Source organism: Sceloporus occidentalis, unplaced genomic scaffold (genome assembly GCF_023333645.1).
Source record: "Sceloporus occidentalis isolate IW3139 unplaced genomic scaffold, rSceOcc1.0.p SCAF_2, whole genome shotgun sequence".
NCBI classification, from domain to species: domain Eukaryota; kingdom Metazoa; phylum Chordata; class Lepidosauria; order Squamata; family Phrynosomatidae; genus Sceloporus; species Sceloporus occidentalis.
In genome coordinates this window covers 232,049,612-232,193,790 of record NW_028316982.1, presented here as the reverse complement: position 1 = coordinate 232,193,790, position 144,179 = coordinate 232,049,612, and the positions used below count along the sequence as shown (strand labels likewise).

At 39.6% G+C, this 144,179-nt stretch overlaps 1 protein-coding gene across 4 annotated transcripts; it reads right to left on the bottom strand.

Annotated features, from left to right (window-relative positions):
- Positions 1 to 55,132: 55,132 nt before the first annotated feature.
- On the bottom strand, positions 55,133 to 140,446 carry IMPG2 (interphotoreceptor matrix proteoglycan 2). Of its 4 annotated transcripts, XM_089512383.1 has the most exons (21): positions 139,996 to 140,446; positions 137,841 to 138,104; positions 123,757 to 123,923; positions 108,596 to 108,627; positions 108,474 to 108,497; positions 87,139 to 87,188; positions 86,605 to 86,690; positions 85,142 to 85,303; positions 81,169 to 81,227; positions 80,263 to 80,280; positions 78,768 to 79,012; positions 77,871 to 77,935; positions 74,808 to 75,144; positions 71,290 to 72,668; positions 69,859 to 70,078; positions 67,391 to 67,601; positions 66,348 to 66,536; positions 64,839 to 65,037; positions 64,044 to 64,123; positions 59,207 to 59,275; positions 55,133 to 56,546 (listed from the first exon to the last, which is right to left on the bottom strand). In XM_089512383.1, exons 1-20 carry the CDS (start codon positions 140,072 to 140,074, stop codon positions 59,236 to 59,238), a joined length of 3,906 nt encoding a protein of 1,301 aa, XP_089368509.1. In that variant the 5' UTR covers positions 140,075 to 140,446; the 3' UTR covers positions 55,133 to 56,546; positions 59,207 to 59,235. The 4 variants fall into 4 exon arrangements, 2 of the variants coding, with proteins under 2 accessions (XP_089368509.1, XP_089368510.1); XM_089512384.1 differs by lacking the exon at positions 59,207 to 59,275; XR_016280240.1 differs by lacking the exons at positions 59,207 to 59,275; positions 64,839 to 65,037.
- Positions 140,447 to 144,179: the final 3,733 nt, after the last annotated feature.

The window sequence follows — 144,179 nt, the reverse complement described above, 5'->3', positions numbered from 1 at the left end:
AAAAGGCAGTTATGACCACATGGCGCTGAATTTACAGCTATAGTATTTTCAACTTTGTTCTTGTACAGACAGATGCTTGTGTTTTGCTTCCATAAGGGACAAAAGTACGCATTAATCTGTAGCTGCCATGTGACTTATGCAGTGTAACACCTAGAATCAACCCTATTAGTCCCAGTAGGGAGCAGCTGTTGAAGGATAATGAACCTATCAGCCTCTAGCTAGCAAGGCTAATGAACAGACACTGGGGAAGCAACAGGTCCCCTGGCAGACTATCCATTTTTCATCTTTGGTGAAAACCTAGCTTTTTAATGGAAGCTTTCCTGCAGAGAGACTCTGTTTTGCTTGAAATGGCCAAATTGTTTTGAGACATTTTGGTGTTTGTAGAGTAGGCCTTCCATATTTGCTGGGGTTAGGAAAGTAGAACCCCCATATAAGTGTTAAAACTACAAATAAAAAAGCACTATTTATTTTACCCAAGAGAATGCCTCTCTAGGAATTTCTAGGTCTTCCAGCACAACTCTGTGACCAACATCATCTGCAAGCTGACCATAGAATTGTGCTGGAGAATCTAGAAACGTCTAGGGAAGTGTTCTCTCTAGGAATCTCTGGACCATCCAGTGCAACCTCTGGTGAAAGGAGGCCATAGATTCATGCCAGAGGACCTAGAGATTCCTAGAGAGAATACATTAATCAAATGTACAAAAGTCAATGCTGTGGATGTGGGTGGTCACTACAAGCTGTGCCTAGGGAATATTTTGCTTTTGAATGGTTATAGTGTCTCCCTTCTACTCAGTAGACTGGGTGGTAATCTTTTTGTGGCCCTCCAGATGATATTGGATTATAACTGCCAGCATTCCTCACCACTGACTATTCTGGTTATAGCTTCTGGGTCTTACAGTCTAAATATTTTTAGGGCCACGTGATTCCTATTCATGCTGCAGACTCTACAGTATAGAACCATGCTGATTCAGTCCAGAAAATGGCAGTTATGCTTGTTGAAACAATGCTGGATAAACCTGCTTTCTGCTATTGAAATGCTTGCAACATGCCTTAGTTCACAGCTATTTCACTATGGTTTTACTATAGAATGGTTATCATGTCATTATTTTTTTCTTGTACTTTTGTTGAAAGCTGCTTCATGAACCATATGAACAGAAGAGCATGCTAAATATTAAAGTAAATAAAAGGTTTGTGAGGCCCTTGTTGATTCCTGTCGAACTGGATACGTTAGAACATTGCTCTTCTTTTCCTTTCACCTGGTAATACAAACAAGTCTTTTTGAGGTAATTAATTCATGATTCATCATGTTAGACCTCATTCTAAAAACAGGAGAGATTCCTGTCAGAAATGAAGCCCAGTTGATCCAAATCTTGTTGAAAAATGGCACATTTCTCCTGTTGACAGGTTAAAGTAAAGGCCTCTGATATGTTTGTTTCCTGTATAAGGGTATTATGTGTTTCAATAACAAGGACAAGGATGAATGCAGTTTTGAAAGTACTCTGGCTTTTGTCACAAATGAATTACACTGCAATAAAAACACAACAGATTTCTTATTCCACAAATAATACATGTGGAGAGGTTAGAACCACAAGGGAGAAAGCAATGAAATATTCACAGTCTTTTCTTTCTGAAAATTATAATAAAATAAAAATGTTAATATAATTCTCATTAATTTGCCACAGTTCATATTTAAGACAACTGTGATCTATTTAAATGAATTATTTTCCAACATTCACTCATTGTTTTAAATTTGTCATCACCTTACCCTTCAGATGAGAAAAGAAGTCTCTGCAAGTCCCAGGCTTTGTGTCTGGACAAACTGATTTTATTTTGGGGATCTAACTGACATTTTCTTCATTCTGAAACATTTCCTGAGAACACCTGGCATTATCAAGCACTTTCATTTATACTTCCTATTTTCCAATAAATAGTTTGCATGCAAACCTGAGAATATGCAGATAAAATCAAAACAAGAAGAAATAGAAACTCTAAGTGCTTCCAGATACATCCCACCCCTACCCACCCCAAATCCAGATGAGCCCTTTATATCATTGAGATATGATACTGGAATTTTCTTCCCAGAATATTGCTTTGCCACTATGAACATTGTTTTCTGAAGGATTACTGTAGATTCCTGGGGTATTGACCTCTATTTACACTGATGACACCCAGATAGTTTTCTCTATGTCTCCGACTGATGCAGTAACTAAGGATGGCATCTCTCCTCTAGATGCCTGCTTGGCGTCGGTAATGGGCTGGATGAGGGAGAACAAACTCAGTGTGAATCCAGGGAAAACGGAAGTACTGGTGATAGGTTCCCCGGTTTCGGGTAGTGAGATCTGTCACCCGGTCCTGAACGGGGTCACGCTCCCCCTGAAGGACTCGGTGCGCAGCTTGGGTGTACTCCTTGACTCGTCGCTCCAGCTGACTTCTCAGGTGGATGCGACGGTCAGGAGTGCTTGTTATCAGCTTCGGCTGATACGCCAGCTGTGTCCCTACCTGGACTGCAAGGACCTTGAATCTGTTGTACATGCTTTGGTAACCTCTCGATTGGATTTCTGCAATGCGCTCTACATGGGGCAACCCTTGTACCAAACCCGGAAGCTGCAATTGGTGCAGAACATGGCAGCCAGACTGGTCGCTGGTAGTTCCAGGTCGGACCATATAACACCTATTTTAAAAGATCTCCACTGGCTGCCTATTCGCTTCCGAGCTCAATACAAGGTGTTGGTTTTGACCTATAAAGCCCTAAATGGCTTGGGCCCAGGGTACTTGGAGGACCGCCTCTCCCCATATAATCCGCCCCGCACACTCAGAACATCCGGGACAAATCTGTTGGAGGTCCCTAGGTCAAACCTTGCACGGACCTCTCAGAGGGCTTTTGCCATCGCTGCCCCTTCATTTTGGAACAAGCTCCCCGTGGAGCTTCGCTCCGCCGCCTCACTAGCTATCTTCAAGAAAAATCTGAAGATGTATTTATTTCAGTTGGCCTTCCCACCTTAGTTAGATTGTTTATTTTCCTGCCCCTTATTTTTTTTTCCTTTTCGACCCCGGTTCGTTGTAAATTAATTCTTCCCTTTCTTTGCCCTTGACATGTGTATTTTATTGATTTCCTGTTCCTGTTTTTTGTAGTAAGGTTTTTAACTTTTATATTTGAATTTTTACTTTCTATTGTAATGTTTTTAAATTTTGTAAGCCGCCCTGATCATATCCATGGAAGGGCGGGGTAGAAATAAAATTTATTATTATTATTATTATTATTATTATTATTATTATTATTATTTAGGAAAGATGAAGACTGGTTCAATTAAGACAGTTTTCTTCATCAGAGTTTACAAATTGCTTGGAGCCCTCTGAGGGGTATTTGCATGGATGGGAAACTCTGGCTCACCATCAGGGTTTCTAGATTTGCGAGGGGCACACAGTTCAGACAAATGGCACCCACCAGGAGCACTGTCTGCACACACTGTTGTGTGAACGTGCACTTGTGCAATCATTTTGCATCAAAGAGCATAGACAAACAAATCTGGACCTAAAATAAATGACATTTCAATCTTTCACTCATCACATATCATGAAAGGAATGTTTTTGCCTAATACTTCTGTGAAAGCACAAGGAGGATAGGGCTATGCATAAATGGAACATCACAGAAAAATTGATTGTCTTCTAGACATTGGGTAATATGTGTTTAAATCTAGACATGAAATATATTATTTTGGTTTCTTTCCTATAATGTAATAGGTGGTTCAAGTATGAAATAACAACTGTTTATTTGCCATTGTATATACTAAAAACTCCAAGGCTTTTTTCTCATCCCAAGAAGGATTTGTGGCTTTCATGCACATTTAAAACATCTTTCTTTAATAATCCATGTGGGTTTGGGAATGAACGATATGAAGAGAGCAAAAATGACACAGAAATATCTAGACATGATTTATATTATTTTGGATTTTTTCCTATAATGTAATAGGTGGTTCAAGCATGATATAAGTGAAAAGATAAATGCTATATACTTGAGCCTAGAGAAAGTCAGCACTATGAAAAACAGGAGGCATAATATCCCCAAGGGTCAGGACTAATAGGCACATGCAGTCAAGGCTTAATTTTACCCTGGAAAATACCAAGGCAAATCCAGGCAAAGGTCAAACTTCTCATGCTCTACAAAGCTAAGGAAATTCATGGACTGCCAGGACATTAGTTTCAGAGTCTGGGAGAACATCACAGGTCAGGGAATCTTCCAACCATGGACTGCCAACTTGGGCTGGGAGCACAAGACTTTCTTGCTGCAACAGGTCCATTGGCTGCCAGTCAATTTCTGGGCACAATTCAAAGGGCTGGACTTGTAGAGCTGTATACAGCTCAGGTCCAGGTTATCTCCAGGTATCCTGCTGTAGCCTGCTATATGAACCAACTCAAGTTTTGAGATTTTCTGGGGAGACTCTTTTCTATCTCATCATCTGCACAGGTACATCGGGGTGGGGGGGGGAGGATATGGCTTTCTCGGTGACTGCTCCTGAAGTCTGGAATTCCCTTCCAAAAGAGATTAGCGTGGTCCCATCCTTGCTATCTTTCTGCAGACTTGTTGTTTCTGCAGGGGGTTGTAGACTGATGGTTCGAGGAGAAAGGAAATGGTTTTAATTTTATTGATAGTTCAATTACATTTTAAACTTTTTATGAAGTGAATTTTAACTGTATTTGTTTTAACTTTTGTAAGCTTCCTTGAATCCTGAAATGGGAGAAAGGCAGAATATAACTAACTAATAAGAACAACAGTGCCACCACCACTATAAGGGCCAGTGGAGCACAGATATGAAGATTCCAGATTCTGCATTATAAATAATTTTCAGTACTGTCAGAACTAGATGAACTCTCCCCACTACCAACTGTAGCCTGAAGCAGATGGGCCAAAAGAGCATGCTGGAACCATGCCAGCACTGTTTGCACTGAGACCATGGTGACCGCACGTGCCTGGTCCCTATCCACGGTCATGAAGCAGGCCACCAGAATGAGCAGATTCGATCCACTCTTTCTTTCCCTTGTTCTTTCCAGATGGTGTGACATCAGCGCAACTTCCAGCTGCATTCACAACGTGCGTCATCTAAACACCACACCCCAATGTGAGCTGAAGTGTTTCAGGTCTCAGTAAATCAAGCTTCTGTGGATGATCAACAAGCTTTATTTCTGAAGTCAGAGAGATGCAGCTAATAACACATTTTGGACAGAACTAAAGTCTAAGCACACATATATCAAACATAAGCATACCAAAAGCATTAACTCCACCTTGCAAAGTTGACAGGCTTAAACTTTCTCCCATTTTTGAAACAGTTGGTTAATCTTTCATTGTTTTCCCTTCTTTCTCAGGCCATCCTTGCCTAGTTGTTCTAACTGCTGCAGAAAGTTGATAACAGTGGCATCACAATCTGAGAAGGGGGGGAACCCTTACACGTTCCTTTTACCAAGCGTATAGTGAAGGTCAATTATTTCTCAAAGCCTCTCCCTAAGGACAAAATTGAACTTAGGCTGTATCATTAACATAATTAAATATATAAAATCATCACACATTTACCCAACCATATAACCATTAATCAGAAAATAACAACATATGTTTACCTGTTGGTTTAACATATATAACAAACCTGAATTCCTCCCTCCACAGATGACCTAACCAGCTAATAGGAACAATGCATCATATCATCATGAATCTATAGCTATCTATAACTTTATATATCAAAAGCACGCACATGTCAGCATGTCAACATACATATCCACAGTTCTACACAAAGATGAGATGACCACAGTTGTATCAAATACCTATCATTTAGCATACATATCAGTTAGCAAACATATTATTGTATTGTTTTGTATTATTTATATGTATTATGCTATTATTTCTTAGATTGTACACGCCATGGGCAGGTTTACTTTATCCATTTTATTGTTTGTGTAAATCTACAGCGCTATATAAATAAAACATAATAATAATAATAATAATAATAATAATAACAATAATATCAAATATATATCAGTTAGCACTCCTGATGTAAACCCTTCTTTATCCTTTTGTCATCCTACAGCATAATCATCTAAAACAAAACAACGGAGTGAAGCATCATAACAGAATATCATACCCTCCAGTTGAAACCGTACATATAATACCATATATCACAGTTGGATCACACATGTGACACATAACATGGTCTTCCAGCACAATAAACATGGCAGGATTAGCCCAGTCCTGACAAATACACTTTAATGCAGGCATTCAGTCTTTCTGTTGGCAGTGCTGGGATCCCTCTGCATGGAAGCAGCCTGCAACACTGAAATTGGACAAAATTGAACCAAAGCTATTTTACCCACTTTGGCCTGTTACAGACTCCCAAAATAAAGCTGCTTCGGGTCTCTTTGGAGGTATGCTGTTTAGATGATGCATGCATCCTAAGAATCCGGAAGCTGCACCAAAGCTGCACTCCAGTGCTTAAGAATGGAGTGTGGCTTTGGCGCAACCTCCAGACTCTTAGGACCCATGCATCATTTAACTAGCATACCTCCAAAGAGACCCGAGGCAGCTTTATTTTGGCAGTCTGTAACAGGCCAAAGTGTCTTTCAAATTTGTCATATGAACCATACATAGGTGGTTCTCTCTCCAAGAATATAGCAGATGGGTATAATCATTCATTCATCATTAAAAGGGCACCATTTGAAGACACTGAGAAAATGTGATACTAGCCAATAAAATAATTATTTGCTGCCATCATGGCCACAACATCCAAGCTGGCCCTTGCAGTGGACTGGGAACTGACTGGCTGGGTTGCTCACTGGAACAATGCATGTTTTGAACCAGGGTTTCAAGGCTCTATAGGATATTTGATTACTAGCTACATAAATGGATGTTCATCAATTAGCTTTAGAGAATGTTTCTTTTTCAATGTCCATTTTTATGTCATTTGTTCTAGATAAAGTAATTTATCACATTGTCCTTTCCTGTCCTTCCTACCAAGCTAGGTGTGAGAGGAAAACTTTTAAACACAGATTTAATCACATGCCTCGGTGCCCAGGCAGGAGGCTTCCCATACCCAATCATGGCATCCCTGACCCGATCCAGACCCAATCCAGACTTGCTCCACACCTTGCAAAGAATGGGAAATCCCATTCTTTCAAAAAGTGAGAGAGAAGTCTGGATTGGGTACGGGATGCCTCCTGCCTGGGCAAGCAGGCATGTGATTAAATCCATGTTTGAAAGTTTTCATTCTGTGCCTAACTCAGGAGGAAAGGACAGGAAAGGGCAGTGCAATAAACTCCAAATATTTGTTTATTAAATGTTTCCATTCCACTCTGTATCATGGGTTCTCAGGGCTGCATGCAAGTAAAATCTATTTAAACTAATTCAGAATTGAAAACAATAAAATTAATTTAAATCAACTAAACATTTATTCACCAATTTGACAAATTAAAACAAAATAAAAGGTAAAAACAATTTCAAATCATAAATATAGATTTTGGAGGGAAACAAACTAGGCCCAAAGGCTTTAGTAATAAACAAGGTTTTAACTGGGCACCAGAATGAAAGCAGCATAAGGATCAGTTGGAACTGTAAGGGGAGGATATTCTACAAACAGGGCACCACAGCAGAAAAGGCCCTTTAACATGTCCTTCTTTGTTGTATCATTCCTCTGCCCCCTCTTGTGGACTTTACTCTTAAGGTAGGCTTTATGGGGAAAAGTGTCCCATCATGTATCAATGTCCCAATTGATTTAGGGCTTTGAATGACATTTCCAGCATTGTGAATTCAGGCTGGACGAGTATTGGTATCCAATATAATTTCTTTAAGAATGGTGTTATATGATGTGGATACATAACTCCTTTCAGCAACCTCGCTGTTACATTTTGCAGTAGCTATGGCTTCTTGGTCATCTTCAAAATTAACTCCAGTGAATTGCAGTAGTACAATTGTGGCTTTACTTTCCTAGGTATTGCAGTTTTGCATATGCCACAGTGGAAAAGAAGGGACACCAAAAGCATTCCTTATCCAGATTGCTGTTAGCAGAATGTGAGTTTGTGATTAGTTTATAGAATCGATCCAGACTAGTCCAGGACCTTATCATATTAAAACTTTTACTTCTTTCTTGTTTGGACAAGGAAATCGCTATGGATTGGGACATTAAAAATTACTTTCTTCCAATCATCACAAAAAGAATAAACTAGCCCTATAAGACAGCTGCATTTAAAACAAAATAATAAGCAAAGCAAATGAATTCTGGAATAGCTGCTGGAAATATGGTGGTTACAGAACTTATTTTGGCAACAGACTTTTGTTAGGGTCATCTCATAGGTAAACCGTTTATAACAGTGCCTTCTTTCAAACCTTTCCCAGTCGATGTTATTTCAGCTGCTTCATTTGGATTCCCCATTCTCCCTCAGTACCTTTAATTATTATTGCTTGTTATATGCAAGATCACTTTTTCCTGTCAAGCTAATCCAAACTGATTTTTTTTTCATTTCAAGATGTCCTACCAAGTAACCCAAACAGTGGGTCATATATTTTGCATAGTAGATTTACAAAAACTTCTTCCTTTTAGCATTTAATTTTTTTCAGAATATCTTCTCCTGTTGTTGTTGTTATAATAATAATAATAATAATAATAAAATTTTTATTTATATCCCGCCCTTCTAAAAATCAGGGCGGCTTACAACATGGGTTAAAATACAATCAAGACACATCAAGACAAGAGTTAAAATACAAAACAGTAATCATACAGAAAAAAAACCAACAAAGGCCCCATAGCCCATCCTCTTGGCCACGGAAGAGGAGGGAGGCCCACAGGATTTTATTCGGGGAATGCCTGTTGGAACAGGAAGGTCTTTAAATCCTTCCTGAATTGGGCCAGGGTGGTAGACGAGCGGAGCTCGGTGGGCAGCGTATTCCAAAGGGCTGGGGCAGCTGTGGAGAATGACCTCCGTGTAGTGGAGGCCAACCTAGCCCCAGGCACCTTCAGTAATTGCTGCCCAGACGTTCTGAGGGTGCGAGGCGGAATGTACGGGGAGAGGCGGTCCTTCAGGTATCCTGGGCCCAAGCCATTTAGGGCTTTATAGGTGATTACCAACGCCTTATATTGGGCTCGGAAGCGAATGGGCAGCCAATGGAGGTCTTTCAGAACCGGTGTTATATGGCAGGTCCTGGGAGCACCAGTGACCAGCCGGGCTGCCATGTTCTGCACCATTTGCAGCTTCCGAGTTTGGTATAAGGGTTGCCCCATGTAGAGTACATTGCAGAAATCCAGTCTCGAAGTTACCAGAGCATGTACAACAGTTTCTAGGTCCCTCTGGGCCAGGTATGGGCGCAGCTGGCGAATCAGCCGAAGCTGATAACAGGTGCTCCTGACCGTTGCATTCACCTGAGCAGTCAGGTGAAGCGACGAGTCAAGGAGCACTCCCAGACTGCGCACGGAGTCCTTCACAGGGAGCGTGACCCCGTTCAGGACAGGTGGAACCACCGCCATTCCTGGACCAGGGGAACCTATCACTAGTACCTCCGTTTTCTCTGGATTCAATTTGAGTCGGTTTTCCCTCATCCAGCCCATTACTGACTCTAGACAGGCCATTCATGTCCATTGTGATCTTTAAGATTCCTCTATAGTATTGACACCCACTTGAATAAGATAAATTTTGATTCAAAATGTACTTTAAAGAATCAGTTTGACAGAGTTCTTTGCAATAACAATCCTGATTTTTTTTAAAAAAATGCAAAAATTTCTGTTTTGCTCTCAGAAGAAGAGGAAGTACTAGTAGCAATAGTTGCCCCCTTCCTATTGAAAATCTATTTGAAAAACATCTCAAAATTTGGAGGACAGGAAAAGTAGAGAATATGGAAAGCCCTTCTCAAATTCCTCTTCATAATAGATTTGGGGTGGGAGAAGGGAAGCAGGGCTTTCCCAATGGAAATCCATTCTTTAGGCATGTCTGCTCAAGAAGCCAGCAATGATTAAGCTTTAAAGTTTTCAGAAATATATCTATATCTATCTATATCCATGGCCATGGTCATGTCCTATCTATATCTATATCTAAGGCTTGGTATATACCTCCCCATCAGGGCAGGCTGGAGGCATCTGTTTTTTCCTTGGAGGGACGCCACAACAGCCAAACTGTGCGCTGTCCCTCCGCCCCAAAAAGAACCTGGAAAAAAACGGGTTCTTTTTCTAATACCGTGAGGACTTCATTAGTGCACCAATGGTGCACTCGTGACGTAAGAGACGTGTGGCAATATCTGTATGGTGCACATCGCTTATGTCATCATGGCAGTACCCGTGTGAATGGGACACCACCATGATGTCATCACCATCATGTGCTGGGGTTCTGGAGCGTGCGGATGCTGCGTGCTCCAGAATCCTAGTATCTGCGACAGCTCGCCACTTTTGGTCTGTCTGACCCTAACTATAAATGTATCCTCTGCTTTTCTAATGATATAAGAATACAAAGTGGAGAAAGCAGCAAAACCACTTTGTTTCACAGAACCTTAGTTCTGTGAAGCTCTTCTGTGCTGAAGCTGGAATTTAATTATTATTATTATTAACCTTTATTTATGAAGTGCTGTACATTTACACAGCGCTGTACGTACAATCTTTTTAATTAGACGGTTCCCTGCCCTCGGGCTTACAATCTAAAAAGACATGACACAAAAGGAGAAGGGAGTGGTGGAGAGAAAGGGGATGAGGTCCAGCAGTTCCTCTCTACCTCCAAGGCCTGGACCAAGGCAGATGGACTGGAGGGAGGGCTTGGCTTCATAATGGATGGTTAATCATTTTCCAGGGAAAATACATACTCTCAAGTAGGATAATACATATACAGTACATAGCAATACAGGAAATGGTTCGATAAACAGGCACCAAAAGAACCTCAAATAGTAATAATAATAATAATAACAATAATAATAATAAAATTTATTTATATACCGCTATTCCAAATTCCAAATTCAATCACAGCAGTGTACAACTAAAAAATAATACAAAGAAACACTCAACAACAACATGATAAAAAAACATCCCAATACAATAAAAACTATAAACATACAAATATTAAAGTCACAAGAACCAAACTAGCTGGATAAACAATTGTATATCAGAGGGAGAACAACATAACATCAGGACACATGGGGGGAAGCTTGTCGGAAGAGAAAGGTCTTTAGTTTCTTCCTAAACAGTAAGCGACAATTATGCAATGCCTAGGAAGGCTTCTCTGAACAGGATGGTTTTCAACTCCGTTTTGAAGCTGGTTAAAGAAGTGATGGCTCTTGCTTGCGGGGGAAGAAGGTTCCAGGAGTGAGGGGCAGCAAGTGAAAAGGGGCGAATCTGGGATGGGGCAGAGGAAATCCTGGGCTGAGACAGCAGACCTTGACTACCAGAACGGAGGGCCCATGTGGGAAGGTAAGGAGAAAGAAGGTCTGATAAGTAAGGAGGGGCCAGACCATGGAGGGCTTTAAATGTCGACAGCAGGCGCTATTAATAGTATATGATTTTGCATTTTTTATTATGCCCTGTCTTCTTCTGTTTGTTTATTCCCTACAACTTACTCAAGTTTTGTTTATTATTTAAGTTCATTCATACACTAATCACAAACACAAAGTCTGATTATTTTGCCAACATGATGTCACTCACACGTGAGGAAATTACCAGCTGAGTTGCAGCAATCCCAATATTTGCAAAATTACCCCAAAAATCCCAGAAAAAGAAGAACCCAAAACCAGTGAAATAAGGGCTAAATATATTACAGTAAGTAGCCATAGAATATGGAGTGTCTGTTTTGTGTGTGGGATGGAATCTGGGGGAAGGGGAGTGGAATGGAATGAAATATCCTCCTGGCTACAGACGTGAATGGGAGCACTATATCCACACACTGTAACACTTTGTTGTTGGTCCCACTCATGTGTTATAGATATGTATATCATTATCGTCAATAGCAACAGTGTTGGAAAGACTTTTTAAGAGAACAATGGTAAACTTTTTAGAAGAACTTTTGTCCTTTAAAAAAAAGTGTTCTGGGATTACACATCTGGGAAACATCCCCATGCAGAGGATATAGTTGTGTTAATTTGTCAACTTTTGAATCCACATTTGAATCCAACATCGCATTTTAAAGGGCTAAAATTGGTTGCATATCAAGAAAGTTGTGCATTAAAATACCATTTTCAAACCTCAAATTTCATGCAATTCAGTGCCTGCATTCTTTATGTTTCTACTTTTTTAAAAAATATTCAAATCACTTTTACCATGGATGTGTTCATGTTACATACAGTAACAATGAAATGCTTTGCTGAATTCATAATGGAATTAATAGACCTTCCTCAGAGTCCATACTCTGAGGAAGGTCTATTAATTCTCACTGCCATGGCCTTTAGTAGTCATGTGCCTGCCTTCACAGCACATGCTCAATTGTTTCATTTCTTGGAGCAGCTAGGGCCATTCCAAAAACTGGGGATCCATTACTCCCTAAGTTAACTCATAACAAGTAATCTTGTTACTTAAGTTATAACATGTTTCAAATATCCGGGTACAGAAATAATCCTGCTGCCTGCACGGGGAGGTTTTTCATGGTTGTACAGTGTGGTGTTGTGGTTTGAATGTTTGACTAGAACTCCATGAGACTGGGATTTGAATCCCCACCCAGCCATGGAAAGGATGCCTTGGGCAAGTCACACTTTCAGCGTCTAGGTTGGCAATGGCAAACTTCCTCTGGATAAATCTTGCCAAGAACACCCAAGGATTGGGTCACCATACATTGCAGTTGATTTAAAAGCACAGAACAACAACAATGGATGGAACAGTGTGTCCAACTACATTTTGCAGGGATCAAGGCCATGCCGCCTATTGTACAGAGTACTTTTTCAACATTACAGTTGCAAGTATTGTGGTCAGCTGTATTTTGAATTCTTGGGACTCCTTACAATGATGGACAAACCTCAAACACCCTTCAACATTTCACAGATGAAAACTGGGACATATGCAGCTAGGCAATACCAGAGTATGGTCAAGGTGACACCATTTTTTTTAAAAAAATGTGAAGTATTACTAATGAAGAAAAACACACAACCTAGGACAGCCTGAAGCAGTTCACTTTTGCTTGAGCCTACTAGGAAGGATGAGACTCCATCACCTCCTTTCCTCTACCACCAGTTAAATGAAAGTGTATACTAATTTTGCACTTTCAGCTCAATTTGCAGCAGAAGGCATAAGATACAGACAAAGTGGGAAAGTGAAAATGAAACTGAGCCATTTTTAAAGCAGCTGAAGAAGTGGAATAACAGAGGATTATTTGAGACAGTGCCTGCCAATTAGGACAGTTGGGTGGTATAGTTTTATTTGGAGTCTCGTGGACTCCACCTCACTTCATTAGATGTCATCTGAGTTGGAGTCTATAAAAATTTAAGCCAAATAACACTTATTACTCCTTAAGGTGCCAGAAGATTCTTTGTTGGCTTTGCTGTAACAAACATAGCTATCTCCTCACCCTACCGTGAAATGATCTAAGACAAGGCTTTCTCATGCTAAGATGCAGCAAGCATTATTTGCTCTTTAAAGTACTGGGAATCTGTCCACTATTCAGGAGAGGCTTCAGAGAGCTAGTGGTCATACTTTCCCCATCCTTACCATAAATATTTATGTTTATGTTTTTCAATGTAAGAAAATGCTTATAAGCATTGGTGCTTATAATTAAAATTCATTCATTAAAATTTGTGACAAATTAAACGTCACATTCATTTTTTGAGATCTACCACTATTTCCCCCACAAGTCATATTAGTTTTAAAGTGTGATTTTCTATAACATGGAGTTTTTAAGGAACGCAACGGTTGTGTTATAGCAGACCTTTCTGTATTCACTTTGAAGCACTGAGCCCAAGGGAATAGAAAGTTTAGTATATGTGCTGGGTTGCCATTTGGATGAACACCTAAAGGAAATGTGATTAACTGTGAAGTGAAAAGCATTCAAAATTTCCTATGCCAGTGCATATGTGTGTGTGTGTGTGTGTGTGTGTGTGTGTGTGTTCACATACACATACTTCAGCTAATTACCTCACACTTAGTTAATGTTCTCCAGCATACCACTATCAAGAAGATGGTTTAACAATCAACTGCTTATATAAAAAATGGGTCATAAAGGACTGAACTTGTTGCAAAAGAAAGAGGGAAAAGTTGGCCATCGCACTGGTATTTGGAAAGCTGTCTTACAGTAAATGTCACCAGCTACTGGCCAAGTCTATAAATGAGCATTACAGCTGCTATGGTATTATGGCAAGGGAGCACACTTTGTCTTTCCCTTCTTCCTTGTCCCTCTTACGTTGCTAAATGCTGGACAGTGAGCTTGTAAGGATTTGCAGTATTGGCAATAGTGCTCAGAATGGGCAAGAGAGATTTACTAGAGTGTCTCATTTCTTTGTGAATTCTTTCATGTGTTCAATCACATGATTTTTCCTAACCTATTCCTCTCTATTATTATCCCTCTGATCAATCCCCTTGAGATCCCATTAAAGCAATAGGAGCTACCTTTAAGTAAAGATGCTTATAACTGGACTGTAAATGTTCTAGTTTCAACTTTTGAATAAACATTCAGTTACACATCTTTATTTTTACAGTTATATTAAAATTCCAGATAAAGACATCTATATAACTGATCAAAAAGTAAAATAATGGCTTGCAAGTGGGTTTCTTTTTAATTCCAAGAAATATAGGTACAATATGCTCTCATCTTTTCTTGTCCTACCCTTTTTTTTAAAAAAGGTTTGTAGCACTATAGTGCCTCAATGAAATAGTATTTTTGCACTATAACTATTACTCTAAAAAAAATTAAAGTTCAGAAGGGAGAAAAATTGCCCTTCAAACCATAAAACCAACTCGGCAAACCATGCCCTGGTGAGAAAAAGAAAATCTTTGAGCATAACGCAGATTCAAAAATCACTATAAGTAGCCGCCAAACAGAATGGTGAGAGGTGATGTGGAGAGAACAAAAATCAGCAAAAGCAAAGGAATTATATCAAGAGAATTCACACTTCTTTAGACTAACCAAAAAGAGCCCATGGCAGCAGTCACCATCTTCTGACCTCTGAGTACTAATGGGCCCTTCTGCATAAAGTCTGTATAGACTTCCATGCATTGACTGATCTTTGATTGTCATTTGCACAGAACTTCACACACCCATCCATGGCTACAGGAATATTATATGCAGTAGACCATATGGCTGTAATGTACTATGGCTTGTATTTTTTCTGTTCTCTAGATGCAAAATAAAGGAACAAATTTTTGGGGAGAAGACATAATGGGAGAGAAGGGTAGGAATTTATGAATGAAGAAGGCCTGTAGACATTTGGATAGAGCCAATTCTCTATCCAAAGCAGTTCCTTACTTATACCAGTTAGTATTATTTTTCTTTACTTTTTAGTTTACTAAATATTATTGCCTATAAGTACAACTGAAGCTAGTTTGTAGTTACAAATACTTCCAGTACGTGCAAAGGTTTGGGGTGGGAGCAGGAGGAAACTACACATGTCCTTCTTATGGATGAGCAATAAACAGCATCTGAAACTTGATTTTAAAGTTGTAAATAGCTAGCTAATTTTAAATGGTTGAATTATTTGTACTATACAGGATGTTACCCCTTTTGTTCTTCTCTGTTCTCATCAATATGGTTTCAATAAAAACTAACAGCCATTCTAAGAAAAGGACATTCTTTTATAATTTGCTCTGAGGCAATATCTTACTCATAGAGAAGATAACGTTACATTAATTCAAGTCACATTTTCTTTAAAGAAGCAGGCAGAACTGGGTGAACATTAAATTACTTATGAACATAAAATAGTGGACAAGAATGTGGTTACAGTGTAAGGTCACTTCCAAACCTACCAAAGAAAAATGAAAGATTTTATTGCATCTGTGTCCTGTTTGAATTTAATACTACAAATAAATAGAATGATTGTGTTTGTTTGATTGATTGGTTGACTGGCATGATGGTCCGTAGAGTTTTCAAAAGCATTCAAGTAGTTTATACAACTAGTTAGCTTGCAAACATCACAGTACCTTAAATCCTCAGTATTCACTTCCATGCTTTAATTTAACATCCAGGACATGTGACAATCTATTGCTGGGATAGGTAATATGACGTGGTTCAAATACAGTCAGCCTTCTTTATCCACAGATTCTGCAGCCACAGATTCAACCATCCATGGATTGAAAATATTTTTAAAAAATTCAAATAGCAAATCTTTATTTTGTCACTTTATATAAGGGACACCATTTTACTACCCCATTGTATGTAATGGGACTTGAGGATCCAGAGATTTTGATATCCATAGCGCGTGTGTGTGTGTGTGTGTGTGTGTGTGTGTATTCTGGAACCAAACCCCAGCTGATACCAAGGGTGCACTATGATGTTAGCCTGCAGTTCCTAGATGCCTGCCAGCATGGTCAATAGGAAAGCATTGTGACAGTTGTGTTCCAGAATATTTGGCGACACTAGTTTGCTACCTTGTGTCGTTTTCAGTTAAGTTTTATCATACAAACTTCAGAAAAAATGATGGAAATGTCTTGTCATTACAAGACAAAGGCTGATGGAAATGCATCTTAAATTGTATGCTTATAATCATAAAAATGACAGAATTCAAAGATATAGGCATGGGACAGACCACTCCAAAGAGGCAGCCTGCCGGCAGCCTAATTCCCTCCAGAGGAAAAAGAACCCGGAAAAGCCGGGTTCTTTTTGTGCCGCAGGGCAGATGTCACAAGTGCGCCAATGGCATACTTGCGATGTAAGCGATGCGTGGCACTGTGTGGCTGCCACATGGCGCTTGCATCACAATGGCAGCGCCCATGTACATTGTTATGCTGCCGTGTCATGCTAGGGTTAGGGACCGTGCAGTTGCCACGCGGTCCCTAACCCTAAAATCGGCGCCAGCAGGGTACATTTGGGCAGTCTATACTGCGCCATAGTTATGTTAGTCTGGAAAATCAGTATGCAAAGGGATCTTGTATCACTTTTGAGATTAACTGAAAGAAAGAAGCTGGTAGCATGAGCTTTCATAGACTTAAGCCTACTTCCTCAAATCTACAAAAGCTCATGCTACCAGCTTCTTTCATTCAGTTAGTCTTAAAGGTGATACAAGATCCCTTTTCATATAGAAAAGGGTAGTTCTTTCAAGAGACTCAGTGTGCCCATGCAGAGCTCTACTACTCACTTCATCTACCATACCAGTACCTGATGAAGTCTGCTTGTGAAAGTTTATGTCACAGTAAACCAGGTAATCGTTAAGATGCCAAAGGACTTTCCCTACTGTGAAAAAAATATTTCTTTATGGGTGATATAGAAGTGTTAATAAAAATTCTCCATTAGTAATTCCAAACAACACTACCATATATGTGTTATTTCCTCCTGATCATATCTGACTATAAAGGGTTTTAATATGACACATTTAAGGAGTGATATAATCACCTATGTAGGAGCTTATCACATGAACTTTGAAACCAGCTCAAGCCTCCCTGGCTGCAGCTGGGACACGGGATGGAGGTGGGGATTATCACATGCTAAACTGCCACCTAATCGCCGGCTGCAATCAGTCTGGGTCCTAGCTGTGCTCTGCCAGCACTTTTTAGAAGCCAGGAGGCTTCCGACTTCTACAAATTGCTGGCGGAGTGTAGCTTGGACCTGGCTTAGACCTGGGCTAATGGCAGCTGGCGATTAGGCAGCGATTTAGCATGAGATAATCGCTACCTCCATCCCATCTCCTGGCTGCAGCCCGAGAGATTTGAGCCAGTTTTAAAGTTCTTGCTCCTCAGCATACTACTCTGTTTGGCTTTGTTGTCATTATGTGCCTTTAAGTCAACTCTGACTCATGGCAATCCTATCATAGGGTTTTCTTGCCAAGATTCACAGGATGTATGAGATTGTCTTCTTCTAAGGATACTCTGGTCCACTAGTGAATAATATAGGTATGCTCCTTTGGCTACACTTCATATTTTCATTTAAAAATCTGGCAATTCATGGAGAAAAACATGTCAGCATATTTTTTTTTCCAAAAGTCATTGCTTTGCTTAGGTGAATGAAATAAAACTTTTTGTTTAAGAATTTCTGGCTTATTCTTGGATATAATCAAAGTGGTTAGTATGCTGCCTTCCCTAAATTTACTACCTTATAACTTAAACCAGATGAAATAAATTCAACAGCAAAAGAAAGGATAATCTGTGTCATGGCCCTTACCCTAAAGTGTTTATTATTATAATTTGTGGTTGTTGTTGTGTGTCTTCGGGTTGTTTTCGACTTATGGTGACTCTAAGGTGACCCTATCATGGGGTTTGCTAGGTATGTTTCTTCAGAGGGGTTTGTTGTTGCCACCATCTGAGGCTGACACAGTGTGACTTGTCCAAGATCGAACCCTGGTCTCCAGAGTCATAGTCCAATGCTCAAACGATAGGTAATCATTATGTCATTATTATGTCATCATTAAAATATGACATTAAACATCAATTTATCTAAGGCTCAGAATGTTCTGCACCAGAATTCTTCTTTGGACCTTGAATGTGAAATGCAATTTTATTTGAACATAACTATTGCTGTCTATGATTGGCCAATGGATGCTAACCTCTAGGAGTAAAAAAAAATAGCACAATTTTCATCATAAAATGAATGTTACTACCACTTTGCATGAGTATCTTAATTATTTAAATGTATTTTCATAGTAATACTGGACAAATCTCTTGTTGGAATGTCCATAATAGGCAAATGTTTTCTCTTGTCTACTACCCCCACCAAAATCAGAGTAGCTGATACTGTCAAATAACTGAAAAGGCAAGTGTGTTAAATCGCTAGCAAAAGTCCTACATTTTAGATGATCTGTTGGAAATAAACACTGATGGAAGATACAGCTTTTAACAAACTTTGTTGAGGAAATTATCACAAGTTTCTGCTTTATTTAATTATTTTTATCTAAAAATCATACAATATAGTTTGGTTTATTCCTCATTCATAGCAGCTGTTTTATATATAAGAAGCTGTGGACAAACTAGAGTTTAGCTTTAGGCTACTAGTGTTTTATTTTAAATTAAATTATTTTCTCTTATTCAACAGAGCAAATGATCAGCACTAGGAACTCAGCTGAGACTGCTTTTCAGACCATAAACTTTCATAGGAAAAATGGCAATTCACTGAGATAAGCAGAAAAAGCTGGGGACATGTCTTAAGGTATTCAGGTAATAATACATTGATAAATACTTCAGTGTGCTTCAGCCTCTCAGATGCCTTCTTCAGGTACTATATTCAGGTAATAATACATTGATAAATACTTCAGTGTGCTTCAGCCTCTCAGATGCCTTCTTCAGGTACTATCTAAAACTATTTTTGAAAGCAACAGATAAAGACATAACAAAACAATGGATAATTTTACAATCTTTCTTTCTTTCTTTCTTTCTTTCTTTCTTTCTTTCTTTCTTTCTGTCCAGTAAGTGATGTGAGAGTTTCAGCTCCAGAAATTTCTGAAGTTAAATTTCAAGCAGGCATGTGTACAGATGTAATTAGGATTTCATACATTGTAAAATTATGCATAGTTTTATTGTGTATTTATGTACTGTCACCTTGAGACATGTCTCCAGTTTCTTCTGCTGATTTTATTAGGTGCTCCCCAGCTTTTAGTTTATTGAGAAAAAAATGAGGATTACCTTATGACAGCATACATGTTTCCAAAATAATGGCGGGTTACACACCGCCATTAAAGTACGCGCAGAGCGCGTACTAGGGTTAAGGAGGTGCGGTGCTTCCGCACCTCCCTAATCCTATTATGCACTCTGCGCGTAAAAAATGACGGCGACCGTTCCAGACGGCCGCCGCCATGAGGACGTCACAGCCGCGCTGCCTCTATACGGGGCGGCACGGACGTGACGTCCTCACTCCACGCCAGGGCGCCTAGCGTGCCCTTAGCGCAGACCAGGAAGGAGCTCCATTTCGGAGCTCCTTCCTGGTTTGCGGCGCCGCTTTGCATCGCTGGGCGCAGCCGTCTGAAGGCTGCGCCAAGCGAAGCAAGGGAGAAAGGGGAGAAGCGGCCCCTTTCTCCTTCTCTCCGCTGCCGTGGGGTGTCCTTGGGGCTTGAAGCCCCAAGGACACCCCTTTCCAGGCTGCGGGGAAGCGGCGTTTTGCCTCTTCCCCGCAGCCTGAAAAGCGGCGGATCGGGGCCTCAGCAGCTGCCGTTCTAGCAGCTGAGGCCCCGATACACCAGGGAAAGGGGCGGGTGCAGCCCGCCCCAAATGGGCAGTCTGTAACCCGCCAATGTGTGGAATGTTGATGGGATGTGAAGATATTTTATCATTCACGTTGCACAAGATATTGGTTACTAGCTGCTTAAATTATTCTGTGGGACTAATAGCTTGATTTCTTACTCCATGGTATAAATCAACGTGTATTACGTGATGAATTTGTAACCACTTAATGTCTATTTATTTCTTATCAGAATTCATGGGCCTGTTTTGGTATGGTAACTGCTTTGTTTTAATTTCCATCAAGTCAACTTTGATCTATGGTGACCCTATGAATGACAGACCTCCAAGTCATCCTATCATTAACAGCCCTGCTGAGGTCTTGCAAATCCAGGGCCATGGCTATCTTGATTGGGTCTGTTTGCAATGTGGTCTTCCTCTGTTCCTACTGTCTTCTACCTTACCAAACATTTTTGCCTTTTCTAGCGAGTCATGTCTTCTCATGATATATCCAAAGCATGACAGTCTCAGTCTAGCCATCTTGGTTTCTAGGAACAGTTCAGGCTTGATTTGCTCCAGGATCCATAGATTTGTCTTTTTTGTAGTCCACAGTATCAGTAGAACTCTTCTCCAACACCACAGTTCAAGTTGATTTTCTTCCTATCAGCTTTCTTCACTGTCCACTTTTCACACCCATCCATAGAAATTTGAAATATGATGGCATGGTCAGTCTTAACATTAGTATTCAGTTATATATATATTTACACTTCAGGGTATTGTCTAGCTTCTTCATAACTTCCTTTCCAAGTCCAAGGCTTCTGATTTCTTGATTATTTTTATCATTTCGATCTATGACTGAGAAAATCTTCAATCTATGACTGAGAAAAAACATGGTCCCTAACATAATTAATATGGATGTGGTGGTTCTGATCTCTGATTCTGAACTGTATATTATCAAAATATAGTGCTGGCCTTTTTGTAGCCCTGAAATGCCTATATCTTGATTATGTGTGCCTCAACCTGGGCATCTGTAAGATACTACAGGAAGGGCACAGTTTGATGGCCTCCACAATCAGAGGCCAGATTTGATTGGCCTGGCATGAGGGGTGCCAGACTATAGCTTATGAGGTTTCTTGTTGCTCTGCTGCCCTTTCATGAGCCCTCTTTGGAGATTTGCTTGGACCCACCCTCCTGCCTACTGTATGGCTCTGCTGGTCGCTTAAGGGTCAGGTAGGAATTTTTCCCTCTTTTACATGGGTTGGGTTGTTGTTGTTTTTTGCCTACTCTCCACTATATCAGTGGAACACGGACAATTGGCTCAGATGGTGTCGATAAATAGGTTGTCATTGGCAGGTTATGGGGGAAATATCAGACTTTAGTGTGTACCTTGGCACCCTTTTGGTGAAGGGTTGGACTAGCTGGTGGACTTGGGAGGTGGGGAAATAGCCTCTCCTTGGGGCTGACTGGGGGTGGTTGCTCTCTCCCGTAATGTCAACAGATTTTGGTTTACCTTCCAATAAATGGCTGGTCAGGGAGCAACCAATGATACTGGATTGCCCATGTGGTCAGATGTTTTGCCCAAAGGAAGCCTGAGGAGGTGGTCACAGGTTAACACTTGAGCCTCAGCTGGACCTACAACAGATTGTTCCCCCTTTTTGTTACTTATCTCTAGGTTAAGTTTAAATAGATTTTTAGGTCAAACAAAGTGCCCCTTGTTTAATCCAATGTCTTGTGTCTAGTCTCGTTATTTTGTGGTTGGTCATCAGTTTAATGTTATTCATGTATGAGTCTACATTCTCCAAGTTTTTGCCAGGTTTGAAGAGGATGGTTATTTTAGAGTCTCACCAAGACAGTATTATAGCTTCTCCTTGTATAATTTTAACAAACAATGTAAACAAATAAGAAATGTGGCAGAGTTTTAAAAATAATCCCCTGGTAGACCATTCTGACCCAACAATTTTTTAGGTTTGAGTCATTTGTATATTAATTTAGCTTCCTCTGCTGTTATCTTTTGTGGAAAATATTGTTGATGCTTCCTAGCATTTGTTTGTCTTTCTTTCCCTTTATTTATTGTCTGATCTGTCCAAGTGTTGGATGTACAGAGTGCATTAAAGCATTATCTAAATTCAGTTACTTCTATTTTTGTTTGTGTTTATTTTTGATCATAGAGATTGTAGGGTTTGCTTTCTTTTCTCAGTCTATTGACTAGTAACTTAGGCTCTTGCCCCTGATATTTTTTGCTTTAAATTACACAATATTGTGATTGTTCCTAAATCAAATAATTCCAGCTTCTTTCACTTTTCAGTGTGTATGCTTAACATTTCCCCCCACCCCCATATGGTTTGTATTTTTTCCCCTCCAGTAATATGATTTCTGGGTGTTAGATTCCCCCCCCCCCCCCCCCAAATATGTTCTATTCAGTAATAACAGTGCCTTGTAGTTCTTTTCACTGACATTTATGACTGCATTTTTATGTCTCAACCTCTGGCATATTTTATTTCATTTATAATATATACAGATATAATCATATGGTCAGAGATCATGATAAGGCCAATATATGCTTCTGTTCTCTATTTTGGGCCATTGATTGACAGGTCAGCCATTCTTGCCCATGTTCCATGCTGGCTTGAGTAATAGTTATTATTCCTTTCCAAAGGATACAAAAAACTCCAAGAGAGTGTAAGATTCTCCCCATCCACAAGAATGGCAATATTCTTCTATTGATTTTCATTTGATATATAAGTCTGTCCATATTTTGATCAGTATTTATATTAAAGTCTCCTCCCATGTTCCTGATGTTCCTTTTTAAAAACTCCCCTTTCTTTTGATGGTGCAGATTTTTTAAATTATTAATATTAGGGCTATAAACCAAATCTATTATAATGTCCAGATGCATTAATATGCCTTTAATACATGTGGACATCCATCATATATCTCTAAGGGTGTCTTCCACTTTTATATTAAGATTACATTAGCAAAAGAGTAGCATTCCTCCTACTTTAGAACTACTAGAGGCTGCATAATAGTCTATTGCTTATTCCTCTTTTATTGGCTGTTTATATTTCTTTTTCTGGTGGGTTTCTTGAAGTCATTTCCCCCCTTATCTGTGTCTTGAATGTCTTGAATCCACTTCTCTTTTACTTTTTTAGTTTTTTATTGCTTTTTACTTATACTGCATTTAATAGTCCTGTAGATCTCCATGAGTTCACTGGGCAAATTGTTGTGTGGTATGCCAAAGAAAAACTCATAAAAGATTTGCCTTAGGGTCACCATAAGTTAGAAATCATTTGAAGGCATACAACAACAAAGCAATGTCGCAGTTAAACCAAACAATCATCAAGATAAAGAATGACAACAACAAAATTGTATGCAAAGGGATCTTGCAGTACTTTTGAAAGTAACTTTATGAAAGAAGTTGTAGCATAAGCTTTTGTAAGGCCAAAAACAGACAGCAGTAAAGAGGCAGCTTAACACCACTCCTTTGAGCACCAGGTTGGGGCCACAGCAACCACATGCCACACTCCCAACCTGGCATTTTCCAGGAGCAAAAAGATGTGGCAGAAAGCCATTCCTTTTTGCACCAGGAAAAAGGTGCCTTTGCCATCATGGTGGCAGTTTTTCCAACTTTCAGCAGCATGCGGTATCTAAACACCACGCTGCTGAAACACCACAATGCAGCCACTGCATAGTTGCTCAGGAAGGCTTCACAACATATTCCCCATGTCTTGGAGATGTGCGTCATGCATACACCATGCCCCCAAGCTGCTGGGAAGCTGGCAATTTTTGCCAGTTTCAACTGGCAGTTAGACTGCTTGCTCAGATGCATTTGAAGTAGACCAAATCTATGAAAGGTTATGCTTATGCACAGATGGGAAGGGCCCATTGTACAGTTGTAACTTGTATGTTTGTTAAGTTGACTTTCTACATATTTTAACCTGTATTTGTTTTATTTTTGTATGCCTCCTTGAGTCCTAGTATTGGGAAAACAGTGAGATCAGCATCTCAAATTTAGTACTCATGTACAGCATTTCCTCATATTGCAGTGTAAATACAAATTTCCTTCTCACTTTAATCTTCCTTTGCTTGCAATTTAACCCTTATCTAATTAATAGCATACAACATTATCCAGTATTACTGTCTATAGTATTTCCATAATTCTGAGATCCTTCTACAGCTGATGTGTAATTAACTGTTAATATTTTTTGTCAATAGCAATTCACTTTTCCCCTCCCCACATTCCTGTGGATTTCTCTCTCTCCTTGACGTCATTCCAAACACAACAAAGCTCAATCCGTTTTCATCTTCTGTTGTTCATATCTCCATGTGAAGTAAAATTGTATGCTTGGATATTCTTGGCATAGTTTTTCTAGTTCTGAATGGGTCTAGTTCTGAATGGGTTTGGGTCTTCTAAGATTATACATCAACTATTCTTAAGTCCTTTTCTCATATTTCTGCCCTTGTGTCTTGCCATTTGTCATTTTAGTATAGACCATCATATTTGTTGTCTTCTTCTTCATATTCATTCTTGCCTCCAGTTCCAACTGCATATTGTTTGTTGAGGAGCAACCTTATTCCCTTATATCTATTTATTTCAAATACCATTCCTTTTAAAAAGAAACCCCCAACAATATTTGATTCCTGCCCAGTGCAGTTTTTGGCTAGGAATCTGAATGGTTTTCTTCTTTGGAGGGCTTCTTGGCTGAGGTCTTGGACCAAGGAAATATTATCTCCTTTAAATTCTAAAGTTGTTAAATGGCTCATTGCTCTATGGGTTATTCTTTTGTAGAACTGTTTATAATAGCAACTAGAATGTCTCTTGGCTTCCTCCCATTTTGAGGCTTGGCAATAAAGGTTTGAATCTGCAGGGTGGGAAACAAAGTCTCAGACATGGGGATTAGGAAAACATTTTGCTTATTTTCCTCAGCAAATTTTATCCTCTTTTTTTACCCCAGCTAGCCAAAGGGCTGGCAATTTACCTGTATATACATTAGATAGGACACAAATGTACCATAATGGCAGGAGACAGGGGAGAGATTTGATAGGATTTTAAAAAAAAATTTTTTGCACTTTATGTCTTGTCTGGTGCTGAAATTTCGGTATCCTCTTTGGACCTGTGAGGGTGACACTGGGCAATATCCAGTTAGTGGCATATGCACAAGCAAATGTGACTTTAAATGTCTTGGGGGGGGGGGGGGGAGATGGCCCTCAGGGAGCAATTTTCTAGCCCTTTCTGTGTCCCATCTAACACCTACCCTCCCACTGAAAGGAAGATAGGGAAACAATTTGAACACTGGACAATATCACGCTATACTGTAACAGTGTTATTATTCCACTTTAACAACAGTGGCAGCCTCTTGTGTAACCCTGGGATTTGTAATTTAGGGAGGGGGATTCAGAATTCTCAGCCAGATTGCTCTTATGCCTCGCTAAACTCCACAATCCAAAATCCATATTGAAACTGTTGTCAGGAAAACCCTTTCCATTTTTTACTTTTTTGTGGATTTTTCAGGCTATGTGGCCATGTTCTAGAAGAGCTTCTTCCTAACGTTTTGCCAGCATCTGTGGCTGGCATCTTCAGAGAATGCTTACCTGGAAAAAGTGGGTATATACTGTATATACTGTGTGATCCTGGGAATGCAGGAGTGATTTGTATGTGTATTGTTCTGTTGCTGATGGCTGGCCTCAGGCTGGGAGGCTAATACAAAAGAGGATTAGTGTCTGCTAATTGGTGATCATTATCTGCTGGGAAAGCCCCTGACTCTGAATGGTTTCCCATTTGCATTTGCTGAGTCTTTATTTTGCTATTCCTCAGGACTGGTAGCCAAATTTTGTTCACTTTCAGGGTTTCTTCTTTCCGGTTGAAATTGTCCAGGTGTTTGTGGATTTCAATGGCTTCCCTGTGCATCCTGACATGGTTGGCATGGTCCAGAATTTCAGTGTTTTCAAACTATTTTATACCCAGGATGGTTTGTGGCATGTTCTGCTACTGCTGATTTTTCTGGCTGACCCAGTCTGCAGTGTCTCTCGTGTTCCCCCAGCACTTCAACAGAATTAGTGTTCTGGCCACACCCACCAGTGATCCACAGAAATATCCCAAAGTTTAAAAAGTTCAGATCTCACCAAAGCAAGCACATGGAGAAAGAAAACCAGCTTTCCTCCTTGAAAGAGTGAGCTAATTGTTTATGGTTGTCCATATTTCTTTCCTGAAGGACCTTAAATTACACCATAGTTACTTGTCTAACAACCAAGGGCTTCTGGGTTTTATCCCTGCTCTTTCCTTTCCTCCTAACCTTCTTCTGGTATTGTCTATGTATCCTTTTCTTCTACTCCCTGAGGCCACTAGTACTGCAGTTCCATCCTAATAATAATAATAATAATAATAATAATAATAATAATAAGTTTTATTTATAGTCCGCTATTCCACAATGATCATAGCGGTGTACAGTAAAAATTGCAATACAATTCAAAAAATTGCAAGGCCTCTCTCCCCCTCAAGATGGCGGTCGGGAGGAGGGCTCTTAGTCTTTCCAGGCCTGGCCTCTCTCCCCCTCCTACATGTTTCCTTACATAATACATGCACATGATTTAAGGCCACTTAAATTTCTATATGTATTTCTATATGTATTCTTCATTAATACTTGGCAAATTAAAATTCCATATTGCATTGCTATGAGTTTGACAGTTGCAAACCATGAATTCATAAACCTTCTTGCCAAATTATATTGGAACCACCATACAATTTGGCATGATCAAAATAAGACTTGAACATGAGTCCTTTCATTCATTGGCTATATCTGCATGGTGGATGGGAAATTACATAAGAATATGGAATTTAGAGCATCTTCCTCCCCTTGTTTTCCAAGCATGACAATTTAGCTTGTTAACATTACAATAACAAGCAAAACTTAAAACCAAACAAACACTCAACTCTTATATAGTGAAAGGCAAGATGAAATATAACATGTCCCCATGTGCCCTTTGTAAATAAGTGCACAACCTTGATTTAATAACACAAAACCTTTTTGTCCTCATCTCCAAGTACTTAAAACACTTGTAACCTGTATCTCTATGCTAGCTGAGAGATTGTCCTTATATGTACTCTGACAGATTCCTGGTTTAGAGGTTTTGTCATCTGTTAAAAGGTTAGTATGGAATACAAACTCCACAAAGTTGCTAGTATTTTAACAGGCTTATTAACAGCTCCCTTGCAAAGTTCTTACTACAGGTGTCCAACTTTGGCAATGGGAAGAAGGGAAAGGGAATTTTAAGTGGGACAAGCAGAGTTAATTCAGAATGCTCTCCCCCAGAAAAACACATATCTTTAACAGAAAGAAAAGGAAGATTGTGTGTCTCTACTCACAAATGCATAAAAATATTTATCATTGTCCTTCCACTGGGGCTTGGGACATCTTAAAACACCTGTGGTTGGAGCATGCAGGAATCCTTTTCCCATCCACTACTATGTTTGAGATCCTCAATAGGGAGGCCTAGCTAGGCAAAAAAAAAAAAAAACCCTACTTTTTTCAGCAGTGTGGCCCCACCATCTCCATCACATAGCATGTTGTTGGAGATGTGTCTTCTCACTGCACATCCAGCTACAGGAAGAGAACTGGATGCATCTCTGCTCAGCCTTCTTTTCTCTAGCAACATGAATATGGCTGTGTGTGATAGAGAGAGAATCATAGAATCATAGAATCACAGAGTTGGAAGAGACCACTAGGGCCATCCAGTCCAACCCCCTGCCATGCAGGAAATCACAATCAAAGCATCCCTGACAGATGGCCATCCAGCCTCTGTTTAAAGACCTCCAAGGAAGGAGACTCTATCACCCTCCGAGGGAGTGCATTCCACTGTCGAACAGCCCTTACTGTCAGAAAGTTCCTCCTAATGTTGAGGTGGAATCTCTTTTCCTGTAGCTTGCATCCATTGTTCCAGGTTCTGTTCTCTGGAGCAGAAGAAAACAAGCTTGTTCCCTCCTCAATATGACATCCCTTCAAATATTTAAATAGCGCTATCATATCACCTCTTGACCTTCTTTTCTCCAGGCTAAACATCCCCAGCTCCCTCAGTCGTTCCTCATAGGGCATGGTTTCCAGACCTTTCACCATTTTAGTCGCCCTCCTTTGGACACGCTCCAGTTTCTCAATGTCCTTTCTGAATTGTGGCGCCCAGAACTGGACACAATATTCTAGGTGGGGCCTGACCAAAGCAGAATACAGTGGCACTATTACTTCTCTTGATCTAGACACTATACTTTTATTGATGCAGCCTAAAATTGCATTGGCCTTTTTAGCTGCCGCATCACACTGTTGACTCATGTTCAACTTGTGGTCAACTTGGACTCCTAGATCCCTTTCACACGTAGTTTCATTCAGCCAGGTGTCCCCCATCTTATATTTGTGCATTTTATTTTTCCGCCCTAAGTGCAATACCTTACATTTCTCCATGTTGAATTTCATTTTGTTAGCTGTGGCCCAGCTTTCTAGACTATTCGGGTCATTTTGAATCTTGGTCCTGTCCTCTGGGGTATTAGCTATTCCTCCTAATTTGGTGTCATCTGCAAATTTGATAAGTATGCTCCCAATTCTGTCATCCAGGTCATTGATAAAGATGTTGAATAACACTGGGCCCAGGACAGAGCCCTGTGGGACTCCACTGGTCACTTCTCTCCAGGATGAAAAGGAGCCATTGTTGAGCACCCTTTGGGTTCGGCCGGTCAACCAATTACAGATCCATTTAACAGTTACTTTGTCTAGCCCACATTTTACAAGCTTGTATGTAAGAATGTCATGGGAAACCTTGTCAAAGAGAGTTGTGCTCTGAAAAATTACAGTAGGTTGGAGAGTGGGGACTTTTATAGTTTGTGTGTAGAGCAAATTTAAAAGTAGACTGTGATATTGAAAGGCAGACTTACAACATTGTAACTGCTGAATAGGATGCCACCCTACTGACAAATAACCTGACTGCTCCCTAATGGAATGCAGCTGGGTTGCAGGATGCAAGCGGATATTGTCACATGCAATGTTCAGCCGCCAAGTGATTGCATCTCAGATGCATCCCAGGTCCCAGCCATGCTTCAGAGACTGCTTTAGAAACCATGAGCTTTCCAACTGTGAAAAGCGGCCTCCGAAGCATGGCTGGGGTCCAGGATGCAGTCGGGATACAATCGTGCGATAATACCCGTCTGCATCCTGCAACCCAGCTGCATCCCGTTAGGGAGCAGTCAGGTTATTTGTCAATGCGATAATCTCCTATGTGTTGTAGTTGGAACATCACTTGTACAGTTATTTTCATCATGTTTGATTCAGCTAAACTTTGCAGGATTATTCCAGGCCCTGCACCCTTTGCTGCTCAAGTTTTGTAACCTGGAATAATTTATGAGTAATATACTCACTCAGTGAGTGAGTTGATTCTAGATTATAAGTGTGCATTCTGTTCCCTAGCAGGAATGAAGCTTTATATGCAGGTATCTGTGAGTCTTTTAAGTGTCGAGATTCCAAAACAATGGTCTTTTATTAACAGAGAAGTCTGATATTTTTTTTTAATTTTTTATTTTTTTGCCTTTTTCAGGGGACCTCTTGGAATCAAAACTTCAGAAATGACAAAAACATTTACTGGCAGAATGATAACATGAAAGTGTTCGTGTTCTCCTTCTGCAAGTATATATTTTGGAGTTCCCAGCTCAGAAATTTCTGAAGTTTCAATTCTAAGTGGCCCCTGGAAGAGCTTGAACCTATTGTGTTTAAATCTACTGTGTCTCAACCTACCATGAATATCTCCAATTGATATGGCGTAACACAAATGACTAGATGAAATCTGCTTCCCTGTAATTTGTACACCTTGGTTCCAGCTTGTCCTTTAAGAACAATAGTGCCATGATTGTAAACATTAATACTAGCAACTTACAAGTGTATTTTACATTATTGCACTAGTCCTTTCTCCCATTAAAATAGTGTTGTTTTCAAAAGTGCTATGTAATCAGGAATGCTCTTTCCTTATCGCACCTGAGGCATTACAGTGTTATAGCAAGAGACATTTCTGAACAGGCCTGGAAAAGGAGACAGATGGGGCAATGAGAAAAGTTTTGGCTTCCCTGACAAGCTTCAGTTGCCAGGAGGGAGCAGTAATTTAGCAACAACAACAACAAAAATCTAAAAAGGAAAAAAAGTTAAAAGTTTAGGAAAACATTGCAGCCTTTCCTAGCTTGTCTCTTTTTCATTCCTGAGTTTTGCTGTCTTGAGCACACTGATGTTTCTTGATTGCCCATTCCTGGTTATCATCTGTTAAAAACTGGAGGGCATAGGATTAGCTTTCTAAAAGAAAGCACTTGAACTGCACTTGAACAGTACGCTGATGACACCCAAATCTATTTCTCCATGTCTCATTCGTCGGCCTCGAATTCTAATGGCATCTCTTCTCTCAATGAATGTCTTCGGGCGGTAATGGGCTGGATGAGGAAAAACAGATTGAAGCTGAATCCGAACAAGACGGAGGTGCTCACGGTAGCGGCCCCGAAACCAAGAATTGGGTTGCAACCACAAGTCCTGGACGGGGTCACACTCTCCTCTAGTGACTGCGTTTGCAGTCTGCGGGTGCTCCTTGACTCGTTGCTCCTGATGATAGATCAGGTTAATGCGACGATCAGGAGCGCCTGTTATCAGCTTCGGCTGATACGCCAGCTGCGCCCTTTTCTGGAAGTAAGGGATCTTGAGACAGTTGTGCAAGCGCTGGTAACCTCACGCCTTGACTTCTGTAATGCGCTCTACATGGGGCTACCCTTGTGCCTGGTTCGGAAACTACAGCTGGTTCAAAACATGGCAGCCAGGCTTGTGTCAGGAACATCCAGAAGGGACCATATCACTCTGGTTTTGAGGTCCCTCCACTGGCTGCCTATTGGTTTCCGGGCCCAGTACAAGGTGTTGGTTATTACCTTTAAAGCCCTAAATGGCTTGGGTCCAAGCTATCTCAGGGACCGCCTCCTCCCGCACAATCCTCCCCGCACTCTCCGGTCCTCTGGGAGGAACTTACTGCAGCCTCAAAAATCAAGGCTTGCGGCGACCTCCCAGAGGGCTTTCTCTGTTGTTGCCCCTAGGCTCTGGAACGGCCTGCCGGATGAGATCCGTCAATTAACATCTTTGGACAGCTTCAAAAAGGCTGTCAAGACGGATGTCTTCAGGCAGGCCTACCCAGACTGAAATATCCCGGCCTCAGGATCTCAGGATTTCCCCCTCCTCAGTAATGTCTCCAAAGCCCCCTTTTCTTTAGAACTGAAGTTGCAGTGGTTTATTGGTTGGTATTATTTTGTTTAATTTATTGTTATTTTAACTAGTTATTGTGGTTTTAAATTAGATATGTTGTTTAATAACTTTTTAAGGGGGGAGGGAAATATATTGTTTTTATGCTGTATGTTATTTTAATGTTGTAAACCGCCCGGATTGGTTCGCCACAGGGCGGTATATAAATAAAATTTATTATTATTATTATTATTATTATTATTATTATTATTATTATTACAGTCCTTTCATGGTGGAAGCTGGAAGAGCAGATGGAAAACTGGACTGGAGGTAAGAGCTTAAAATTACTTGGTAGATCAAATTTAAAATTACTGGAGGTGGGCTGATGTTCCTCACCCACAGCATACCCACTGACCAGCCCTGACCAGCCCAAAACGCCATATAAACATGATTAAACTTTTCCACAGGAAATCATAACAAAACAGAAGCAGGTAAGGGACTCATTAATTGATTTTTTTGCCTTGTTAAAAAGAAACGCATTTCAGATTATTCCTCATGGGAGAAAACAGCGTCATGTAGTAAGTCTCTTCTGGAGACAAAATTGATCCTCCACCATGAAATAAAGAGACCAGACATGTAAACTGGATGTAAATAAATGGGTCTTTATTAGACCTAAAACCTATTTAAACTCCAACTGATAACTGTAAACTTTCGAGACTTCAACTGAGGGTGAAATCCTGATGTGGGTTCAGCTGAAGCCAGGTGTCTTTACCTAGACTACCTCTTCAGCCTTCCTATAGGATGAAAACCCCAGACTCTGAGAGCAACCAACTTCTCAGATTGTATGCTCAGCCAGTCATAGGGAGGTAGATACAAGGCACGCTCTCCCAAACTCCCTCAAGTTTGTAAGAGAGGTCAAAACCCCCATATCTTCCCCAAAGGCTGTTTCACAAGCAGCTTCCATGGCCCTTGACATGTAAAGGCTGCCCCAATCCAGTCCTTTCACCTCAATGGGGTGCCTGGGTGCACACTGATTGTTTCCCCATCCCCATTTAGGCCAGGTGGAACCTATTTAACATCCTGCCCTAAGCCAATTACCCAGCCCTAGAAACAGTATGAGGTAGGCAAAAAACCCCAGGAAGAGGGGAGAAAATTCCTACCTGCCCCCAAAGCAACTGAACATCTCCATACTGCCCTGAGGGTGGGAGGGCGGGATGCAATCTTGCAAAAGAGGCCGATGAGGGGGCAAGACAGTTTAAATAGCTTAGGTCTGCCCCCTGTTGGCAGGTTGGGCCCATAAGGCCCCACCTTTTATTATAACCCAGCTCTCAATTCATGGGCAGGATCAAATATTACACCCAAGCCTATAGTGGCAAGCCACTGTTTGGGTGTCCATTATACTGATGGAATTGTACTTTACTTGCCTGGTGCAATTAAGTCCTAAGTCTAGTTTATGCATCCTTAAGTCCTCAACAAGATATTAGCCTATGATTCCCCCTTCCCCAAATATCTCCTTACATGTCCTAAAAAACATATCCCTCTTATAATATTTTTTCCTACTTGTCCCAGGTTGGATATAATTTCCTTTAGGGGTGACAGTTCAGGGATACCAGGAATTGAATGGTTCCGAGTTGTTGTTGTTGTTGTTGTGGACTTCCCCTATTTAATTGGCTTCAAATAGTAGGCATAGTGCATCTGTGTTAATTTTGAATGTTGCTGATAATAGTGTTACAGATAGTATAATATTGTGAACTTCTTCTGCCCTCTAGTGAGAGACTGTTACATTTATAAAAGAAAAATGTTTGCAGCTTTCAAAACATTGTTGCATTACCAGAATGAATACAAATGAGAACTTTTTTTTATAAAAACACACACAACATTTCATTTTAAATTGGGTATTTAATGAGTAAACACTCCAAAGTGTGTATCACAGTATTTGCATAGTCACAGAAATAGCAACATGTGGGAAATGTTTAGTAGCTGCAATCAAATGCTTTGGATGTGATCAAACAATAGTTTGTGCATATAGTTCCCACGACATCAACAAAATTTCAGTTATGACCAAATCAGCCCATACATTTCAGTGTGGCATTAGTTCAACTAGATCTGGTTCCTGCTCAGATTTAGGTGTGATTAGCTAAAGCAGATACAATATTAATAAGTTTTAGCTTGCCTGTGTTAGCTTGCAGTTATTCACAACAACTTACTGTATCCTTTCTTTACAACAGCTAGGCCCCAAAGAGATCAAACTGCATTTAGACCCAGAGGTTTTACTGAAAATCATGATCCAAGTTAGACATGAGTTAAGTACCATTGATCTTAATGGAAATTATGTATAATTAGCATTGTCTAGAGCTTAATATGGAGCAATATAGTTCAGCAGTGGAATACACTGCTTCTGAGAGGTGGACTCACCTTCTTTGGGGGTCTTTAAGCAGTGGTTAGCTGGGCAGCTTTCAGGAGTGTTCAGGAGTTGTCTGTTCCTGCATGGTTGGGAGCCGAACTAGATGGCCCTTGCAGCTCCTTCCAACTCTAGGCCGGAAGAGATTCAACAATTGAATACACTGTCTGAATTTGAAATAGCATCGAAGACCAGTCCAGTAGGCTTATCTAGATGATTTTTAAATTATGAATTTTAAATTATGGATTTTATATGTGGATTCTTTTAGAATGTGTATGTCTTCTTTGTCTCTTTAAACTGTTGCATGTTTTAATTAATGTTTTAACTGGTGTTGTGCATTATATATTTATTGTTCTTCCCCACCTCAGTCCATGGGGAGCAATAGGTAATAAATAAATAAATATCATCATCATCATCATCATCATCATATAAGAACATGCAGTACTACTCTGTCTCTTTATCTGTTAAAATGTATGGGATCATATTACAATAAACATGTTTTCTCCCTTTTGGAACCATGAATTTGTACAGATCTTTGAATATATTTTCCTCATGACCTAAAGTGCATCTGTGAGCATTTTTCAAATATGCCCATTTTAGGCATATGTATCTTCCTGTGTATAACAAACTTCAGAAACCAAGATCAGACATACTGCAGCTCATTTCTACTGTAGGTGTGAAATAGATATTTTTACTGGGAAATGTGGACCCAACAAATTTCTATTCCCACCCTAGTAATTCTGCAGTTGAGAAGGATCAATTGCCACAAGAAATTAGAGATTTACATTCTATACTCTTTCTGGGCTCTCATATTATGGGGTATAGTCTTTTGAAGACTTTCTTATCACAGGGCTAGATTTGAAAGGACTCCACAGGTTGGAGGCAAATTAAGTCAGAGGCAAACATCTGTTGCCTGCAGCTGAAGGCTCTCACATTATAGCCCTATTTCTTCCTGCATTCCTCTTCTCATTTGCCACACTATCACAAGTTCTCAGAATGTCTAAGCAGTAGCAGATTTAATTTTCCTTCTCCTTAAGTAGCTCTCATATTGTATGCCTGTCTTAACTAAGACTAGGCAATACAATTCTTTTAGTCTCATCAGCACACAAGCTGTAATCTAGCTGATGGTCAGAGCTCTGCAAATAGGATCAGTGTCCTTTTGCTGACTTCCTAGCAGTAGCAACATATGGGAAAGCAGCAGGTTTTTTTTAGTCAGAAGAATGCACATGACTGAAGTCCAGTAAATTGTTATTTGTGACTGATAATATCAGATGAGGAAATCCAGCTTTTCAATTCTCTCTTCCACCATAACTGTGGGGTTTGTTCATGAATCTATTTGGGTAGAATGATATGGAACATGAAAATGTGATATAAGAAACAATTATATGCCACAATTATCAAAGTGTCATGCATGTGAGGGGAGAACCGTACAATAATTTTAAAGGAAAAATAAATTTGTTTGTTTTCTACCTGCAGAATTTATTTGTCTTTTACCAGTAGAATGCAGGATTCCTGAATCACTACCTCAAGACTCAGTGATATATCTGGTGCCTGGAACAGAACAGGAGAAAGTCAAACACATGTCTTACTTTGCATCCTATTTTCATGATGGACATAACCAATACTTTGTGTCAGTGCCAACTAGATAAAATTTCCTGACGAGTTCTTAATGAATTAATGCTACTGTCCTGGAAGCCTGGAAAAGTGTCCCAAGGTATATGATATGTCAGAGAGGTCTTTCCTCGACCCAGCCATTAGAGAAACTTCCATGGCCAGTTTTTCAGAGGCATTCTGGGGTGTGTACATGGAACAAGATCCATAGCCATGCCAATATTCATAAACACTCCCAAACTAGCAAAAGAACTGCACCAACCCCTGGAGCTGATTAGATTGCATCCCTCATACTGAAGATTAATTACCTCATTCATTCCCTTGGCTTATTTCCCTCAAACTGAAAGCAATGGGAGGAAATGTCTTCTTTTTTAATGGTCAATAATGGTAACAATATTAGGCTCCCTTTACTTTTCCAGGGCACTGGAATCTTTGGCTGCTCCAACGTCAGATCTCACTCCCACCCATTGGTAGGATTACTCTGTCTGCTTAGATTTTTATAGCGTAAATCTCCACATACAAAAATATGCACAGATTGCACTACCTGACCTTTAAGTTAAGTGGAATCATTGCACAACTAGATGTGTCACCACATGTGCTGCTGAAGCTGTACTACTTCCAATTTCAGAAAGATCAGATAGATAATCAGTGGCCAAGAATGCACAGCCACATGGACATTGGCACCAAATGCACAACATTGCTTCTGCAGCTTTAAATTGAAAGTGCATATTGAGCATGAACAAAAATGGCCAACTGCTTCCATAGCTGAACTGATGGCAACAACATGATTCTGGCCATTGTTTTCCCTTTCTGCCTAACTTTAGCTAGACCCATGCAATTATAAGACTATTGTATGTTTTCTGTGATAAGAAGGGAACTGTATATTTTATAGGCAAGATAGTGTTGATTGATCTTGTACTTGCATTCAGTTAGATAGTTAAGAATTCATGTAGCTATGCAGTGACTCCTTATCCAACCACCCCTCCCCAATCCCCATTTACTGGGCAGCAGCCACTGTGATGGATGAGGGTCTGTTCCACTGTCAATCAGAAAGCAGCTGACTGACAGTCCCATCCTCTACCTGAGTGTGACACGCCGAAGCAGGGTCCCTGTCATAATCCCTCCTTCGTGCCAGAGATTGCTCATGTGAGGGAGTGGGTGGGAAAGTCAGTCAGCTGCTTCCTGACAAATAGGGGAACAAACTCCTATTGGTCACAGCAACTGTTGTCCAGGAAGTGGAAACTGTGTACTTTCATGGTCCCTACGTATCTCCTAAACTATGGAATATGTGTGGATCATAAATAAGAAACAGTCACAAATGTATAACTCTAAATATTATGGTCCCAGAGCACAGTCTGAGAACACTTGGCTGAAGTGATACAGCTATGGATCAAGTCAGTATCTGGTTAGAAGATCACCCAGGAGTCCCATGTACATTGCTTCTAATTCCCTTTTCTTTCACTGTAAGGCCACTTCCCTGTGGCCTGGAAAGGGCACCCCAACAGCGGCGGGGAACAAGAGAAAGGGGCCGCTCGGCCCCTTTCTCATTTTTGTTGCTGGCGCAGCCATAAAGCCTGCGCCAGCGACACAAACAAAGGAAGGAGCTCTGTTTCGGAGCTCCTTCCGGCGCCGCTGAAAGGGTGCCACAGAAGGCGGCATGGCCGTGACTTTGTAATGGCGTGCCCATCTAGAAAGGGTGCCGCCATTACAATGTACTAAGGTTGCGTCTGGAAAGGATGTCCCGTGACAACCCTAGTACATGTGCTGGCCGGTGCAAAGCGCCGGTCTGTACAGAACCTATGCCCCCAATACTGTCATCCAAGTCATTAATATAGATGTTGAATAGCACTGGGCCCAGGACAGACCCCTGTGGCACCCCACTGGTCACTTCTCTCCAGGTTGAAAAGTAACCATTGTTAAGAAACCTTTGGGTTCAGCCGGTCAACTAATTACAAATCCATGTAACAGTTACCTTGTATAGCCCACAGTTTTGGATGATTATATTCTTCTATTCTCAATTCATAGAAATGATTCTTATTCTTCAGTGCTCAGCCCATGGAAGGGTCTATACTGGCTTACAATGACATTATTAATTTGCATAAATGTGTTGCTACTGTACCATGAGGAACTGAAAACTTATGTGGCTTACTATGGACCAGGTTTAGAAGCTCCAATAGGGAGCAGGAGATTTTCTAATTTAGGAGGTGTGCAGACCACCCCTAAGCTGTGCCTGATTGGGGCCACAGTGAATGCACACCACAGCCCCGATCTGGCCTTTCCAGGGCTTTTTTGTGGCTCTTTTGCGCCCTGGAAAGGCACAATAGCTGCGGCACCATGGCTTTAAAGTGCTATTCTGGTGCTGCGTCATGTGGCACCACACTCCATGTGGAGTGTCGCACGGCTTCATGCTGCCATGGGGGCAGAGTTGGGGTGTGTGTGGTATGGACACCACACCCCGACTCCACCCCAGGCCAGCCTTAATGGCTGATCTGCACAGCCCCTTACTTAATTAGAATAAGATGTTCCCATAGCTTTAAACAAAACAACCTTTCTTTCTGTTGCAGAGATCAATGCAGAAGAAGGACTGGATTCTAGGCAACTAACTGGTACTATTTTCCCTCTGCTCCAAATTTTAGAAATTCTTGTCATAAGCGAATTCTGACAGATCTGTAACACTGAGAGTTTTGCTAATTCCATTTTGGTTCCTACCATACTACAGTGATACTTGCGTGGGAGTTTGGATGGAATTCCCTCTCAGTGGGAGTCAGCAGTCACACAGGGTAAGCAGGGTGTCTGAGCTCATGATTCAGTCCTTCCCACACAATCTGCATTCAGCATGATATAACAGCTCCAGGTGTCTAGAAAACTACAGTCCCCTCCTTCTAAAAAAGGAAATGCCGCTTGCTGCTTAAAATGCTTGATATTGTTTGACTGAACATTACAGTTTGCAAAAACATCTTGCATACTGATGACTGTGTTTTGTGTCAAACTAGAACCAAAGAGAAGCATCCCATACTTTTAAAATAAGGCTTGTAAAAAAAGAAAACACCCACACTTTAGCAGGCAAGATAGAATATAAATATATAGAATGCAGTTATATTAGTAAAACTCAAGACAAACAACACAGATTTTAATATTATTGCTGATTATAACAATGATGTTTATTTCTACTGTGATTTTGCAGAGGCAAGAAGGCACCATCTGATTAATTTTCAGATCAATCAATTTCTGGCAAAGGACTGCTGAACCTTATGCTTGACTAGTCAGCTAGCTGCTGGCATGGTAGTAGCCTATATTTAAACCAGCATTGCCCATCAAATGGGATAAAGGATCTCATTTTACTGATGGGAAACTTTACAATATATTTTTTTCCCAGCCTCAGGACAAGAGAGTAGGAGGAGACAGAGAGAGGCTGTCAGATTAGCAGACGTTATTTGATTTATTTCACAGGGACAGTGGCAACTTACAACCTTTTCTTAATGTTTTTCTCTGGAAAGTCCTATAAACTAAAGCATGAAAGCAATTCTGGTTTGTTCATTCAGTATTTCCATTTTAAGCTAAAGATAATGAATGACCTTACTGTCCAGGACACTTGGCTCTGACATCACTCTTAGTAAGGTATCATTGAGGTAAAATGCCTGGGCGGAAAGGTGAACAGCAAAGGTGACAAGCCAGTACTCTATTGTGACTGAGGAGACAGCATAGTGCTTCAGGTGGATGACCGTAACCTGAAGGACCTTTGGCATGGTTTCTCATGTGTACACTTCACAAGCCCTAACATGATCTGTATCTACAATTTTTTTTTACACTTGTAAAACTATTTCACGTCAAAAGTGTTGTAGACTATATTTTTAGAGGAGGGAGCTAGCAAAACCACTTCTGGGTTTATGTCCTTACTTAAGAAAACCCTATGAAATTCATGAGGTTACCATAAGTCAACAGGAGACTTGAAGGCACACAAGGACAGAATTATGATATACCACAATATGCAAATCAATTACATATCAACAAAGTAAAATTAAGAATTGTTTTCAAAATAACTTTGTCCTTATAGTTGTTATTAAGTTAATGTACAATCAGAGATCTCTTGGACTAGGAAACTTTACAGTAGTGGGCTACGGCAATCTGCAATAGGTAGTAATCTTACCATGATACTGTACCTTCTTTCGCTGTAAATGGTGCAAATGGTAGTTGGGATCTTAGTTCTGCTTAGCCTACAATCAAGGAAAAGAGAGCAACCCCTGCTTTATTACAGTCTTTGTGTACTATCTCCATTTTTTCTACCCTGGACTTTAGTATTTGTATGTCTCAAGGCAACAGGGAATGGTAGAGAGGGAGGAGATAGTGTTCTTTCCAGCCTCCTTGTATATTTTGTAGGGGTAGGGTGGGATATTGTATTGCACATAAGCTTTGATATATTATTTTCTGCTATGGCAGTCATAAAACTAGTAACCACTTTGTTACACCAAATGTAGTGGTGGAATGTTTGCAACACTTGCCATGAATTTCTAAATGTGTGCCTTCAAGTCATTTCAGACCTTAAGGTGGGTGCATCATCAGTTTATTTTGGCAAGATTTGTTTAAAGTAGGTTTGCCTTTGCCTTCCTCTGAAGCTGCTAGAGTGTGATTTGCCCAAGGTTACCCAGTGGGTTTCCATGGCTGAATGGGGATTCAAGCTCTGTTCCCCAGAGTCCTAGTCCAAATCTCAAGCCACACTGGCTCTTTGCAAGGAATAGGATCATAATATTGCTTCAGTAAAGTAAGTCCTTGTTTGCTTTGTGGTTATAGTGTTGGACTTGCAAGATCCAAGTAAAAATCCCCAAATAAGCCATATAATTAAATGTGTGACTTTGACCTAGACCCTTGTTCTCTCCCCTGATCTATCTGATCTACAAGGATGGGTGAGAGGAAAAACCTAGGGACACAAGAAATTGCCTAATATTGTTGTCTATCTAGCCAGTGTTGTGAACTCTGAATGGCAGCCCCTCTATAGACAGACTTTCCTAGCTCTACCTAGAGATCTCTGGTATTTTCCACTGGCTTTCTAAGTAATAACATAGTCCAAGCCCATTTTACTTCCAAAAAAAAATGGATGTGTTCAGGATTTTTACTACTAAGCAGAATGAAAAAGAATCATGTATGTTGGCCTGAGCCTACTGGAAGAAAGGTGAGTATAAATGGTATAAAGGTGAACAAACAAAACAGAAGTACACTTGTCCATACAGAAGTGTTTTTAGTCAGCTGATGCTGCTTGGCACTTGAGATCTTCACCAGGTGCCCTGGATCAGTCCTGATAAGATGTTCATTTGGTACATTGGTCTGGGGCCCAGAGAGCTGAGGAGGGGCTTGTGAATTTCTCACAGCCCCCTCCCTTAAAAATGTGTTAACTCACTACAAATTTTGTGAAATAATGTTTGTGTTAGTCTGAGAATGTTGTTGACAATTCAGCTACAATAGCATCAACAGAAAGATCCTTTGGCCAACTCAAATATCTCAGAAACTGCCATGTCTGGGCACCACAATTCAGGAAGGATGTGGACAAGCTGGAGCATGTCCAGAGGAGAGCATCCAAAATGATAAAAGGTCTGGAAACCATGCCCTATGGGAAATGACTTAGGGAGCTGGGTATGTTTAGCCTGGAAAAGAGAAGATTAAGAGGTAACATGATAGCCATGTTTAAATATTTGAAGGGGTATCATATTAAGGATGGAGCAAGTTTGTTTCTGCTGCTCCAGAGTCTAGGAGATGGATTCAAGCTACAGGGAAACAGGTTCCACCTAAACACTAGGAAAAATTTCCTGATAAGAGCTGTTCAACCGTAGAACACATTGCCACAAAGAGTGGTAGAGTCACCTTCCTTGAAGGCTTTTAAACAGAGGTTAGCTTTCCATCTGTCAGGAAACTGATTTTGATAGACCTGTTAGAAATTTTGTAGATCAAAAAAGGCATAAAAGCAGACTTTATTAGCTGATTAGGCTTATCACTCTGTTGTATAGAATATATTGTTATCTGATAATTCTCGTGCATTGGGAATAAAGCACTTATGAAAGTTTGCCAGTGGTCATGTTCAGATAGTCTGCAATTAGTGACTTACCACATTCTGAGTTTGCCTCTCCAAGATGGATCAGAGCCACTATAAAACAGTTTCCCTGAGCCCCATTCCAGAGAGGGAACCCATGGTCAATGGTATCGAAAGTGATTGATGGACCTCTGAGTGGTCCAGCAGAACCAGCAGATACACACTCCCCAGCCACTTCCCTGCGTAGGTCATCCACCAAAGCAATTAAAGCTGTCTTCATCCCATAGACTGGCCTGAAACCAAACTGAAATGGAACTAGATAATCTATCTCATCCAGAAACCCTTGGAGCTGGGAGGCCACCACACACTTCAGGACCTTGCCCCAAAATTAAATATTACAGACTGGATAATAGTTATTCAGAATGGTGGGGCCCAGGGATGCCTTCTTTAAATAATAACCTCACCAAAGCCTCTTTTAGATAGGAAACTTACTTTGCTGCAAAGTACAATATCATCCAAAATCCACAAAACAGTGGTACCTTTATACCCCTGGATATGTTGCCTTGCTGCAGTGAGGTGTTTACCACTTCCTTTTCCCAGTTCCCTTTCGGCTGCATTCAAAAGTCAGGAATGGCAAGGATCTAGTATACATGTGGTGGCTCTCACCTCTGTTTGCTTACTACAATTGCTCCAGACTGAATTCACAGTGCAAGAGTACCTTGCACCCAATTGACTCAAAAGAGCATAGAGGAGCAGAGGGGGGGGGGAATCTCACCCCTCCCAGGAGTCTCAGGTGTGGTACAGCCTCTTCTAGTTAGACTGTTCTTCATCATTAGTAACCTTTGCCTTCTTCACCACAATATTGCTTGGCTACATGTATTCCAGTTTACTTCTTTGGAATGCTGGAGGATCTGTTATATTAAATCATAATAGGAATAGGGACAACTCTGACATCAGCAAAATTAAGGTGAGAAGTTGAGGTTTTATTACCATTACTGCTAATTATGATATATAGTCCAATGATCAAATTTCAGTAGCAAGATAATTTTTTTAAATTCCTGAATACTTTTCAATCAAGCATGAATTCATAAGGCATTCTGGCTAGAATATCTGAATTATTTAACAAATCTAACCCTGTTGCCCATACCCACATCCCCTTTTCTGGTACAGTACAAGCAACTATGGGCCTTGGATTCACACACAAATAGGACTGGGGAAATGCTGCTAATCCCAATGGCATGTAGTGCCTCCAGCCCCAAGCTCTTTGAAAGACTGGTGAGGCAGTGGGCAAGAAAAGAACAAGACAAATTATTTATTTAACAGGAAGGGTAGGAAGGTGGAGGAAGTGAAAAGAGTATTCATATGGATCAGTCTCAAAATAACATCACAAGCAAAAATGAAGTCCACTATTTCACTACGGGTCACAACTTCTACATTATTTTATGGACCACAGATCCCAGAACCCCCAATCAAATCAGCCCTACTGGCAGGGGATCTTGGATTTGTAGACCAAAGAGTACCTTTTTGAAAGTCTGAACAGTACATAGGTAGGGTAAGGATAGAAATGGCTGTTTTATGAAGCTATATAGCTAGTGAGAATTCAGTTTATAATGATATCACAAAGCTAATAGCAAAAGTGTGAGAAATGCTTCATGTCTTTTTTCTGGATTGGCAGATATTTTCTCCTCACTTTGTTCCTCCTTGAACAACAGTTGAAAGGCAATTTTCACAAAATAAAGTCCCTGCTTTTCAACTCACTCCTACCTATCCAGATTGTCTGCATACTTCTCATACAACACCACATCAGTGTAACTTTATATGTCTAGTATTTTTCTTTTTACAGACTTCTGAGTGTCCAAATATTTTGGTAGTTCACCAGTCCATTTGGAAAGAGACAGAGGCACAAGTACTGAATTCAGAGATGAAGCATAGGGCACTATAGATTTGTGAGACAACATTTTATTTTAAAGGGAAATGTGTATTTAGTTGTAGAAATGCAGATTGGAAAATTATACTCAAGACAAAGAAAACAAATGGAATTAGTGGCATGGTTCTTCCTGAGATGGTCAGAAGTTTTGGATGTTCAGCAAATTTGAGTCAGATCTCCATTTCAATGATTGCAGAGTTGAGCTGTCATTACACCACCTGTCTATTCTAAACTGGATTGAGACTCCTCTCATGCTCCACTTAAATTCTTTGGACTAATAAATTAACAGATGGTAAATGCTGATCTAGCTGGATTTGAGCCAGTAATTGGGAGGAGAAAGGTACCATATGCTGACATTAATCCCTGGAAGCAACAGGACCCTCCACACACCTCTTTTTCATCATGACTTAATTCTTCTGTTAGCACTTGCCAGAAGATATACTGGCATTTAACTTCCATGCATGAATACACAAAGAAATAAAAATGCCGGTCTTAATAAATAACCTGTTGAAACTTGCATGGGATAAATGAATACATGTTTAAAAACTCATTCAATGGACAGCTCAATGGTCTCTGAAAACTAAGCTTGTTATAATACTTTGTAACTATACATTTCCTACTGTTTCTGGCTGAAGAAATCTTATTATATAGCTAGAGACTGCCAAATAAAAAAGTCTGTTAATTACAGCTAGAAAACACAAATATATACAGTCTGATTTAAAAATATATGAATTAATGCTTAATGTGCACTTAGAGTGCATTTCTTGTGAAAGCAGCAGAGATATTAGTAAACAAACTTCAGTCTTGTCTTTGATTTAAAAACTGTGATAAGGGAGGGAGGGAAGGAAGGAATTTTGAAAAGAGCTAAAGCAAAGCTGAATCTAAAATAATTTCAAATAATGAAGCAGTAGTCTAAATATAATACACATTCTTCTCTTTGTCACATCCATTCTGAAAAATAAAATTATTAAACAGGAGAATAAAGGTTTAGATTAACAGTAGGTAATTAGTAAGTCTACTTTAACTCTATATTGTGCAATGCTTTTTTTAAAAAAAAAGTCAATAAAAATAACAAAAAAAAATCTCAATGCAACCAGAAAGGACAAGAAAACAAAACAAAACAGACCAAAACAACAACAACAACAACAACAACAACATTCAATCAAACAGCACAAACACTGATTTCACATTTGGTTCTATGAAAAGAATGATTGTATAGAATAGTTCCCCTCTAGCCTATTGGATTCGACAAGTAATTTTTTCTGCACAACAAACTGTTTATTACATACTTACAGTAACCTTACAATTATATTGCTCTATATCTATGATTGTAATCGTCCCACTGAAGTCCTTGATATGCTACTAGATTTGCTTTATTGACCTGACTGATCATAGTCCGCCAGGTTAAAAGCTCTGTACTCAGTATCAATGGTTTGATGTTACAAAAAAAAAGTGCCATTATGTGCATTGTGTTTGATACAGAAGCTAATGATATGAGCTTAATTTATGACAGGAGCCAGAATTCCATATCACTTTCTTAGTCTGGCTCACACACAAAAGTGAGGAAAATATCTTTCACCTGTGCTCTTATCACCACCAGAATAGACCTTTTAAAAAAATAGGAATGGACCTCCTTCTCCTCATGCAGATGATAGCCAGTAAAGTAGGTTTGGAGGGGGAAGTTACATTCATGGCAATAGTGTCACAATTGTGTCATTGGGGCTGAGCAAAGGCTCACCCAGGTTGGTCCTGGGTTCAACACAGGGACGGTCAGGTGTTTACTCACTACCAGCACATACTCCTTCCCTTGTCATGCCATTGGACCTACTGAGAAGCCCCCCAACACTGCATTTGATATAGAAATGGGGCACCTGGCTGCACCCATGTGGAGGTAATGCAGAGTGGGGGCATTTAAACAGCCAAGGTTTGCTACACAGTCTCCAGGAAACCAGAGGTCAAACTGGCTTAGGGTAAAGGCTGTTTACCCTGGGATTGGGCTGAATCTGCCAGATTCTTGTCTGGTTTGCCAGGATCAGATCTGATCCTGGCCCTGGGGTTTTTGCCTATATCATCTAAACAGGACAACACAAAGCAGGGCAGGGAAAGAATGGGCCTTTGGACCCGTGCAGAGAACTCCTAGATAGCAATCATGAATACAAAACAGTTACAAATGAGTAAATCTAAGTAATTCTTCCATAGTCACAATTCCTCCTTAATCACAATTTTGCCACGATTGCCATGATGTAACTCCCTTCCCCAGCTACTTTGCCAGGCATCACCTGCACAAGGAGAAGGAGATCCATTTTGCCAGCAGAGTGCAGTTGAATGATAGTTCCACCTAGATTGGGTGAGCCAGACCAGGAAAAGATAAGTAGTTAAATATACGAAGGCTGTATCTACACTGCAGAAATTATACATGTTGATGCCACTTTAATTGCCATGGATCAATGTTATGGAATTCTAGGGATTGTGGTTTTGTGAGACATTTAGCCTACGTGGTCAGAGAGCTCTGGTGCCACAACAAACTACAGTTTCCATAATACCATAGCATTGAGCCATGGCAGTTAAAGTGGTGTCTATCTGGATTATTTCTACTGTGTGGATGCAGCCTGAACTAAGCAGATGCTAGAGAATTTCAGCCAGCATGTAACTTCTTTCTAAATATGAGAGAAGCCAACCTGGAAACAGCAAGAAGAAAGATTGTGATGAAAGTTAGGGAAGTTAAAACTGAAGAATTTTTAAATTACATAAGACAGTTTAAAGTAATCAACATAAAAGTACCAAACAACTAGTCAACAGAAGAATTCAAGTAATAAGAAGAAAAATTTGAACTATGGAAAAATATTACCAAGACTGCTGAGTTGAACAGGAGGTGTATTGAAATAATAAGCATATGGTTTACAGCTTAGTATTATGGAGAAAAAATACTTACCATCTGTTCATGTCCTATAGTGTGTTAAGCAACATTTCTTGGAGCAAAAGAAAAGAAAAACCCAACAACCACCAAACAATAGTACCGTATATACGCAACTATAAATCGAGCTCATGTATAAGTCAAGGTCAGGTTTCGGGGCCAAAATTATGGATTTTGCCATGACTCGTGGCTAGGTCAAGGGTAAAACTTGGAGGCTCCTCCAGTGTATCTATGTGTGCATATAGCAAGAGAGATTCTCACTGAGCCTTTTCTCTCCTTTGTTTCAGCTTTCGTTTCAGCCAGACACTGAGGGGAACTCTTAAACAAACAGCAATATCTATCAGTCAATCACCCTGGACTCTTGCTGCTTGGCTCTTTCTTGCTAAACTCCTCTCCCCACGGCATGGGGAAATCTGAAAGAGCTGCTATCATTTTTCTATTGTGACCCATAAATAAGTTGATCTGCAGCTTTGGGGTCAATTTTTGGGCATAAATTTTTAGACTTATAGATGAGTATATACAGTAAACACTGCAGACATTTGTTGTGAGAAAGATATTTTAGTACATTGCTTCATTGAGTTTGCAGTTATGATTAAGTTCCAAAAATTCCCATTATTCAGATTATTTATTCATTGTTATTAGATGCATATATAAATACAATCATGCTCTCTCCCCTAAATGATTCTCCCTGCTCCATTCTTGCACCTCCAACTGCCTGTTCTATACTTGCTTCCTGGATGCATTGTTGCTTTTTCAGACTCAATATATGTCCAAGAGAACCCTTCTCTTCTTTCCTCTAAATCCATCCTTGTAAATTTTCTACACTCAGTGTCAGTATTACTATTTACCTTGGACTTTTTTCCACTACATGATTATAGCACTATGATTCTACTTTAGCTGCCATGATTCTATCTTATGGACTCCTTGAGTTTGTATTTGTATGCAAACTTCAAATCCCAGGATTTCATAAGATGTAATCTATGTTAAAAATCGGTTAAAGATCCGACAGCTGAACATGCTGTCGAAATTTAAAACATATGAAAGGTTTATTTCTTGCAGCAGGCCTACCCAGTCAGTTTTACAGCTTTACATTGGTATATTTTTAATTTTATTTTGGATGATTTTAAGGTGTCCTCGGTTTATGTGTTCTAATTTAATATGTTAAATGGTTTTATATGTTTTAATTTGTGTTGTACTCATCTTGAGCCTTGGTGAGAGGCAAATAAGAAATAAAAAAATTATTACTTTTTCACTTCACACACTTTTCCTTTAATATCTTTACTATATATTTTGGTATTGAAATTGACATCTGCACATCTGTTATAATATATTTGGCACATCTGGTGAGGTGAACTCCAATCCTTTGAAGCTTAAACCATTATATATATATATATATATATATATATATAGGTTCTAAGATGACCCAAATCTTTATTGTATACAGATTTATGGTATGAGGGGGCAGAGTTTTTGATGAGAGGATGGAGAGTAGTTCTGCAGTGATGTAAAGGAAGAAGTGATGTGGCTGTTTTATGGACTAAATAGGGAAATAAAGATAAAACATGTCAGATGTTCAAAATATATTTAAACAGATGTGCAAATATTAATTTCAATACTGAAACATAAATTATTATTATTAGCTTGAATTGTAGGAATTAATTCACGTTCATATTAGATGCCAAAATTATTACAATGCATAGAGACTTAAACAAAAAACAGAGCTTGGATAATCATCTTTTTGGGACTACAGTTCTCAAAATGCCGAACCTAACATGCTGGCAGGAGGATTCTGGGATGTGTAACATCCAAAAGTAACTTTTCATTTCCCTCTTGTTAAAAATACATTTTACATATCTAGCCTTTCTTGAGTGTAACTAACATTTTTAAACATTGGCAGGTAAATTACTCATGGGAGTTTATCAGACAAGGGAAATTGGAAGTATAATCCAATGGCAATCTGAATGCAATCATGGGGTTTAATGTTATTGCACGATAACCCACTACATTATTATTATTATTATTATTATTAACCTTTATTTATGAAGCACTGTAAATTTACACAGCGCTGTACATACAATCTTTGTAGTTAGATGGTTCCCTGCCCTCGGGCTTACAATCTAAAAAGACATGACACAGAAGGAGAAGGGAGTGGTGGAGGGAAAGGGTAAGAGGTCCAGCAGTTCCTCTCTACCTCTGAGGCCTGGACCAAGGCAGATGGACTGGAGGGAGGGCTTGGCTTCATAATGGATGGTTAATCATTTACCAGGGAAAATACATACTCTCAAGTAGGCTAATGCATATACAGTACATAGCAATACAGGAAATGGTTGGATAAACAGGCACCAAAAGAACATCAAATAGTAAGCGACAATTATGCAATGCCTGGGAAGGCTTCTCTGAACAGGATGGTTTTCAACTCCGTTTTGAAGCTGGTTAAAGAAGTGATGGCTCTTGTTTGTGGGAGAAGAAGGTTCCAGGAGTGAGGGGCAGCAAGTGAAAAGGGGCTAATCCGGGATGGGGCAGTGCAAATTTGGGCAATGGGAAGTCAGTCTGAATGCAATCATGTGGTTTCATGTTATTGCATGATACACTGCCACACGCAAATTCGGGCAATGGTGTGCTATTTTCAGGCAATGGGAAGCCAGTTCAAATGCAATGCGTATTCACGTAATTGCGCTAAACTAGCGACTTTAAGTGAATGCATTCTGGCCCCACTTTCTTTCATTCAAATTTAAGAGAAATTTCTCCCATTTGATAAACTCAGTGGTGTCAACAGTTGTCCATGTTTATTGTGGCAGTTGACAACTATATGGGAAGAATGCTGACCTATTTACAGATCATTGGAAAAAGCAATTAATTCATTTTGCTAATGGCCCTAAACCACAAAATGAGGCGGAACTAATTTCACTAGGCAGCACCACTGCAGTAAAGCACAACCGGACAACTCTCTCTTAGAAAACCAGATGTTGAGAAGTTTTGTCAGAAGGGATTGTTGTGAAGTCTTGTCAGAAGCACAGTATATAACTTACATGGAGCTACACTGACAAAACAGAGAGAGTACAATCCACATGGGAAGTTTCCTCTCACAAAACCCTCTCCAAGGAATTGAAACTGTCTTCTTCTGGCCCATCTCCTTCTCTTTCAATGAAACTTCAATGGAGGAACGTCCAGCAGACTGTGTCCAATGTTAGATCTGTTAGTAATAGTAATGAATAAATGCCATCAGATGCATGCCATCTGATGGCCTTTACTCATCTGATTTCTTTAACTTTGCTTGCTCCACATATAAGTAGAGATGCATGTATACATCTGAAATTCCAGAACTATTTCAGATGGAAATGTTTTTATCACTGTTCAAAGCATAATCCTTGAGAATCTTATTTATTTATTTAAAGCATTTCTCCCACTATTCCCGGGGGGAAATGCTTCCACAAAGTTAATAATAAGATAGTTCTATTCTTAAGCAGGCACAATGCAGAACATAAAAGGCACAACACAGAACATACAATTGGGCGAAAATAGGGTAACCAAATGCTTTTGTTGCCATGTGCTTTCAAGTTGACTCCAACTTATGGTGACCCAATCAAAATTCTATTAAACCTTCTTAGCAAGATTTATTCAGAGGCTGTTTGCCATTGCCATTGCCTTCTTCTAAGGTTGAGAGAATGTGACTTGATCAATATCAACTAAGGATCCATGGGTGAGAGGGGATTTATACCACTGTTTCCCAGAGCCATATTCTAACTTTCAAACCACTACACCACACAAGATCTGCAAAAGCAATTATAGGCACTATTTGTTAATTTATAGCATTCCTTTTTGGCAGCAGCAATATTCTTTCTCTGGCCAATATGTGGGGACAAATTTGTCTCCCTCTTCCCTGCTCTTCTTCCTGGGAAGCAATAGCTGTAGCCTCCTATGATTCCAGCATAACTCGTCCTTTAACTCTGCTGTCCCAAACTGTCAATGTAACATTTGTTGTGATTAATTCTTCCCACTTTGGGAAAAAGGCTGTGGGGCTACATTTTTTATTTTTAAATCCAGGTGTAATACCACAGATGTCTTGAATGTACTTTGGAGTTATATATAAACATTCCAGTTTAGTCGTATAAACCTATTAGCTTTATCTCTCTTTCTGGAAGGAGCAAAATGGAAAAGGTGCTCACTTCCTGACCAAATGCGCATGGATGCTTGCAGTGTGTACTTGGAAATAACTACCTGCAGGTCAAACAAGGAAAACCCTTCATTTAGTCCTTTGCCAGGCTTGAGCTGCCTCAGGAACTGTTCCGTGGTGCCCTCCTTCTCAGTGAGAGGCAACTAATCTTTCACAATATTCTTTTGTCTAATCCTCTTTCGTCAAGCTGAGAGAGTCTTTTTGTAACTTGCTTTGGTAAGACTGTTCCTGAAGTATTTTAAAATTGACTGGGTTTTCATCATAGATGAATACCTTTCCCTCTCTCTTTCTCAGGTTCTTATCACCCAAATTTGAGCTCACTGCCACTGCCTTTGTGTTCAACAAATGGATTGCAAATCCAGCTTTCAAACGTTACCTCATACTAAGTACATTTCTGAATCCCATGATACCTGGGATTCTTCTTCTCATTGTTCACATGACAGACCAGGGGGATAAAATCTGGCTCAAGACCACAGCTGGGGAAGCAGATGTAATATTTTCTTCCTGCAGTGTTGTCCTGCTAAACCTCACACCTTCTGCAGCTAAAACCAGTGAATAGCTTCATAGGCAAATGTGGCGAGGGAACTTTCAGTGATAAAGAAAAGACTCATGGCTTGTCCCAGCACAACATGGTTGCAGTCTCAACTAGCCCTCTAGAGCAGTGGTTCTCAATCTGTGGTTCGTGACTCCTTTGGGGGTCGAACGACCATTTCACAGGGGTCATCTAAGACCATAAGAAAACACATATTTCTGATGGTCTTAGGAACCATGACCATTGGTTGGGGGGTCACCACAACATGAGGAACTGTATTAAAGGGTTGCAGCATTAGGAAGATTGAGAACCACTGCTCTACAGAGACCTGCTGGAGAGCAAGGGTATGGGAGAACTGATTTCCTCTGTAAAGGCTGTATCTCAGCATTCCTAAATGCTCTGATATGCACCTTTTATAGTCAGAAATATTTTGATTTGAACTAAGATTCCAAACAACATAGGAACAGGCAGTGGTGTCACCCCCGGGATGTCATCCAATGCAAGAGATGGGACTTCTAGGTGGGCTTTCTGTGTGGGCCTTCTGGGGTTGGGGCCACCCACCTTACTGCCACATGCCACTCAGGAGTAGCACAGCATGTGGCAGGGAGGGGGTTAGGCATGCTCCTTCCTGCTGTGCATTGTGTTGATGGCACCAAGGAGTGTGTGTAGCTCCCTCAGTGCTGCTGCCTCATGTGGAGGACAAAGTGGGAGCACCAAGGTGGGAGTTCCAGCTCCCTCAGTGCTGCCACCTTTGGACCAGAGCAAAAAGAAGATGGAATAATCTAGCTCCTGGCAGCATTGATTGGGTCCTGGGGCCACAGTCCACTTTGGAAGTGGGCCATGAGGTCAGCATAGTCCCAACCCACTTGCAGTCAGAGCAGACTCAGGCTGCTCTTTCCCACCCATCTGTTCTGGCCCTTGGTGTACCATTCATACATCAGTTCCATCCTGCCCTCACCCATCCTCCCATACTGCTGCCTGAAGCAATTTGCTTTGCTTTGCAAGGGAATTGACCAGAACAGAGACTGCAGTCAAAAAATCAGAAGAAGACTAGGAATGGGAAGGGCAGCTATGAAAGAACTCAATGAGAGCCAGGTGCAAAGATAAATAGTTGGGCACTAAAGTTAGAACTGTCTAAGCTGTTTTATTTCTAAAGTTAGAATTGTTCAAGCCATCACCATATACAGATGTGAGACCTTGAGAGTGAAGAAGAAAGACAATCAACTGATTTGAAATGTGACACTGGAGAAAAGTAGTAAGGATATCAAGGACATCCAAAAAGGCAATCAAATTGGTCCTAGGACAGATTAAGCCTGAACTCTCTGTCATACTTTGGACACATCATGAGAAGGCATGACTCATGGAAAATACAATAATGCTACAGAAGGTAGAAGGCAGTAGAAAGAAAAGTAAACTGCACGCCAGATGGCTAGACTAAACCAGGTAAGCCACGGGCCTGAGTCTGCAGGACCTGAACAAAGCAGTGGAGGATAGTGGGTCTTGGAGATGTTTTCATCCATGGGGTTGCCATGAGTCAGGGTCATGGCAGTTAACAACAGCAACAAGACGTGTTAGTTTGTTGCAGTAAAAATGACAGCCTTGTATAGCCTTAATACACATGTTGACCTCTCAGGTATCAAAAGATGACTTTAATTTTTCATCACTCTGATGCATGATACACCCAATGCCAGAAACTACCCTGTAAAAGTATGCAAAGGGATCTTGCAGCACCTTTGAGACTAACTGCAAAAGAAATTGTAGCATGAGCATTTGTAAACTTGGCAGATTATCGCACAGCATTTTTCACCTGATCTGGGCACAGACTGGGAACGGGCTTGAACAGTCTTGAATGGGTGTTATCGCACAGAAAAATGCTGCATATTCCATCAGGCGACCACCACCTGTCTCCCAGTCGCTCATAGCTAGCCAATTTTAAAGGATGGAAAGCTTCCGTCCTTCAAAATCAGCTGGCTAAGCACATCTGAGAGATGGGTGGTGGTCACCTGGTGGCATACGTGGCGTTTTTTCTGTGGGATAACACCCATTCAAGCCCATTCCCAGCCTGTGTCTGGATTGAGCAAAAAATCCCATGTGATAATTTCCTAGGTCTCCTTTAGATGCATGCAGTGAACTACAGCAGTTCATGCTACAACTTCTTTCACACAAATCACTCTAAATGGAAGTGACATACTTTGATTTAAGCAACAAAATGGCTTTAGTCCACTACTATTTGCCATGCAAGCAAGGAAGCAGTTAGGCCTTGCTGCATGCTGATACCATCAATGTGTGCAAATACAATAGATATTTCAATTTACGCTGTAGCAACTTTGGAGACTTCCTCAACAAGGCAGAACTCCAGTGTAATTCACTACCCCTCAATTCCACAGTAGACTATAATTGGTCAGAACTGAAAAATTAATCAGAATCTACCTTTCTATGGAGGTTTCAACCATTATAATGTATATAGACATTGCTAATTATGAATATTTAATAATAAGCTCATACATTCTTGAAACAAAAAAAAGTTTTATTGCAGTGAAAAATAAGCAGATATTATATACATAGAAAAAATATTTCATTCATACACATTGAAATATTAATTTTCAGTATGACCAGAATCTGTTCAAGGCTAGCATTCAGGAAGTCGGAAACGGTTGTTGAGAAAGATGCATTAGGTCACATGACAGGGATTTGACCTATGCTGTAAAAAAACGTCTCCCAGACTATTTGATACATTACTTTAAATACAGGTCTGTTTACAGGCTTTAAGTCTTCTATTACAGCTGAGACTGGTCAATCTCTATCTATAACTACATCTCTTGGTATAACTGAAGCTGTATCTGCACTGCAAAATATACCAGCTTACATGTTCTGCAGTTTTAGTTTGCATTGCTTTCAGCACATTTAGTAGGGCCTGCTTTTCTGTATATCATGATTTTTTTTTCCTTTTCCCTCTCTGCTAGTTTATGATAGGATAACTGAGCTGCACCATGAAATACAAAGGCTAGAATGCAAATGTATGTGTGTGAGAGAGATGGGATGCCCTATTTCTAAAAACAAACCAAGAACTATAAATAAATTAAAAGAATCATAAACATGGCAACTGAATAACAATAGCATGATGTGGACAAGCCATATTGAAAAGCTACTAATTAAACCAAAGTGTACATTTGTTTCCCCCCATTTATGAGACCCTTTACTGCAGTGTTTTACTGAGCTAAATACTGATGTGATGCTCTCTCATGCCTCCTTAAATTGGGATGATTTTTTAAGTAAGATTGCTCAGTGCCTGAACTCCAGTTGTGCAGGGGAAAGGCACTTCAAATTCACCCCAATTGAAGATTCATGTGCAGCAAAGCAACAGTGCAGACAAGCCCTAAATGGCAGGTTTTTGGTAGAGTACGAAGGCAAGCAAAAAACATTAAGATGTGAGTAGTTATTCCTCATGCACCATTTTTGCACAGTCATACATTTCAGAATCATATCCTAGGACAGGGTTCCCCAATCTAGTGATGCCCAGATGTGCTGGATTGAAACAGCCACCATTACTTGCTAGCATAGCCATTGGTGGTGTTGGCTGAGGTTGATGAAAGCTGTAGTCCAACTCACTTTAGGAGGTGCTAGTTAGAGAATGCTGCCCTAGGATTAACCTCCAGCTGCAAATTCGATAAGAATGCTAGAGTATTCGTCCTTCTATTTGTTGTTCAATAATTCCTCTGTTTTCAGGAATTCCTCTCTTATTAAGATTCAATACAATGGCTTTGGGAAGCCCAGACTTGCAAAGAGCTTAGAAGAATTTTAAGGCTGTGGGATGGTATTGTATATATGGAGTTACAAAACAGTAACCACAAAACAGAAACTATTTCAGAGTGGGGAGGGAACCACCCATTTTGGTTTGAGTAAAAGCTTTGAATGTGCCTTGATTCCTGAACAAGGATCATAACTACTGGGAATTACAATACTATTTAAAAAGGAATAAATAAATGTCCTGGATTTGTACCACCACAACTTTTAGCACAAACCCTTCTCCCCACCCCTCCATGCTAAATGGCATCATATTGTGGTGCCATCTACTTTATATCAGTAATTAACAAAACATATGTGACTTCATATGGTAAGTTTATGTATCACCTTGTATAGCCAATGAATTTTCTGTGGGTTATACATAATAACATTTTGTGATTCTCTAAACCATAAAGGTCCATAATAGTAATTCCGTAATATTTGCTGTCCAGAAATAGTATGTGGTTTCTATTACATTCATTTCAAAACCATTTCACTCACGAAGGGGCAGGACAGATGTGAAAAGTGGGGAGAAATCTCCATAACAGCTCTAAAGAATTAAGAAGTTGAATAACACCTGTCTAGTGAACTTTCTTAACCCAGCCCTGTCTTTAATGATGACATATACAAAATTATTGTGAAAAAGCCAGTTATTGAGAAAGAAATCAAAATATACAATAAATACACTAACTTAATACCTAATTTTTAACTCCCGTGTCTTTAATTGACCTTCTCACAAGTCAAAATCTAGCTAAAGAGAAAAGCTGTTAAAATTAATTCTGGTATATTCAGCCTTTCTTGCCTCCAGACATCCATCTCTGTGACATATGTACAAAACTGTACATATCATTCCTTGTCGTTCTATTTCTTTTGGTGAAGAGGATGATGTCCTAGATGGTTTGGTCCAATTTCTCAAGCTTATGTATAGAATGAAAGGCAACAGGAGCAAATGTGAAGAAAATGGCATAAAGAAATTCCCCTTCTACAGTGGAAGTAATGGATGTGTGTGCACTCAGAAGGAAGTCTGACTGATTCAATGCCCAGTGCGTAACTGGGCATAAGATTCCAGTCTTAGCATGTTTCTAGTAAAAGATTTTATGTTGGGAAATTTATATAATTTTATTAGGGGGAGTTAAATCTGCTACACACACAAAACATCTATATAACTTAACACTAATTTTATTTTTGCTTACTAATGGACCAAATCTTTTCCTTTAAGAATATCAGTTTGCACAGGAAACAAATCTATAAACTTGTCACATGCAATCCAGTATTTATATCCCTACCAACAATTTTTAAACAGAAAAAACAGTCTTCCAAAGTAGGGAACATCAGATATCAGTTCTTTCTCTCTTTTTTAATTATTTATATATAAATAAAAAAGAAGGGTGAAAACCCATTCATGGGACAGGGGAAAAAAGTTGCAGAGCACTCCATTTCCCATTTAATTAAAAAAAAGTCCTTGAATTGAATTGAAACTGACTTCAATGATTTTTTTCAAGATCCTGGTTGTATTTCATGATGTTTGGAAGCATTCATAAAATCCTGTGTTACACAGCCATGCACAGTTCTCCATTCAGAGGAAAGTGAATCCATTCAAGAGCAGTTAAGATCCACACACTTCACTGAAAGATTCTAAGTAACTTTGCAGCAAGATCAGCACATCCTCTTTGTGGCAACACTGTCCATCTTGATCTCCTGCAACTTTACTGGATCCAGTTTTTAAAGCAACTTCCTGAAAATAAATTAAGACATCAGTGATTATTTTGCTTGTCAAACACTATAAACAGATGACAAAATGAGGAGGATAGAACACTGCAGAACTGTTGCTGCCCATATTATTTTTAAAGGCATGGGAGGTCACAATTTCTAAGAAGACAGATGCTAGGGCCTAAGCCTGCTTGGAATCTATCCTCTTCTCCCTAATCTCAGACAAGTCACCATTCAGTAGGGTTACTTAATTGTTGAAGAAAGAGATCCCATCTCTAGGTTTTTAAGAAATCCTATCTTCAATATTATTTCTAACTTTACATTATTTCTAATGCTACAGTAACAAGGAGGAATCTTGCAACACATTAAAGACTAACAAATTTACTATTGACATAAATATTCATAAATACATGCTTACATAATCACGTGTTACGCATAACAAATTTGTTAGGTTTTAGAGTACTATAAGAGCCCTTGGTGGTATGTTGATTTAAAAAAAACACACACAACTAAACAGCATGGCTGTAAGGCAATGAGGTCCTAACATTAAAAATATTTTCTGGGATTGAGCACCAGCAAAATGAGGCCATGTGAATCACTGGCCAATATCCTGCATCAGACAATGTTGTGGCGATGCTTCATCTTCAAATTTGGCTCCCCATACCCACCTTAAAATCCAGTCAGCCACACCAAGGGACAGAGTTCTTTAGTGTTGATGAGGAAGGTGCTGAAGGATGATGCATCCAGCTTCCTCCTGCTAGTGGTATAATGAGCTGGAGCAGGCAGGCCTCTAGGTTTCCTGTCTCGACTCCTTGAACACTGTGGTTCATTGGTGGGAGGAGGCTGATATGCCATCATTAAGCACCCCATTTACAAGTGACACAGGATTCTTAAAACTGCTGGGTTTTAAAGTGGATTTGGGGGGCATTGGCCATGGCACTCATACCTCAATTATAAAGCTGAATACCAAACAGTTATGAGATTGTAAACCAAGCTCATGACATTGTAATTGCCTAACAGGATGCCAGCTATTGTATTGAAATATGGATAAAGAAGAGCTTTACAGGGCCATTTGAAATCAGAGGCATATATGACTGAAAACTGAACTATTTGAATATAAGAATGTTATTTGTGTAGTTGTTTATCAAGATGTTTTTAAAACTGCCGTTCCTTCTGGGTACTATGGCAGTGAATTAAAATTGTAAATGTTACAGAGAATTTCATCACAACAAAGACATTAAGAACAATGAAACTACACAAAGCAGCCAATTAAAACTTCTTGCCAAAATAAAAAGGGATTGCACTAACATCAGAACAATTGCAGTGTTAGTGCCAGATGCATCTTGATGTGGTCTCCATACTTTGAGTGCCACAACCCAGAAAGATTGTATCCCTTGTCAGTACATAGTGTACCCGGGGATAACTGGTAAAGAGCCTTCTCTGATTATCCTGAAACCATGAGCAGGCTGATATAACGAGAAGTGTGCATGCAGATATTTGATCTTCAGACATATACGGCTTAAGCATCCAGCACCTTGAACTAGAATCAGAAGTAAATAGGCAGAACTGGTGGTAATATGATTTTACTTGGCTATACTGGTTATAATTCCGGTTGCCACATTATGCCCTTGGTTAAGCATCCATGCCATCTTGAAGGGAAGCCTCATATAAATTCCATTAGTAATGTAATGGAGAGCTTACTGGAGCATGAACCATTGGGACGATGCTATTCCTCTCCAGGAAACGTGATAATGGGCAAAGCTGTTTCTAAGAATCATTCAGACTGAGTGCAGTCCCTTCCAGAACAGACTGTACATCCAGTTCCTGGACACAAAAACAATTTAGCCAAAGAATATTCATTTTGCTGGAACCAAGCCTCAGTTTACTGGTTCTCATCCAGCTCATTGCTAAGGCAGCCATTGGTTCATATGCTTTGAGAGCCTCAATGAGGACATTCACATGGGCTTCATATAGATTTTTTTTTTAAAAGTATGGCTGCAATCTTTGTATATGTGAAATTAATGTTTTAACCTTTACTCTAAGAACTACTTATAAATAAAGGTCACTGTGTCTTATAAGAAGGCTGTTGTGAATTTCATGCAATTGGCTTTTGCAAAATACAAATGCAACAAGTACGTTTAATTTCACATATGTTTGATTTGACACTTGACCTGGCCTTCTAAATATACCAGTAAACAGTATTCAAGTATCCTACATGTTTAATTAAATCAGAGCCTATTTTGGCTTTTACTGGCTGACAAACAATAGGTTGTTAATATTTGTGCAGCATATTGTATTTTCACCTCTCTCCTAAATGATAAAACCAGCTCTGAAAGACACACCAATAGACTTGAAACTTGCACACTATATTTTATAGCTAATATAACATAAGCAGTGTGTGTGTGTGTGTGTGTGTGTCAGAGTTAATGAGTTGCTAATGAGTTTCTACCAGTGATGCAAAATAGTTGGTTTCAAAATAGTTGCAATTACCATAGCGATGAGACTGCAGTCCTTTAACAAAGGGTTAGGAATCCTGCAGCCCTCCAGATGTTGCAGTAAGATGCAGTCCAGAAACATCTGGAGAGCCACATAATTCCCCTCCTTGCTTTAATGTGACAAGTTTTCTAGCACCCAAAATACCAGATGTTATGTTTTATTAATGACTAAACATTCTTCATTCATTACCTTGTTGGATTTGTAGAACTCAAGAAGGACTAACTTGTAGGATTTGTGTTTCTGACAGCTTTCAAACTCCTATTTTGAAGGAAAAACTACTGAATATTAGCTGGTCTGGAACAAAGAAGTTGATAAGTCTCTTTCTAAGAATCATTTGGTTCTTTTAGCTTTGAGATTCTTAGAGATTAATACTCTTTGTAGATGAGAACATTCTACTACCTTTTGAAGATGTAACTGTCTTCCTTTATGTTAAGGTACAGTAAGAATAGTTTGACATTCTTAACTGCACTATAATTGCCCATAATCAGCTAATAAATATGAACAATCAATTACAATAGTCTTTCTGTAAACATCCTTAGAGAAATACTAAGTGCCACAGACTTAACTCTGAAATTATAATAAGTTTTATATTCGCAACAAAGATTTGCTACCATACACAGATCAGTTTTGTTTTGCATGCAAAGAGTCTCAGAATCAATCCTCAACATTGCCAGGTAGGACTGGGAAAATGTCTGTCAATAAACCCCCTGCACATGAGTGTAATAGTACTGTGATAGATGGACCAATGATATTCTTGTATTCTGTGTACACACATTTTTAATGGACAGTGTTCTGCCAGAAGTGAGAAGTAGTTAACTAGACTGCTACCATCTGTAGGGTAGCACAACTAGCATATACATCTTTACATATTACATTCTTGCACCCGAAAATTAACGATTCAGAAGTGTCCTCCTTGCTGAGAGAGGGTGCATTTTTGGTACTTTTATGATATTTTTCTTCTTTTTTGGCCTTAATAGAGTTTTTGTGGGAAACTTATATATGCCAAAACATTCTGTTTTTATGCAAAAAAGTGTTTTAGCAGAAAAGTGTATTTTGTGTAAAACAGTCTTCTGCACACAAAAATCTCTTTTTGCACACTTGTAAGGCTTTGCACAAATTTTTCACAAAGGAGGCAAAAAATGCAAAAATCTTCCAGTAAACCATTTTTCTGGATGGACTGTACCAATGTACCATGGCCTCCTTTCTTGTGGGGGAAAACTGCAAGTAGCCTTTACATATCTACATTCAATATCTTATTGCTTGCTGTTTTTGATTAATATCACAATAATATTTTGTTCAGAAGAAATAAAGAAATAAAGAAATAAAGAAAGCTGCTTTATGAATTGATCAGGCTGTTCTTCCATCTAGCCCAGTAATGTCTGCTGTGACTGGAATTTTCTTTCCAAAGTGGAGGTCTTTCACATCATCTGCTGTCTGATGGAGATATCAGGAATTGTACCTGAAACGTTCTGCATACAAAACACATCCTTTACAACTGTGCTATGGTGCCAATATGGTGCCTCTTAAGATACTACAATGTTAAGTTGTTTTTAAAATGATCTTAATGTGTTTTATGAAGCAATTTTAATTTTAATTTTATTGTAACCCTTTTTAATTTACTATTTCTTGCTATTCCTGGAAACCACTTTGGGTTCCATTCTGGGAGAAAGGTGGCATAAAAATGAAATAAATAAATAAATTAGATCACCAGCCTTCTAAGAACAAGGCAAGAATTCTGCTTTTTGAGTCACTACATCCGGGGGAAGGCGGTAGGTTTCTCAAGGCATTTTATTGGTTCTTTGCTTTTCTTAGCAATAGTGGTGGGAATTATGTAATCTTCTTGATGCTGTAGAGCCCAGGCCCACTTAGCCCACAGTAAGAATTATTAAGAGTTGCAGAACATCATCTGGAAGCGCGCGCGCACACGCACGCACACACACACACTATCCCTTTGTTTGTCCTTTCTTGTCCTGATGCATTTAGAGTGGGGTGGACAATCTGGGTTACTATAGCAAAGATGAGTATACTCTGGGGTCTAAAGGCCTTCTTTCTATCCTCTAGACCTTTCAATGTCACATCAGTCTCTTCAAATAAAACTGGAAGTTCAGTTCTGATTTCTGGATGAACCCATCTGTTGTTGTTTTTTAATGGGGTTTTTTGTTGCTAAAATTAGGTATGGAAGTCACAACTTGTTTGAGAGGGTACTCATGCCCTTTAATAGTTTTGGTTCTCCTGTTTGTAGGGGGGAGTGGGGTCAAAACCAATTTTTGCAGATTTTTCTCTTTCCTGTGGCCAGTGAATCTCAAGAATTTGATGTGCCTTGGTTCCCATTCCTGTGCTATAGTTTGTTGGATTTTAATTCTCTTCATCCTCAGTCACAGGGGCCCAACAATAGCTGGGCCCCTAGTTTGTAATGTTTATTTCCTGCCTTTTTGACAGAATAATACTGAAAGTGGCTACAACAAAAAAGAAAATACACCAAAATGCAAAGTAAATTATGTTAAAAATATAGCATAGAACAAATAATCTAGTATGACAAACTCATATATGTGTATGTATGTATGTATGTATGTATGTATGCTTAATGTTTGTTTCCTGGCCCTAAAGTTTTTCCCTAGTCCCTGTATTCTTATTTTTTTAAAAAAAAAGTCTCGTGATTTATTTCTCTTGTTGCCAATGCTGCTACCATCTGAATTGCTTTTCTGAAATTCAGTTTATTTGTTGTCTGTAGACTATGATTTTGTGTGGATAGAAGCTTGAACTTTAACTTCTAAGCAGGAAAAAATGGTTCTATGAAGAGCCAAGTCCTCCCGTTCTTCCCATGTAACCCCTGAGTTCTAGCAATGAATAGGGTCCCCTAGGACTATGACACTATTCTAGAGTAGAGTGGGGATCAGATGTTGCTAGACTTCAACTCCCAACTGTCCAAGGCAGCACAGCTGACAGGGAGGAATTCAGGGACACAACTGTAACTTGAGAGGTTCACAGTTCTTACAGTCACTCCCTGTAGCCAGACTCCCAAGTACTTAATTCTTCAATTGTTGAAGGATTAGGTTGGTTGGCTTTTTTCATTCTTTTTATTCAGTTAGTAAAAGTCATACTATGTGTTATAATCATTTATGTATTTATTATTTGGGTTCATTATTGGGCTTTTAGCCTAACTCTCTAGTGCATTTCTGTCCATCTGATGTAGAAGACCAACATTTTTCTCCCAGTGTTCCAGGAGCTTGTACCATATTTGTGCCAACTGATTAAATTTCCTAGAAACTTGTGATGGCTCATGGCCCAGTAGCTGGTCCATGGACCACCATTTTCAGCATTGTTGCTCCAGGCAATGTATGAATTAAGTCAAACAGAAACTAAAAACAGAATACAAACAATATAAAATACCATTACAGTAGAAAGAATTTTTAAAAAACTCATATGAAGAGCTACAAAAATCTAACAATCAAAAATATAATAAAATATTACAACAAAAAGAAAATACACAATTCAAAATCTAAATTGGGAAGGTAGCAAACTATTTCATGCCTATTGTTAGATGGCTTCTTAAAGAGGGAAATCTTATGCCATCACCAAAATGTATCCAGGCTTAGCTTTCTCTATTTTTAGACTAAATACTGCTAAAAAAAGCTGGGTAAATTTTATGACACATATTGTGTGAGAAATTTCCAGTGATCAAACTGAGGACCTTATCACACCACTTAAATAACCTGGCTTGCCTCTTCTGAACTGAAGTCTAATTCGGACTGCAGCTGAATCCTATCTCAAGGATTTTGCTGCCAAAGCCACCAGCCAAGTTCAGCCCGGCTGCAGCCTGGGTCCCCAACATGCTTCAGTGGCCATTTTTTTGAAGTCAGAAAGCTCCCAGTTTCTAAATCAGGCTCCTGAAGCACGCCTGGGACCTGGGCTGCAGCAGGGCTGGACTTGCCCAGCGGCTTTGGTGACAAAATCCTTGCAATAGGACCCAGCTGCAGTCTGAATTAGACTTCAATTCGGAAGAGGTAAGCCAGGTTATTTAAGCGGTGTGATAAGGTCCTAAAACGGGAGGGAATACTGATTTATCATATACTATATCTCTTCAGTAATCTGTCTACTAAAATTATCATTGTTACAGAACTAATCTATGGCCATACTCACATTAGAGTCACAACATGATTTAACTACTGCAGAAGTACTAAGAAATGGAAATAACTAGGGAACAGTAAACAAAGCCTATTATAATAATGAAGAAAATATACTAACTGCCACTTCTCACAGTATTGTACTCCTAGTGTGTTGTGGAGTTTAGTACTTAATTGTACTGTAGTATACACTTATCCCTCCATATTCACTAGGATTAGGGGCAGAAGAACCTCGTGAATATGGAAAAACCGCAAATAACAAAAACACCATGTTTTTACCTGAGAGAACACCTCTCTAGGAATCTCAAGGTGTCCAACAGACACTGACCATAGAACTACACTGGAGAAGCTACAAATGCCTAGTAGAACATTCTCTCTAGGAATCTCTAGGTCTTTCAGTGCAACTTTTAATTAAAGTTGACCATAGAGTTGCACTGGAGGACCTAGATATTCCTAGAAAGAACATATTAATATTAACATATTAGGAATGTTGGACTAGTTTAATCATTCTGTTTAATGCATGTCATTTATCTATTTATTTTTTAAATGTTTTAATTGTACTTTTTGTTTGTTTGTTTTTTAATTGCTGTGAAGCCGCTCTGAGTCCCAGTCCTGGGAAAAGAGCGGGAAATAAATAAATAAATAAATAAATCAAGTCTGTGAATAATCAAATCCTCAAATATTAAAGCCGCAAATATGGAGGGATAAGTGTACTTACAAACTACAGTATGATAATTTACCTAATCACTGTGATCTACACAAAATTCAAATCAAATGGTATTTACTCTAATTTTATTAAAATCAAATGAGCTCCAAATATGTTTCTTTTCTTTGAACGGATTTTGCATGAAAGATAGTGAACAGAGCGTTGTTTAAAAATATTCAGAAAATATCTAACTCACATCTGATGCTGTCTTACAAACTCTGCAAACTGCCGATCTTTCGCGTAAAGTTCTATAATTCGTATCCTGTCCTGAATCTCCTACAGAACAAGAAATAATAATAATAATTACACAATAATCCTTAAACCTAAATGAAACACAAAAACAAAGATTAGAGATAAACTGTACATATAGAATATCCCAATGCATTTTTACCGAGTAACTACAGGTTGAGCATTCCTAATCTGAAAATCTGAAAACCTAAAACCTCCATAAAACAATTTTTTTGTTGCTAGCCACCTGCTTCTACATTTTGTGACTGTGGTGCTCCTGCAACTCTCATATCCTTGGTATCTCTCCATCCTTATGTCTCATATGCCACACAAGTAGTGAACAAACTAGATGCAAGGCTGGAGAGGTACTTGAGCCTGAAGAGAGATGTGAGGAACTATGAAATGGCTGGAGGCATGAATTTGCACTGAGCACTACACTTGGATTCCTGACATGTCACAGATCGTCACTCTCTCTCCAGCTTTGCACCTTTCATGTCTTTCTCCAACATCACATCCCTCACATTCTCTCCAGCCTCACATACTACAGCACTTGCATTGTATATAGTGTATCGTGTATATGCAAATACAGGTATTCCAAAATTTTAAAAAATCCAAAAGCTAAGCCACATCTGGTCCCAAGGATTTCAGATAAGGGGTAGTCAATCTGTATATGTTTCTCAGTACTTCTAAATGTGCTTTATTATTACCAGAACCTTGGGATAGGATTGAGGGGAAATCAAATCAAGTAGATAGAATTACCCACCTCTTTAGTTAGCTCACTGTGTTCATAAATGTGTCTAATCTCATCACTGCTGTACTCAGTGGATGTTTCATTGCTTGTTGAGCTGTATGAAGTAAGTTGGGGATATCTCCTATAGTAATGGCTGTGCCCAGTAGCATCACTTTCATACATTGGGTTATATTTCACTGCATTTTCAATGGATGAAAGACTGTCTCCTTGCCTAAAAAAGGACATGTCAAATATTGTATGAATGTTAGGAAGAAACTCTTCTAGAACATGGCCACATAGCCCGAAAACCCCACAAAAAAACTATAAATATTGTACTCCTTCCCTCACAAATTTTTTTCCAGAATTGAATTGACAATATAATCTCTTTTTGAGCATGACCAGATATTAGCGTCCTTTTTAGAATACCATTAATGGAGGAGGCTTCCTTTATTGATATATGGAATGGGATTTTCCTGGGTAACTCTCACACTAGATAATGCCCTCTTCTGAGACTTTGCCATCATTCCCAACTCTCTGTGCTTTTAAGAAATTATGATGATACAGCTCTTCTGTTTAGCCTTTTAAACTATTTTATTGATGATTGATTTTATTTGCTTGATTAATGATATTAAGGCTTTTGGCTGATCTGTTTTTAAATTTTTGAGCCTTTTATAATTTCTCATAAGCTGTCTTGAATATTTGAGGTTTTTTAAGAGAACAGCAAGATAGAAATGTAATAACTATCACTACCATCATCATTATCATCAGACTTTCCAAGCAATAAGATGAGAGGTAAACAATGTCCATGCTGCCAAGGCCTCCATACTGGTATCACAACCTCTACAAACTAGAACACTGTGACAGATTGTAAAAAGTACTGTGAAATGAATCAGTGTCTGTAGCAGGCAGATGGCTGAAGACTTCATTCAATTTGCTGGAGCCTACATAAGTATTTGATTGGCTGTGAAGATAATGTCCTACTAGAAATACATAAAGTTGCCAAAAACAGAAGGAGCTTTTATTCCACCTCTGAGGGACTGGTTTGGTTTCAGGTATTTGGAAAAGGCTAGAAAGTATCATTAAGATACACATGTCAGATCCTCCTCAGGTTCCTGTGCTTCTCTCTCTCAGCAAAGTTGATACTGGCCACTGCATTCCCACCTTCCTCTTATCAGACAGATTACACTCAGTCTCTTCTTTTTATCAGGATTACCTAGTAGGGCTAGTAATGGGTTTAAATAAAACGTGGTTATAATCAACTCACTGGCACTTGAACAGTCCCCTAAATAGAACCAGCATGGTGTAGTGTTTAGTGTTGGACTACAACTCTGAAGATCGGGATTCGATTCCCAACCCACTGAGTGACCTTAGGCAAGTCAGATGATGTCAGTCTCAGGGATGTCAATGGCAAACCTCCTCTGAACAAATCTTGTTAAGAAACCCCATGATGTGTTCAGCATAGGGTCACCATAAGTCATAAATGAGTTAAAGGCAGATAATAAAAAAAACAAGAAGTTTAAATTACCGTTGATTGATACTTACGCCAAGGAGTCTTCAATTTCACTCTTTGAGTACTGATCTCGAAGGGTTCTAGCTAGGAAGAAAATGACTGCAGATGCTACAAGAAGGAAGCCAGCCACTGAAGCAATTGCAATACCCACAACAAGTGGCTCTGACACATACTCTTCACAGTGCTCTCCTCTGTACCACCAGTTTTCACCTACACGGCATCTGTTGTCCATGAACATCATTGGGAAATTGATAAACAAAAACAGTTATTCTGCTGTGAACTCATAATGATAAAGGGCATAGTAAATGCTAACATTCACCAATACAAGGTAACTACTCAGAAATTGGTATTCATGGCTATAACTGAATTTTTCGAAAGGAGCCAGCAGACAGGTTTAAAAAGAGTAGCTGTGTTAGTCTCTTGCAGCATAAAAAGGTGGAATGTAGGAGGGGAAAAAAGAAATATGGCAACACCTTTATGACTAACTGGTTTCAGAGTGAACTTTCATGGATATAAATCAGCTTCTTTGGTACTGCACCTGACGAATTGGGTTTCTATCCATGAAATCTCATGCTAAAATTTTAAAAAGTTGCTTTTAAAGGTTCTGCCACATTTCTATGTTTCCCATTCATTCATCCTTATCAGAAAGGTTTATGTTTTAATATATTTACTACTGAGGAACATTAAGAAATTATGCTTTAGTGCAACTAGTTTTATTTAAAATGGATAAGGTAATGCCATTAGAAGGCAAATAAATGCTATTGTAAGGCAAATCAATTAAATACAAATCAATTAAATATATTACTAATATATCTGCATTGTTTTATGGTGTAAACTGCCCAGCAACACAAGATTGTGATCTGAAAAGTATTGAAGAAATTGATAAAATAAAAAAAAATTAATATAGAAAGAAATATTGTATAGTTGCACTATACTTGGGGGTCATACATTTTTAAAAAATGTGGTTTTGTTTGGTTTTAAACTTAGTATAAATATTTAAACTGGGGGTATTCTTGATAAACCAAGGTATATTATTTTCTTGTTTTGAAAATAGGTTGGACAAATATTCACTTACCTACATATTGCCCCTTGCCCTGGGATTATGTCACATTTACCATCATTTTGACAAAAGTCAGGTTGCAGATCACAAATGCTATTACAAGGCAATCCTTCAATGCTTAGATACCCAGGATAACAGACACATTCAGCTTCTCCACTCCATTGGTTCACCAGGCATTCAGAAAACTCATTGCATGCTTGGAATTTGCAAGGATCGGCTTGTTCTCCTAAATGCCAAGAGAAAGACAATACAAACAGGATAGTATCTGGTGTGGCTTATTTTATATTAGGCACTGAAAAACTTTCAACTAACAAAGATTTGTTTAAAATTAAAAAAACAATGGATATTAAGGAAAATGAAATAACTACATTATTAGAACAAATAGATAAGATTTAGGCTCCATCTGCACTGCAGAAATAATGCAGTTTGACATTGATTTAACTTCCATGGCACAAAATGCTTTGGAATTCTTGAACTTGTAGCTTTGTGAGATATTTAGCCTTCTCTGTCAGAGAGCTCTAGTGCCACAACAGACTACAAATCCCATAATTCCATAGTATCGAGCCATGGCAGTTAAAATGGTGTCAAATGACATTATTTCTGCAGCGCAGATGCAGCCTTAGTTGCCATTTTAAAAGCTGGTTCATGAGGATGAAACCACTGCTACTCAACTCAATGTATACAAACTCTGAGTCTGTGCTCAGCTGCACCTATATAGGAAACTCTCATTTATAAATGTTGAGCAGCATGTTTTAAATTCTGGAAAGCACCACCAGTCCACCAAGAACAATTATTTTCTCATCTAAAATATCTAAGAGACTGAGAAGATTATCACACAGCATTTTCCTACCAGGCTGGGCATGGGATGTAACCTGAATGGAACGAATGTTATCTCACAGCTCCGTTCTCATTCAGTACTCATCCCCCACCCAGCCCAGCCTCCTCCCATTCCTAGTCAAAAATCGGAAAAATCCATTCATAGCTGATATGATCACTTTCAGGCTGTTGCACGTGATGTGTATGTGATAATCCTACCAGTTTTAATTCATCCTTGTATTCTGATTGGTCGGGATTCCTCCTCCCCTCCCGTCCTAGAACATCCCTAAACTCTACTTTTCTTCTCATGGTAACATGAGGAGGGTAACACAAGTAATTTTATTTTTCGACATTGTTTTAATTTTTGTAAAAAAAAGAATTATAGCTGTTATCACGCTATGTTAATGAGAAAAAAGAATGCATGCTCATGGCCAAAACATTTTCTTGGCATTCCTTCAAATGCTAATATGGGGTGGTTTGTTTTTGTTTTTTTGGCTCAAACAGCAAAGGGTGTGCGATAGTATCCATTGTCGTCACATTAGCATTGCACTACTATGAGTCAAATACAGTAAGCCCCATTTTCATATCGTTAATTTACAGAGAATTTCTGGGATGTGATCAGAACATTATGGATGCTACTGTGATAATCTCCTGAGTGGTAATATGATAATCAGAAAGCGCTTAAGCCAAATCTTACTTCATTTATGAATTTGCAGGTTCCTTGTAAGGATCACTGAGATGATAATATGTGAAGTTCTTTGAATATTCAAAAAGCACTGTCATTATCACTGGACTCACATCCTACTTGTACCTAATTCTTACTGCTGTAATAAACTTCTGCCTAGGCAATGTCACTTCTGGCTGAAGCTGGTCAAAGTGCTGGTCATGACCTATAAAGCCTAACATGGCTTAGGTCCAGACTATTTGAGAGACCATATCTCCCAATACGAACCACCTAGTGTCCTAAGATCCTCAGGAGAAGGCTTTTTCTCAGTCCCACCAACATCTCAGGCTCATTTGGTGGTGAGGGCATGAGAGAGAGCCTTCTCAGTGGCTGCTCCTACCATGTGGAACTCCCTGCTGGCCTTTTGCTGGCAAGCAAAGACATTTTTTATTCCAGCAAGCTTTTTTAAATCATGCAGGCCTGGTTTTATTGCTGGGGTGGTGGTGGTGGTTTAGTCTATTTTTAACCTTGTATGTTTTAAATTTTGTATGTCATATTTTTAAGAAGTTTTTACTGTTTTAATGGGATTATTTTAATAGTTTTCTAAAGTGTTGTTTTAGTGTGTGTGTGTGTGTGTGTGTGTGTGTGTCTCTGTGTGTGTGTGTGTGTGTGTGTGTGTGTAGTGAGCTGCCTTGGGTCCCAATTTGAGAGAAAGGCGGGATTTAAAAAAAGCTGGGAAATCACAGGACTGAATGTTTCCCACAAGAAAAAAGTCCTACATATTGATAACTGTTACGCTAGAAAGAAGACTAATATAGAAACTATCTCTTTAATATTGAGTTTTCTAAATGGAGGGAATTGCTTTTGTTTTGAAAAATCATTCATTTGTCTGAAACTAGTCAGAAATAACAAAGCACAGGCAAGGGTTTGCAATATCAGTGGAAACAAGTCCTTGATGTCTCAAGCTGACTTAACAAGCAGGAAGACATTTTTCTTAACATACCTGATTCCACATCAAGAGAGTACTTGTCAATAGCCAGGTTCATGGTCTGGTAGGCAGTGTTGCAAAAATCTTCCAGAATCATGTACACAGCATTTGTCACATTGCGAGGCACAGGTCTTGCAAACTTCATTCTGCTGTTCACCACAATACTACCATTTCGAAAGTTCAAAATTTCCAGATTCTGGAAGCCTGTTAGATTGGACTGTAGATAGGGAACAAGCTACAGGACAGGAATGAAAAAATGAATGGGTGTAGTATGCATCCTTTTCTACACACACACAGTCTAAAGCTGTGATTCTGTACACCTGTACATGGGAGCAAACCCTATTTAACACAACATTGCTTCTGCATCACACTTAGCCCCCAGTTGCCTAGTTGACAACAAAACTACAGTAGTATCTTCATAATCATTTAATGTAATGCGTTTTGTCTAACATACAGCACTTTATCTGGATATAAAGAGAAAGAAATCTAAGGAGTGAAACAGATGGGCAGGAAAAAATGGCTTGAAGCTGGCTTTTCCAAAAGTGATCTGAGCTGCACTACCAGCTCCCAAGGTGGCTAGTGTACACATGCCATTGCCACATGGCACAGCTCCAAGCTGGGTACTTTTTTATTGTTCCCCCCACCATTCCTGTACACCGTCTCAGTAGCACACTGCTGGTGACTGCCATCCATTGGATGCCCTGTGCTTCACTGGGACTGGGCATCGGAGCAGAGGTGTGCCCATGCAGATGCCAGCAAAGTACAATCATGCCCCCCTTCACTCCCCTCTTCACCTCTCACCCCTCTTTGACTTTCTGGTTTATGTATGTTTTACTTATCTCCATGAGAGGTATCATGCTTTCTCTTTTGGGCATTGCCACCTCCACCGCTTGAGTACAGCAGCTCTACCCCTTCTAAATGTGCTCCTGTGATGAAGCATTTATATGCACAATTAGGGTTAGAGTAGAGCACCCCTTTAGAGCTGCTCTGGCAGCACTGCATTTAGATGTATGAGCAAAGGTGCACATTTTCTGAGAAGAAGCGGGAAAATCCAGCTCCTTTTTAATCTGGCTTTCCCCGCCATTGGGTGGCTTGAAAGCAGTTTTCAGCTGGCTTCAAGATTTGCATTATCTAAATGCCCCACCTGGAAGCTGGTTGGAAACCTGCTTATTTTGACTGTCTATTTTGCCCTCAGTTTTGTTATTTCTTGAAACATCTCCTTTTTCTTGATAAATCTGAATATCTGAATCAAGGTATTTAAATATGAAAACAAATCCAAAGTCAAGTTAGCTATGCAGTATATGATTCTCAGATATGAATAACTTGCTATCTGTTCTCCAAAAGGGTACTGTGACTATATGTTGCTTGCTCATACACTAAAATACTCATACACATAATAACAGCTGGCAAAAACAGAAGAAGCCTGGATTGTAAAACATTTCTTACCAGTTCTAAGAATCTCTGTTCCAGGGCTTTATATTCAGGGGAATTTTTATTAAACAAGTCCTCAGAAAACATCATGTTCGTAACTCGAAGGCTAAAGAATACCACTAAAGCACGAGCAGGGACAGTAACATTGCTGAGATTGTCATGAGTAGCCCCAGCTACACTGGCCATTTCTGTAGAATGGACACTTGTAGACAACTCCATATGACTGTCTGTCATACTTCTTCCATCTTGGTTCATTTCAGGGGGATAATATGTTGTCTCTATGGAGCTTTGTTCTGTAACATCCAGTACTTCTGTGAATAAATCTTCATCCATTTTAGGAGAGATAAATGTAGGCTGAAATATAGTTGGTTGTGTGGTAGGCACATCAGAGAAGTCATGGACAGAATACTCTGTTACAGTCACAGTTGCAGGAGAACTTATACCACTGTCAAAGCTACTAGGCGTATTAGTGACATGGGTTGCACTGTACTCTTCAGTGAAATCTTTGGAACCAGTTATTACTTCTATTAAATAAGGAGCCATAGTTGAAACCTCAAAACTAGTTGAAACTACTGAAGTTGTGAATTCACCTGCAGGCTCAAGGGTGAAACTTTCAGTAACACTTGGAGGAGTAACAACAGGTTTCAAAGCAATTGAGCCAGAAGCTTCCTGAGCTGTTGAATCAGGGATCTGCTGTTCTACCATAAAAATGTCAGTTACTGGACTGTCCACAGAAGGTTTTGCTGTTAAAATTATTTCTGGTTTCTTGAGTCCCATTCTTGGAGAGTTACTATCTGGTGGTCTTATTGTAATGGCTATAGGAGGAGAGTCTGTTGGTGACTGCTCTGTTATTATTTGGTCTTGGATTTCAGATATTTCAGAAATGATTTGTAGATCCTCCCTGGAGTCCTCCAACTGTACTATGCTATACATCTCAGTAGATGTAGCAAGAACATTTTCTATTGAGATGTCTTCTATTTCAAAAGGTGACTGAGAGATGACTTCATCTAGTAGGTCTTCAGATGCATAGTCCTTTGAAGAATCCAATATAAAATTTGTTTCCTTATAATCATACATACCCGATCCATCTGTCTCCAGTGTAGGTGTATACCAAGGCCATATATTTGTTTGTGATTCTTGTCCTGAACCAGAACCATAATCATCAATATTGTCCTCCTCTACATATATATAAGGTTGTAGAGTTTCTTCTTCTACAAAACTTGTAGGTAACACTTCATCGGTGCTAGGCTCTATGGCTGGTAGAGAGGCCATCGGTGGTATAGGAGTTAAAGGAACGACAGAGTCACTTGTGGGTGAGATTTCTTTTGGCACAATGTGATGGGTAGAACTTGAAGGCAAAAGCAAACCTTCTGACTCATTAGCATCCTCAAACCCTAAAAAATAAATAAGTGCAAAGTTAAATATTTCAGTTGTAGTTTATAAGATTTTATTCTCCCCCCACCCTCTCTCTCTCTCTCTCTCACACACACACACACACACTCCAGGATTATGAATTTAGGGTGGCTCACAAAGCAAAACATAGCACGATATATAAAAACATAAACAACAAACAATAACAGAAGGCAATATGAATGTAACAAGCCAAAAGAAACAACACAAGAACAGTTCCTAAAAAATAATAGTCATAAAAGCCGCAACATTAATAATATAAACCAAGACAACACATAACCTTTAGATTCTTGTGCAGGCAATTTTTAAAACCTATTTCCCCAAACACCAAAGTGTTGAGATCAGAAATTCCTGCTCAGGAAGGTATTCCATAGGTTTGCTAACAATACAGAAAAAGCCTTACCCAGACAGCTGCTCAGCATGATTTGCAGTGCAGCACTATAAGATTCAGAGTAAGACCTCAGATGCTAAACACAACATGTAGGGTGGGAATATGTAAAAAAGGGTGATTCATAAATTATCCCATCCCAAATTATTTTTACCTTTAAATTTTTAATTTTGAAAAATTATTGAATTCTTGAATCCTGAATCTGCCATCCAAACAAACTGGCAACCAGTGTTGATCAAAGAAAATAGGCCCAATTTAGTTTGAACACCTCACTCCACTCAGCACCTTAGCTGCAATTTCCAAAAGCATTTCAGGGGCAGCCCCACACAGAATGCATTGCAGTAGTCCAATCTGGGGTGATTGAAACTTCATCAGGAATGCCTGTTAATGAACCAGCCAGGGAAAGGCACCTTTTATCAGTTTCACTACTGTGCATGTAATGGGATTGCCAGATCATGGAGTACCCCCAACTACAGACCTCATGTGTAAGGAAGAAGCACAGTTCCATCTGAAACAGGCTGCAAACCCAAACCCAAGTAAAACAGTCCATCAAGTAAGAGTACTTTCATTTCCCTTGCATTAAATTGCAGCTTGTTCTGCTCCATCCCTTTCTTCACAGTGGATGAACAGTGGCTCAAAAATTTTAGGATCCCTGTGAATTACAGACAGAACTGGGCATCGTCTACACATTAATGACTGTGCAGCCCAAATCTATAGAAGGTTTAATCCAGTGGTTTCATATAGCTCAAGAGTCAACAATTATTATTTTTCTGAAATTCTGCTTGAATTTCAGTCAAGAAGAACATGGCAGAGTCAAGGTAGGGAAAACAAAAATGAAACAGGAGGGGCTAGATTTTTTTTATCAAATTGGACATTTACCCAAGAAGCATTCAAAGCACAGCTTAATTCTATGCATGTTCACTCAAAAATGAGCCCTAATGCAACAGCTTTCCTGCCTGCAAATCACTGTTTGCTTCTATGTAGGGTCATTAATTGTTGAATACCTTCAAATACCCTCTTATCTTTAACCATTGATCAGAGATAACAGCAGAAGAAGCTTGTAGGCCAGGTAGAGGACCCCTGTAGACTGGATCTGGGGTATGGCCAGAGGATGTCCTCCATTCACCACTGAAAATGAATGTACCAGGTTAAGAGCCAACATTCCCTGATATAGATGTTGAATAGCAAGGCGAATAAGGTGGAACTCAATGAAACCTCATGAGGCACCAGCCAAGAGGAAGAGCATTAGTTCTTCACAACTACTTTCTGGGTCCTCCCTCCCAGGAGCAATTGGAACCAAACTGACACAGTGTCCATTTCCATGAAGGATATCAAGGTATCAAATGTTTTGATAGGTTTCTGGGAAACAACAGGTCACACTTCCCCATCCCTCTGACTGTGGAAGTCATCCACCACAACAACCAAAGCCATTTCACCCTCCAAAGCAGTTTGTACAGTAAAATACCTGTTATCAATATCTGAAACATCATGATGAAGTCTGCTTAGAAATATAAAGCCTTTCAATAGAATCTCAGTGCAGTGTTTACAAAATGTCAATTATCTCTGGTGAATTTTGCAGTTTTAGTATGTGGGCCACTATTGAAAAGGCCCTGCTATAATTCTTTTAAATACAAAGCTTCAAAGCAAGTTAACATTTTTTAAAAATCTCATCTATGAGGGTGCTTAGAAAAAAGTCTTTCTAAGATACATAACTCAACACAACAAAATAACTTACCATCTTCTGACAAAGACAAATTAGAAATGCTGTCCACGTTGACAGGGGAGTCAGTCTCTAATGCTGATGGTGTGACAGAGTGCAATGTCTGTTTTTCATCCACAAAAAGTAGATCATCTGGGGAAATGGTGGTGCCAGCTTTTGGATGGAAAGTAGCCTTTGGTGTTGAACTGAAGTTGCTCTCAGGGTTTAGAGAACCATCTGGTCTTAACCAGATTTCATTGTCATTGTATTGCTCTGCATCATGGATGAAACCTGGTCTGGTGAAATCAAGTGGCAGGATGTTGCTTACAGTTGATTCATCTGCAGAGGGCCACTCAGATACCACAGTACGGTCCTAAAATACAGGTCCATTACAGTTGCAAACAACAATGATGATACTGCCTGATATTATTGTACAAATCAAAATGTATTAACTATGTACTTCATTTCCACATCTCTCCTCTTGCACAATTTAAATATCAAGCCATGTGCTGAATTAACTGGCTTTTAAAGTGTTCACAGCTGTCTACCACTAACACAGTGGGCAGATATGGCCATGGTGGAAGAAGTGGTAGTAATGGTTTGGGGCAATCTACAACAGCAAGCATGCTTCAGCAGTCTGATTCCCAAACACCTACATATTCAAAGACCCAGAAGCGGACACAAAACACTAATGCAATCATTGTCATGGCTACTATAATCTCAAGTTTGCTCCATTTTCTAAATTGTTGACAAAGGCTGAGCTGAGGCTGAAAAATTGTCAGCCAACATTCTGATAAAGAAGATGACTTTCCTCATATACAGTGGTCCCTCTGCATTCACGGGGGTTAGGGATGAAGGAACCTCATGAATGTGGGGAAACTGCAAATAAAAAAGCACTATTCTTTTTACTTAAGAGAACACCTCTCTAGGAATTTCCAGGTCCTGCAGTGTAACTCTATGGTCAACATCTGTCAGAGGTTGATCATAGAATCATGCTGGAAGACCTACAAATGTCTAGAAAAGTGTTTTTTCTAGGAACCTCTAGGTTCTCCATCCAGCACAACTCTATGGTCAACCTCTGGCAGAGTTGTGCTGGAGGACCTGGTGATTCCTAGAGATGGTAAATGATCAAATCAGCAAAAGTCAAAGATGCAAATGTGGAGGGCCAACTGTACTTCTGGACACCTATACCAGTTTTCTATATACTCATTTTCATCATAGTGCTAATAAAAGAATTTACAACAGTAAAACTTCAGCATGTTGGTCTATCAACACATAATCCATATCTTACACACAACTGTGGAAGCAATTCTAGATAGACAAAAATCTAAATTCTTTTGCAGATTAAAGGCCAGAGACTGGAGCTACAGTTACTACACATATTATTGATATAAGTCCTTTTTGTCTCACCTGCAGTAGTCCATGCTATATTGGGGGAAAAGATGTATTCTACATCCCAAGCATGCAACAAAGTCCAGTGGCCAAAGGGGAAATGTAAACAAACAGGTAGTGGGGAACTTCCCAACACTTTCATTACACAACATGCTACAAATTCATGGTATTCATGCTACAAATTTATAGTACTACATTCCATTTTAACTGCCATGGCAACATCCCATGGAATCCAGGGATTTGCAATTTAGGGAGTGCCTTTTAAAATTCTCAGTCAGAGACTCTTATGTTTTATTGAATATTGTGCAGAGGAAAACTAAGACACATGTAGTTAAGCAACATCAACTTGTGGTCAAGATGGCAAAAGTTATGAATGAGGAAGAACAAACATGCTAGAAAAGGCTGCAGAAGTTTGGTTTTGCCTGAGACTACCAAAAAGGATGAGATTCTGGCCCTCCTTTATTCCCTCCCTGCTGAGTTAATGGAGAGCAAACTACTTTTGTACTTTGAACTCAGTTTGCAGAAACTGAAATAAGCTGAGGAGAAAGGGAGAAAGTGGAAGTAGGAGAAAGAAACTGGATCATTTTAAAAGCATCAGAAAAGTGAAACAGAAGGTTAAATGGGATGTGTGTGTTGTTTGCCTTCAAGTCTTTATCCATTTATCGGGACCCTAAGACAAACCTATCACATTCACAGGGCAAGTTTCTTGAGAGGAATTTTGCCACTGCCATCCTTTGAGGCTGCCAAATTGGAAGAGTTGGGATGTATTATGAACTACAAACCTCAGGATTACATAGGATGTTGCCGTGGCAGTTAGTGAAATGTGAATAGGTCCCAGATCATTTTGCAAAGTGCTGTACTAGGATGGAAAACTAGGGCATGAGAAATTTGGATGGAAAGGGGCCACTGGAAAAAGGATTATCTCCATTTCTCTGCTCAGAGCTCCCTCCCCACCCCCATTGTAGCTCTTTATTCAAAAAGCAGCTAGAGCTTCACTGTATATTTGCATGAAACATATACTTAAACTATTGCTAGTGTGAAGCAGACTGACTTATTTTAATGACTTACTTCAAATCTTTCCTTATATCCATACTTAAAAGTATATCAAAAATGTGAGCAAAACTGTGAAAAAATAATACTGTGCAACCTAGAGAAAATATTCAGAATGAAGTATCAAAATAGCCAAAAAGACTGGGAGCAATTAGTTTTCAATAGAAATGTTTTGAACATTTGAATATGACTGCCAAAAATTACACTTCATCATTTATTTAAATGTGGAGACACGTTCTTATGACATCCACTATTATTCAAGTGATTCTCAAAATGGCACATCACCTTAAGAGATGCAATATTATTTTGGCAAGTTTCTGCACATGGCATTTGAAGAAAAAAATTAACAAGACAGAAAAACACTCTGCAAAAGCAAAATATTTTCCACAATTTTCTGCCAGCAAGATGCCTTATTCAATCTTATACTGAATTTGTCTAACAGAAACATGTAAAACCATTTAACATAAAAGCTATATAAATGACAAAAACCATATCAAGTACTTTTTAAATGCAGGATTTGAGAACATTTTGATTTTTTTAAAGAACATTTAAAGACCATTTTTACTTTATTATACTTTAAACTATTTAGATTATTTTGTAAATGACTGAAATGCAGAACAGCTAGAAAAAGATGACAACATAGGAAAAAGAACTTACGTAAACAATAGGCTTAGTAGTAATTTGCGATGGGTTTTCAGTTACAGAAGAGTCCACCTCTTTTACTGTGAAGATAAGAAATAAAAAAGATAGTCACTAACCTTATGTAGAATTTAGAAGTATTTTAAATGCACTAATTTTGTTTCCCAGCTTTTTAAATTAATACTACTGGAGGGAGGCAAATCTACAGCAGAAGTGCACAACTTATCCTTTCTACAAAGACCAGTTTGTTCACCAGTTTGATGACATCAAACAGCCACAGAGTTAGGTTGTTCAGTTTGACTGGGGGGGGGGGGAGCATAGACTCTATAGCCCTGAATTAAGTTCATATCAGAACAAATGTGATTATTCTGTGAGACATACATCCATAGTATCTTACCTGTGTTTTTAGGCAACCAAATTTTGGTAGTTAGGACAGATTGGAGGTTATGGATGCCAAGGGTCATTCACTGGTTTTAGTCATTAAAAGGGGGGGCTTTAGGGACACTGAGGGACTTCAAGGACACTGAGGAACTTCAGGGAGCCAACAGTCTGCACTTTTTCCACCCTTCCTATAAAGTAACTGCTAAGCTATGCTATGATATTGTTGAAGACTCTGGGATAAACCTCTGCTTTCATCTTGTATTTATTTGCTTTGGTTACTTTGTTCTGAATGGTGGGAAGCAACTTCTCAGTTTCGTTATAATCCACAGACCACACAGAAAGAAGGTGAAGGCAAAGACCACTTAGTGATCAATTCAAATATATGAGACTTTTAGAAGTCTGATATGGAGGGGCAAAATATCATTTCTTTCCTAGAGTTTAAAGAGATTTAGAACATATCATATTCAGCGAGGGTAGATGTGATAACATATATTTCTTTGAATTGCAACAGAATTGTTTAAATGTGATATATACCATTAATGAGCTGGAGAGAGTCAGGATCCAAGTTCAATGAGGCATTCTCCAGTAAAGTATTCTTATGAAGGATTTCAACAATATAATGTCTGAAGTCACTGACTGTGTAAACAACAGTTGGGTTATCTTCGATCTCTAAAAAGGAGTTGTCTTCCACTTTGTTGGACTGAAGGTTGATGAGATCCCAGGTGGCATTGCTGATAGCTTCACCATCAAAAACCACTGTGTACAGAACCTCCACACCACTAAACATTTGAAAAAGGAATTATTAGAGAAAAGCACTTATGGTAATACTGCTGTTAAGATCTTCATTTCCCAGCTGTAGGCCATTTTCAGCAATCATATACTATTATATAATTTGTGATCCTGTCTGTCCATCTGTCTACCATCTATCTGATGTCTGTCTGTCTGTCTATCTGACACCCCACCTTTTCTCCAGTCCTGGACCTATGTCTCCATTTTCAATAATAGTTAAATTCTTAGGAACAACATTTTTCAAGTCTGATAATTGTATTTGATATTGCTCTTATTGCATGCTGTATATACTCGACTATAAGTCAAACTCATGTATAAGTCGAGGGTAGGTTTTGGGACCAAAATTATGGATTTTCCCATGACCCATAGATAAGTCGAGGGTAAAACTTGGCGGCTCCTTCAGTGTGTGTATGTGTGTGTACAGCAAGAGAGACTCTAACTGAGGCTTTTTGCTTCAGTGTTTTTTTCAACTTTGGTTAAAGCCTTCACCCAGACAGCAACAGCAGTTGGGAGAGGGACTCTGTTTGTTTAACAGCAATTAATCACTTTGGACTCTTTCTTCTTGGCACAAGAGAGAAATAAACTGTTCTGTCGACTGCATGGGAAATCTGAAAGAGCTGCTATCACATTCCCATACTGGTCTGTAAATAAGTCATCCTGGAATTTTGGGATCAAGTTTTAGCATAAATGTTTAGACTTATATATGAATATATATGATATTTAGACTTCAAATATCTTTATCCAGTGGAGCAATTTATACTGGGACTGCTGCACAGGAAGAGGTCAGGACTAACAACTGTCTCCATACTCTGGCTGTGATGAAAATCATATAAGGCAATTACCCTTGGGAAAATAGCTTCCATGTGTTCCAATACCTATTGTCAGTTATTTCATTGCAAAAACCCTCCTAAAGTCATAATGAATGTTACAAATGAGTCAGCAGTTGAAGCATCAGCTACTGGCTGCCACTGGTACAGCTGCTCTGATGTTACAATTGGCATCACATTTCACACCCTGATCAGATATCACAGCATGGCTTGACTGCATAGCTGCTGTGTTGGAACATGGTAGAAATCATGGATGACATTCAACTCAACTAAAAAAAAGTCTGGGCTGCTTTTATTTCAACATCTTTTAAAGAAAGTTTTACTGTGTAGATTGCCTGCAGATTCGCACCTGCTTGTAAGTTAAAATTAATAATCTACCATATGCAAAAACAATTATTTAGAATTTTCTTTACCTGTCATCCTGAGAAGACCTAAATGATGGGGTGGGGAGAAGGTAACACAGAATAATAAGTTTCCATTATAAGTATTACTAGTCAACCCATCACCACCTTCCTGAAAGCTAAAATTAGACAAACCAAAATAATGTTTAAACAATGATATAAAGTTAAATATAAACATTATACTTTCATACTAGACAAAATTTCAGCTCTAGTACAATCCAATACACCATAAAAATCTGAAAAGCCATAAATGCAGCTTTTCTCGCTCTGTGATGCAATCCACAGAATTCTGGACTTAAAATAGAGGCCTCTTTAGTATATGTAATGCAAAAAAGGTAGAAATAACGCAACAAGTTCCTATTATTTCTACCAAAGAATTAGTTTGAAACACTGATTTATCTCTAGAGGGTGAAGAAAGTTAATAGGGAGACTCATGTGGACTATGGTGCTGGAATACAGTTTTATAGAGACCATAGACTTCCAGAAAGACAGATAAATGGATCCTAGAGTAAGTCAAGCCTGAACACTAGCTGGATTCCAAAATGATTAAACTGAAGCTATCATACTTTGGACATATCGTGAGATGAGATAACTTATTGGAAAAGATAATAATGCAGGGAAAAGTAGAAAGCAGTAGGAAAAGAGGAAGGACACATTACAGGTGGAAAGACTAAATCAAATAAGTCATGGCCTTGAGTTTGTAAGACTTGAGCATGTCAACGGATGAACTCTTGGAGATCTCTCGTTAATAGGATCACCTGTTAATGTTTATATAACAAATAGTGTGGCTTCTCCAGCATAAAACAAATCAGCAAGTTAGTGTAAATCAAGATTCAGTAAAATTTGGATTATACCAGCAGCCTTTATGCCATTAATATATAAAGAGATTTATTTTCTTATGCTTAAAGAACTTCATACCTGAATTCATTTACATGGACATTCTTGTATCCAGGCAGTCCTTCATATGCATTTTGAACCTATTTGAAAGACAGAGACAAAGATAATAAGATACTTTCCTTTTCTATGTGCTTTTTGTTTGTTTCATTTAATACATATTCAGTTAATCATTTGCTTTATTCATTCTCTCTTTCAGCAGCATTCAAGTGGCCAGGAACAATCATGGTACACTACAACGCATCTGAAAGGCACTAATTGAGCAAAGTTGTCTCTTTCTTCCATTATTATATTGCAAGTGCAAAAAAGAAGTACAGTCTGCCCTTCATATTCACAGGGGATCTGTTCCAGACCCACCCACCCCCAGCGGATTAAAACAAATGAGACTTTGAGTCCCATTATAATGGTATATAAATGAAGCTTGTTTGTAATGGTGGGTGCAACATGCACACAACCATTGAATTCAATGGGGCCTGCTATCCGTGAATGTTTTAATCTGAGGATGACAAGCCCACGGATATGAAGAGCCCACTGTATGTTTATACTAGCGAAAACAAGAACACTCCCTGCTCCTTGCTCAACCTTGATGTTGAATAGGTGGCCTTAAATAAGCCATTATTGATCAGCCTATTTTGCCTCTAACGATTGTTGTAAAGCTAAGGTTTACCAAAGAAGCAAGATAAGGACAGAAACAAAACAAAGCAAAACAAAGAAACAAACACAGAGACAAACATAAATTATTAGCAACACAGCTCTTCACCCATACAGATAGTATGGTCAGGATAAAACAGTATAATTCTGCTGATGGAATCAGTTATATTAGCAGAAATGGGAGGGAAGCAATTTACTTTCTTCCTCTTTCACACTGCCATAACCTCCTGCATGCTATCAGAATCTGCTCTAGGGTACTGAGAAATAACCATAGATGGTTTTTGATGGCTCAGAAGGCTGCAGAAGATAGGAGCTAAGGAGAAAGTCCTATTTTGCTAATTGATGTACACTAGTACCAAATTGGATTTAACACTTCATTCTAACTTTTTAAAAGGCTTTTCACTGGTTTTGAGGGTGAACCATCTCCATTTTCTGAATTCCTCATTTTCCCAAGTGGCAGACACCAGCAAGACCATTTATTGTAATGATCTATCTTTCATTAAACGAAATTATGCATCTGAGGAAGTAGACTGAAGCCTACAAAAGATTATGCTGCCAATTACTTTCTTTCAGTTAGTTTCAAAGGTGCTACAAGATCATTGTACGTACTAAAATTATCCCTTATCAGAGTAGAAGTGTACAACTGGTTTCCTCCCTCTTCTCCTCCTCCTCCTTGCAATGAAGGAACAAAACTCTCTGCTTTGCAATTACATGGATAATGCAATGGGATAGTCATATTAAGAGACATCAGGTATACTGTGAATGTGTTTGATCAGGTCTACTGTGTATGTGTCACAGATACTATTTTACTGTCTGTAAGGCCTATAATATATAAAAGTGGTCTTCCCCTTCTATAGATAACACCATTCAGAAAAAAGAGAAACTTTTATTTTCATAGCAATTTAAATTAAATACAGCTTTTTTAGAAAACAGGTTATGCTAGCCAATGAATTCTATATATAAACTTACAAAGGGGGCGTTGCAGTTTAGAAATGGAAAATGAAGGAATTATAAGAATGTGTCTTATAACTGAGGACAAGGCAGCTTCATACACAGGAAAGCAATCTGCCTCTTTACCTCAGTGTTTGTTCCTTTTCAGCAAAAAGCTCTGCCTAGAATCAAAACTGTCCAAGTGCTGCCAAATTAGAAGGGTGTTTCTTTCCAAGCACGGAGAGAACTAGGCAAGAGATGAAAGCAACATCCAGATGCCAAGTGGCCTTTGTCCGATCAGACATTTCTTTCATTTATAATATGGCATTGTTATGTGGCCACATTTCCAGGAAAACTAAGATGTCTGGACTAGTGTGGCCATGTATAATAGCAGCAGTGATTCTCTTTGGCTATAGGATAGAGTGGGTATCCATTTTCAATATGAGACAGTGTCAGAGGACTAGACCAGCATACTAAATTCTACAGGGCTTGCCAAGGCAAGATCCAGGTGAAATGGAAAAATGATACGATGTCTATTATTTCATAAATTACATAAAACATCTGTCTCAGTAAGTTGGACAAGGTTAGTTAGAGAGCACCCCCAGGTAAAGATCATACACATCTTATGCCAACTGCCCAAGAAAGCCAAGATACCATTGCATTTTTTTGGAAAACAGTACTTGTGAGTGACACTGTACATTTCTGTTACTAATTCTGTCACCCAGGCTGGGCTAATGCCTTTATAAAGAGGGGAAAATCAAAACTTGATTGTTCTTCTGTGAAGCAGCTTATAATATAAACAGATGTAAGGTCATGGGAAAGGGCAAAACTTGTGATGAAATGAAGAAGGTTTACAGTTACATCAGTAATATATGGTCCATAAGAATACACCTGCATGAGTGAGCTTATATCCTGTGAGTGAGAGGACAGAGGAAGTCAAGGGGATTTCCAGATCCCAAAGAACTTACTTTCTTTCAATGCCAACCTCTCTCATCAAGGATCCCAGACAAAAGCTTCAGTTCTCATAACTGCATATGAAGTATAAGTGAACAAAAGAGAGAAGAGGGACTGTAGTGGGATAAGGGTGGGTTTTCTCACTAGGAAGGCATGGAGCCAATGCAAATATGTGTGACCCAAAATCTGAAATATACTTTAAGAAATATGAGTAAACCATGCAATGCCTGTTTTAGTATTTTAATTTTTAAACACCCAAAAAAGAGGCAGGCCAGCTCCATCACGCCTAGCCCAAGTAAGACGAAGATCCCTCCCTCCAGCCCACACACCATCATCTGGCTTCAGTGGGAGAGAGAGACAGGCCAGCTCCACTGGGCCTTGCCCAAAGTAAAATTAACAGAACTCGCTCCAGCCCATCTGCCATGGCCATGGCTCCAGAGAGATGAGCCAATGAACTTGATCCCTTCCCCACCACCATTCCCTTATCATTTTGTATCATGTCTTTTTAGATTGTAAACCTGAAGGCAGGGAACTGTCTAATTAAAAAAAAATTGTAAGCTGCTCTGAGAGCCTTTGTGGCTGAAGAGCGGAGTATAAATACTCTGAATGAATGAATGAATGAAATACAGTGGTAATCTGTTCCACAAGACTTCTCAGGTGATTGGAAGAATAGTGTGCTCATTCTCACATTTTGCAAATGGTGAATTGCCTTGAGGCATGATGAGATGACTGCTTCCCCTGCAAATGGCATTCATAAACTATGTAATCCAATGAAAACATTCAGGTTACTCCCATACTTGTATCACTGACAAACTATAAATAGGATTACATTTATACTGCTGCTTTTGTGCTGCTGTAATACACACTAATGGGTGATGTGCACCAAAATAAATAGATGCCAACTAGATATTTGCAGATCAGTCTCTATCTTGGACTGTGAAAATTTTGCTATTCCAGTCTGTCTGTTGTATTAACAAATGTTGACACAATGTTATTGTGGCTTGTGAGTATCAGTTATACTAAACACGCACTCCTGAAATCTGAAAACTCCACCATCTGGAAGCATCCTTAGGTACAAACTAAATATCTGGAGGAAAACACAACTGCCACTAACCGTGTATCTCCCCAAAAACATTCAGTTCAAAGAAATATATGAACCAATATGCTTAGGGTTTTTCTACACCTGCTTCACTTCACTGAATCCTGTTTGTAGACAGAAATTAGAGCATGATGATGTCACATTTTATATATTCGTCAAATAATTGTAATCAAAGAGACAAGAGTCTACCAGTCTCTGTGGGAGTCGCACATTCATCTCACTGTATAGAACAGAAGCTTATATCCTTGGAGAATTTTACTACCCTTCCCCCCCAAAAATCCACTAGTGAAACTGCTAAAACCATTCACACAATGTCACTGACATTTGAGGCATGTAGCAAAAGTGTGTAGGTAAAGCAATTACTTCAGAAATAAATTGCAGAGACAGTTGCTGGTACTCTTCAGTAAAGGGGTCACTCAGCTCCTCTGTGTATTTCTCTTCAGGAAGAAGAATGCTGAACTCAACCATCTGTTCAGGTGATGGTTTCACCAGTTTGTCATCATCTCGCTTTATCTCATTATTGATCTAGTCAAAAAAAAATTTAGTTAATTGGATTTATAAATTCTCTTCTCAGAAGTACAGATTAGTTATAAGGAAGAATTCCTTGCACGCACAACATGCATCAAGTAACTCTCATATAGTTACTGGGCAGCTCAGCAATACTGTTGGCTCCTCCCCTGAAGTTAACTATTTATTTATTGTATTTGTATGTCTCTTTTCTCCCAACTTGGACCCAAAAGCTCACAAAAACTGATAAAAGCTCACAAAAACAATTGGACCCGAACAGACAGGCCAAAATAAAGCTGCTTTGGATCACTTTGGAGGTATGCTATTTAAATAAGGCACACGTCCTAAGAGGCTGAAAGTCGCGCCAAAGCCACACTCCTGTCCTAAGGACTTGAGCTCAGCTTTGGCACAGCTTCTGGCCTCTTAGATACATGTGTTATTTAAACAGTATACCTGGAAAGTGATCTGAGGCAGCTTTATTTTGGCCTGTCTGTTCAGGCCCAATTGTTAGGTATCTTTAGGTGGAAAGCTTGCAGTGTTAATTTTCATGCCTGCTGGCTTCTCTGGGAGCTGAACCCTTTCATGACTAGGGTTTTAATTCCTGGGAAAGGCTACATGTGCAGGCTTTCCCCCTGCACAAGTTCACATTTTTGGATGTCAAGGACAGAGGAAGCTATATGAACTTAGGGGAAAGGGAAGCAATGCAGTAATTATCTGAAGATCCCATGTGTGTAACAACTAAGTTATTTGTGATATAATTGTTATTTTAAATATATATTTTACCTTTGGATATGGAAATGTGGTTGGTGTTAAAATTCCATTTCCATTAAACAATAGGTAGAAGGAAATAATAGTTTCTTTAACAGAGCTGAAGCAGTTATGAAAGAACCACAATTTTCTATGACATACACACCCACTTATTTTTCTCCAATGCTGTCTCCAGCCAGTTTTTGCAGGAATAAATACAAACGCCTACAAACATGTTTAAGAAAAGCTAAAATGTAGGAAGGAAGATATTAGGGGACAGTGATCTTGAATGAACATAGTCAGGAGCTGGGTGAGGAGAGGAAAACTGGATCCAGAGAGATGGGTGGAAATCAAGCAAGGAGAAGGACCAATTTTAATACAGAATCCAGAAATTTTCTGTTGAACTTCAGACAGGGCTTTCAATACATTATCCCATTGTCTCCTAGAGATGGTCATAAACACACAAGATATTTAATTCAATTTTCCTGGTAGGAGGTTTTTCTTGGTTGAACTTAATGAAAAAATTAACATACTTTCTCAAACAAGTATAACACAGAGTCCATTACACATACTTCAGAGTCTTCAGTCTTGTCCATGGTCCCATCTAAAGGACTCTCAACTGACACTACATCAGGTGGTGGAACATTGGCAGCTGCATCTAAGGATGAAAAATAGAACATGGCTTAGCTAATTAAATATTAGTTCTATGGGAGAATATTATTATTTCCTCTATTCCAGTTCACATCCCACAACAAAGCTTTAAAAAGTACTAAATATGCCAGCTTCAACAGAATATCAGATCAAAACAAATGGATGAGAACCAGACTTAGTTATACATGGACTAGCCCCACTGAAATAAATTGTATTTAAGTTGGTGAGGCCTAGCTTAAATCTCATTTATTTCAACAGGTGTACTCTAAGTATGACTAATATTTATCCTATGGATTTTTGAAAGCTGAAGCAGCACAAATGTTGACTTCCTTCATTGTGAATGATGAACAGCCCCCTGTGTAGAAAATTCTGTGTCCTAGAGAGTGCAATTTTTAATTATATTACACTTATAACAATTTTTAAAGCAGTGAATAGTTAAATAAGTAAGAACTGACCTCTTAATGTGGTAGTATCACCAGCTGGAGAAGGTGTTGGCATCCCAAAACTGAAAACCAAAGTTCACAAAAGGGTTAATGGTCAAAATAGGGTTTAAGTTTTTCCATCCTTCAAAAGAATGAAAAACTTTATCTGCTCTAAACCCTGGGATATTAACAAACTGAGGAGACTAGCTCATCATATCACTTTGGGGGAGAAGGGGAATCAGACAGTATATTGTTAGTGAGCCCCATGAATTAGGAAAATTATGAAGGCTGGGAAATGGATCTCTGCTCCAGAGTGCCTCCCCGTCTGAAACAGATGGGTCCAAGGGAGCAGCTTCTGGTCACTTTGGGGGCATGGTGTGCAGATGGCGCACACCCCCAAAGTGGCTGGAGGCTGCTCCGAAGACAGCTAAGGCAGCCAGAAGCTGATGGCAAAAAGGGCAGAAAAAGAACAATCCTGCCAGCTGCCCATTTGGGACTGTCGTGGCGGCCTGCTTCAGGAGCGGACTGTCTGGGCAACTGGGCCCCAATCATAGCTGGAACTGCACATCTCTGTCACCCCTATAAGACAGAGGCAAGTACAAAGCATTCCTTAAGTCTCACAGTTTGGCAGGGAAAGTCTTGATTAAACCTGTTATGCTACTTTTTCGACTGTTTTTAAAATGTCCCAGTTTATCTCCTCCTCCCATTTCCCCCCCTTAGTCTCTAGCTTATGTCAGTTGCTACAAATTCAGTTAAAGTATAAAAGTAGTTCACATGCAGCTAAGGGGAGAGAAAGGGAGCCCTTCCAGAAGGCTCAGGCAAAAGCAAACTGCTGCAGCTGCTCCTAGCATGCCTGTTCTTTGTCATTAATAACTTTTGCACTCTTGACCACACTGCGATGTTGTTTGGCCACGCAGTTTGCTTCTGTGAAATGTTGGAGCGGTGCCTCCTCATCATTATTCCCACACCCATCCCATGGGGAGGAAGAGGGCATGTGAATGAGAAACAGGGATTTGACCCAGAGACAAGTGGTGGTGAGAAATGTAGCAATGAGAAACACTTCCTGTTTGTAGGAGGCATTTGCCATGGCAGATACTTAACATGTTGATGGCGGCAGTAGCTGGGGCTTTGATGACATTTTCCTATTAAATATTTCCCAGTACTATTAAGGTCAGCATCAACTCAATGAAACAAACACTGGAAATCAATGGAGAATTAATAACTGGAAAAGGAGGGGGAGAAACTATTATCTGTTTTAGGGGATTTTATTATTTGGTAAAATTATTTTGGTAATTCTTTGGTAATTCTTTTACTTCCTTAAAGATGTATGACAGGTGATACAGACAGAACAAGCAATTCAACTGACTTTATTTCAGAAACAACATGTAGTTAAGAGGTATGTCGCATGAAATCAAGACTGTTGATAAGGCAGACTTCTCAACCACAAGGGCCTTTGTAACCATGTTCATTTATTGCTGGTGGTGCGGTTTTTTGCAGTCCTTCCCCATCAACATAGGAATGCTGGGAGCATCGGGACTGGGGGTGGTGCACATGTCTCCAGTGCTCTCTACATGCTTACTCATAGTAAAACAGAGCTGTACAAGAACAAGTCAGGGAAGAGATAGGCCTCAAAAGGCCTTCAAAATAAAAGTCAAGAACTGATGAAGCAGAGAACATGCAAGAGAAGTTATGTGATATAATCAGAAAGATAAGCTCAAGTAATTATCTTAGGAGGCACATCTGTGGCTTCTTCATTCCCAAATATTCCATATTCACTGGAATATTCCCATGTGATGACAATGTGGAAAAGGCTGAGTCTTCAAAATTTGATGCAGGGAAAGAAAATGAACACAGCTTAAGTATCACTGTTTGTCAAGGAATGAAATATGAATACATTAATTAATTAATTAATTAATTAATTACCCATTTCTCACTCCTTGAGTGCATAACATGTACTACAATGACAATGAGGCTACCACTTTGGAAGTACTGCTGTGTTAAGGATGAACACTGGAGTAACACATTTTATATGTCATTCTCGACACTTGGAAGGCCAGTGTGAAATATCAGAAAGTCTTGCCTTTACAAGCCAGTCTCCAAATGAATAACACATGTACATTTATATATAATACAAAAATTAAAATAAACAACTGTTAGTTACTTTCTAAACAGATAAAAAATTACAGAGCTAACTTCAATGCGATGTTTATGGAGAACAGTGTGCTAGTGTTGTCCACTTGCTTTTTCAGTTGCCCAGGCAGTAGCACATTTGTTGTTTTGGTACCTTGAACACACTACAATTAGTATACAGAAACACAGAAACCTTTCTTATACCAGGTCAGATTATTTGTGTTCCAAAATCTTAGTCAGAGGTTTTGCCCCATGATATCCTACTTGATCACTTTTTGACTTGGTAATGCCAGGAAGTGAACTTGGGATTTTCTATATGCAAGGCATATACCCTATAAGTGAGCTGTGGTCTTTCCTTCTAATAGGAAAATTTGATATTGTTCAATTAATAATAGAAATATAGCATGATATTTTGATGTTATTCAAACTGAAAATTAAACCACAATTTAAGCCTATTTATTTGCATGTGTATCTCATAAAACAAGGACAGAATAATATCAGCCCCTAACTTTGCCTGCTCTACACAAACGTCAGTCCATATTGAATGAATGACACAGAAACAGATATTTTTCAAAATAAATATGAAAAAGTTATGTGCATGCTGAATTCATTGTGAACTCTAAAGGACAATTTTGTGATTAAATCAACAGGGGCACAGTGATGTAAAACAATGTGGAGCTGGGGTTCCCAGACCTCATAGTATGGATCCTCTCTTCTGAGGTATCCCCTGGTACAGGCTGAACTCTCAGCACCCCACTAGGGATGCCACTTCTTCCCCCAATTGGGAATCCTGCCTTATCATACTTTATTTACAAATATCATGCAGCTTTCCATGTTGAATGCAGAATTTCATGTTGTATATACAGAGGAGCCAGTTATGTGGGCATGTTCAGGACAAGGTCTGCAAGAATGCCCACAGCATAGCCCAAACATATGCAGGTTGAATTCCTACATAAGACTATTTATTTTTAACACTTTACTGTGAATGGAAATGTTTGGCTCTGCTTCAGTTATTATGAAGAGGAGATGCAACTGATTGGCATTTCCTGTGTCTCCTTTAAGTCTGATAACATCCACACCTACAGGTAGGGTTGCCATAACCCGGTTGCAACCGGGTTTTTCCCGGTTTTGGCGGCACCTGCCCGGTCACGGCACGGGTGCAGCCAAAAACCGGGAGAAGCCTGGTTGCAGAGGGGTTGCAGGGCAACCCTGGGGCCTCGCTGCCCCCCTCCTCCTCCACCGCGCATGGCCGCGCGGAGGAAAAGGAGGGCAGCGAGGCCTGGGGCGGAGGGGCTGCAGGGAGGCAGCGCCTCTTGGGCGCAGCCGCGCCAACCTCCCCGCCTCCCTGCAGCCTCTTCGCCTCCTTCCTGGTCTCCGCAGGGGCCAGGAACGAGGCGAGGCCGGGGCGATCGCCGCCGGCCTGCTCGCCCCCTTCCTGGTCCCTGCGGGGGCCAAGAAGGAGGCGAGGCCCCGATCCTGGCCTCCGATCGCGGTGAGGCCCGGGGCCCAGGTGGGGAGGGAAAGCCTCCTTAAGTGGAGGCTTTCCCTCGCCGCTTGGCCTCCGCTCCCCGCCGCGATCGCCAGGGAAAATGTAGGACAGAATTTTCAAATGTAGGACACATTTTTTGTGTGTCCTACATTTGAAAATTTTGTCCTACATTTTTCCCGGTTTGGAGGTCCGGCGCTATGGCAACCCTACCTACAGGGAAAGAAACAGCTGTGAACAAAGCCACTCAATGTGCTAATGACTGAGCTGACATTTGAATTGGGTTGTCCTTAGCCTAGATCCAAAAGAATCTCTTGCCTGTGCAAGATCTTGTTCAAGTAGAACAGGAGCGGGCAAAGTGTGGCCCTAGGAAGAACCTAAATAGGTGAACAGCTAACCTACCCCTTTCTTCTGTAGAACCTGAACAAGGTAAGAGACAAGAAGCTATAGGGATTCAGGAATACACCTATTCTGGCTGATAAACAAACATCAATTGACTCAGGATTAATTTAGCAGTAAAATACATGCTCACTTATGCTATATTTATTCTGCATCTACTTTCTGTTCAGAGAATAGCATTTATTAAACTACATGTGTATCTTCCCTATCCTAGTTACTGATTTCATTGTCAGCTGTGGAGATGAGCACTGGATAGAACAAGATGGTGACAGCAATAGGTTTAGAAAATAGGGTCTGTGGAAAAATCTGTGGAATACTTTGGGGTGTTACTTTTACAGATAGTCACAATTACACCTACAAGTCAGGCGATGCAGTTTCCAGTCTGGTATCTAGAGTAGGGCCAGTTGTACCATGAAGCATAGAAAGGTGGGTAATCTCCAAATTTGAGGAATTGCTCAAGTGCATCAGACTGTCAATTATTACACTTTTTATCACTGCCTGGACCTTCTGCTTCAAATCTATAATCAAATACTGCCTGATTTTGCCACAAGGGAGCCTTCAGGCATGCTTAGTATTCTTTTTCAGTTCTCTAAAGAATAAATTCATAACCCAGATGGTTGGAAAGATGTATACACTCTAACCATCAGAAAGGGAAAATCAGACAGTCTGTTCTACCCCTGCTTTCAAGCCAGGGCTATACCCAAAGGCTCTGAATGCTCAGGTGCTGCCCTCTTTCCCTTCAACCAACAAGACACTTTTTAGCTGTGACATACAAGTTAGAAGAGTTAGAGTTAGGAGTCTGTCACATTTTTAAAAATGCAATTTATCCCTGATGGGATACAGTCACATTTTAGGTTATTAGCTGTTTTTGTCACATGTAATCCACTGCTGATGCCACCAAGTGACTGAAACCCGCATGCAGCCCAGGTAGCAGCTGCACTCAGCTGGCAGCATTTCAAAAATGGGAAGCAATAAGTTGCTTTTTTTTAAATGCGATAAACTCCACATAAACACTTTGAAATAGTAGCATCTCACGCAGGACAAGTCATTGGAGAAACTAAACGGCACCTATTTGGAGGAATAAAGTAGCCCGGTATCTTCTTGTTTGCATGAAATGAAACATCAGTGCACATTCTCTCCTGCCACCTCTTGCTTCCTTTTCTGAAGTATGAAATGGGAAGGGAGGAATATCCCCAACTTGCCAAGGCCTCCAGAGGCAGAGGCAGACTAATCATATTATTTCAAGCCAGACCAGGTTGGTTCCCATAGTCAATCATTCCTAGGAGGAAAAAAATTTACCGCTGTGGAGTACCACAATTAATATTTGATCTAGACTGAAGACACTTTACAAAGAATGTTTTGCTTATGCATGAGGAAAAGGACAAGGCTTCAGGTATGCGTAAAGAGCAGAAAGGATAGAATCTCTATGACTCCTCACATTCAAACATGATTCTCACTGCCTTATTGCACAAGAAGAGAAAGCAGAAATAGAGCTGGAGAGTAGCGACTTCCTCCATGCTCCACTGCATGATGCTGTAGCACTTCAGTTCTCCTACTGTGGGAGACAGGTTTAAAAGCACATCTTTTATCTAGCTGGGAAAATCTGTTCAACAAAAAAACATGCTTTTACATCTAGTAAAAGTTTTTTTTTTCAATTTTTTTTTCTCATCCCTTGAGAACTCAGTTGTTTTTTTTCTTCTCATCCCTTGAGAACTCAGTGCACTTTTTAAAAAAAGTATTTGTTTCAAAAGTCCCACTTTCAAAAGGTTATTTTGTCTCTCCCTGGCAGAGGCGAGAGAAGTATTTTTCACAGATTTCTTGAAGGACAATAAAAGACAAGGCGAACATTTACGCTAATTACATGTGTTGGTGCTAATTTAATTTGCATTTCAAACTCAGTTAGCATGTCAAAAGGAAGTTTGGCAGAGGTTTAAAGAACATTCCTCCGCTTGAAAAAACTTGAAGGCACCAAAAAAAACACAACCCTCCACCAATTTCAATAAATAAATGTTGGTTGTAGCCCCAACAAGAAATGGTAGAGTTGGGGGGGGGGGGCTCTCAAGGACAATCCAGTCCAACCCCCTTCTGCTATGAAGGAATGCATAGGAATACACAGGATCCTAGAGGACAGGTAGTCTGACCCCCTGTTCAACATCAGGATGGCAGTGGAGGATGTGATCGTAAGGCAAACCTATCACAGGTTTTTCTGGGCCATGGGTTGATCCTGAGGCTGAAAGAGTGTAACCCTCACAGAAGAGAAGAAGGTGGCGGGGTGGGTGGCAAATGGCAATGCTCTTCTGCCCAGCAGGAATTCTGCCATGGTGAAATCCTAGGACTAGAATGTATCCCAGAGGTCATCTAGTCCAACCACCTTCTACTATGAAGGAATACATAGAAATCTTAGCCTAGAGGCAGGGCATGACCCACCCCCGCCCCTTTTTCTCTTTTGTGAGGGTCACACTCTCTCAGGCTCAGAGGCAGGGCATGGCAAGCCTACCTCTGCACACTCGCTCTCTCATGGTGTTCCTAATAAACCTATCATGGTGTTTTTTTTTCTTTTGGCAAGGTGTGTTCAGAATGTCCCTGAGTCTGAGAGAGTGTGACTTACTCAAGGTCATCCTGTGGATTTACATGGCTGAGCTGGGATTAGAACTCTAGCCTCCCACTGCACCATACTAACGCACTGGATGACCATGGGCAAGTCACATGCTCTCAGCCTCCAAGTCCAACTCTAGAATTCTAGGTATCCCTTCATGGTAGAAGGGGGTTGGGAATCCTTTTCAATGCTAGGATTTCATCCCCGCCCCCTTCTTCTCTTCTGTGAGAATTTGAATGGGAGAGCATGACGAGAAAGGGGAGAAGATCTGAAGGTATCCATCATACATAAAATGCTCTCTCCTTTTGTTCTCATTTGTTTTTCAAAGCAAAACTGTGGGCAAAGATGGGGGAAGACATCACCCTAATAAAGGAAATAGCCTCTGGTACAACCCAGTATAAGTGGTAGTTTTGTTTATGCAAAATATGCAAATCCTGGCCATCGAATTGTCAGCTGAAAGGTCCTGTCCCTTCACTTCATTTAGATTGATTAATTCTTACTTGTTGACCGAGAAGTGCTAATAACTTCTTCTCTTTATAAAGATTATGAAATCTTTGAATAACCAATATTTCATGTGTTTATTGAATTCTGATGAGAATTCTCTACATCACTATTTACAACCATCTGCCATCGGAAGAGAACTGAAGTGTTAGAACATCATGCAGTAAGGCACTGCCAGCTACATTTCCACTTTCTTTTTTCATGCGATAAGGCTCTCAGAGACAAATGAATAGGGTGACACCACCTCCCTCTAAAGGTGAAGTGTCCTGAGGCAGTTTGACTGACACCCTCATCCCTCTCAATAAATGATAGGCAAATTCTGTAAGATGAACGCTAGTTTGCTAGGTAGATTATGCTAAGAGCATTTTTTACAAGTCCTGCTTTTAGTACTGGATGTTATCTGTTAGAGAAACACTTCAAAACTGTATATCTATCCCAGTTTCCAATACAACATAGTGGCTTGCAACATCATAAAAAACAAAAGAAAATCATACATAAAATTAAAAAACCAGCATCATCAAGCCACTGAAAGTAACTAGAAAACTATGAAATGCAATTAAATCCTAAGAAATCAAGATCATTTCTGCTGAACATCAAAAAGTTTGGCTTCAGATAAATAATCGCTACTGAGAAGATCCAATCTTTGGTAGCCATCCTATCTCACCACATAAATGATGTAGAAAAATCAGAATTCTGGTCAGCTGCAGGTTTTTATTCACATATTTATAGATGCAGAAAATGAGAATATTGGGTTTTTAATATGCAGACAAAAATACCAAAACTGGAAGTATTTAGATACCTGTTAAGCGATGCAATGTTGCTATATTTAAAGTCAAAATCCTACGAACAAATCAGACAGAAAGTAAGAGGACCAAATTTATCCTTAAATGCATACTTCTGAAGTCAATTATGTAACCATAAGAACAGAAGCTGTCTTTTAATTATCTTACTTTTCCCCTTATATATATATATATATATGTTACAGTTATAAACATAAATATTTGCTTAGTTGGTTCAGAGGGGACATAACAGACTATACACTTCTGTTTCTCTTGAAGAACTGAAATTCTTCTGAAAGCCCAGACCCAGACATTTCTGATGATGATATTCAAAATGAAATAGCTATTACCCTATAAGCAAATATATTCATTAATGCATGCTTGCTTTTTATTGTATTTAACCCTTGGATCAGAAAACATTTAGCTACAATGGACTACAAATCTGGGCTGTGGAGGAAGATTTTATCTTCAGCTACTATCACGCAGCCCAATGACTTCAGTGAGAAAAATTTGGTCCAGCTGTTGTAACATCTAGACAAAGGACATACAACACGAATGTCTATTGCCTACCTGCATATATGAAGCTCTGGACCAGCTTGGCTGGATATTAAGCAAAATATTAATGTATACATGTATCTGTACATCAGCAGGTTTTTTAAAATGGGCAATGAGCAACAGAAAACTAAACACCAGTAAAAACAGGGGAGTTCAGTCACTCAAGACTGTAACTTAAGTTTTGGGGGTCATCCAGCCACAGTAGTGGGCCAAATATGAGACCTAATTCGGCATAGTTCAGCAAAATATCCATACTAACAATGAATTTGCCTGTTAATTTTTATAGAGATTTCCAGTCTATGAGGTAAATAAATGTCTTAATTTCTTTTGTGGTTAATATTTATATAAATGTGCTTGATATTGTCAAGGAGCGGTACGATAAAAAGATTTCAGCTTCTGAAAACATTCAGTACTGATAAATATTGGTTCTTAACTCTGGTTAGAATGAAATCTCTGTTTAAAAAAAATAAACAGGTAAACTCACTCGTGTCACTAGATCCTTCTTATTCCAAAAAGGATGAAATTACACAGTAGTTTGGACTTTCATGCTTAATTTTTAAATTTTACTTACTAGCAGAGGTAACCTGATAAAAGAATGGGACCATGTAAGCAGAGGGTTTCTCTTAGAATTTAAACTCTGGAAGTACAATACTGACAGAAATCCATCGCACCCCTGTTTCGATTATTTGTGTTAGAGAGAGAGCTGCTATTTTGTAACACAAAGAGCAGTGTGGGACAAGGGGTTCCAATAGGATTATGAGAAAAAGGTAAAATCATTTCCCCCTCACCATGATTTCCCATCACCACATCCATTATTTAAAGTTTTTTAAGATAAGCATGCAAGTCCAAAACCACTCGTTAATGCTTCTAAGTTGAACTCTTATGTTTTATGGTCTGCTCAACAATATCACTTTACTTTTATGATACCTTAAGGACTCTACTATTTGTTGTGATTCCAGTAGGCTATGAAAGAAACTACAATTAGTACTGCGAGCGGTACACATAAATTTTGGGAAGCCGCCTTGGCTTCCCTAGAGAGAATCCTTGAAACATATTTTCTTCCACAAATGTCAAAAATAAAAAAATAAATAATATATATTTTTTTACATTTCCTGAGTCTGCTTGGCAGCTGGTCCCACACTCTGGCACATCTTCTTGCCAATTGATGCCTACATATACCACCTCTCATAAATTTCTACTGATACCAAAGTATTTTGTTTTTTAGGGAGGGGTTAAGAGACAAATTTTTGGCCCATAAGCTGATAATATATTTACATTCATTTTACCTGATTGTTGTAATTGAGGTTATTCATGTTTTACTACATAGTTTGTTTTATGTTTTTTTAACTTTACATTTATTGTCACTTTATTATCTTTGATTATTTTGGATTATTTTGCTTTGAAATTCTTTTGGTTTTATTGTATTCATTTTGTTGAATTTTGTACAAACAGGACTTAAAGAGAGTAACAAATTACACAATAAAAATCGATACCTTTTTAGTAAAACAGTAATGAACATGTGAATAGTTAATAATTACATTGATCCCTCCACATCTGCGGCTTTGACTTTTGCGCATTTGATTATTCACAGATTTTATTAATATGTTCTCTCTAAGAATATCTAGGTCCTCCAGCGCAACTCTAAATCAAAAGTCACACTGAAGGACCTAGCTATTCCTAGAGCAAACACTAGGCATTTGTAGCTCCTCCAGCATAATTCTAGGGTCAATGTCTGGCAGATGTTGAGCACAGAATTGCACTGGAGGACCTAGAGATTCCCAGAGAATGTTTTTGTTGTTTGCAGTTTTTCCACATTCACGAGGGTCCTGTGTCCTTAACCCCAGCAAATGTGGAGGGACAAATGTAATTCAGTTCAACAAAATTAATGACGTTATTATGTATTCTTCTCCTCTCATATCTCTGATTATAACATTCCTCCAAAACAAAGCATAAAATAGCCTGAGCTGCTACTTTAAAGACCCTATTGCAAAACAATGGAGAAAGGGGGGAAATCTATAAATTCCATAAGCATGAAGTTAAAAAGCCATCAACCAATCTTTTTTTAAAAGTCTCTTGAATGTTTAGATTTAGTTGTGCTTACTTCAGGAATGTGAAGCCATGTTCCATCCAATGGATTAACAATATGACTTACAATTAAAAAAAGCATCTCAGAAAAATAAAGGAAGACAGAGAATTCAAAATAAAACAAATAAAAACAATAATATCACCAACATCATAAAACAAGGAACTGAACAAAGAGAAGCAGCAGCATGGTGTCCTCCATTTGTTAAAGTCTCAAGTGAATAAATAGAGAAATCTGAAATGAGGCAGGACATATCACAGTTATTGGTGCTCTGATTATTAATTCTGCAATGTATTTGATATGGGACACAATCCTTGAACACAATTCCAAAAACATAATAACTACAAAATGCAATTGATAGATTATTAAGTGGGACTGGACATATGTAACTCATCTTGCCAAATGTGTAACAGCTGCACTGATTGTTGCTTCCCAGAATAATTCCTGGTTTTGAACTTCAGAAAAAATACAGCTTTCAGTCAGGTTATCTTAAGAACAATCTTCTTCCAGAGGTATCTAGGGAAAATTAATTGTATCCCTCTACCTATGTTCTGAGGTGAGGTTCATGATGGCCTCAAGATATAGCTTTTTCTGATATAACATACCAGTCCTGGAACACTCTCCAAGCACAAAATGCCTGGACTCATTACAGATGTGAAGTAACATACTGCCTTATTCTGGCCTCCTGTCTTTACCTCTGCTGCTACTGTTTTTATGTTTTAGGTTTTTTTCAGCCTGAATCCGATTAGTAGTCCCAACTAGAGAATATTCATTGAATCAATGGTAAGTTGTGAAATCAGCATTTATGTAAAATCCATTGATCCAATTGATCTATTCCAGTTGAGGCATCTTATGATTTAGGCCACTGTCTTTTATGGGTTTATGATAATATTCTCAATTTGATTTTGTTAGGTGCTTTGAGAGATTTTACTAGAAGAGTGGAATAGAAATATATTAAACAAATAAGTATATAATTGAGTAATTAGTAGTCTATGATGTCAGCCATATTGTTACAGTATTTGCTTAAGCATTGCCTGATAATTAGACCAAACTGAAAATTCAGAGGGCTATCAGTAGGAGCAGAAAATCAGAAAGGATTATATTGGGCCCCAAAATATTATATTATATTATACTATACATACACACACACACACACCTGAGTAGGAATTCCAAATATTATTTCAAGACTACTATGAAAACAGCAGGCTGCATACAGTGAGTTAAGGAAATAGTTATCATTTGTGGTTTAGCAAATAGTATATTATCAAAACGTGCCCATCTTGGCCTGGAAAACTGGCCACCTGGCAAGCAGTATGGAGAGGACACTGTATTCTTCATTCAGTGCTATATACACAGTTACCTTCTTTTCAAAACATGGCAAAGGTTTAATGTTTTAAATTGTACAGAATCCTTGGTTAAAACTGTGCATGTTTACTTGGGAGCATGTCTCAATCAGTTCAGCTGAGTGTGCTTTCAAGCAGGATTGCAGCCTTCAACCTGAACTTCTTTGTATCAGTCTTTACTATATTTTTATGGCTGCATTCCTAAATAAACTTCCCAGGGATTAACCTTCATTGAACACAATGGGAGCAACTTCTGAGTAAATGTGGGCAGAGTTGTATGATAAATCAGCGAGAAAAAAATGAATGGACTTGGTCCAGAAAGACTGTTAATAAATATTTAAATAAATACTGTTGAAATAAATGGAAGAATACACAGAGTTTTTTATTTTGCTTAAACTGGGGAGGGGGATCTATGTCTCTGTAATTTTAACATCTCCACTTTTGTTGTATTACTTGCATTATATTCTCTAGCAAAATTATGTAGCAGAAATTAAGTTGCTCCTGGAATATTTATTCATTTAAAGAGAAAAGTGTCTGAATCAACTGAAAGAGACTGAACTATGTTCTCACATGGAAATTTGCTTATTTCAACATCATTCCCCCCCCCCCGCCCATATTGTGAGGGAAATTTGAAATGGACATTTAAAACTCTGGCAAAAGATTGTATATGCACTAGACATTGGCCAGGCTTAGGTTTTTTTCCCTGCAGAAGTACCAGTTCATGATAGTGTTTCTCCTCCATGCCACAAACTGAAAACAGGAACACAGAAACTACAAGTAATGAAGCTTCCAGTATAGAACACCTGAGCATAGAATCATGTCTAAGACATACTTGAGAGTGCATATTCTGATCTAGCATGAATACTCACATAAGAACATTCATGGACCAATGTGAGGTTTTCAGAGAATACAGGGACAACAGCAATAAGAGACACTGAACCCCCACAACATCCCCTCTGGCCCTGGGAGAAGGCAGGAACTGACTTGTTCTATGTCAAGGACAGGAACAATATGATTACAGTAGATTATACTGTACTGAAACAAGTATAGTGATCAGAATGCTGAAAAACCATTTTGGAAGGCATGAAATATGTCGTATTCTGATTTGAGACAATGAAGATTTTCACACGGCATCGTTATATCATTCCTTTATCATCCCAAAGTGTAGTGGAATCGTCTTAACAGATAGGCAATTCCAAAAGATTTTCACATGAGGCTGTTAGTGTTCTTAAATCATTGATATATCAGAATTCAGCAATAAATGATTACAAAACGATTTCAAAATAGTTACATTGACACACTGGACACAGCAACGATTTAAGAATGATTTAACAACGATTTAAGAACACTAACAGCCTCATGTGAAAATCTTTTGGAATTGTCTATCTATTAAGATGATTCCACTACACTTTGGGATGATAAATGAACGATATAACGATGCCGTGTGAAAATCTTCAACGGTCCACAATTCACCTGAACAGAATTCCAAGAGTTATGCACAAAGGGGGAATTTCACCACAATATGTCAACACTTGCATATGCACAGAGCAAATGGAAAGGTGAATATCCTTTCACTTAAGGTAAATATGACTCGGGGACATCTGTACCTAACCATTAGACCAGTGGTCCCCAAACTGTGCGCTTTAAGGGATTTTGGACTTCAGCTTGGCTAACATGGCTGAAGCTTCTGGGAGCTAAAGTCCAAAATCTCTTCAAGGGCACAGTTTGGGGACCACTGCGTTAGACCATTGCACTACATCTTCACAAGGAATGGACAGCAGCCCCGTCCAAAGATTGATAAAACAAAGAACTAGGGCATTGCTGCCTGTGAAAGACTGTTAAAACCCCACTGGGATTGGGATAACAGTACCTGGAAGCAGTTGAAACATCAGCAGTTAAAACAAGTTGACCAATTAAGCAAAGACCAAAGACCATTCTGTAGATGACAGAAGGTCTAGGCACAGCCAGTTAAGTCCATGTGTAAAAGTATGGTAAAGGGGCACAGTTCAAAATATAATGGAAGACAGATTCTTTGACATTGGAGAGTGATTGAGAAAGCAGCTGCAGAGTGCAGGCAAAGGGAACTCCCACACGAGGAAGGAAGATGCCAGGAACTCCAGAAGGGAAAAAGCCAACAGGCCATCCCACATAATAATGGTGTACAGAAAAAAAACACACAGAGCAACAAACAAAGAGTAGGAAATATATACAAAAAGCACCATGTCTGGATCATTACGAACCTGTAAAGATCACAACAGATCAGCAGTTAAGGCTGGCTCTCTGTGCTGGGATAGGTGCCAGCAATCCTTAGACCCAGCCGCCAGATAAACATTTTTTGTTATAAACCATTTAGAAAAAAACATGTGGGAATATGTATGGTCCTTAGAAGTAAAACCAGCATTGGCTGATGGTGAAGTGTGAAGAAGAATCAAGAAGAGTGGAAGAGGAGCCATTCCCACTGTGTGTGGCAGAGAAGGAGAGGATTGTAGGCCTGATAACATCACTGTAGAATTTATACTAAATAAAATACAGTGTGCCCTTTCTTTACATGGGGGATCTGTTCTGGACTCCCCCAAATAAAGCGAATTCCGCCTATGCTCGAACCCCATTTAAATGAATGGGGCTCGTGTATGCGGCGGTGCACGTGCACCATAGATGTACACCCCATTGTTCCCTATGGGACGCGCCGCCCCTTCTCCCCACACAGCTTTCAGCATATGCTGAAAGCCGTGTATGATGCAGGCACACTGTACACTAACATAAACAGTTTATTTTCATATAAAGTGATGGTTGTGCTTCTTTTCCTCTCGCACTAAACGTAGGGTATAAACTTAAATAGGAGGATTTTATTGCACACCACCATGCCCAGGCAGTAGCATCCCATACCCAATCCAGCCTTCCAATACCTGATCTGGACTTCTCCCGCATCTTTAAATGAATGGGATTTTTCTGTTGTTTAAAAGGTTTGTGAGAAACCTGGATTGGGTATAGGATGCCTACTGTCCAGGCACAGGGGTGTGCAATAAAATCACCCTATTTAAGCTTCCATCCCACATCTAGCATGGGAGGAAAGATGGTGCAATAAAGTCCTAGGTCACATGAAACCTAGGCAACATGTTGAGAAGTTATGGTATGATCATGGCTGCAGTTCCACAACTTTGTGACAGACTTTAAGCCTAAGAAAACAAGGTCAAAGGGCCTGTCAACAAATACTTTTTCATTGATTAATCACCTTAATAATTAATTTATATTCCCTTTAGATTTAACCCCCAGCTCTTGATAACTGGGTGTTATATCTATCAGTGGTAGGTGGATACTTTTCAGCTCTCATGTAAATACACCTTTCTCATATAAACTGAGGAGTTTACCGCACAACCACTTTTGCCCAATCTGGGCACGGGATGGGATCGGGCTTGAATGGCCTTGAACAGGTGTTATCACACATAAAAATGTGGACTTTGTCGCAGGGCAGCCACAAGCCATCCCCCAGCTACACTTAGTTGGCTGATTTTGACAGATGGAAGCGCAGCTGGGGGACGGCTTGGATGTGAGAACACACAACTACATTAAAGTTAATTCTACTTCAGACATATTTTTATTATTCTCTAGCTGCTCTTTGAAAAGGAACAGCTTTTCCTGTCATGTTTAATAGAAAGCAACATAGTTCTTTGACGTATAAATACAATCCCAACTCCCTAGTCGCAATGCCAGTTCACTGTTCCTTGGAATGTCTGGACTTGGAAAGAATCCCAGGCCTTCAATTAATTGGATGAAAATGAAAACATATTGACATTTCAGCCTTGGAAATGGAATCCAGGCTCCTGGCACTTGGGTGCACATGTTCCAGTTCTGAAGGCACTACATTGTAAACATGCCTTTTAAAATTACTTTAAATTGTTTGTACTACAGAAAAAATGGCTCATGTTTGACAAATCGTTTTTTTGAGTTACCCCTCTTCTTCCTAAAACATGACAATTATTATTTTTTTAAATGGTAAATATCAGGTTATGTAAAATAGTGCAGAGCTATAAACCTGGTTTCAGAATTAAAAGTTCTAAGGACAAACTGATGTGATTTTTAAGAAATCCAAACCAAACCCATATTGAATTTTGCATTTTAAATTTTGATGTTTGTCAATATAGTTCACATTTCTGTTTAGTTACAGGTGTGACAATTGTAGTGGCATTTAGTATGACTATATGGCTGTTTCCTCACTACTACACATCTGTAATTATTTGTACATCAGTGCTTTCTGATATGAAATAAAGCTGTGGATCTGGGCAGCAGAAAAGATTAATCAATGAGTGAATCACTACCTATCAGGGCATTTTTCAAAAGGAATTGTTATTGAGCATACATTCTCCCATTCAAAAGGTTTGTAAGTGGAAACTTCTCCACAGCATAGAATCCTGACATTCAAATTGTGCTGAAAGTGATTTTTCTAAAAACAAGTTGGTACAGTGCCACTAATATCTTTATACACACAATATCCTAGCAATTTTAATTAAAAAGAAGAACTCTTATCAGAGCTCACAAAAATTGGTTAAAAATACCTGATAGGTGGTGAGATTGATATGACTGATATGAGATTGCAACAGATACATATTGGGGGATACTTTTATGTGAAGTAACTTGCAGAAGAATTAAATAGGGGTAGTATTACAGTTCACTGTATATGCATGTGTATGTCTCTGCTTCATGTCAAAAAATCAGGATTGAATATCCATTTGGACACACAACTTTTACTTAAAAGTACCTTGCTATCTGTTGTGTGGCAGAACTATTTGGATTCTCAACTAACACATCACTCAACAGCTTTAAACTGCTGAAAGATGGTTCAGCCTTCAGTACAGCCTTCAGTATTTTAAATTCTTAACCTTCACCTTTTGGGGCTTGACCTAGATAATAACAAGAAACAACAACACATACACATTGAAACTTAGCTCACATCTACTGAATCTCAGTCACTAAATGGCAGCCTAAAGAGCTGGGGAGGAGGGGCACAGCTTGACTTTGGTGAACCTCTGGGAGTGGGAGTTACCAATAGCAATAGCAATTACCAATGTACTAAGTGGTTTACAAGTAAGCTAATTGCCTCCAACAAGCTGGGTACTCATTTTAGCGACCAATGGAAGGATGCTAGGCTGAGTCGACCCGGAGCCCCTGGCTGGTACTGAACTCACAACATTGTGGTTTCAGAGTGAGTGGCTGCAGTACAGTCATTTAACCACTACATCACCTGGGCACCACCAGAGTTCCATAGCTATGGGGAAGCTACCAAGATTATTTCTTTGCACACCCCTTACATTTGAATTTTGTACATACAGGCAGTAAGATGGCAACAGGAGGCATATGTTAAGGGTGGAAAGCAAAGTTATTGTTGTCACTGAAGGAAGAACTCCTAGATCTATTTCTGGAGCTTATTGCTCTGGCCAATAAGACAGCTTGCCAACTTGCCTCTTCTGACTTCAATTCTGGATTTGGGATGCCCCCAGATATTATCATAACCAAATTGCCACTGATCTACATGGGATGCTGCCGCCCAGATGCATCCCGGGTCAAAGGCTCACACAGCCGGCCAATTTTTTAAGTCGGAAGCTCCCCGACTTTGAAAAATTGCAGACTGAACCGGGATGCATCCAAGCGGCGATTTAGTTATAACATCCAGAGGTATCCTGGATACAGAACTGAAGCCAGAAGAGGTAAGCTGGCTTATTGGCCAAAGCAATAAGCTTCTCTGTTATTGGAAGTCATGGTGGGTTCTATGGCTTGTATTGCCTGAGGCCAGCTTCAACTGGTTTGCCAGTTAGGGGGGCAAAATTACTCACACTAATTCATGCATTGGAGGGACTGGACTGAGACTGAATAACAGTTTCATTCCACTTAGACTACTGCAATGTGCTTTACATGGAGCTACCACTGAACAGACAATTGTCCAAGCCAGTCTTCACAGAGTTTGAGGACTGTTTCCAAGGTCCTCATCCCCCACCTAATTAGGAAGCCTCCCTTTCCTAATGATGACAATTATAATTTTATCTGTTTTCCTTTGCCATCATTGTGTGACCCTGCAAAAATTGCAGTCATGCTCATGATGAGTTATTACACAAGGGAAATGTACCACCTGGATTCTCTCCAGCCTATCTCACTGCATTCCAAACAAACTGAAGGTTCCAGATTGGCCTTACATAAGACAAGAGAGAATACAACACTTTCATATATAGTAATGTCCCCATCTTTTCTTGTCTCAGTGATGTCCATTCTACCTCCCACATATGAAAGAAATGAAAGGAAGGCTGTGAGTTTCTGTCACAATCTTCTTTTCTCAGACTAATGGTCAGAAACAAATCTAGCTGAATTAATGTCTATGGCCCTGTGGTGCAGCTTCATTTAGTATTTCTTCTGGCTTCAGGAACATGGAAAAATGTGAAAACCACTGAGGTAGAACAAGCCACACATATAACCACAAATGACCAGTTTTACTTTGGGCTTTTTTCCAGGCTCAAGGGGAGAAAAGCCAAACAGAAAACCATACTGTTGAAGGACAGGAATTTCTTCTGATTCTTGCTAAACAGGATTTACAATGAAGTTTGTTATGTTACCACAGCAATAGTGGATTGGATGCTGAAGTTAATATAAAGGCATGACTAGGCATAGAACAGAAGAAATCAAGGGATCAAATGATTCCAAGCCCAAGACTGTGGGTTCTATTTTCCTGGACTATAAAGGAAATGCTTATGGTATATTTTGGAAGAAGTAGTGCTAAGGCAACATCAAGGCAGAATAGTCTGGACTAATGAGGAAAGATGAAATCTATGAAAATAATATTGCCATGCATATGGACTGGAAAGCTAGATCCAGCGGGACTGTGAATTAGCTACATGCTAGTGCCTGTAGTCCCTTTATTCCCACCTGTCTCCTCCTACAGGTGCGAAGTGCAAGCCAGGCAACAAACAAACAAAGATGTTCCATTTAATGTGTCCTCCAAACCCTGGATTCTGGGTTGCTGCAGTCTTTACAAGTTAATATTATTCCTGGCTTGTTTGGTCAACATAACTTTATTTCTTCTAATCTTTACCTCTCTCATTTAAAAAACAAAGCCCCAAAAAAAAAAACCCAAAGCAAAAGAAAAAAAAAACCAAATCCCAATAATCCATGGGCTCTAAACTATAGGGGAGTGCAGATACCATGTGGTTCTTTTTCTTTTCTTTTTATCCTTCAAGCATGAAGGCTGACATCATTAGTTAGTTCTCAGCATTGAAATACAGGATTTTATCACATGGGGAAAATTAGGGGGTTAAACAGTGAAAACTGCGTGAAAATTGCACTATCTCAATTAACATTTTCACACACATCGGATTTAAAAAGCCATTATCCCAGGAATAAGCAGACAATAAATAGCAACAAATTATTCACAGAATTTTCCATCAGGGCCCCTGCAAGTCTTATATAACTTTTCAAACAACAACAATTTATCTCTTAAATTTGCTTCAGCAATACAGAAGTGCACATGTACTATCTGTACTTTCAGGAGAGTGTAGATTACTTATTTTCTTCTGTTCTTTATCACCAAAAAGTAAAACGGAATGGCTATCCCATATTACCATGTGTTGTGATTATAGTGTGTTGTCTCTGAAAACTTAACTCTGCTCCACTATTTCTGCCCAATATTTCTACTCTAAAACTCTCTGTGCTAAATCTATATTGTCTTTTTGAAAAATTCTATTAGGGTGAGTAGATTGCTATGTACCAATGCACAACAGATTGGCTTGAACAATAAATTATGACAGGATCTTCCATCAACAATTTAACCTGGAAGTATTTTTCAACAGTAGAGAGCCAATTTGGTGTAGCAGTTTGAGTGTTGGAGTAGGACTCTGGGAGACCAGGGTTCAAGACCCCACTCAGCCATGGAAACCCAGTGGGTGACCTTGGGCAAGTCACATTCTCTCAGCCTCAGAGGAAGGCAAAAGACAAATCTCTACTGAACAAATCTGACAACTTCATCTTAGGTTCTCTATAAGACAGAAACGACTTAAAGCATACAACAAACTTGTCAAATGCAAAGACTCATGAGACCGTGGTAATCTGACATGGCCAACAGATTGTTATTTTATTCCAAACGTTTATGACATTCAAACTGAAATCTCATGTGGACTCTCATGGAAGAAAATTAGTGGTGGTGGGTTTTTCCCTCCGAGTAAACACACTTACAATATACCTTTAAGGTGCATTAGCAATATAGATGCTGAATAGTTTTTATAGTACTATAAACACATATGATAGGAGAAGCAAGCTCAGCAACATAAGAAGATATCTAAGTGAATCCATTCCCCTGATTAATGCCCCAGCCAATTTGATTTACAGATAACTTCTTTAGCATTATATAGAACAATGCATGTAGCTGGGGGAAACTGAGTAGGTTTCTTTTCCCTGAAACTTTTTGAGAGAATTTATAAAGAAGAAAAAGGGCAAAACATTCAGTTGTGTGTGGAAAACAACATGTACTTTGGTTCTGGAACACTGCTTTTAATTTAGTCTAGTGCCTAAACTTGTCAAATTCTGTAACTTCATATTTTTATTGCTACTATGGTTATGCAATTGTTTTATAAAAACAGTTAGATTTTGTTTTAAAGAGTTGTTTATGTTATCTGTGCATTATCTTTGACATTAATACCTCAACCTACTGGCAAATAATTTACTTGTAATGATGGTCAATGGCAGCTGTGCACCCTATGTGTAATATACTGGCAGGCATTCCAAGAATTTCCAGGTGAGTCTGCAGACTTAAACCTAATTTGGTAAGAATTTTTTAAATGTTTTCCTTTGAATAGCAGACCTCCATGCTATATCGCAAATTGCTTTTGAAAATCCTACTAGATTTTTTAAAAAAAATAATTTGGTATGTGGAAGAGGGGCTGCTATCCAAAAAAGACATTGCCAAAATTTCTTTGGGTGCAGGACATGAGCTACACAGCTTTTTATTTCAAAACTGAAGGGTTCCTTATCAAACACCAATTAGCAGAATAAATTTCTTCTAATTTCTTCCTTCATATATAAGAAATTATAAAACTTCAAATCAAATGTCTGAATGTCTCTTTCTATCTGAACTATTTAAATCCTTCAATAGGTTTTCTTCTTGTTGTTGTAATTAACAAATCAAACCAGAGGAGCCATGTTCTCTTACTCCAGTTCAGAACACAAGGCATCAGTGAATTAAGACATTTCATGCAGAAGCATGCAGCATGGTGTTAAATTCAAGTAAGCAAATAAATAAATATTGAGCATAAAGCACAATCAAGCATCAGGGCTGGGCCTGGTTTGAAACCTCCATGCAGGATCTTCAGTTTGCCTGAATCTCTGATAAAACACATGGGTTCTTCTGAAACATATTAATTTTTTTTAAAGATCCTACATGGATTATTGAAATAAAGTGAATGTAAGTCATGGCGGGGAAAAGACAGGTCTGTAAAGCTTAAATATAGCAAAAGTGACTTACCCACAGGACCAATCATTGCAGGAACTGACAAGAAATCAGAATAAAAGATGTATAAATGAATGAAATTGTGCTTCATATCTCTCACAATGTATCGTAAAATAAAGGGCAATGTAGATACTCACCCACCCATTGCTTCTTTAGCATAAGACAGTTTCTAGGGGGGAAAATAGAAAATCAAATTCTAAGTAAGGATCTGAGTTTTGAAATTTCAAAAGTTATATTTTTCACCCTTTCTAATAGCACTCCCATCATTTTCTAGTAATGTAGTGCTCTTCAGATGTGATAGACACCAATTCCCATCATGGCTATGGATGATAGAAGTTACAGTCAGACACAAATCTGGAGGGGGGCCCTGGTTGAGGAAGGCTACGCATAGAAAAAATTGTTGACCACACTCTTAAGGCCATACTGTTCAGAGTAGAGGAACACATCAACCCACTGGATTATTAACATTCAACAGCCATGTGTTGGGTGTGATTATTTAGACTTTATATTGAAAGGTCATTTGCCACACTCTGAGCATGTTACATTTGGAACTTCAAGGGGGGGGGGGGGAAATGCAAGAGACAAATCTGTATTCTTTGTGTTCTTTGTGAAAGTATGTACAGTCTTGATAATGAGTTTAAACTCTATTTAAATATTTCCAGACCACAAGCAGAATTGAAAGGATATCACTAAAAGGATGTGGTTTGTTAACTAATGTGTCCCAACCAGACTAGGAACAGTTAAATCAGTCAACCCCTGCTGCCGCCACTACCCCTCTCATTTGAAAATGTTGGTTTCTAATGTTATTACTGATTAAATGCTAGTGCAGATTAAAATAAAATATGCTTCAGAGTCTTTAAAAAACATTTGGCTTGTTCACAAAATGAATGTCTTTTCTTTACACACTGAAGGAGTGAATTCTAAAATCTAAATGTCTATTTAAAACAACTGAAATAAATTTCATCTCTTGCTAATACAGCTCTCCTTTTTCAACACTTTGAGGAGTAGACTTTATAATTATATAGCTTCTGGGAACATCTTTGGGGAAGAGTAAATATGCTTGGAGTGTAGGAAATGAACTATAACATTTATCTAGAATAACTAAGGATCTGATGCCAGGGAGCAACAATTTTCTAAATGTCTGCATTACAATAGCATTGCCTACCAGTTATGATTTCCAAGTATTTAAAAGAAAACTTTGAATCTAATAATTGTATCACAAATGCAAAACTATGAGGAATTTTGTGTAGAAAATAATTATGCTTCACGGTTTTCACTAAATGTATAGGAAGTGCATTCAACCCCCCCACACACACACACACACATCTGCTTCCTATAACTCAACTTGCTGCGCTTGCCACCCACATTACCCACTTTGCATTAAATGCATTAAATGTGAATTAGCAGCTACAGTGGAAGCAAGCAGTGACAACAGTTACAGTAGGGTCTGTTAGAATCCAAAATTAAAGTTAATATCCCATGAACCACCCTGGATTATATTCACATCTCAGGTTTGTCTAGTCAAAGTCTATATCTAGGTAACTATACTGAATGATGGTCCCCCTCCCCACAAATGCAGTTTATAGAACGAAGTGTGTGTGTGTGAATGTGAGCATTGATGTTTTGGTTGTGCCGCAGCTCTGAGACCAAAAAACCTACAGACTAGAGATTTAGTGTGCAGGCTAAGAGGAATCTGAAGGAGTGCATCTTGGGGTCATTTTGTTTTAAAAACAGACTTGTTAACTGTAATTAATTTTTAAAAACTGGCTTGTTTTAGCACATTGAGTCCCTAGGACAACATGTATGAGACATTAGAAGTAATGCATCTCCAGAAGAGCAGAGTAAGAGGACTCCTTGGCAGTAATGGACAGAAAAGTGGAAAGGTTGGAGGATTGGTCCAAATGCTTGCAGCTGGTTTTGGCTAACTCAATGGTAGAAAAAGCTACACTAGCCTTCATTTTTGGTTATGTTGCTGCTGAACAGCACTGGTCCTAACACTGTGTAACCCTTATGCCTGGGGAGCTTTGCCTTTTCCCCAACTCTAAGTATCAGTGATGTTTATCATACGGACGTTTTTACAGCTTTCTGCAGCTCAGATCTGACATGACTGCGGTCCAACAATGCGAATTCACATTATAATGTGAATGTGTTATCAGACGCGATTCCTTTCTATGGGCACTCCTTCTGTGGCGCCTCCACAGTGAATCCAAAGCGACTCCTCATTTTGATGAATTCGGAAAAAAGTTAATTGCTTCTCAGCCTTTCGGCTAAGATAAAGTGTGGGGGAAAAGTGAATTCACAGAATTCACTTTCAAGTTCACTTTGATTTCACTCCAAATTGTTCTGGTGTGGAATGCAACTTTGCTTCTGCTCTGGCACACCACCGCAAACCCCCTGGTTTCAAATTTCCCATGATGCATCGCTGCAATTTTCCTCCATTTCCTTTCAGTGTTCCTTTCACTTTCAGGGCAACTTTCAGGGCAACTCATTTTTTGGGAATATATATATGTGTGTATGTTCTCCCTGAAAGCCAATGCGGCTTTAGAGCTAATAGGAGTACTACAGATATGGTATTTGCCCTTAGACAACTGCAAGAGAAATGTAGGGAGCAGAACAAAGGACTCTATGTAACATTTGTCGACCTCACCAAAGCCTTCGACACTGTGAGTAGAAAAGGTCTGTGGCAGATCCTGGAATGACTAGGATGCCCCCCCCCCCCAAATTCCTCAAAATGATTATCTTGCTACATGAAGGCTAGCAAGGTCAAGTCAGATATGGCGACACTCTCTCAGAGCCCTTTCTAATAACTAATGGTGTGAAACAAGGTTGTGTTCTCGCTCCAACTCTATTTACAATCTTCTTCAGCATGATGCTCCAAAGGGCTACGGCAGATCTTGAAGAAGACAATGACATTTATATACACTACCGTACTGATGGTAGCCTGTTTAACTTAAGTCGTCTGAGGGCTCACACTGAGACTTTAAACTATCTAGTCCATGAGCTACTTTTTGCTGACGATGCTGCCCTCGTTGCCCATATGGAAGCAGCTCTGCAGCGCCTAACATCCTGCTTTGCAACAGCTGCAGAGCTCTTTGGGCTGGAAGAAAACAGAAGTTCTCTACCAGCCTGCACCACAGGAAGAACACTACCATCCCCACATCACTGTAGGCAAATCTGTGCTTAAGTCTGTTCAGCAGTTCACCTACCTGGGAAGCATCATCTCCTCAGACACCAAGATTGATAAAGAGATCGATCACAGACTAGCAAAGGCATATAGTGCATTTGGAAGGCTTCACAAAAGAGTCTGGAGTAACAAACACTTGAGGCGAAGCACAAAAATCAGTGTGTATTGAGCCATTGTACTGTCTATTCTCCTTTATGGGTCTGAAATATGGGTCACCTATCGCCAACACCTATGACTCCTCGAACGCTTTCATCAGTGCTGTTTATGCACAATTCTAAATATACACTGTACTGACTATGTGACAAATGTTGCTGTCCTTGAGCAAGCAGGGACCACCAGCAATGAGGCCATGCTATTGAGAAGGCAGCTGTGCTGGGCAGGACACATTTCTACGATGAAGGACCATCACCTCCCAAAAATAGTATTCTGTGGTGAACTCGCCACGGGCCAGCGTAAGAGGGGCACTCCACAGAAGAGATACATCTCAGGCTTGGCTAAATTGATCACCAACAATGGTCCACCCTGGCCTCGCATCGGGAGGCATGGAGATGCACTGTCCATGATGCTGCAGCCTTTTTTGAAGGCTCACGCCGAACAAGTCTCAAAGAGAAACAACAACCGCAACCCGGAAACATCACTCAAGGAGACTTTCTGCTGTGCTTTCTGCAACCGGACTTGTTTATCTCAGATTGGCCTTTTTAGTCATCAACGCGCTTGTAGAAAGCACAGGATGAGTGCTTCCTGAATCTTCGTTCACGAAGTAAAGCCAGAGAGAGAGAGAGAGTGTATGTGCGTGAATGTGAATATACAGTTCTGTCTGCCTGCCTGCCTGCCTGCCTGCCTGCCTGCCTGCCTGCCTGCCTGCCTGCCTGCCTGCCTGCCTGCCTGCCTGCCTATCTATCTATCTGTGTGTTGAAATTGCTTAAATGGAAGGGAAAATAAAAAAGCGGGATGAAGAAGACACATAAATATTCACGCAATCACACAATTACGCGAAACAGGGAACAAGAACTTGCACCCCTTTTCACCCCGGAAATGTACAAGGTCATGATGCGTTCAGACCCCCACTGAGCATGAGAAAGGGTGCCAATTCGAATCGTTGAATCCCACTGGTGTGATAATACAATTTGCACTCATTCCTCTTTGCTTGAATCCGCATTACATGACTTGCCTTGGATTCGATTCCCCCTTGATTTGGAAGGGCAATGGAAGGGCAACCAGGTATGATAAAATATTCACGTTATAATGTGAATTCACATAGCTGAACCAGGAGTCACCCCAGATCTGAGCTGCAAAAACCTCTGTTTGATAAAACCAGTTTCTGCATTTGAATGTGTGTGTGTTTGTGTATACCTTTGTGTATGTATTAAGTGAGTGAACAGATTTGTATACACACAGGCAGAATATTTATAAGTACAGTATGTGCTTCCTGACTTCTCTTTCTTGATTAGATAGCTTTGGCATCTTAACTCCCTTGGGATGTGTGTGTGTGTGTGTGTGTGAGAGAGAGAGAGAGAGAGAGAATATGAGAGAGAGGTGTGTAAGAATCCCCTGGTGGAGTTAACTTCTCTGTCATTCCAAAATCCATCTATATCAACCTTTCCAGGAGTAAGCTCCATTGAATCCCATTGCATTTACTTCTAAGTTGATGAGTATAGGACTGTCCTGTTTGCTGATGTTTTCTTGGTGGAGCGATGGAGGTTGTTTTCAGTTGGTTTTCATTACTTGATGCAAGTGTTTGGAATGCAGCAATCAATACATTTAAATATAGAAATTAAATATAAGAACTGCCAACAAGTAATCATACAGCAATATTAATAGCCATGTTCCAATGTATTTTGAAGACATGATGCACACACAATCAGTATAATTAGGTACACTAGACAACATAAATAGTGTATATATACATGGACACTAGAATGGTCTAGAATAAGCAGGAGGCTTAGGCCTGTCCCCACCACTGTATAATCAATCAGAAATGTACAAAATGATCAAGCAAATAATAATAACAACAATAATGTTAAGACATTTATTGTTGAGCCCTTCCAGGAAAAATAAAGGCTACCTGTAAACTGTTTTATACAAACGTACTTGAAAGGAAACTACATTGAACACATGGATGGTACACCTGAGTACATTTTGCTTTTGTAAGAGTCTTCAAATGTAAGGATGTTTCAATAATAATGGAAAGGTAAAGAAGTTTGCCTCCCCCCTGCAATTAGGCATATTTAATTGTTTTAAAAAAAAATGTCTTCCAATGTGCAACCTCCCACTTTTAAGACAGCTGGAGGGTCCCTGTAAACATATATGTGTGTTTATCTGGACCCAAGTCACTATTTCTAACATGAAAGAAATAGCAAAGAGCATAATTAATGCTGCACAACTTGCCAAATCCAATGTGTGCTCTACCTCAATAAAATACCTTAATGCAGTGCAAAGTAGTAGGAAGGAAACAAACAAAAACACCTTGTGAGCACCAGCTTTTTATTTGAGACAACACTTTTACCAAATCATATTCAATTTGTATTAAAATTCTAGGTTAAAGAGCCTGTGATTGAACAATGTCATTTAGCTGATGAACTCGTGAAAGTGCCAGTACTGTCAGTTCATAGTCTGGAAAAGATTGTGAAAATGGTGCATTAAATCAGAATGGAATTTTGAATGTTTTGACAGGTGAAGAGCAGAGATGGAGGCAGATAAAAAATAAGGGGGGGGGGGGCTGTATTGTCCAGGTGTTCAAAAAGTTGTGGTTTAAAAGTTTGGAAAATCCAGTTAACCTGTGTGAGAAATGTTACCTTAGTGACATACATCTAATTTAGTGACTGAATAACAGCTTTAGGATTATTGTATTAAACAAATAATCATTTTGAAACCATATGAATGTGGGGAAACTCTTGTAAAATATAAACTATCCATAATTAGTTTCGCATTTACCATGGACAATTCTTTCTCAGTCACAAGTACCATTACTCAACACCAGATGGAAAATAATGGACTGGGATTGTTCATGTGACTACACAAGTGCAATGTGCAGCACATAGGGCTAATTATGGACAGGATCCAAACAAGTTGTGATGAGAAGACAGGAGTTTGATATACAGTACTGTACTGTATTGTTATCTACATATTTAATAAAGTGCTAATGTAAAAATGTTAAAGTACACATCTGACTTTATTTCTTATCTTGCTGTGTATTGAATGGCCAAACAATATGAATATTATTCTGAAATGGGCCTCTGTTTTGTACAGTTTTCTGAAACCACCACTGGATAAAGCAACAACACACTAGGAAGTACTTGCTGGATAATATTTTGCAATTGCCTATTAATTATCAATTCACCATTCATCCATTTAATATAGTACAGAATGAATAGCATAAGAGTTATTTCTCTGAAACACACTTGTCTCTAAATTGCTTAGGCAACTGGCCTGGCAACTAACCCAGTCAAGAGTAGGAGGCTTTAAATAACAGTTACCAGAAGTATAGGGATTTGATGGCAAATGTAAGGGTGCTGTCATGCTGAATATTGTGGGATTAAGCATCTACTCCTGCTGTCTAGACTCAGGACTCTGAACAGGTGGCTTCTACAGAGTACACAAAATAATCTGTATAGTGTCAAAAATATAAATGTTAGATTTGGTTTATTTGCAAAATAAATTAGGTTTAAATCTGAAATCCTTTTCTCGATATAGGGCAATTTTCATACATTGCATACTCAGACTGAATGCTATGAATAAGATCCTTTGCAAAAGTATTGTTTCTCTCTCTCTCTCTCTCACACACACACACACACACACACACACACACACCTTTCATGTTTTCAGGTTTATTGTGTTACAATCTTGAACTGTAATGCATTTTATTAGGATTGATACCAATTGAATTACACAAGATATCCAACATAATGAAGATGGAAAATATGTTTACTGTGGTGCAAATGTAAAGTAAAATGCAGAAAAGTCAAATGGAATGAATACTTATGTAAGACATTATGGTATTATATCTTTCTGCTTTGAAACCAATGGATGAATAAAACACTTTTAAACATAGAGAGAGAGACAAATACTTCTTATATAGCCTGTTAATCCTGGCGCCTAGATTATGTCCTGAATGTTCACATAAACACCATTGAGATATCAATTTATAAAGAAGATACTGCATCTCAAATGGAATTGATTGATCAGATGAAGTAAAAAAATCAAGGCTTCATGGAGTAATTTACAATACTAGTGAGCTTCACGAAAAGCTTTGCCATTAGCACTGATCTCCAAATTCTATGACTTGTGAGATACCTATTTAGTGTCTTTCCTTTGAAATCCATTGTTGAAATCCCTGTGGTGCAACAAGCAACCTTTGAATTATTCCTAGTAAGCTCCATGACTTTCAATTGTTTGAGAGGTTTCAGGCAGAAAAAGATGCATCTGAATATCACTCTAAATTGGAATGGGAAAATGCAAAGGAGCTAATCTGCACTCTCAAATTTCTCTGGGACTACTCATCCAGCAAGCCTAGATACATCCACTTTGCTCTGCAGTACCCCTCAACACATTACCTCCTAACAAATTTTGAGAGAAAATGAAGAATAAAATATTGATATTTTGGGGGTAGTATGGGGTTTTGGTGCACTTGTGAGATTGTTTTCTTGTATTTGGGGGCTTTCTGCATGGATTAGGGGTAAAGATTGCTTGAACGATGTTCTGGGTTTTTAAAATTGGGATATTGGAGAAGCTTTGGAGGACTGATGGGGGGCTTCTGGGGACACAGAAACTACATGTGGCCCATGGGCTGCACTTTGCTAACCTCTACTTTAAACAAATGCCCATGGTTTACTCAAATGCTCTATCTGCAATGGAAGTGACTGGGCATAGTTACATTGTCATGCTCCTTGGGTCAATGTAAGTACTTTACTTTAAATCATAAAAAAGGGAACTATCTCCTGGTGAAAAGCAAGAGCATAATCTGCCCTGGAAGCACTGACCCTCCTCTCATCCATCAAGCCTTTAGGGTGAACACACATGTATGCTGGAATTTTGGAAGTTTTGTTGTTATTGTTTTCCTTCATCCTTTAGATTCTTTGCTACATGCCCCTACATTTTATCCTCAACTTCTCCATAGGTCAGATCAAAATCCATAGTTTTGATCCCAAAACCTGCCCTCAACTTATACATGAGGTTGACTTATAGTTGAGTATATACGGTATGTATGTTAGTACATATGTATGCCAAGCTTGAAACTAGAATTGAAGGTTGGGTAAATTAACTCACTATATGTAATAGGTTCCAAGAAAATATAGCTGTGTGGATGTCATCAACCAACAAGCCATCTGGATATATTAATTATAAAAAAGAAGAAATTGAAAGTACTGCTTCTTCATATCCTACTTGCGACATATTCATTTCTGCCCTACAATCTTTTCCAAGGTGTTCCAGAGGAAGTCACTTGCTATGGTAATATGTCAACTTAAGGCTGAACATTATGCACTTTACACAGTAATGTGACAATTTGATGCTGAACATCCTGTTTGGGACCTCTGTTCCAAAATGCAGTGAGTATGCTTCACTACATTAAAAAGAATAGCAGGCGATAGATAATACAGTCAGTTCTGGGAATAAATGTTCTTGAAGAAGACACAGTGGGGCTCTAGAAACCACATGATTAGATGGAATGGAGAAAAGAAAGCAAGTGCTACCATGGGAGTGCTCTAAGACAGTACGTACTGCTCAAAACGGTGGTCCCAGGACCAGTACCAATCCCCAAGACACTGACTGCTGAATCCTGGAGAGTTTCCAGGAAAGAAAGAAGAATTGTAGCCAAGAGGCAGAAATATGATACTTACCCCTGGCACATTAATGGGGGGGGGGGGGCTAGTCTCCTACATCAGATAGCTTGAAATGCACTGGTCTAAGATGTTAATGGTCAGCACTGATAATGACAAGGGAGTAACTATACATAACCAAAACAAAAACATCATAATATCTATTACAAATAACCCTGAACAATTACCCCTTGCCCAACTCTGAGGATGTAGTCTACCTTGTAATGTGATATTTCTGCAACATGTCTCTCCATTCTAGTCTATATCATTTTCTCCTGCTAGTTGTATATCAAGGGCACAGGCAGCATCATGATGCCTGGAGATAAGGTAAACTGAATTCATCATTATGAAGGACAGAGACACACAACTTTGGGGCCCTTTAGGCTGTATCTGGTATTGGCTTGGAGTAGAGATGTAAAATTTCCAGAAATTTTGAAGCCATCAGGGGAAAATGGAATTTTTTGAAAAATTGTTAAAAATGCAACATTAGCACTTTTTAAGGATTGAAAGTCATCCTGTTAGTGTAGGAACATAAAATATAACTACAATGGACCCTGGTTATACACTGGGGTTTGGTTCCAAGATCCCCCAGGGATAACAAAATCCGTAAATGCTCAAGTCCCATTAAATATAATGACATAGCAAATTGGTGTCCCAAATAAAAAAAATGAAAAATCAAGGTTTGATATTTGAAATGTATACTTTTTTTAACATTTTCAAACCGTGGATGCTTGAATCCATGTATAAAAAATCTGTGTATAAGAAGGGCCGACTGTATGTGCAGTTTGGTTTGGCATAAAATTATCACAATTCGTATATTAAAATACAATGTATTCAAAAAATTATTATGAACAGAATTTACTTTTATTTTTTAATTTTTAAAAAATTTGTAACAAATAAACTAATAGTCTCCTGAACTTTGGTTTTACTCGTTTATGTGGAGCAGGCAAAACAATTTTTTTAAAAAAACAGAAGAAATTATCAACATTAGTGACAAAGAAAATTATTTGTATTTCCTCTCCACAGTATCAAATAGACATAAAAAAACTCCTTCATATAAAAAAATTGAGTGGTGGGGAAGTGTGCGGAAGGGAGGAGGGACTAAAATTCAATTAAAAGGCATGAAATTTAATCAGACTCATTTTCCAAGCTCTGAGCAGAATTTGCACTGCAGAAATATTCCAGTTTGACACCACTTCAATCGTCATGGCTCAATACTAGGAAATTCTGGGATTTTAAATTTGCTGTGGCAATAGAGATCTCTGATAGAGAAGGCTAAATGTCTCATAAAACTACAGTTCCGAGAATCCCTTAGCACTGAGTCATAGCAATTAACGTGGTATCAAACTGCATTATTTCTGCAGGGCGGATGCAGTTCTGCTTATCAGTTTCAGTCTCTGCTTCTGCTTTGTTATGTTTGTCATCATCACAGTTATCATGGATTTCTAAAAATTAAAGGTTTACCCAGATTAATACAAGCTTCTGTACCCTTTCACATGCCATTTATTTCTTGATTTAGTGTGTTTCCAAATATAAACCAGATTCTTTCAGTGCCCCCTAAAAGAAGAAATACATCTTGTTCTTGAATTGGAGAGTTCAGTCTGTAACCTAGGACTTGCTTGTCCTCATTCAGTGCACAGAAATTAGAATAATCTGATAGTGTGTATAGTTTTTAGAAATGATTTGGAGAATTATGAACAACTTGTCTTAAAGATTTTACTTGTCATGCTAAAATAAAATATTCCATAATTGACTTTTTTTATTTTTTCCAATTTTTTTGGAAAAAGCAAAAAAGCCTTCAGGGGAAAAAAACGGGGGAAATGGGTTTTTTTCTTAATTTTTCCTGCTTCCCCCCCCCCCCCCCGGGCTTTCCCATCTCTAGCTGGGGGTCCATGGGTTGCACATACATACATACATACATACACACTCTCTCACTCTCTTTGTCTCCTCCTCCACCGAGACTACAATTTCTCCTCAACTACTAGAAGTGAGAAAACAGCAGCCCTCAGATCATTGGAGGTTCTGCCAGGAATATGCTCCTGGCAGAACTACATATTTCCTCCATCCTCCTTCCAAACATACCCTTTACTGCAACATCTTCCCCAGCATGAATGGTGGTTCTGCCAATACTGTACCATTATTATATGGTACTAGGAAACTAACATTTTCTAACTCTCAGTACTTCTGTCTGGGTTCACTGTTGTGTGGGCTGTATTTTATATGTAGTAAATTAGCTTTATTTCCTACAGTGCCACACAAAGGGAAAGAAAGAGAAATACGTTCTTTACTCCAAATCCTCTAAGGATTAGGATATCCCCTTTCTGATCCTGCATTACTTTAATTCTGTGCACAGAAATATGGGGGGGGGGGGGCGGGGGACGGGGGGGGCGCTTCAGGTTTCCTGTCAACATATCATGAATCCATGAATTTCATCTGGGTTTTTTTAAGGCAAGGAATATTCAGAGGTGGTTTGACCATTTCCTTCCTCTGAAATATAGCCTACAGTACCTAGAATTCATTGGTGGTCTCCTATCCAAGTACTAACCAGGGCTGACCCTTTTTAGCTTCCAAGATCACATGGGATCTGGTGCCTTTAGCTGCTACTATCAAATTATATATAAATCACACAGTAAAAAAACATAACATATTTTAAACTTTTAAAAACAACAGCATAAGTTAGCCATGCTTTATCATAATAATAGATAATCCTGTTTGATACAGTACCCCATGCTCTTCCTTCGCTAATGAGATATTCTGTTATTCAGCCTATCATGTCACCCCTCCCAATTTCATGATGGTGTTTTTTGCTAGCAAAAATAATACTGTGACAACGCTTAATGCTGTCATTAACAAAGCATTAGTATCTCCCCTTCTCATTTTTAAAAAATCTTTGTCTAATCAAGCCACACTTCTGCACTATGCCAAAGCAGCCCATGGTCTGCTCCATAATAGCACTTACTATGTTTGCTCAGAATAATGTAGCCAGGAGAAAAATGAGTCCAGACAGCCCTTTGGGAGGCTGCTTTATACAAATAATTCCTCAATAAGGTTTTTAGACAGATACTGAATTTGGTAGCCTGCCCATCCTCATCACCCTATCACTTTACAAATCCATGTTTGAGACTAATAGACACCATCTGGATGTCATAAGATTATTTCTCTGACAAAAGCAATTAGCTTCTTGACTATAAGGACAGTTCTACTTTTTCTATATTTTATTGGCACACTGGGCACTTGGAAGAATGTTCATTTTTAAGACTAAATACTTAGGAAAATGTTGATTTTTATGAGTAAAGAATGAAGAAAAAAACTAAGTAGCAGGGAATCAGATGTGGATAATGGCCAACCCCTCCCCCCCCCCCAAAAAAAAATAAAACCAGATTAAGTCCAGTCATCTTTCCCAATTCCAGCACCAGCAATCCTTGAGCCAGTTGTATTGTCCTGGAATCCAAAATGCTGTCTATATGGTATCTGAAGAATAATTAAGTTCCAGAAGAATCAGCCAGCTTAACAATTTTACCCTTCTTTCTCAGTATTCATCATTTGGCTGCATTCTTGTAAATAGAATTTAATTTTATCCACAGAGAGGGTTAGAAAGGCAAGTAATACAGGGCAGAGCAACGATATCTTTAATGTTAAGAGATCCTGGCGAAGGAAGATGCTCCTGACAGAAGTACACAACATTTTTCCTTCTCATTCCAAACCCATCCATTAGTAGTACCATCTCCTTCAACATGAATGGAGAACAGGGAGGTGGCAGAGAAGCTATACAAACACAGCTGGATGCATAGCACTAAAGGTCGATGTCGGTTCTGTGTTTCCAGCTATGGAACCAGAGCTGGATGATTCTCACCCTCCACCAGCCTATAAATAACCATATTGGGCAGGAGGATGCAATAGCAAAAAGGGTATGAGGAAGGAAACATCATGTGGTTCCACCTGGCAGAACTTTGCAATGTATCTTCTTGCCCTAAGATCAATTAACATTAATGCTAGAGGAGTTCAGCCTGGCAACCCTATTTATAGTTCATGTGTAGCATTCATTTACACACAGCACAGGTAGGTATGGTGCAGCCCTCCAGATGTTATAGAAGTGCAATTCACAACAATCTTTACCATTAACTATGCTCTCTCAGGAGAGCCAGTGTGTCATAGTGGTTTGAGTGTTGGACATGTTGGACTATGGCGACTCTGAGTTCGATTTCCAGCTCAGCCACAAAACCCACTTGGTAACCTAGGGCAAGTCATATTCTCTCAGCCTCTGGGGAAGGCAATGGCAAAGCTCCTCTGAACAAAACTTGCCAGGAAAACTCCATGAAAGGTTCACCTTAGGGTTTCCATAAATTGGAAACCACTAAGAACATACAACAACAACAACAACAACAACAACAACAACAACAACAAATGCTCTCTTAGGCTGGTGGGAGTTGCCCTCCAGCAACATCAGGAAAGCTACCCAATTTACAGTGAGTTTTCAGACACATTACTTACAGAACAGCACAGAATCATTTTAAACTGAGTTAATCAATATCAATGCAACTAAAAACTAAAAACCATACAAAGCCATGCACAACCCATCAGAATAGCAAAATTGTCAGAAAAAAAACATTAGTTCAAGCTAATTCCCCAAAGTTAAAAAATACAAGTATGACTTTCTTTTTTCTGAAACTTATAAAGAGAGTTGAACAAAAGATTCATGGGGCTTATGAAGGGAAGAGAACAATTGGAGATAAAAGTATCAAGGAATTATCATTGGGATGTGGAAATGTATTAACTTGGGGGATTGTCCATGCTAGTGTAGCCCAGGATCCAACTCTCAGTCACCCCTTGTTGACCCTTGATATCAAATTGATATCAAAAAGGGTTATTTTAGGCAAGTAGCCAAAAAGGGGTTCCCCAGTGCAGGAAACCAGCCATACCATATTAAATCCAGATGGCTCAACATGGGAGAAGCCAAGGTACTTAGCCATGATGAGATCCCTCAAGATTGGAATAAGCATAATTCTCTGACTGTAAGAAGGATGGTAGTGAGCTGGACTGGAAGATTGTTTGCATACAGCAGACAAATGGAGTTTCCCTCTGGGAATGAAACTCTTTTTATCTGGGAACATTCTGGTCGTTACTGCATATCACATTCCATTCTTCTCCCCTGGAAAGGAGCCTATCAATTTAAGCCTATAATCTCCTGAAATACTGCCTTTATGCCCATTTCTTGCTATAAATACATGTGCCTGAACAACAGCAATTTAGTCCAGTTTGGAATAAGGCAGAAACTCTGTCAGATTCAAAAATGGCCCCCAGTACTGCTGTCTGTACTATACAGCAAGCAGATTGCCCCTTTGCGCCGACTTGGGGGCAGCATCTGAGCATGGCTTTTAGATGCCTCACATTCTGATGCCACCCCCCACACTGCCAGGAAAACGCATGGCTAGCTGCATATGCGTTGGCTTCACAGAGTTTCAGCAGCATGGCATTTACATGCGCCACACCACAGAAACACTGACAAGCCGCCATTACGGTGGAAAGGGTGGTTTTTTCCCCGCTCCTATTCAGGGTGGCCAGATTGGGGCGGCAGTGTACAGTTGCTGTGGCCCCAACCCGGCTAAGAGGCTTTGGTGCCGTCTGTTTCACCCCTGAGCCACATTCAACTCCCAGCTTTCTCACAGATTGGAGCCTGGCTTCTGGACTGATAAGGTAATGTCTTCCCTCAACTACAAGCTACTATCTTTAATTTCATTAGTCTGTTTGGGTATGTGTGTGTGCGTGACTGCTATTCCATGAATTGTGATTTTTCCCTTTACTGTTAATTGATAAAACTGAGTTGTACTTAGCACTCTAGAGTTCCAGTTTTGTGGAACCATTAGACAAAGGCAAGATCCCAACTCTTTGAAGTTACACAGAATCCTCTCGCTGCTATTAATCTGAGCTATTAAAATCCCCCTATTATATATTAATTTGTAGGTGACATCTGAATAACCTAGCAATTTGAGCAACACTAGTGTTTATGAAAAATATGCAGAAAACACATTTCCTCAATACCACTGAAAATGAAGGAATATCACTGGCAATTAAGACTTCATTACTGTAGTCACTTACCACTGAGTCCTACTAAACTCAAGAGCTTACTTCTGAGCTATCATGCATACAACTGCAGTAAACAATTTGTTCAACATCTCTTCCTGGTCCTCTCTGCACCCTGCCCCACAAACATCATGAAGTTTGTGAAAGACAATATTTGATGCCACTGAAACTTTGAAAATGTTCAGTAGATATTTTTTTAAAACCTATTTGCCCTTACCTTCATTAAAAGGCTTTGATGCTCCTCTGACTGACTGAAGTTGGAGCCCATCTCAAATATACTCATTGTTCCCTCCTCACATAGATTTAGCCACTTCTGGTATTCTTCATGTCCTGGCAGTCTATCCCAGAAAGTTTTGAAGACTTCCCATACTGCCTCCTGACACACTGAGGAAGAAGAAAAATAAATATTTTTAATGTGTTGTTGTTATGATTATCTGCCACTGTACAGTGTCCTGCTGAATCAAACCAGGTATCCATTTTGTTTAGCATCCCATTTTCAGCAGGCCAAAGAGGGAAAAACAGCTTTGAAAAATGATTTTTGGACTAGAACTCTCAGAATCTCTGCATCCAGGGAATTCTGGGAATTTGTGTACGCTGATGACACCCAAATAATTTTCTCTATGTCTTCGACTGATGCAGTGACTGAGGATGGCGTCTCTCCTCTCGTGGCCTGTCTGGAGTCAGTAATGGGCTGGATGAGGGAAAACCGACTCAAGCTGAATCCAGAGAAAACGGAGGTACTCGTGATAGGTTCCCCTGGTCCAGGAATGACGGTGGTTCCACCTGTCCTGAACGGGGTCACGCTCTCTGTGAAGGACTCCGTGCGCAGTCTGGGGGTGCTTCTTGACTCGTCCCTTCGCCTGACTGCTCAGGTGAATGCGACGGTCAAGAGCACCTGTCATCAGCTTCGGCTTATTCGCCAGCTGCGCCCATACCTGGCCCAGAGGGACCTTGAAACTGTGGTACATGCCCTGGTAACCTCGAGACTGGACTTCTGCAATGGACTCTACATGGGACAGCCCTTATACCAAACCCGGAAGCTTCAAATGGTGCAGAACATGGCTGCTAGGCTGGTCACTGGCACGTCCAGGGCCAGCCACATAACACCGGTTTTAAAAAACCTCCATTGGCTGCCCATTCGCTTCCGGGCGCAATATAAGGTGCTGGTAATGACCTATAAAGTCCTAAATGGCTTGGGCCCAGGATACTTGAAGGACCGCCTCTCCCCGTACATTCCGCCTCGCACCCTCAGAACATCTGGGCAGCAACTCCTTAGGGTCCCCGGGGCTAGGTTATCCTCCACCTCTAGGAGGTCTTTTTCCATTGCCGCCCCGGCCCTTTGGAATACGCTGCCCATAGAGCTCCGCTCAGTTACCTCCCTGGCCCAATTCAAACGGGAGTTAAAGACCTGCCTGTTTCAAACTGCATTCCCCGATTAAGTCCCCATAGGCCCCCCCGCCGCAAAGGCCGCACTGGCAATGGTTGGCTAACCCGGGGGCATTTGTTGTTGTTTTTATTTTTCTTTTGTTATGTGTTGTAGTATATTGATGTAATTTTGATATGGTTTTAATGGAATCTTTGTGTATTTTAAATGCTGTAAACCGCCCTGATCTTATGGAAGGGCGGTATACAAATAAAACATTTATTATTATTTATTATCCCTCAAGAATAGAATTTGGGGAGTCACAAGGGACTTGTAGAGAATAGAGGAAGGCAGGAACACTCCATATGGTTGATTCATAGAACACATGTGAAAATTCAGATATGCAGTATAGTCATAATATAATAAAAATAATAAATAAATAATAAACCTTTTATTTGTATACTGCTTTTCCTCCAGATCAAAGCGGTTCACACTGTGCAAGCTATGTGACACATGTCACAGTACAAGGCAATACAATACATCAACAATTACTTCAGCAATTTCATACAATTCAATAAAAAACAATTCAATATAGAACTTTGATTCGGGATACTTGAGCTCCCCCTGCCCCTGAACACACACACACTCCCAGGATGGAGATACACTGTGCTTCTGCCCAATTAACCAAACAGGATTACAAATGGAGATAAAATGGGGATAGCATCTGAGCAGACTTCCATTACTACAGCCTCCTCTAATCTGATAGCCTCTGCAAGTGTTGGTCTACAACTCCTTTAATCCCCAGACAATATGTAAATGTTGGATAGTGATGAAAAGGCTAATAGTGAACACAATTAGGAGGTTGTCATGTTGCAGGAGGCCACATTAAATATTTTAGCACAACTGTTGAAGTATTCTCTGAACACATTCATTTGAAATGGATGGAGAATTGCACAAAGACTAATGGCTGCTGTACAGAGGTGTCCTAAGAAAGGTGGCAACTAGTCACTCCTATGCCAGTGAGTTAATAATACCACTTTTAAACTGCATGCAAAAGGCAGAAAGTGCCAAAGGAGGTTTACAACTGAAAATCAAGAAAACAAAAATCACGACAACAGACAACCTACATAATTTTAAAGTAAATGATGAACAGCTCAGAATAGTTCAGAATTTTCCAGACTTGGGTTCAATCATTAATCGGAATGGAGACTGCACTCAAGAAATTAGAAAACTAGGACTTGGAAGTGCAGCTATGAAGGAACTAGACAAGATCCTGAAGTGCAAAGATATCATTAAATACCAAAGTTAGGATTGTCCATGCCAATCATTTGTATGTATGGTTGTTAAAGCTGGACAGTGAAGAAAGCTGATAGGGGGGGAAAAACCCAAGTCATTTGAGATGTGGTGCTGGAGAAGAGTTCTGAAAATACCATGGGCTGCTAAAAATACCAATAGATGGATCCTAGATCAGGTCAAAACTTTCCCTGGAAGCTAAGGCCTGTTACAGACTGCCAAAATAAAGCTGCTTCGGGTCTCTTTGGAGGTATGCTATTTAAATGATGCATGGGTCCTAAGAGTCCGGAGGTCGCACCAAAGCCACACTCCATTCCTAAGCACTGGAGTGCAGCTTTGGTGCAGCTTCCAGATTCTTAGGATGCATGCATCATTTAAACAGTATACCTCCAAAGAGACCCGAAGCAGCTTTATTTTGGCAGTCTGTAACAGGCCAAAGATGACTAAACTGAGGTTGTTGTATTTTGGCCATATCATGAGAAGAAAAGACTCACTAGAAAAGAGTATAATGCTTGGGAAAGTAGAAGCAATAGGAAATTAGGAAGACCACATTCCAGATGAATAAACTCAGTCAGGGAACCCACAGTCATGAGTCTACAGGAGCTGAGCAGGGCGGCTGAGGATAGGATGACGTGGAAGTCTCCCATACATAGGGGTCACCATGGTTTGAAGTTGACTTGAAAGCAGTTAACAACAATGACAACAACAACAAATCTATCCACAGAATAGCTTTTGCACTTTGGATAATGTTCTGAATGAAGCCTGGAGCAGATTCAGCAACCCACTGACATAGAAGTCACCAGCTGCTAATTATGGAGAAGGGAATAAATCTCCTGTGCCTCTCATTAGAAGGATGTCTTATGATAAGCAGGAACTAGGCCTTCCTGTTAACTCTACACTTAGGGCCCATTCACATTACAAAAAACATCGGTTCTGAAACCGATTCAATCACGTGAAGTTCCTACTCACCCCGAATCTCACACAAGCGAATCAGGAGCTTGCACACCCGTTCCGTGTTAAATGGCCCCTAGCGCGGGTCTTTTGAAATCGGCGCAAATGCCGTTTCTTTTTAAAAACCCCGGGTCCTGGGAATGAGAACTTTGCCTCGATCACGATCGAGGCAAATTGAGGGAGGGATTTAGGTCAGAGGGTGGGCAAAGGGCAAGGCATTTCCTCCCCTCATCGGAGGGGAGGGGGAGGAGGAAAGAGCCCTGAGAAGAAGGGCTGCTGCTGGGCAAGAGCAGGCAGGGCTCCTGGCGCCGGGAGGAAGGGGATGCTCTCCTCCTCCTCCTCCTCCTCCTCCTCCTCCTCCTCTTCCTCCTCCTCCTGCTCTCCTGCTGGCCCCTGCTCCCTCCGGGGCCATTCAAGGCCGCCTCTCTTGCTGGGGGACTTGGCCAACCCCAGGAGGGCACATTGTATGCCCACGGAGGCAGCCGCTTCCAGCCTGGAGCCTGGCACCCAGAGAGGGGCTCCCCTGAGAGCCAGCCTGGCAGCCAGGGGATGGCGGGAGGAGGAGGAGGAGGGTCGCTGGCCAGGCAGCAGCAGACCTCCAGCAGCTGAAGCAGGGAGAGAGATTCCTCTCTCTCTGTGTGTGTGTGTGTGTGTGTGTGTGTGTGTGTGTGTCAGAGGGAAAAGGGGGGGTGGTCTACTTCCCGCTCCCACAGCCTCCCCATTGCTCTTCTCCCTCATGATCCCAAGGCTGGAAGGGATCCCCAAGGGACATCCAGTCCAACCCCCAATCAAAGCAACACCCCCCCCCTTTTCAAGCAGCCTCTTTTGACCATTTATGCGCATTTTTGACCATTTATGCGCATTTTTGGGGGGGTGACATGTCTGTGTGCTTGCTTGTGCTTTATTTCCTCTTGCTCCTGGATTATTTATTATTATTATTATTATTATTGTTGTTGTTGTTGTTATTGTTATTATTACTGTTATATGCGGATGCTACAGTCAGAATGCCTGCACTGCATTTCCCCTTTATTCCCAATAAATTCCCAATAAATCCCCATGATTCCATGGGTTAGAGCATTCCTGCCCCTCATCGGAGGGGAGAGAGAGGAGGAAAGAGCCCAAAGGGTGGATGCTAAGGGTGACAGGTGGCAAAAGGGGAGCCTGGGCTGCATAGGGCTGGGGGTGGGGGGGGAGATGGAGAAAGTGATGGAGGAGGAGGAAGGAGGAAGAGGAAGAGGAGGATTGCCAAGGCTGGGGGATGTAGGGAAATGGATGCAGCAGAAGCATTTATGCGCATTTTGGGGGGGGGGGTGACATGTCTGTGTGCTTGCTATTTCCTCTTGCTCCTGGATTATTATTATTATTATTATTATTATTATTATTAATGCGCTGCATTTCCCATTTATTCCCAATTGATTCCATGAGGTCACTCTCTCTCAGCCTCAGTGGAAGGCAATGGCAAAGTGTAAGCAGGAGGAAAGGGGTCAGTTCAGCAGAGGGGGAAGCTACAATGTTGCAAAAGACCTCACTTACAATCAGTGTTACATTTTTAAACAATTTTTTGGAGCAAAGGGAAAGCTACAAATGTTGCTTTTAAAAGCATAAAAAAAATGCATGACAATTCCATCCTTTGCCTGGGACGGGGCAGATCTGATCCAAATGCCCACAGGTTTATAAAAAAATTAACCCTGTGCCTGGCTCTTTAAAAAAAGGGAGGAGGGGGAGGACACTTTCCGATGCCCTGCAAAACGTCACCATGACAATCGCTTGATTGACAGCGGCCACCTCGCCGGCAGACAGAATGCATTCGATTTCTGTCAAAATGCATTCGATTTCAAATTTGTAGTGGGCACTTGCTAACGGAGCGATTCGGGGGAGGGGCATCCGGATCATCCCAGTTCCCTCCATGTCTTTTAGGCCAGTATGAATGGGGCCTTAGATTCTGGCATAGCTACTCTCCCTCCCTCTCTACCCTTTTCTCTCTGGCCAGTCAGAGCAGTTGGTTACATCATGTTCACACAAGAACCTTTCTGTGACCCAGGATAAATAAAGGAACAGGAAGGATTTTCCTAGTTACTTAATAAAAAGGAAAGAAGTGGGGATAGGAATGAAATAGCCTTCCATTCAGCCATCAAACTGAATCTCAGCTGCAATAGCCACACATCTTATTCTGAGGCTGTAGACAAAAAGGTATGTGTCCAAGGGAAAGTCTTTAGATTCAGAATCAGGACCTCTAAAAGGCAGACCTTGGTGTTGTCTTAAGAAAATAATTTTCTTCAACTGGTTAAGAAAGGGTAGTGATAAATCAAACCTTTTTGATATCAGCTTCAATAAGCCAAATTAAATGTAATTTAAAATAATAGTTCTCTCTGTGTTTTTCTGTTCATTGATTTTGTTTCCCCGTTTCCTAAACTGTCTGACTCCATGGTAGTAACAATATAGCAATCATAATTTTAAGTAAAAGATAATGTGTTTTCATGACATCTAGAATTTGAACCAGAGGCAGCTACACCAAACTGCCCAGTGGTAGGGCCAGTTCCACCACATCTTTAAGATGTGTGTAGAGTAGACTGAACTTTTCCAAACATAGTAAGGTAGCACAAAAAGGCACAGCATTCATATGTCCTTTTTGCCATGCTGGCTTTAGATGCACTTTGGCTTTTTATTCAACAGTTGTGTCTTTAGTAGAATTCAAAAGGCAGGATTCAAGAAAAAGCTCCTCTGTGCTAGCATAGGGGATGACAGATGTAAGAAGGAACTAGTGTTGTTATAGTATAGGTAAACTTTTTAAACTGTGGGCTTTAGCAATTGATTTGAGGCAGCAAAATGGCTGGTGCCTGGCACACTAGAAACAAGAAGCTATATTTTAACAGGACACAAAGAGGAAAGAATTTGGGTAAGCTGAACTTGCCATATCATGTAGGGCTGCAGAGTTTTCTGTAGAGAGAAGAATGTGGCACCTCTGTTATCCCCTTCTACACAGCTCTTCAAAGCATAGTAACACTGATCCACTTTTCATCTGGTTACTGAGCAGCTGAGATAGTGCAACCCAAAGCAAAGATTACTCATATTTAGTTCTATAGTAAACATTGCTGATTTTCCAAATTAGAGAGTAGTGGTGAGGTGACAGTCTTTGTACTCTCAAAGAAAGAAAGGGAGACAGGGTTTTGATATATGGCATTATTTTACTTTGGGAATAAAACTTTGGCAAACCAATCTAATTCAATAAATATGTTAATGAATCAGGAATTTAATTTGCTTGCAGTCTTAGGGAATGAGCCAGTCCAACTTCCATGTGTGGAAACATGGGGAGAAGGAGAGGAATGTTATGGAAGGAAAAAGCTCTGTCGTGGCTTTACTTTGCAATACTTACCTTTTCCTTCCTGTTTCTCTCTCTCTCTCTCTCTCTCATATATATATATTTCACTTTAAACTATAGTATTTTTAAATAAAGATTCATCTGCTACCTTTAACTTTATGCAAAGCATGTAGAATGCTAGTACAATGGGTTTATTAATAGCATTTGCCTCCTGTTGAATACCTTAACTTCTCTGCCGTCATAGATACGATGCCTATTAAACTGAACATCATCTGTTTTGCTCAGCTTTTAAACAATGGATTGCATTTGGAGATAGAGTGACACATAAACAGATGCACAAGTGTACAGCACCTTAAAGTTTTTACATTTATGTTTCTGAAGAGGTTTTTCTGCCTGTACAAAATTTGCAAATGCTAACAAACAATTGCCTGACAACTGAGAGGCTTAAGGAGATTATCACACAGTGAAGTCCCAGTTGGATAGATGCGGGATCTAAAACGCAAAGGTGGATCCTATCGCATTGCTCCGTGGACGGGCAGTCGGCAGCCCGTATGCAATCCAGGTTTCTCCCGCAGCTTTTCAAAAAGGGAAACCCCCATTTTTGAAAAGCTATGGGAGAAGCCTGGAGAAGCCCAGGTTACATACAGGCTGCCTATCACCTGGCCACAGAGCAGTGTGACAGAAACAGTCTTAGAGTTTTATTTAGATCCCATGTTTATCCCGGTGGGACTTCGCTATGCAATAATCTCAAAGTAATTGGAAGTGTTCACTGAGGGTAAATGAACATGAAATAATTTTCTTGCTAGGGACTCATGTTGTTTTCTGTGATAGTTTCAGGCTCCTAGTCCTCATGATGTTGATGGTGATGCTTCTTAATTCATCTCCTTCACATTAGTTTTTGATGAATTAAACAAAGCTATTGTATTGGAATGCAATCTGTTCTTTTTCTCTAACTGCCTCAATCAGCTCCTGCTAGCTTAGGGATTTGGTATCTGTCTTTCCAGTTAGTCAGTGTGACAGCCACCCCACCGCGTCCACTTGCAAAAGCTCAGCACCATCTGTAGGTTCTTATTGCATTAACCAAACATGAACTTAGGCCTTTCTTGCGGGCAGAAAGGATAAAGCTATGGGAAGCCCGTACACCTTCTGCTGCATCAGGCAAATCCTCCAGGACTATAATTTTCTGCTTTCATTACTTAGGAAAATGGACTATATTGTAATTGCAATTCTTTGTGTTTCTATTTGGCAATATTGATATGGCGAGAGAGGAGAAAAACCTATTTGTCTCACATTCAAACTGCAGAATGTTGTTGAAAATGTTCCTCTAATAATAAGTAAGAATCTACCCAAATGGAGCACATTCATTGTATTATTCCAAATCTCATTTTCTGAGTTACAAGCACTAGTTAACCCACGGGGACTAATTCCTGAAGCAGATGTTTAAACAACATCCCATTGTCAGTCTGTAATTTTGCATGGTACTGAACTCCAGCCCAATGAAGATTGCAAATACTGTACAACCAATTCTGCTACAGGCACATTTTGAATCTAAATTAAAGGCAATAGTTTCAGAGAGATTTATACACACACACACACACACACACACACACACACACACACACACACACAGTTGCCCCTCCAAGTCCACAGACTTGAAATCCAAAGAGTTGAAAATCTGCAGAAGGGCTACCGCCATTAACCCTAATGGGGCATGTGCCCATGGCACACACCCCGCATGCACACGCCCCATTCAAGCCTATGGGGCTTGAATATGCGTGAGATTTGGAATTTGTGGGAGGGTCCGGGACAGATCCCCCACAAGTTCCAAGGGGCGACTGTCACTGTTTTTAGAGAACTAATAGGAATGTGGTAAATTCAGTATTAGTGTTTTATCAGTTGTATTTGTATTGTATTATTTTATTGATGTAATCCTGCCTTGATCCTTGGGAGAGGCGGGAAATATAAATAAACATCATTATTATTATTATTATTATTATTATTGAAAGGCACACTTCCCAACCTATTGGGAAGCCAGTTTATGGCCTGGAGAGGTGCTGTGTAGTGGGTGGCACTATTTTCTGCCTGGTGCTGTGTTTGCATTTTCTTCTTAGAAGAATGCCTTTGGGCAGGCTGTGGGAAGAGAAGAACTGGCAGCCAATGGGGTTAAAGCCATTGGGTTAAAGACACTAACTGGTGAGTGGGGCCTAGGATATATAAGTCCCCCAGTGCACCAGTTTCACTTCACATTAGAGCATCATCCCACCCACTCACCTGAGATTAATCACTGTACATGTACTTTATTATGATAAATTTGTTAGCAGTTAGGCATCGGATCCGGATCCAGGAAGGTATTTGCATGTTAGGGGTGCCCATCAAAGCACTGGAGGTGGTTCCCTTAAGGGATTTTGGATTATGGTCAGTAGGAGACATGTCCAGATCAGGTAGGTATTGAGTTTCCTACATCCTCAAATTATAAGGAAGCCACACAGTGGTCCCTGCCCATGTAGAATCCCAGAGCTGTCATCCTGGGTATTAACTCAATGACCAACATGCAGGTTGGCTGGTGTCTGGATATGGTCCCAGGACAATGCCAACCTTACATGCAGCTGTAATCAATAAAAGTTGTGGCTACAATTTTTGTGCCTTGTTGTGTTTCTTAGGAATCAGCGAATTAGCTGTCTCTTCTTTGGATCCACAAAAAACTATAGTGCCTTGTCAGGGCCTTCAGAACAGAGGATGTCATCCAGTGAAGGTTGTGAGATAGAAAACTGGAGAGGGCTGATGTACCTTTAATGACTGTGTGGAAGAGGGAATTTCAGCAGATGTCGTTTGCCAGATAACAAGTAAGAATGGCAGAAATCCCCTTCATTTAAAGGCAATCATGTCAAGTTTTAATTCTGGCAATCCTGCCTTTGGGTTGATCTCCAGGTAAAGTCCAATGAGTTTTCATGGGTGTGATGGAACATGCTCTTTCTAAAGATTTTTTATGCTCATAAGGAGCTCTCTCAAAAAATGATCCTAAAGCAGCCCCACACACATGACACACACTTGACCAAACCATGACAGGTGTATTTATTTTTTAGTCTTTGTTTAAGTTTGGGGAACCCTTTCGGACACACAGAGTGCTGGCTCAGAATGGGCATGCACATCCTCCCCACACATATATTTCAGCATACAGGGAAAAAAGTGATTTTTAAACAACTTCTCCCTGCCTAATGAGATCAGGGTGCATGTTTGCTGATTGGAATGTGTTAAATGTTTCTGGGTAATAATTTAAAGTTGTCCAAGGGGGTTTTCAGCCACCATTTTTTGTCTAATAACTGATGGTTGCAGAATTACTGCAATTTAATCCCTTTGTACAACCTAAATTTTGAAGAGCTGACACTGTATAGGCCAAAACAGTTAAAACAATGTAAACTTGACAGAAGCCAAGTGACTGTGAACTGGTGCCAAATGAGCAGCAAGGGGGGGGGGACTTTGATTCTGCTGTACATCAACTACTGGAGGTGCTCTGTGTATTGTGAAGGATTTTTCAGACAATTATTTATTATGAAATATGTGTGCAACTGTTGCTCCTTTGTACTATGCGATCACTGAATTTCTGTTTCAAACACTGCATTTTCTCAATACTGAAATTTGTGTAGCATATGTTATTAGGAAAATGTGATTCTTTCCCCAGCAAGTGAGGTCACTGCAAGTTAGAGCACTATTTGGGATGTTGTCCTGGAAGTGTTACCAATATTTATTTGCTAGTGACCTTTGATATATAATGTCTTCCCAAGGACTGGAACCATTTCACAATCTTTAAGCACCACATTTATGGGTGTAATGTAAGAACAGATTTCTGTGAAAGAAATGTTGCTATTTCTATTTAATGTTTTTATTATACACCTTACCTGAACTAACATGACTAAAGTACTTATAAGTCTGTGCCTACTACTGTTTTTTTTTTTAAATAACAGGCATTATTGTTTTCAGGAAGTGCCCATTTGGCACAGGTTTTATTGTTCAAGAGCTATTTATCTGTTTGAACAGTAAGAGTGATTTAGCCTATTACATCTGATTCGACAGAAAGGGATTTGCTAGGTTAACTGGAGGGACAGGACATGACAAGCTCTTGATGCCTGTTAGGGGGTAGGGTAGCTTGCTTGGTCATTTGTGTAAATGAGAAGTACTCTGATTTAATCCAGATGTAATCCCATTTGTACTTCTTAAGGGCTGAACCATGTATGGCAAGTAGTAGTATATTGACTCATGCAAAATATCCTTCTTTAAAGCTGCACAGCCAAATGTGCAAGCGCTGGTTATTCAAGTTAGGAGGAGTCCAGGGAGCATCATTCCTAAAATGTTTATTGCTGTACAATTGCTAATTTAATGGGGGGGGGGGGTAATACTGAAAGAAGCATTTCAATCAATAAAAGGAAACTTTCTAAAAGGCCTATGCATTCTCTTGCTCTTGAATGGTTGGTGTACTATCACACCAAGACTAAGAAGAACAAATTTTAGCTTTCAGCTCAGATCTCACTTATGTCGATACATTCATCTACATAATGAAAGAAAGCTTTGTCACCATCCTTAAGCTTTGTAATACCAGTGACAGGGAAAGATAATTTATAGTAGTGGAAAGGTACACACTGTTAATGCTGGAGAATCCAGTCCTTTCCCTGTAATAACAAATGTTCAGTAGGGAACACTGTTCAACACGTTTTCTTGTAGTAATACATTCCAGATTATGATTCTGTATTATAAACATGCAGCCATGTGTGTTTCAGTAAGGCAGGGCAAAAGATAAACAAATCCCAATAGGGGAAGACGTCATAATAATGATTTTCCAAATAACGCCACCTTAGTCTCAAAATAGGAACTCCTAAAGAAGTATGGCATATGTTGGGAAATCTAGGCTGGGTGGGGGAGCATGCCCTATCTAAACTGGCATCCTTTTGTGTGCTATCCAGTCCTTTTCTTCAGCTGGCAAAATGACAGAAGATCTACTAATTCATGCCATTTATGAGGCAACTGAGGATATTTGTTTTATATTTAAATAAGACACCCAGAACAATGTATGAAATAATAATAATAATAAGTCCCTTATGCTCAGGAGAAGGAAAAGGAAAACAAGAAAACTCAGCCACCAGTTCTTAATGTTATGCAGTTCATATAGTGACCACCTGTGCAGGAACAGGACTGGTTTTCACAAAAGGCTCAGAAAGCCTCCAAGGAGTGGCCTACTGACTTGACTTTTTTAAAAATAAATTAATTCTAGCTGAAAGTGGTTGATAGTCTGGGTTGGGACTTCAATCACCTGAGCCCTATCTCAAATCTTCTTGTCACTCCTGCCACTGCAAGAAAGAGTTCAGAAGAACAAGAATGTCTAACATGGTGCCACCATAAAAGAAATGATCCTCACAGGGCAGTCAGTTCTGATCACCTTTGTGAGAGCAGGCCATGGGTCCATCTAGTAAAGGAAACAGTAAATGCGATGAAAGTCTACTTCTTATAGCTTCTCATATTAACAGACAATTGGAAAAGAGATTGAGAACATGAGCCAGTTCCATACATAGTAACACACAAGAGCAATCAAGCCTTTCACACTATATATTTGTAACTGATAGATGTACATACAGACAAAAGACGCCATCTAAAGAAGTCACATTCACTATACTAATATTTCCAGGGGTGCACGTGTGTGTGTGTACGTGCCTTCAAGTCACTTGTCTACTTATGGTGACCCTATGAATTTCATTGGGCTTTGTTAGGCAAGGAATACACAGAGAGGTTTTTGCTGGTTGCTTACTCTGCAATATAGCCTATAGCATCTAGGATTGATTGGTGTTCTCTCATTCATGTACAAACCAGGGTTGATCCTGCTTAGCTTCCAAGACTAGATAGGATCTGGTTACTTAGACCCTTCATTTCTATCTATATTTACCTTTTATCTTCTCAGGAATAGCTGTGAGGAGCTGTTCCTAAAACCTTCATGGTTTGAAGGAATGACATATTGGTTGACAGAGGAGGGACAGGCAAATTTTACAAAGGGATGCCTTGGGAAACCCTGATGTAGATATGAAGCTTGCCATGCACTTATTGCTCACTTTTGCAAAAGCCTATTCCAGTGGGTCTTTAAAAGCTATAGGAATAGTATAATAATATACCCCCACCTCCAAATTATTTTAAATCTTTAGCAGCAGCAGCAAGGATGTTAATCTTAAACCTCCACCCACATGCTCATATAGGCTCTGGCTCTTACATTCTGAATGCTCTTATAGCTTATGCTTGTATCTGTGCTCTTGCAGTCTCTTTCTCTCACACGTACACATTCATCATCTCCACGTCTCCAGGTTCAGTGCATTGAATGGGTAGGCCTACATTGAATCCCCTTACAGATTTTAAGGGAACATTGTTATTTCATAGATAGGAGAGGTCTCTTTTTTTGAGCACATACATCTCAGAGATAAAGAGCTTCACACATGTATAAAATAGATCAGAAGTCTCAAGGAGCTGATGAGAAGGTGCTGAAGTTTGGGGGGAAAATGCTATTAAGAAGCATTATTATTATTATTATTATTTGTGAAGGGGGGATGATAGTATCAGACCTTCTGTAACCATAATAATCTGTTGAAATGTGAGAGCGGACAGAGACCCCTTCCTGCCTGTACAGATCTATACATTGTGCCATAATTGGGATGAACAAATAGAGAATGAGTGGCATTACTTTCTTTGCCTCCAAGGACATCTTTTAAAAATGTACACCCTCAAAGTCTGGGCAAAATAAGGATGTAGGGGTATTTCATCCTCAGCTCCATTCATAATGCTCAGTTATCTGAGTAAGCCATGATGGTCTCACTCAATTTTAGACAAGGTTTCATATTTCCCATTGCATCACATTCCTGGGACCACACCATTCATCCCAAAATATCCAAGGGTAACATCTGTCCCTAAAATCACCCACACATGTTTCTTAACTTTTAGGTAAATAAGGCCACCTTTAACCTTTTTAACCAGAAAGAAACTTTGTTGTAACTTTTTTCATCAGAAAGTTCTTTTTCCTTTACTTGGTCCAACACCTGTAACCACTGCTATTACATTTGCTATGGCTATTGCTACTACTTGTATTGTCTGTACCTAGACTGTACCCCTGCAACTTCATCAGGAATATCTAGGGCTATAGCACAGAAAAACATCTTCCAACAAAGAAAGAACAATACAACTAATACAACTAAATGACAATCAAATAGGTCCCTGATAAGGAAGTTATTCACCAGACATCCATTTTAATAATTTGTTTAATTGGTTGGCCACCAGGTTTCTATTGTTTGGGTCCCTACATCTCTAACTACAGTTTTGCATGAATGCTGGTCTTATATTGCTCACTTACCTCTGAGTTTGAAGTATTTCAAATGGTTGGCAATCGCCTGTTCCATAGATTCATCTGGACATATTTTAACTCCAGTAGGAAAGAAAATTGATCTCTTCCTTCGAAATAACAAGCGCCTGCTTAATTTCTCAGACTCTCTAAAATCAAGAAGATGCCTAGAATCCAGAAACTGGGGATGGCTTCTAATTGATTGCCAGCCTTCAGGTGGAACATCTAGTGTAACTTCCTTTGCCTCTATGTCTTCTGCAGGTAATTGGGCCACATCTGAAAAAAAAATGACATGACAAACATATCCTTTTAAATAACCATACATTTATTATCACAGTAACTGGAGCATGTCCAAAGGAGGGCGAATAAAATGGTGAAGGGCCTGGAAACCATGCCCTACGAGGAACGACTTAGGGAGCTGGGGATGTTTAGCCTGGAGAAGAGAAGGTTAAGAGGTGATGTGATAGCCCTGTTTAAATACTTGAAGGGATGTCATATTGAGGAGGGAGCAAACTTGTTTTCTGCTGCTCCAGAGATTAGGACCCGGAGCAATGGATGCAAGCTACAGGAAAAGAGATTCCACCTCAACATTAGGAGGAACTTCCTGACAGTGGAACAAACTCCTTCAGAGTGTAGTGGAGTCTCCTTCCTTAGAGGTCTTTAAACAGAGGCTGGATGGCCATCTGTCAGGGATACTTTGATTGAGATTTCCTGCATGACAGGGGGTTGGACTGGATGGCTCTTGCAGTCTCTTCCAACTCTATGATTCTATGTAACACTGAGTTTTACTAAGAAATACAAATCTTATAAAAACTCTTTTTTAATGGTATTTTGCTTTTTTCATCATCCATTTAGATAACGTGGAACCTAACAGAGAAGATTTTGATTCCCACATTTCATGTTCGGCAGTTTGTCCTAATATTTATCACTGCTAGTATTATTATGATATATCACTATTCACAATGATTTTCTTAAATCTTCAGCACAAACCAAGTTAAAGAAGTCTTACTGTTAATATTTCAAAGGAGTTTTCCTCAGCTAAAAACATAGCTTTATTGACTGAATGCCAAGAAGAAAAATGAGAGTTCTGCTTCCACAGACCAAGAAAACAGAAATTCAGTGTCTTACTCCATCTTGTCTTGTTGCATAGGTGACAGGATTGGTTCCCCTATGTTCTGCCTAGTCTTTCTTTAACCTAGAAGTATATGTTAGGGTGCCATTGTGCATATCCGAAGACACTATTGCTGTTGCAAAGTGATCGCAGGATGTTACAAGGCTTCCAATAGTTTGCTTTATCAAAAATATTTTCAGTTTTTTAAATAACCTGACAGTGACAGAAAGCACAGACACTGAAACAAGACATACATAATCTGATTTCATAAAAGAGTAGATCAGTTAAAGTCAGCTAGGCATGTTTGAGAGATGAGTTTGAGTGTTACTTCTTATGGCATATTTTGAATTATTTAGGTTTAGTCCAGATCTTTTGAATTCATATGGTGTACTTCAAGTGACTAGTTGTTATATTGTCAAAAGTAATTTTAACACAAATTAGCTAGGGAAAAATAGAAAAACAATTGAATTGTCCAGCGAATGACAGGAACTATAGGTAACAGGGGCTATCATATCCCAGTGTTCTTATGTTCACTTAAGATTTTTAAGATGGCAATGCAACCATCTGGGTGAAAATCAGAACTATTATACAGGAAAACACTGTAATGAAGAGAAGACCTATTTTAATAAAAGCTGCTATTAGGTCTGCAACATCAAGGCAAAACAAATGGATGTAACCTTAGAGTATGTTATACAAGACAGCCATCTTTCTATTAATATTTGTTCCTGCACTAGAGGATACAAAATGGCCATTTACTAATTGCTCTTGTCAAGCATGGCAAATCTTTCTGAAAGCCACAAAGAGAAGGCAGAATCTGACTCTGTGTACCTGTAAGTATATTTCCTCTCACTCAAATTAAAAATTAAACACAATTTATTCGATCCAGATTCAGTGGGTAGACCCACTGAGATAAATTGTAATAAACATAGCTATTATTACATTTCAACTTGATTTCGTTGAGTCTACTCTAAAGATAACCAAACATAGTTACAACCAAATATCCAAAGGAACAAACAAAAGAAGTGCTAAAGATTAACATATGGAGCATTTTCTTACCTGCAAATGCTTGAAAATCCCCTTCAAACAGCACAAGTAAACAGATTCCTAAATAGATTTTCCAAGAAATGCCACACATAATTCTTTCTGTTTTTTTAAGGCAAAGGGAAAATAACCAAGTCCCTTTTTAGAAGTGTCAGCTGTCCTGGATGTGTTAAACATCCAGAGAGATTTTCTTCTTGGAGAGAATCTGGTGTCACATCTAATTGCCTTTGATAAAAGGTTAGTATAATTTTCCAAAATAAAAAAAAGCCTGCCAAAATGTCTAGATTATTTTCTGTTTAAAAGGAATGATTCCATTCTCATTTTGGAAATCATAAAATGTGTTGCAGGAGAGGCTTCTTGATGTTAGCCAATGGACTATGGAGACAATTTTTTAGTTCTAAGCTGCCAGCTAAGCCAGCTTTACTAGAGCTTGTCATGTCGTTAACTGGCAGCCTTCACAAGGACAGTACCTTTCACAATTAATTAAGCACAATTTTCATTGACTTCCTTTAAAAGAAAAAAAAGCCTGCTGCCCAGGCAAATAATGTGTTAGCATCATGGTCATCCCCTAAGAGAACGTCTTCTCAGGCTGTTCTGGATGTTATAATACAAGTGTATGAAAGAACACAATTGATTTGATTTAGCATTGTGACCAGGTCTAATGAAGCAGGGGCCTGTTGGTAATTCTTTCAAGTTTCTCACCCTTTCAAGTGGTAAGAGAAAAGCATACCATTACCTCACATTATACAATTGTATAATCATATTGAGTGCCCTCTTTCCAAAAATGTCTGTGCAATAGTCTATGTATGCACTGGGAACCTTGAAAGCTTGCAACAAGTAAATTGTGCATTTTGTTTGGCCAATAAAGGTATCGCTGTTTGGTGGGTTTTTGTTTGAATTTACTTAATGGCTAACATAGCTACCCCCTGCATAGTTAAGTAATGGCTGCAGTACAGCACCCTTTTGCTAAATACCAGCCAACATTGTGCAACTGTGTAGCTGCAAATGTGTTTGCTGTCCACAATCCCAGTGAATTAAGTGGTATATGAAGGCATCAATAAGTAGTCACCCACCATTCAACAGTTATTCTTACAGAACTATGCTTATGCAACTGAAATTAACACACGTTACACTATTTCCAAAAAAGCACAACGGCAAATGTAAGGGAATTTACATGTGCATAAAACATTAACAGCATGACAGCCATGTGGTGTATTGTCCACAATGGCTCAACTGCAGTCATCAATTTGCAGACTTTAGAAATTTGGATGATTTGGAGAAGGACCATAGCTCAGTGATACAGAGTATACTTTGCATGGAAAGGATATTAAATTTATTTTGCTAGCATTTCCATATAAGCCTGAGAAAGATTCCTGTGTGGAACTGCCAGGTATCTCCTGCCAATGGGTGTCAGTGTGCTCATGATCTCTTCATTTGAGGCCTGCCAAGAACCAACCTGTCCATCCATCCATCCATCCAATCTTGATTGGAGAATGAATTGGCGGCCGGGGGGGGGGAGGGGAGGCGCAGGCCAGGTGCTTCACTTTGTAGCATGTGGGGTTGGTGAGAAAGTTCAGCTTTCAGGGAGATTAATGGTAACCTAGATTGGACTGGCAGGGAGGAGAAGGGAATTTGCTTATGTGGTGGTTGAATGGGGAGCATGGTTGTGTGATGTGAATGGATGTAGGATATAGGTTGCTTATCTTTAAAAACTGTTTTGAGTGGTTAAGCATGGGTCTGGTATGTGCACTGTGTGGAGGGGGAGTGCTGTAGAGTGATTCTGGCAATCAGAGAAGACAGTAGGTTTAAAGAAGAGACCTGCATTCAAGTTCTTAAGAAAAGTTATCTTTTAGTATAACTGCCACAGCAACCTTTTATGAATGTTTATCTCCTAACCTGCATGGCATCCTTTTTAAGATGATACAACACTTACACAAGTGCCCACAAAAATTCAACTGTTTTGGAAACACTTATGTAAACAATGCTAAACTAAATGGATGGATAATATAAAGCAATTTATTCTGTTGCTATATTTGTATAATCTTGGCTGAGTGATTTCCTGAAGCTGCATTTTCACTTAAGTAAAAGAGTTGTAGCTATCTGATTTTCAGCAATTCCCTTCTATTCCCCTCAGGCTCTTTCATTCAGGAAGATCATGTAACCCTTGAAGGAACCTTTTGGAAAATATGCAGAGAGGAAAAGTAAGCCCTCCTGTGTACACACTTACCTAGTTCCAACCCATTGTTAGTTTACAGAGAAGTCTTATATGTTTCTATGTAAGACTTGTGGCAAGAGCAAACATGGTAAGTTATTGTAGGGTTGAAAAGATATGAAATTGTTGAAAATCCACTCTGAAACGCAGTATTGGCCGAACCGCTACTTTACAGAATTTTTTTAAAAGGGGCTAATATATGCCACCCTGAGCTTCTTGGAAGTTTCTTGGAACAGAAACAAATATGGAAAATAATTGTGTTCCTGACAAAGTTGTTGCGATGCTTACTCTGGAAGACATACACATGAATTTAATACAAGCTGACTGTAGAATGTTGCTATGGAAATTATACCACCATTACAATTTATGCTAAAACAAATAATTCAGAAATATGTTCCTCCATGGCAATCAGTGAATGTGAGTGTATGTAATTAATTTGTTGTTGTCGTTGGGAGCCTTGAAGTTGTTTCTGACTTATGGTGACCCTAAAGCAAACATATCATGGGGTTTTCTTGGCAATTTTCTTCAGAGGGGGTTTGCCATTGCCATCTACTGAAGCTGAGAGAGTGTGACTTGCCCAAGGTCACCCAGAGGGTTTCTATGGCCAAGCTGGGATTTGAAGCCTGGTCTCCAGAGTCATAGGGGCGAAACAGATGGGCAGGAAAAATCGGCTTGAAGCTGCCTTTTCTGAAGCCACATTGAAACCCCACCAACTGCACCGCCAGCTCCCAAGGCAGCTGGAGTGCTCAAGTCATGACCACATTATATAGCTTCAAGCCAGGAAGAAGCAGAAAAAAGCTGCTTCTTTTTTAAACGGCTTTTCTCTGCTTAAGGCGCCTAGAGGACATTTTCCTGCTGGCTTCAAGGCATGTGTCATCTAAACGCCACACCTTCAAGTCAGCCTGAAAGCACCTCTTTTTGCCTGTCTGTTTAGCCCCATAGTCTAATGCTTAAACCTCTATGCCATACTGGCTCTCCTGGAATTATATTTAATGCTAAATATGAAAGTATATGTGACTGAAATACATGCTTAAGATCTCCAGAACATGGAGTTTCCCGTCAGTTTGTCCTATACTTGTAGCAGTTCTTGTTTCCTCTTGCATTTGTCTCAGCTCATATCAACGTATGTAAGAGACAAACCTGCCAAGCAACATTATACTGTAGACCTCTTGAGAAAGAGGCTGCATCCTTACAGACTCAGCTTGGCATAGTCGCATGCTATGCTGAGCCATTTACCAGACCTTGGACCTATTGTAGACTCACTGGAGCCCTCCTCACAATGAATCTGTGCCTGGTGAGGATAGAAGAGTTACAGAAGTGTCCCCGTTGCCAAAAGTGAGCAATTTTATCATCTCCTGGTCTGCACCAGTATTTTTTGAAAGAAAAAAAATAGGTTGCAGCACTTCTAATTTCATACCTTGTTATGGGGACACAGACAGATTCTTCTGTAATATCCTCTCATCCTCACCAGGCATGGAGGTGGCTTGAGAGGATCTATGGCAAGTTTGCAGGGAGGGAACTTTGCTCACTGTAGAGGAACAGAATACTAGCCTTTGCAGCTTCCAAATGTAGTCACACACAGGCATAAATTTAACTTGTACTTGCATATGCCATGAAAAGGATGCCAGCCATAATGTGCATGCTAGTAAGTATCAAGCACATCTAGTTTAAATGATGTAAGCCCATGATGGTTACTTAACTGCCACATGAATAACAAAGGAGGCAGAGTAGAAATGCCAACAGCAATTCAGAGACAATAATCACAGGCCACAAAATATGTGCCAAGTGTTTCTGCTAAGCACCACTGCTTGCTAGTTGTAGTGAAAATCTTTAACATCTAAAAACATTTTCTTCTTCCTGTGACATTTGATACTTTCTGCTTTGGATTAATGCTACTCCAAACAAGACATTTTTAATACACAAAGATAAAACTACCCCATATAACAGAGAAATCTGCAGTTTTGATATAACATCAAAAGTCTATTTT

Coding starts and splice junctions, on each gene's coding strand:
- IMPG2 (XM_089512383.1), bottom strand. CDS start 140,074: ATGTGTGGCATTTCTTGGAAAATCTATTTAGGAATCTGTTTACTTGTG. Junction 86,691..87,138: donor TGATACTACCACATTAAGAG/GTCAGTTCTTAC, acceptor TTTCATCCTTAG/ATGCAGCTGCCAATGTTCCA. Junction 85,304..86,604: donor ACAAGACTGAAGACTCTGAA/GTATGTGTAATG, acceptor TTTTTTGACTAG/ATCAATAATGAGATAAAGCG.